Source organism: Paroedura picta, chromosome 16, assembly GCF_049243985.1.
Source record: "Paroedura picta isolate Pp20150507F chromosome 16, Ppicta_v3.0, whole genome shotgun sequence".
Lineage (NCBI taxonomy): Eukaryota > Metazoa > Chordata > Lepidosauria > Squamata > Gekkonidae > Paroedura > Paroedura picta.
The window spans coordinates 8,782,291-8,904,186 of record NC_135384.1 but is presented as its reverse complement, the minus strand read 5'-3'; the positions used below and the strand labels follow the sequence as shown (position 1 = coordinate 8,904,186).

The 121,896-nt window shown below is 51.7% G+C and overlaps 8 protein-coding genes across 15 annotated transcripts; 2 read left to right on the top strand and 6 right to left on the bottom strand.

The window, feature by feature from the left end:
• Positions 1–494: 494 nt before the first annotated feature.
• Positions 495–8,426, bottom strand: LOC143826491 (tetraspanin-4-like). Of its 2 annotated transcripts, none has more exons than XM_077315327.1 (8): positions 8,189–8,426; positions 5,391–5,470; positions 4,582–4,773; positions 3,708–3,782; positions 2,944–3,045; positions 2,189–2,320; positions 1,377–1,460; positions 495–877 (listed from the first exon to the last, which is right to left on the bottom strand). In XM_077315327.1, the coding sequence occupies exons 2-8, from the start codon at positions 5,457–5,459 to the stop codon at positions 809–811; spliced, it is 723 nt and encodes a 240-aa protein (XP_077171442.1). In that variant the 5' UTR covers positions 5,460–5,470; positions 8,189–8,426; the 3' UTR covers positions 495–808. The 2 variants fall into 2 exon arrangements, with proteins under 2 accessions (XP_077171442.1, XP_077171441.1); XM_077315326.1 differs by lacking the exon at positions 8,189–8,426 and adding an exon at positions 7,712–7,868.
• A 463-nt stretch (positions 8,427–8,889) lies between these two features.
• POLR2L (RNA polymerase II, I and III subunit L) lies at positions 8,890–11,523 on the top strand. 2 transcript variants are annotated; one of them, XM_077315328.1, is made up of 3 exons: positions 8,890–9,035; positions 10,900–11,019; positions 11,239–11,523. In XM_077315328.1, the coding sequence occupies exons 2-3, from the start codon at positions 10,925–10,927 to the stop codon at positions 11,345–11,347; spliced, it is 204 nt and encodes a 67-aa protein (XP_077171443.1). In that variant the 5' UTR covers positions 8,890–9,035; positions 10,900–10,924; the 3' UTR covers positions 11,348–11,523. The 2 variants fall into 2 exon arrangements, with proteins under 2 accessions (XP_077171443.1, XP_077171444.1); XM_077315329.1 differs by having other exon boundaries at positions 9,024–9,183.
• A 1,331-nt stretch (positions 11,524–12,854) lies between these two features.
• PRMT1 (protein arginine methyltransferase 1) lies at positions 12,855–27,552 on the bottom strand. Of its 3 annotated transcripts, XM_077315323.1 has the most exons (12): positions 27,403–27,447; positions 23,836–23,893; positions 22,432–22,475; positions 20,034–20,135; positions 19,736–19,891; positions 19,492–19,555; positions 18,682–18,824; positions 18,088–18,175; positions 17,556–17,671; positions 16,640–16,790; positions 15,145–15,266; positions 12,855–13,896 (listed from the first exon to the last, which is right to left on the bottom strand). In XM_077315323.1, the coding sequence occupies exons 1-12, from the start codon at positions 27,430–27,432 to the stop codon at positions 13,813–13,815; spliced, it is 1,158 nt and encodes a 385-aa protein (XP_077171438.1). In that variant the 5' UTR covers positions 27,433–27,447; the 3' UTR covers positions 12,855–13,812. The 3 variants fall into 3 exon arrangements, with proteins under 3 accessions (XP_077171438.1, XP_077171439.1, XP_077171440.1); XM_077315324.1 differs by lacking the exon at positions 22,432–22,475 and having other exon boundaries at positions 23,840–23,893; positions 27,403–27,506; XM_077315325.1 differs by lacking the exons at positions 22,432–22,475; positions 23,836–23,893 and having other exon boundaries at positions 27,403–27,552.
• An 831-nt stretch (positions 27,553–28,383) lies between these two features.
• On the top strand, positions 28,384–53,470 carry GYS1 (glycogen synthase 1). 4 transcript variants are annotated; one of them, XM_077315321.1, is made up of 17 exons: positions 28,384–28,650; positions 31,596–31,776; positions 36,051–36,232; positions 40,510–40,701; positions 41,243–41,428; positions 42,160–42,304; positions 43,137–43,254; positions 44,037–44,157; positions 44,309–44,415; positions 44,629–44,688; positions 44,902–44,980; positions 46,044–46,157; positions 47,137–47,263; positions 48,013–48,108; positions 48,268–48,431; positions 50,119–50,199; positions 50,854–53,470. In XM_077315321.1, exons 2-17 carry the CDS (start codon positions 31,659–31,661, stop codon positions 51,160–51,162), a joined length of 2,199 nt encoding a protein of 732 aa, XP_077171436.1. In that variant the 5' UTR covers positions 28,384–28,650; positions 31,596–31,658; the 3' UTR covers positions 51,163–53,470. The 4 variants fall into 4 exon arrangements, with proteins under 4 accessions (XP_077171436.1, XP_077171434.1, XP_077171435.1 ...); XM_077315319.1 differs by lacking the exon at positions 28,384–28,650 and adding an exon at positions 30,480–30,634 and having other exon boundaries at positions 50,854–53,469; XM_077315320.1 differs by lacking the exon at positions 28,384–28,650 and adding an exon at positions 30,887–30,995.
• Positions 53,471–54,122: 652 nt separating this feature from the next.
• LOC143825764 (ferritin light chain, oocyte isoform-like) lies at positions 54,123–58,900 on the bottom strand. Its single transcript, XM_077314066.1, has 4 exons — positions 58,635–58,900; positions 56,349–56,495; positions 55,329–55,454; positions 54,123–54,482 (listed from the first exon to the last, which is right to left on the bottom strand). Exons 1-4 carry the CDS (start codon positions 58,734–58,736, stop codon positions 54,324–54,326), a joined length of 534 nt encoding a protein of 177 aa, XP_077170181.1. The 5' UTR covers positions 58,737–58,900; the 3' UTR covers positions 54,123–54,323.
• Positions 58,901–67,245: 8,345 nt separating this feature from the next.
• LOC143825813 (ferritin heavy chain A-like) lies at positions 67,246–70,912 on the bottom strand. The gene is made up of 4 exons (XM_077314144.1): positions 70,654–70,912; positions 69,181–69,327; positions 68,436–68,561; positions 67,246–67,575 (listed from the first exon to the last, which is right to left on the bottom strand). The coding sequence occupies exons 1-4, from the start codon at positions 70,753–70,755 to the stop codon at positions 67,417–67,419; spliced, it is 534 nt and encodes a 177-aa protein (XP_077170259.1). The 5' UTR covers positions 70,756–70,912; the 3' UTR covers positions 67,246–67,416.
• Positions 70,913–80,586: 9,674 nt separating this feature from the next.
• Positions 80,587–90,470, bottom strand: BAX (BCL2 associated X, apoptosis regulator). Its single transcript, XM_077313878.1, has 6 exons — positions 90,322–90,470; positions 86,518–86,566; positions 85,822–85,986; positions 84,665–84,800; positions 84,433–84,537; positions 80,587–83,358 (listed from the first exon to the last, which is right to left on the bottom strand). The coding sequence occupies exons 1-6, from the start codon at positions 90,371–90,373 to the stop codon at positions 83,257–83,259; spliced, it is 609 nt and encodes a 202-aa protein (XP_077169993.1). The 5' UTR covers positions 90,374–90,470; the 3' UTR covers positions 80,587–83,256.
• A 2,763-nt stretch (positions 90,471–93,233) lies between these two features.
• On the bottom strand, positions 93,234–117,759 carry LOC143826227 (sodium-dependent neutral amino acid transporter B(0)AT2-like). The gene is given in 14 exon segments (XM_077314913.1): positions 93,234–97,572; positions 98,330–98,492; positions 98,964–99,123; positions 99,652–99,853; positions 101,225–101,405; positions 101,582–101,823; positions 102,206–102,316; positions 103,437–103,568; positions 103,570–103,613; positions 104,431–104,557; positions 105,485–105,642; positions 106,263–107,007; positions 116,746–116,900; positions 117,639–117,759. Coding segments are annotated over 12 exon segments (1,962 nt in total). The 5' UTR covers positions 106,459–107,007; positions 116,746–116,900; positions 117,639–117,759; the 3' UTR covers positions 93,234–97,326.
• Between the last annotated feature and the right edge of the window lie 4,137 nt (positions 117,760–121,896).

The window sequence follows — 121,896 nt, the reverse complement described above, 5'->3', positions numbered from 1 at the left end:
CATGAATCTATCAGATCCCCTTTGCAGCTCTGCATCCTGGGGGGTGGCGCATCCCAACAAGCTGGGGTTAAGGTCGGATTCCTGCATTGGAGACGGAACGACTTGAGCCTGACTCGCCACAGACCCCCCCCCCCCCCCAAGCTGGGATTCAGCTTTGGTGAAGAAGAAAAAGAGCTGGGTTTTTCATACCCGTGAGCAGCACAAGGTTACCCCGCTGGCAGCGTGTGGAGGAGCAGGGAATCAAGCCCGGCTCACCGGATTAGAAGCCGCCGCTCTTAACCACTGCCCCACGTGGCTTGCGAGAAAAAATCGTTTCCCCTATGCCCACCTCTCCCCCTTAATTTCAGAAAACTGGAGCGCAGGTGAAAAAGGAGAGGATGGAAGTAGAATTCCCGCATTTCTGTCGGGGCTCAAGGTGAAGAGCTGTGTCCCTAAAATTCCCATTGGGAGCCCCCTCCAAGGAAACGAGAGGCTATTGCACAAGACAAGCGATCTGAACGGTATCGTAGTTTTATTGACACTTAGTACAGTTCTGTTATATACAAAAGCAACAGGAGGGAGAAGCGGGAGGCTATAGGATACAAATGGGAAGGACGGCGAGGCCAAGACCAAAGGAAATGGAGCCGTGGGGGAAGAGGGGGGGGGGGCTGGGCAGCAAAAGGGAAATATGGGGTTCCCCTCCCCACCCCAGGTTAAAATATATTTGGATACATGATGAGGAAGCCCTGAGGCTGGGCTTAAAAAGTGGGAAGGGGGCTCCACAGGGTCCTTTCGGGGCTCCGGGAACGGACAGCGTCCTCACACCGACTCAGTCGTAGTATTTCTCTGCCCGCCGGACCTGGCAGTACATCAGCATGGAGAACACGATGCCCAGGACCTGGAGAGAAGAAGGCGGGCAGGATTAGCCAAGGGGTCTCCACAGGCCCTTCCCTTCTCACCAGGCTGATGCATAATAACCCCTGGCCCAGTAGGAAACCGACTGGCCCTTCAGAGATGATGGGCGCAGGAAAGGTGGAGGAGCCGCTCAGGTGTGCCCTGAAATGAGGGTGGGCTTGGAGGAAGACCGGGAAACGCTCCAGAAGAGACAGGATATTGAAAGCCCCCCAGGGTCTGTTGAAGGAAAGGAACTGAACTGGCTTGCTTGAGCCCTTGAGAGTTTAGCACTTCCTGGAAGAAGCATGGAGAAATATTGGGGGGGAGGGGGGAGGACCTTAAAAATCACCAGCATGTTCCATCCTTCTGAATGTCGGGCCCGCAGCCCCATCGAGATCTGGATTCTGTCTCGGTGGCTTCCCCCAGGGAAGCAGCCTTCCCTGCTCCCATATTCGGGCGGGCAGTGGGCGTGGGGTGGCAGGGATTTGCTTTGGGCCTCTCACCTGAACCACGATGATGCAGGCGGCGAAGATGCCCATCGCGGAGATGTTCTGACCCAGCCAGAGTTTCACCTTCCTGTAGCAGGGCTGCAGAGAGCGGAAAGGCACACAGGCGTCAGGAGAGACTTGTGGGCTCAGACCCGGAGGGCCATCTCATTTGGCATCCAGTTTAGAGGCAGGAGTGGCCAAACTGTGGCTCTCCAACTGTCCATGGACTACAATTCCCACGAGCCCCTGCTGGGCCCACCCCTAGTCTACAGCAAGCCCAAAAGCAGGGAGGTGGTTTCCTATTGCCTGCCTCCATGTCATGACCCCCAGTGTTCCGAGGAGGAACTACTACCCAAATGCCTTGAGGACGTCCCCTTCAGTGTCCGAGTGCTTAGCTTCCGGGATCTGGCTTGCCTGGATTACTAACTGCCCAACTAACCACCCCCTTTGACGGAGAGGCTGACAAAATACTACAGTCCCCAACCTCCAAGCAGGCTCTGCCAAGGGAGTTTGTGCTCCCCGACCCTGCTGCTCTGTCCCCGAGTCTGGGCCTGACCAGTATGACTGGAGACCTTGGAGGTGGAGCCTGGGGTCAGGGGAGGGGCTTGGAGAGGGGTCGGGACTTCAAGGGGGTATAATCCTATGGAGTCCACCTTCCAAGACGGCCTCTTTCTCCTGGGGAAACTGATCGCCGGGGGTCAGTTGTAATCCCAGGAGCTCTCCAGGCGTCATCCGCAGGCTGGCTAGCTGACCAGCCATCAGGGTCTCCCCAGGGACGCCGCTCAATGTGTTCTCGCAGCAGCAGATTTTCCGGCCCGCTATCTCACCTCCGGCCACCAGTGCTGCGGCTGGGCTCTCTCCCCTTCGCAGTGGCTGGGCAGCAGGCAGCACGATTCCGGCACCTGCGTTCTGTTGTGGACGAACCAGTCTGTGTAGTTCTCTACCCCGCAGCAACGGAACTAGGGGGCAAGGGGAGAAGAGGGCAATAGCACGGAGATCCAGGGGGCGACGTGTCTGTCTTGCCTCTTATAGTCCTGAAATATTTTGCACTCGTGTTTGTTAGCTGATTTTATCTGGCCAACGGGCTGTGCTGAATAAACCGGGCTGATATGCAGGGGAGGGGCTGCTAGGCTTAACAGGGCAGCGAAAGAGAGTCCGGTGGGCAGCCGTGTCGGCCTGAAGCAGCAGGACAAAGTTGGGAGTCCAGGGGCACCTTGAAGACCGACAAAATTTGATTCACCGGGAAGCTTATACCTGACCTCGTTGCTTGCAGAATGCCCCGGAGGTCTGAGGAAACAGCGCCTTAAGCCAATACTGTCAGACACAAATAAAGACCTAACGAAAATGATTGCTAAATTTGCTTGGGTAGCTATAAAAATAAGGCAGAGCTGGGCCAACCCTACACCTTAATACTTTTACACTGGATCCATGTCCATTTGTTCGTATTTTCCTCCAAGCCCAGTTGTTCGTATTCATACCATGAACAAAACTGAGTTGGTCTTAAGGGCAGGAAGAGACCTGGCCCCAGTTTTGGCTGCGGCACCCCAGGTCTGCCGCAGGGGTCCCTGTTCGAAACACTCACCTCCGTCTGCACGAGGTCCCAGGCGTTGGTTAGGCCCAGGTTGCCGTCCGTCTTATACAGCTTCAGCCCTTCCTTCAGGTTGGCCTGAGCGTAACTGTCAAACTGGAGCAAAGACACGGAAGAAACCCCAGAGCAGTTGGCCAAGGGCCCATTGAACCCAGCATCCTGGCTCCACAGAGGCCCCCGGAAGGCCTATAAGCAGCACGCCAAGGCTGACACCTCCCAACAGAGTCTTGTTGCATCTGGAAGCCCGAAGATTCTGCCCTGGGGGTGCTGTTCTGCTAGAGGCGGGGAATACCTATGGTGCAAAGAGGCTTCCTCTCGGGCCCCTAGCCATGATGGCACAAAAAGGGGCCTAGCCCCATGCAGGAGGGGTTTAAGGATTTGCAGGGCCTGTAGCACCAGTGTAAGGATTTGCAGGGCCCTAGCAGAGCACAACTGCAGCAGGAGCAGCCAGACTGCAGGCAGAGGGCCCTCCACTGTGGAAAGGGGTGTCACCCCAAGTGTCCTTAAGGAAACCACCGGGGGAGGCTCCCAGTGATCCCGGTGGGGATGGGGGTCCTTCCCCATCAACTCCCAACCAGCTTCCCTTTCTATGTTAAAATGTCTCGCCCTCTGGCTCATCCCCCATTTCCACAAGCTTCGGCCCTCTTTTTTGAAGGACACGGTGCTGAAGGGAGATGAGCATGAAATCCTTTAATGCGCAGGCCCTGCAGGACATTCTGGCCTCGTTCAGGAGCCCCCAAGAAGAAGGGAGGGCTTACCTTGTCCCGGCAGGTGACGAACACCAACAACCCAACCAATTCCAGGAGGAAGAGGGTGGACAGCACCAGGAAGAACTGGGAAGAGAGAGATGGTTCAGAATCTCAGGCAGTCAGACAGAGGGGCATTTTATTTTATTTGCATTTAAGTACCTCCCTCCCTTTTGAGGCCTACAGATGGGGTGGCACAGACAGAGGTTGTGTTTCTGAACCATGCTGGTAGACTGCTGTGGACTGGTCTTTTGATTGTAATAAATGCTGATGATGTTCTCTGAATCCGCCTCCCGTTCTACACCCGCCCGTCTGCTCCATGCTTGATTGCCCCTGCAGAAGCACACACATCTGTTCCACATAATATATTTCTGGTAAGGCCTTGGAGGAGGAGCGTGTCTCATGGCTTAAGTGCCACTCAGCGCTTAACACCCACTCAGGGCAGCTGTCCCGCCCCTGAGTGCCTCCTTCCCCTCCAACCAGCTTGCCTGTCTATCCAGCAGCCAGCCAATCACCTTCCGCCCCCCACTCCTCCTTCTACTTCTCTCCGAGGCTCGGAGGCTGCAGATCGTATTCCTGAATGCAACGGGCTTGGCCCCTAGTACGGCATTATAATTTACTAGTCGTATGGTGTGTGTGGTGCAGCCAGGAGATCTAAGGATTGTCTGGCCGCCAGGCAAGGGACATTCCAGTGGAGAGACCTCCTTCCCTCCAAAGACCCTTCCCCTGCCAGGGACGGGGACACTGGGGGAGAAGACAGCTCTGAAACCTCCCTGTGTCTGAATCCAGCTCAGCTAAGAGCCTTGCCTTGCCAAGGAACATTTTGTATTGAGCTATGTGTGATCTGTGTGAGTTTTTGTGAGAGGTGCATCAAAGCTCTTCCTACCGTCAGAAGCAGGCAGCGGTGTTCCGTGACGGCCCCCAAGCATCCGAGGAAACCCACCACCATGATGATGGCCCCGGTGGCCATGAAGAGCCCAGCTGCCGACAGCGACGGGAAGGAGAAGGACAAGGTGGCGAAACGGCCCTGAGTGACAGCCAGCCAGACTCCCACGCCGAGCACCCCGCAGCCGCCTAGCTAAGGGGAGAACAGAAGACAAGGCAAATTCTTCAGCATCCCTTTCTGGACGTTCCTTTCCATCCTACCGTCCTCAGAGCCCTGGAGATCTTCTTGCTCCGCTGTTACTGACTTCTCATTTCCCTCCCTGATTCTGCACTGTTTGACAACATTCCGTCCCTCGCACTTCTCCCCTCACCAGCACAGTTGCAATGCCTGTGAACGTTCCGGGGCACAACAGCCGTTCAGCCAATAGAGAGGAGGGAATGATGTCATAAGAAAGAGCCTGTTCTCAGTCTTCTTATCCCAATGCCCGTAATTTAATGAATGAAAATGCTCCTTATCTCCTTTTAGCTATCAGGCTCAGAATGTGGATCTTCTGGGAACAGGGCTAGATCTACCAGCTTTAGTGCTGAATCTTACTCCATACTCCTTCCTCCTTCCCCCATGCCACAAGGCCCGCTGTCTATGCAGGTCCCATGATCCTCACAGTAGCCTTTTTGGGTGACTGTGTGGTGGACCTTCCTCCTTTTTTCACTAGCTAGCAGAACAAAGGGTTGGATCCAACTCATAGGAATTCTGATTTTTCTTCTTCTAGGCTTCATGCCCTTCTATGGAGCTGAATCACCAACACTTACCCAAAATATCAGATTGAAGACAAACATCTTCACTTTAACACACAGAAAACAGCCACGGCTGACCCCCATCTTGGCTGGAACTAGAAATAAAGGGGAGAATTACACAGTGATTCTGGACTTTTTCGCACATGGCATACCACTAACCTTGGTCTGCTACTTTAGGGGGGGAGGCAGCCAGCCCTGACTAGTTCCACCAGGTTGGTGGTCATTGGCCCAACCTGAGACAGGGCCTTTTCGGTCCTGGCCCATTTGGTGGAATGGGCTCCCAGAGGAGATGCAGGCCGTGTCCGAACTCATTGAGCCCCGCAGGGCCTGCAAAACGGAGCTCTTCCGTCAGGCATTCAGTTGAGGCCTCTTCTAAGGCCTAATTTAAACACAAAGCTGGCTGAGAGGGGAAGAGCCAGATTAGGACACTCAGAGCTCCTAAACTTAGGTGCTTCCACACATGCTAAATAGCACCTTTCCAACTCGCTTTTAATACAACTGGATCTTCTTGTGAACCTCTTCCCCTGGGCTGCCTTTTACCACTGGGGAGGGGGAGTACAACAGGAAAGCCCATCATAAATGCAGATGGAGGTCTTGGCAGAGGTGGGCAAACTGTAGTACTCCAGATGGCCATGGACTACAATCCCCAAAAGCCCCTGCCAGCAGTGGGCTCATGGGAATTGTAGTCCATGGACATATGGAGAGCCACAGTTTGATCCCCTGTGGCTGAGCATTTTTTTTTGGGGGGGGGGGGCGGAGAACATAGACATATTTCAGTTTCAATAAAAAAGGAGGACTTCCAAGCCTCTAAGTATGGTCACGATTCAGTTACAAAAAACCCCAAGGATTTGGAGACCTCATAATCACAGAATCATAGAGTTGGAAGGGGCCATACAGGCCATCTAGTCCAACCCCCTGCTCAACTCAGGATCGGCCCTAAGCATCCTAAAGCAATAATCATGATGACATCATTGTGACTGTTCAAATTGTCACCTTTTAAAAAATTAAGAGTAATGGGAACGGTTATACAATTTTTTCCAATAATTTGCAACAATTATAAACAAAAACAGATTCTTTTTTCGAGAGCCAACCGGTCGAATTTTTCTAGTCTGGATACTTCCATTCGACTAGCCCTCTTTTGCTCGTAGTAATTTGGCAACATGCTGCTTATAGCATATGGCACCGAAGATCAGGGCAGTGCTGCGAGTTCAAGAGACGGAAGGGTAGATTCCAAGGAATCTCCTGGCCAGATTCAGCTATCTCAGAAACTATCACTTAAATCCTGCCCTTCCCCCAAAGTAATCAGAGGGACAGGCATAGTTCTCCGCCTCCCGCTTTAGCCTTCCACCAGCCCTGCGAGGTAGGCTTTGCTGAGGGAGACTCACCCACCCCCAAGCGAACATGGTATCGCTGGACCCAAACCTTCTCATTCAGAGCTGTCCACACCTCACTGGCTTCCTAGATGGGCAAGATCGGTCACTCCTGGCATTTTCGTTTGGGAGAGGGGAAGGGCAGACTGCGACCCATTGCCACACTGGGGTCTTTCACCACAGCCCTGATAAAGCTGTTCTGACAAACAGTCCTATCAGGGCTCTGTCAGCCCCACCTCCCTCACAGGGTGTCTGTTGTGGGGAGAGGAAAGGGAAGGTGACTGCAAGCCGCTTTGAGCCTCCTTCGGGTAGAGAAAAGCAGCATATAAAAACCAATTCTTCTCCTTCCAAAAGGAAAGAGGACGTGAGGCTGGGTAGGGTGGTGGGGCATTACCGGTCTGTATAGGGCCGAGAGGTCTTAATCTCGGGGGTCCCCTGATTCCCACCCTATTTGCAGAGGGGACAGCACAGCTGCCGCCTCTCCCATACCTATGGAAAGCCCCTTCAGTGGAGACCACAGGAAAGGAAACAGCCAAGCCCCCCTTTCCGGCCAGAAACCCCCCCCCCCATTCTTGACATCCAGCCACCCATTCCAGATGTGGGGCCCAAGAGGGCTCCCTCCCCTAGCAGCTAACTCCCCTCGGGAGAAATAAAATACGATCCAGATTCGATCTCCCCACCCCCACTTCTGGATCGGGAGAAACCCGCATTCTCTTTAAACAAAAGACTTCCATTTCTGGGAAGGAGGTGAAGCCCAAACTCTATTTCTTTGGTCTGGCTTTTCCCCAAAGGAGGGCAGAAGCCCGGGAAGGCTCCGGGCCCGCAGGGGAGAGAGCCAGGGTGCCCCGGAAATCCCCACCGGACCTTAAACCCCCCTCCCCACCTCCAGATGCTTCCAGCTGCTGCTGCTTTCTGTCAGCACCTAGCCCCCTCCCCAGCCCCAACCCCCTGGCCGGTGCCGCTCACCTGGGGAGGGGGCAGGCAGGGATGGGGAGGGCGTGTGGGGCTGCCTGGGACCCCTTCCCTCCACCGCCTCCCGCTCACGCTGGGCTCCTTCTGGGCTGGGATGGGATGCGGAGGGGAGGGAACTGCATTCCAGGGACGGGACAGGGGGAAGGAAATGGGTGGGGAGAAAACGGGCAGGATGGGGGGGGGGCGTGCTGGAGGATCTGGGGAGGAGGAGGAGCAGCCCAAGGGGCTCAGGGCAGGGGAGCGGGGTGGCAGGGTACCTAGGGATGCCAGCCTCCCGGCGGGGGGGGGGGGATCTCGGGATCCCCTTGGAATTTCAGCTCTTCTCCAGTTTAGGAAGATCAGTTCCTTGGGAGAAAAAAGGATGCCTGGGGGGGGAGCTCTGTGGCATTGTGCCCTACGGAGGTCCCAGTCCTCTCCAGGCTCCATCCCCAAATCTACAGGAGTTTCCCAACTTGCAACTGGCAACCTTACCCCTTCTTCCCTCGCTGGTCCCCAGGAGAGAGCTGGAAAACCTACAGAGGCCGTGGGGAGGGGGCTTCCAGGCTGGGTTGGGCTCTGGACCGCCCCCTCCTTCCCCTGCCCTTTCTGCAAAGCGCCCCCCTCCGGCTCAGCATCACCGGGCGAACATCAGCCTAGGGCAATGACGTCATGGAGCGAGGGGAAAAGAGGCGCCCGAAGCAGCAGCAGCGCTGTGCGTAACTGGGAAGCCCTCCGCCTTGGCTCGCCCTGACGAATTTCTCGGGAAGCAGGAAATCCCTCCCTCCTCGTGCGATCTGGCCCAGTTTAGGAGTGCAGAGGAGGGGCAGACCCGTCCTTATAATGCTGACAACAACCCTGTTAGGTAGGCCAGGAATAGGGTTGCCAGCTCCGGGTTGGGAAAGACCTGGAGACTCTGGGCGGTGAGTCCACCTCCAAAGGAGCCCCCCTTCTCCAGGGGCACTGATCCCTTAAGTCCGGAGAGGAGCCGTACACCGGGAGATCCCCAGTTCCCACCGGGAGCCTGGCATCCCTAGCCAGGATTAACCTTATTAACCTCCTCCTTTGCAAACTGGCGCGGCTGTGCATGATAAAAATGGGCCACAGAAGAAAGAGGGGGAGAAGAAGAAAAAAAAAATGGAGGGGGCGGGCTTGGAAGAAAGCCCCGAGACGGCCAGCCAAAAGCGGAAGATCAGTGTTATTTTTAGGGCATGGGCGGGATTTGGGAGGGATCCGTTGCGCGCGGGCTCCCTCTAGGGATCGGACCGTGATCCGGCGGAAGCTAGTCGCGGCGGGCCCGGCTGCTGCGCGCGTGTCGCAGGGAGCACGAGAGAAGCGCAAGGTTTGCAGGGCGACGTCGGATCGGGTCCAGGGGGGGAGATTGCAGACCCGGGCGGAGGGGAGACGTGGATTCGGGGCGGAAGAGACCGAGTGGAAGGAGGATCCTGGGAAGCGGGAACAGGCGGGGCTCCGGGAAGGCCGAGAGAAGGGTGTGTGTGTGCGCGCAAAAGTCGGAGCCATTGGGGGAAATCTGGGGAGGTACAGGTCTTGCTTTTGCATCCTCTACCCTACGGAAGACTTGCAGAAATCCAGCAGTGTCAGAATCCCTTGGAAGCGGCTGGGTGGAGCCTCGGGAGGAAGCTGCATCGGTTGGGTTTCAGCCTGGCCCGCGCCTTTGCAGACCCGTTTGCTTCCGACCTGCCTCGGTGATGGGGATAATGGTTGTGAATTCAGGCCAGTTGCTCTGACGGGTAGTTGGCACCCCTATGGGTAACAGGATACGCGTTCCCTCCAATTCTGGCTCATGGGAATTGTAGTGCATGGCTATCTGGAGAACTACAGTTTGGCCACCTTTGGCCCTACATAGGCATGGGGCTGGAGGCAATAGCCCCAAGGAAAGTGGGTTGGGCACCTTCCCTGAGTCACTGGGGACGGGAGGGAGACAAAGTAGAAAAGCTTAAGTTATACCCCTTGGCACATGTTCAACAGCTTACCTGACTTTCCCCAGTTTCCAGGTGGTTTGCGGCCCATTTGGGCTGGCATCGGCTCAGAAATTCTAAGAACCCCGAGGCTGGTCCTGGGATTTGGAATTCTGACCCGGAAACAAAATGGCCGCTTCAAAATGGCTGCCGCAGGAGGTCACAAAAAGATTGCCATTGCTTCAGTAACACAGGGGAGATCCTTCTCCTGTGGCAAAAGCCCTCCCTGGCCGTACACAATTTGTGAAAACAGGAGATGCCAGAAAAGGGGACAATGGGGGCCTTGGTGCCCACGGGTTGGGGACCCCTGCGTTAGTATTATCCCCCTAAAGTGGTCTGAGATGGTTTGTGAGGCCGAATTTGAACCAGGAACTCCTTACCTTGTAAGCCTAACCGTTGTCCTTCACCCCTGCTCAGGACGGCCTGGGGAATGACAACTCTTAGCTGCGTGACCCGGAGAGAGTCACCAAAGATAATTTTTCACCCTCGCCCCAAATATTAGATCAAAAGTTCATCCAAAGAAGCTGATAGGCAGAAGATTCGGGACAGACAAAAGGAAATGCTTCTTTACACAGCAAGTGGTTAAAATGTGGACTTCCCTGCCAGAGGATGTAATGATGGCCACAGGCATAGACAGCTTTAAAAGTCTGATGGCTGGAGGACAGGTCTTTTCCTGGCCTCAAGCCATTGTGACTGAAGGGAACCTCTACATTGAGAGTAAACCTCTGGATCCCAGGGCCGGGAGGCAACATCAAGGGAAGGCCTCAGCCTCTATGCCCTGTTGTTGGCCTGGCAGAGGAACTAGTTGGCCACAGTGTGAGACAGGATGCTGGACTAGATGCACCACTGGTCTGATCTAACAGGGCTCTTCTTTTGAGGGGAAGGCCTCTGTGCCCTGTGGTTGTCCCTCCAGAGGAACTGGTTGACCACAGTGTGAGACCGGATGCTAGACTGGATGGACCACTGGTCTGATCCATCAGGGCTCTTCTTGTGGTCTTACATGACTTTCCTTAGGCCTATTGTCCCACTCCAATGTAGCTGGGGTGTGCATGTATCAGGCAACATGAAGATGCTGGAAGCCTCACACACAAGTGTCTGCATTGTGCTGGTGTCATTTTTGAACCATGCTTTGGAAGGGAGGCTTTAAAGACTAGAAGGGTGCAAGGAGGAATCTAGGGAGGACCCTCGCAGTAGCCGGAATGACGTGTCTCTCCCTTCCTCCCTCAGATATTTCTCTCTCCGCTGCCTCACCATGATTATCCCTGTCCGCTGCTTCACCTGTGGAAAAGTTGTGGGGAACAAATGGGAGGCTTACCTGGGTCTCCTGCAAGCAGAATACACAGAAGGGTGAGTGCTGTGGAGGGCAGCCTGTTTATAAAGTTCTTCTAAGAACCCGAGTTTTGCTGGCTCTTTCTAAGCCAGAGTTCCCCTCACTCAATCTGCCAGGGAGCACAGAAAGAGGAGAGTTTGGGGCTGAAAAGTCAGCCTCCTGATGCGTGCTTGGAGGGGAGGGAGGGATGCGCACTGCCCACAGTAAAACCCTTGTGTTACGTTCACTCTTAACAGAGATGCGCTGGATGCGCTAGGGCTCAAGCGCTACTGCTGTCGACGGATGCTTCTGTCGCACGTCGATTTGATTGAGAAGCTGCTGAACTACGGGCCCTTGGAGAAGTAGCGTCCGGGCCTCAAGGAGTCCCCCGAAGTGTGATGCTGCCCTCTGGTATTTTTCGTCTGCTTGTCTGAATCAAATCAGTTCATGGCAAATCTGTGTGCCCGCCTCTAGGGGGGGGCGGTTGTGCAAGGAGAGATCTCTATTCCACTGAGCGATGTGCAATAAAGTATCTGCATGGATTTGGGCTTTGCTCATCCCTTTTCCCCTTCACAGCTGATATAGGGCAACTTTGTAGGGTTTTCAGAGCAAGAGGTATTCAGAGGGGGTTTGCCATGGCCTGCCTCTGCGTCATGACCCTGGTAGTCCTTGATGGTCTTCCAAACAGTGACTAGGGCCAAGCCTGCTTAGCTTTGGAGATCTGATGAGATCAGGTTAGCCTGATCGGGAAGAGAGCTTCACCAGGCCGGGGCCGGGGCTGAAAAGACCAGCTCTTTTTTTTTTTTTTAAGTGCGCAATTCCACTCCCAAACTATATACTTGGATCTGAGTAGGTCTTGCTTTGTTCGTCTGCTGGGGTGAGCGCAAGAACTCTGGCGAGAGGCACAGCCCCATTCAAAGCACCCAAATATCACACTGACCCAGTGTGAAACGTGACCCTCAGTACGTTTGGCCCTAAAGCAGCACCGGGCCCTTCCCCACAGCCACTGAGGGCGCTGTTACCCCCTCATCACAATTAAGGGATCAGCACCACAGTGAACAGCATCCCCCATCCAGACTGCTTGAAATAACACCTTGAGCCTGCCTACCCCATCTAGGGACAGCGTGGTGTAGTAAGAGCAGTGGCCTCTAATCTGGAGAATAAGGTTTGATTCCCCACTCCTCCTCCTGCAGCCAGCTGTCAGACTTTGGGCTAGTCACCATTCTCTCAGAGCTTTCTCAGCTCCACCTGCCTCACAAGTTGCTTCGAGACACCTTAGGACAGAGACTAGTAGAAAACCCCAGTTTGGTGTAATGGTTAATGGAGGCTTCCAATATGGTGAGCTGGGTGACCTTGGGCTTGTCACAGTCCTGATAGTGCTGTTCTCACAGAGCAGTCCCGTCAGAGCCCTCAGCCCCCACCTCTTTCACTGGGTGCCTCCGGTAGGGAGAGGGAGGGAAAGTGATTGTAAAGTAAGCCACTTTGAGACGCCTTCGGGCAATGAAAAGCAGGGTATAAAAACCAACTGTTCTTTTTCTTCCAATAGCTAAGGGTGGCGTGAATGTTTCCCCGGAAGGGTGGCAGAGTTTGTGCCGGCCCAGTGTGGGACCGACATGGAAGTATGACATACCTGCCTCATTAACCCCCTCGTTGGGACAAGGGCCGCTCCAGTTTACAGGTTCAGTTCTGGAGCCCCCCGGCATACTGGAATGTGAACAGGGAAGTTGCACAGTCCAAGCACGTCGGGGTCTGCTGTGCTCGGTTAAGCGGCAGTCTGCACCAAAGGACTCCAGAGGCTGCCCCCCCCCAGGCCACGTAATTCCACGGCTGCACGATCAGCCGGTCTCGCGAAGCAGACACAAAGCAGGCAGGATGGTTTCAACCTCTTTTATTCTTTTTTTTTTCCTCATGAATGTAACCATATAAAAACCATAAGTTATGAAACAGTCACACGATGTCAGCTTTCCAAGGGACTTTTTCGTTTGTTTGGTTTTTTAAAAAAAAAACAAAAAAGTATCCACAAATCCAAACAGGGACCTTTTTTTTTTTTTTTTTAAAGAGGGGAGGGGAAAGTACAAAAACCGTCAGTGGAAAAAAAAAAAAAAAGACACCCACAAAATAGATGCTTTTTTTCCCCACACATGTATGCACGCATGTGGCCGCCGCACATCCCTTGATAAAAAAAAATCCTGTTTGGACCCCTGTCTCCTCCCGTACCTCCGATCGGACGCTAGACAGGCAGGTGCGCTCTCTTCCCCCCCCCCCGCCCCTCTCCCCAAACCCCGAGCGCCCCCTTGCTCTGGAGGAGACAGCGAGGAGCAGAGTTTACTCTGGACACGGTGCAGCAGGCATAAAAGATTCTGGGCATCACAGTTTGGCAGGGGAGACCCACAATGATTGAAAACAAGTGAGATAAAACTTCATGATGAACGCAGTGCTGCTCGAACCTCGGGACCAACAGGTGGACAAAAAAAACGCAGGGGCATCTTGAGTCGTGTTAACTGACAAAGTTCTTTTTTTTTTTGGGAGGGGGGGAGAGGGAAGTATTGAAAAAAATGAGGGGCAATCTGGTTAGGGAGGGGAGTCTTGGCTATCTTCCCCCTCCCCAGCATCTAATACTGGCCCCTCCTCCTCCTCGCCGGCCCAGAGGTGCAGCTTTACCAGCAGCAAAAAAAAAAAGAGAGAGAGAAAGAGAACTACACAACGAAATGGGTTAGTGGAAACGCCAACGGAATAGGGTTGACGGGGAGGGTGGCGCTCTGGGTGCGAGGGAGGACGATGGGAGGAGAGGCGAGGGGAGGGGGAGGAAACGGCAGAGGGGGGCAGCCGGGCTAGCGCATCCGATAATCCGTGGAACACGACAGCTCACACAGCTGGCCCTTGAAGTCCAGGTCGATGGTGAAGTCCAGGTCTCGCTGCAGAGGGGAAAAGAAGGGAGCTTATCAGGGGCTTATCTTCCGTTTCCCCAAAAACGGCCCACCCGTCGGCCAACAAACCAGGAAGCAAAGAACCGACTGGCGAGGGGATAATGTACAAACTGAACTTTATAATAGCAGTAAGAACTGCCGAAAGGGGTCCAAGGTTTTCAAGGAGACCGCCTTGCTCAGTGGCTCGAACAGAAGAATCCTGAAAGGGCTTCTTCCACACTCGTTTTATCTTTGAATTAAAACACAGCCCAAAGGTTCATCCAACTTAGAAATATTTGAACTATTAACAGGGGATCCGAATCACAGGCAGCCTTTCCTACACGATCCCCGGTTAGGATTTCAAATGTTTCTAAGTTGGATGAACCTTTGGGCCGCCCAGGTCAGGGCGCTGTTTAGCTGACCGACACAGCGGGCACCTGCTTGGTGAGGCGTTCCTTCCCTCGAGCACAAGGGAACGCTACGACCTAGTTCGGGCTTATGGCTCCCTGAAAAAGGCTCCTTTGCTTCGTTAATCTAAAAAACAAACACACTTATGGAGCTCTTAATCTAATTCAGTGACTAACATTCCTACAATGCAGGGGTGGCCAAACTGTGGCTCTCCAGATGTCCATGGACTACAATTCCCATGAGCCCCTGCCGGCAGTTTGGCCACTGGAAGGAGATTTCCTTCAGTGAACAGATGAGATCCCAACTGTGCATGCCCATGAAAACTTATGCACTAAAACTCTGTTGGCTTTAAAAGATGCCACTGGCTTCCAGACTTTGTTCTTTCAGTGTCGTTGAAAACTGCTAAATGCATACAGGATCTAAGCCAGTTCTGGGCCTCCTGTTTAGTACAGCAGACAGATGGATCACAGGGAAGGGGAGGACTGAGGCCGATAAACGGTCCCATCCCCAACCAGGCCCCAGGATGAAATGAGCTGTAAAAAAGGACCGGAAATACTCAGTCTTGTTCATCACCTTCACATGTGGGCCAACCCCGATGGTTTGAGGAAATTCAGCAGCCGACAAAGCAGACAGATCTAACAGCATGCAGGTACATAGATGGGGAAAAAAACCCCGTCTGCCTGAGACCTTAGAATTTTGCTAAGCTGGGCCAAGGGCCCAATGCCATCTGAGCTCCACTTGCTCAGGAGCGCAAAGCGGTATGCCGAGGACCAGGGCCGGCTTGCACCCTCAACAGGGTGGAAGCTCCCAGAGGCAGTCCCGAGGCTACGAACCCAACCCCTTACTCACGTTGTTCTTGGCGTTCGGTTTCATGCCGATGGTGCCAAATATCTCCTCTCCCGTCTTCACCGTTAGGTAGTCCTCCATGTAAAAAACTGTCTGCTTCCAATGGGTGTAGGGGGATTCGGGGCCTGTGAGGAAAAGAGCAAGGTTGTTGGGGGGAGCATGTCACGGAAAGACACGCCGGGCACCCCTTGAGCCCACTCTGCTCTGAGGTGCCCCTTCCCAAAAGAGCGGCAGGATCCTTCTTTCTTTCAAGCACGCAAACGTTTCCTCTGGCCAGGCAGGCAATTCTATTACAATCCAGTTCAGGCCTTTCTGCTATTCCTGAGCGGGCTGTGAGGATAAGGGGGTTGGTAAAATGTGGAATCAGGGTAGTTGTTCGGTATCCTGAACTGTCTGGTCAGTTTGTGATGAAAACTGCTGCTCCTGTCGGCTTGTTTTATTATTGTAGCCGACCCAGTGAGTTCTGATTCACAAAAGCACAGGCCCCGCTTTCTCAGTCAGGGTCTCGCGAAACCCGGGGGTTTCTTGACAGCCCTGGAAGGGTTTAAATATTTGTTGTTGTTGTTGTTGTTGTTGTTAGGTGCAAAGTCGTGTCTGACCCATCGCGACCCCATGGACAATGATCCTCCAGGCCTTCCTGTCCTCTGCCATTCCCCGGAGTCCATTTAAGTCGTATATATAGATATAAAAATTTGTTAAACATTTATCAGTGATATGACCCTATGCTGACCCCCACCCACTCCCAAAACGGGAGGGAAGGAAAGGGACACATCTATGCTTCCCAGCCATATTCTGCACGATCGTTTCTCAAAGCCTGATGGAATTTTTCAGGGGTTTCTTGATGGTAAAAGTTGAGACAGGCTGGCTTAGACACTCTGGGGAGTTTGGTTTGCCTTCGGGTACTTCAGGACCCGATTTAGTTGTACTACAACAGGGTAATACAGCGACCCACCGAAACTGTCTTCCTGCCGAAAAACCAGAGAACTTCCAGTATGAGAGGAAACCCAGCCTAATAACTATTGATCACGCCAGATGAGGCAATCCTGCAATGAAGCTGTACCTTGCCATTAATGGCACGCTGGCTAATAACGCTGCATTCCCTAGCAAGTTTTTAAGGCAACTGGTTTTAGAATGACAGAAGCACAGAGCTGGAAGGGGTCTCAGGGGTCGTCTAGTCTAACCCCCTACAGAAGGCAGGAAATACACAACTGCCTGCCCGCCCACAGTGACCCACAGTCTTATGCCATGCTGTTTCTGCCGCCTGCCACGATGCTGCCAGCTGAATTAGAATCATAGAATCATAGAGTTGGAAGGGGCATCTAGTCCAACCCCCTGCTCAACGCAGGATCAGCCCTAAGCATCCTAAAGCATCTAAGAAAAGTGTGTATCCAGCCTTTGCTTGAAGACTGCCAGTGAGGGGGAATTCTACTCCCAAAACCCAGACCCCGAACCCCAACCACCCTGCCCATTTCCCCAGACCAAGGGTCTAGTCCCTTACTGGTGGAGAATCCAGTGCGCTTGTGGCAACGGGTGAACTCTATGTTGAAGTAGGCTACCAAGGCGTGGATGTAGTCGTTCCGTTTCACCTGGAGGCAGAAGGGCGACGTGAAGGTGAGGTCCTCCACCTTCACCGTGTAGATGTCCACCTCCTGCAAGCCAGAAAATGAAAAAGGAGAAAGAAGGGGGTGAGCCACACGGAAGAGCCTCCATTAATCCCAGGTCTGCAAAATTATATCGTCATTTTCCTCTCCCCCACCATTCTATAGCTCCAAGAGATATCTGAAGCTGCTCTTTGGTCTGAATCATTTGCCAGTGAACTCAAACCCTCTCAGGAGATCACAAAGTACAGTCTGGGTAAGGCTATATATATATAGAGAGAGAGAGAACAATGCAAGCAATAATCCAAATCATCCACTTGGCCAAGAAAAAATTGGGGCGGGGGGGGGGCACCGGGTTTCTATCTACTGACCTATATAAGACATTCCAGAAATCAACATCTTCCTTCCTTCTCAACTTTTCAACCATTGACAATTCCCTGAAACAGTCTTTAAGTTTCGAGAAACCCTAGATGCTGCAGAATATGGTTGGGAAGCAGATATGTGGACACGCCCACCCCAGGGCCCCTCCCCTTCCCACCCCCTCCAGGCCCGTCATTGGCCAATTTGGGAAGGAGCACATCATCATATATGGTCGTATCACCCGATAAACGTTTTAACAAATTTGAAATATATACAAAAGATCCATCCACCCTGACACATTCCGGAAACACTTCCTGTCCGAGAGAGCGCTGAAGCCTTCTGGCCACATCAGCCCCCTCAAGTGCGCATGCGCTACAGGGAGAGGCACACAGCACTGGAATGAGGCAGCAACAGAGAACAGTGGTGAAAAGAGAAGACACCCCCCGTCAGTCGCACCTTGATGAGGCAAGCGTTGGTCACCAGCTGCTTCGGATCGACGACGTCCACCAAAGGCTCTTTGATCGCCACGTCTTTGATGCAGGACATGTCGAAGCCGTACACGTTCTCCCACCCTGCAGTAAGAGGCACAGATCGGGTGTGCATGCTAGGGTTGGAGGCCAACTTCTTTGTTCACAACATTCATAGGGCTGCCTTCCTACCCTATTAGGGCCACCGGCTATCCCCGCCACTCACTGCAAAACGGACGTTCAAGCTTTGCCGCTCCAACAGAACTGGGCTACGGTAGAAGTTTTCTAGCTTTCTGCCTTCCATAGCAATCTGTTGACCAAAGAACTGGAGTGCATGACTCTCAAGGATCGCTCTGATTCTCTGCTTAAAGCCACCCAGTCCCCGCTGCCATTTATTTCCCCGAGATTGCGAAGCAGGATTTAGTTCTCTTTGTTAGAGGAGACCCTCGCAGTGGGAACTGCTGCCGACCGAGCCAGGCCCTTCCACGACGCAGAGACTGCAGAACCCCCCTGCCACTTACAGTGGATCTTGTAGTCTTTGTACTGCCTGTCTTCGATCGCTGTTATGTACAGAGTAGCGCGGTCTGGGAAAATGAGCCCGTCAGGAGTCTGGGAGACAAAGAGACAGACAGAAGCGTCACATCCGGCAGGATCCCTTTGAAGGCGCCTCAACAAGCTTCAGCCGGTGTCACCGAAACCTCCCAACCGTAACCGAGAGGGGAGGCCGCAGTGTTTAACTCCAAGGGATAAAACAGTGGGGTGGGAATGCCTCCATTCAAACATCGTTGGGATTTTAAACAATGGTGAAAGGGGGGGGGATCCAAATTCATAAGAGAGCTTTTCAAAGAACAATGGGGCCACACCTTTGGACTGCAGCAGTTGTTCAAAAGGTGCAACGACGGGGAAAAGGAAGGTGCACTCCTAAGTTCTTCTCACCAAGAGGGCGACTTATTCTACTGCCATGTGACTTCTCCACACTCAAGGCAGGCCGGCGAGTTCTGCCCCCCCTGGGCCATTAGCAGGCTATGGAACTACGCTGACCTTCTCCTTGTCAAGAGCATCGCTTGGGAGCCAGAAGTCGATAGCGGGAAAAGGACACCGGGCGGGGAACTCACCAGCCACTTGTCCCGGGCATATATAACTGTGTTGAGCATGGACTCGTAGAAGAGGCAGTAGCCCATCCACTCGCTGATGATTATGTCCACCTTCTCTACGGGCAGCTCCACCTCCTCCACCTTGCCCTTGATGATGGACACCACTGGGGAGAAAGGGTCAAGAAAGAAAAGCATTCAAACACAGAACGGGGATGCAAGGACAGCTCACCAAGGGGACAACCTGGGAGGGTTCTCCAGCCTGATCGGAGCAATCACTAGCAGCGCAAGGCGACAGGCACGCAAGTCTTTCTTTGCGTAGCACAGATTAAAAGCCACAAGACTCAAATGACGTTTTACCCGTGCCTCTGCTCTAAGAGGAGAGAATCTAAAGCAGTGGTTCTCAACCTGGGGGTCAGGACCCCTTTGGGGGTCGAACAACCCTTTCACAGGGGTCGCAGCGGGGCAAGCAGCTTGGCCGGGGGGAGAGGGCGCCATCCACACAACAGCCTTGTGGGGTAGATCAAGATAGAGCATTCATCTTTCTGGAGAAGCGGAAAAGAGTGAGATCGGCATGGTGGGACAAGAGGCAGAACTGAACTGAGAAACCCTGGGAAAAAAACAATCATGAACAATGGATCTTCACGCCATTGGATAGTTTTGGTTTAATTTCTGAGAAAGAACCCTTGCATCATTTTATGGCTGGGGGTCACCACAACATGAGGAACTGGATTAAAGGATCGCGGCATTAGGAAGGTTGAGAACCACTGATCTAAAGGGCGAATGATGTGGAAGGGGGGACACAACCGGCACTGGGAGGTAAACTTGACTCACCATGGTCAAGTTTGTTGGCTTTGACTATTTTGACGGCATAGTCGGATATACTGGAGCACTCGATCTGTTGAGAGAGAGGAGAAAGGGCTCATTTAGTTGGGTTTTTCGCCCCACCGTCCCTACAAGGAAACTCACTCACACAACATTTCCCAAGTGTTTTCCCAGAGCCCAGGTCAGCCTACGGCCCATCACGAACACAGACCAATAAACGCACACGGACACAAAGGAGGCTTCCGCCACTCACCCCAATGACCCTTTTGGCACCCGCCTTGGCCGCAAACATGCAGAGGATCCCGGTCCCGCTGCCGACATCCAGGACCACTTTGTCTTTGAAGAGGTGCCGGTTGTGAAACATGGAATTTCTGTAGGTCAGCGTGCGCACCTCATCCTTCAGCATTTCCTGTCGGGGGAAGCCAGGGGCAGGATTGCCGGCGAGTGAGTGAAGCTCATGGCATCCTGCTTCCCGCCACCCTTCCCTTCCACAGGCCACGTCGGCCAGGAGACCCCCTTTTGTCGGCCCCTGCCCCAGCCAGCCCCCTCACCTCGTGAATGCCGAAGTGAGCGTAAGAGTCAAAGTAGTAGTCCTTGGAGGTCATCTCTTCCGCGGTTGGCTTGCCGCTGCTTTCCGGCTGGGTGCACGAGACCTGGGAAGAGAAGGAAGCGGGTATGGCCAAAGGAGGTCCCAGAGGGCTTCCGAGTATATCTTTGCAAAGCTTGTGAACAAAAAGACCTTTTTTCTCCTTGATCATTATTGATCTTTTACATAATTCTATCTCTCTATCTACCTACCTACCTACCCCTTCCTCATCATCTTCAAGCCCAAGTGAGCCCATGAAATCCACTGGTTCTTATTTGAATGAATGAATGAATGAATGAATGAATGAATGAATGAATGAATGAATGAAGCTCTACCCTACATTTAAAAATGTATTTATTAATTATTTTATTTATATCATCCCGGTTGGGACCGAAGGCAGCTAATATCACGCACCTATCCTTCACTTGGACTTGGGCCTCCCTGATTCCAGCCCATTAGTCTAACCAGTACACGAGACCGGCCCTCAAGCCCCTTGGGTCTCTTCCAGGCGTACACTTAGGAAACTTGTAAAGCGCTTTACATACCGATGTTAGGACTCATGTTACCGCAACCACTAGAAGCTGACACGACAATAAAACACGATCCACACAAGCCACCCTTTCCTCCTACCCTCTCTCAGATCCACTTCTTTGTTCCCTTCCTACCTCTGTCCCAACGGTAAGCCACTGGCACTGATAAAACAACAGTTCTTCTCTAGCCGGAGTACAAGCACCCGCTCTGGTGTGTTCCGGCTTCCCAGTGCTGCCCTGTGGATTTTAGCCCGAGGGCAAATACTGATCTTGAAATGTGCCAGATGGACTTCCACCCAAAGGCTGCTTCAAAGATGGAAGAGCGAACCCCCATGCTTGTGGATGTGACGCCTGTCTTCTCTCACTGGTGTGTCTTGCCCACGGAGGGCAACAGCACTGTCAACCGCAACGGCTCTGGCCCTTTAATCCAGAAGGGACAGGGACTGAACCCAGGGACTCTTGACTGGCCCAGAACAGTAGGCCCTGCCCTGAAGGCTTACTTGACCGAGACAAGCTTGAAGATCACTAAAAGGTCGACTCTCCTTTTGCCAGCCTTTCCTTGAAACATTACCAAAACCTCATCCTGTAACAGCTGCAACCTGCTGTTGGACACTGACTTTATAAGCAACGACCGTTTGAAAGGCTCAAAGCCAAGCTATTGCAGGCCCCTGCGAGTGCTTGAAACAGCCAAGCCATGAGTCTACAACTCCCATGAGCCCCTACTAATTGGCTGTTCTGACAGGGGCTCATGGGAATTGTAGTCCATGAACATCTGGAGAGCCACAGTTTGGCCACCCTTGGACTAGAGCCTATTTCGCCAGATCTGGAAGGGAGCGGGAACAGAGAGGCTTCTGCCGTGATCATGAACTCCAAGGTCAACCCAGCCCACCCGAGTATTGCAGTCACAAGGACACCAAGAGACACTTTGGCTGATAACTGTCAGGACTCCCTTCTTCCAGAAATCCACTTCCACACCTTCTGTAAGTGCTGAAATCGGGATTTCCGCTCTTGTTTTGAAAGCCAGCCCCCGTGCAAACCCTCGAGTCTAAATGTCCGACAGGAGGGGATTGTCTTCGAGGTTTCAAGTCTTTTCAAATTCAGACTGGGTTCTACCAGCTGGGATCCTTCTCGGAACGGGGATTCACAGAAATGTTCAAACCGCTCCCCATACATGGTGGCCCTTACAGTGACCTTCAAAGACAACAGTGCACGGGGATGCTCGAAAGGGAAAGGTTTTCTCTTTCTACTCTGTACCCGGGAGAGCCTCCTGGACCCACTGCTCTCAGTCCCACAAGTAGCCTGGAGGCCCACTGAGTCTTAAGAGCCCCAAACTTGTTCTGCACATGCAGCAGAATGCAAAGGTCCTCAAGGACTACGCATGGCTTCAGGTTGAGGGTGAGGGACCACATTTACTGAATACCCCCCTCCCCACCATTAATCACTTCCTGTTAATGAGCACCTGGCTCAGCTCGTGAGGGGTTACACTTCCTCCCCAGTGCACCAATCCTCCCCACTCCCAGTTTGCAAGACGTTTTACACAGGGGGGCATTAAGCATTGGATGCACCCCGCAGAACAAAGCAAGAAGAATTGACCCTACGGGTCCATCCCGCTCCACAAGCAGACAAGACCAAATCTTGGACAGGGCAGCGGGTTTTTCGAACATGCCGAATTGGGGTTCAAACCCTTTGCCGTCAGGGGCCGGAAAGGAAGTGACCCCGCAGTTAATACACATCTCAGCCGAGTGAATCCGGCTAGTCGCATAGGCTCTGCACTCCTATTACTCTCACCCCACCACCAGGGAAAGGGGGCAGGCTTTGCGGGAGTAGGCCTACCTCCTGCGCCGCTCTACCCCCTGCCTGTCCCCAGGCGAGGGGAGCTGAAGGATAGTTAAGGAAAGAGTCAGCCGATTACCCAGCAGTGCCACCAGCTCCTCAGCCCCCAGCCCAAGGCCGGCTGCCCACCCACCCCACGTCCTTCCCTAATCCAGCCACCTCACTCAACCACCCCGCCAGCCAGCCACTTCTTTCTTTCTCGTGAGCACACAATCAGCTCCCTTGCAGCTGCAATCATTTAATACAAAGGAGGTGTGGGGAAACACTTAAGAAAAACAGGCAACCTCTTGGGAGTCACGGGAAAACTGCACTTTAATTTTGTGCTCTTGAATCTGATTGGAGGGTTGCATACTACAACGGGGGGAGATGGCTCGAGGACCACTGAGGCATCAAGTGTACAGCACATTAGAAAGGGAATCTGTGGGCAGAACTAAGTTCCTGGCCTGGCTGGAGCCACTAGGGTTGCCAACAGACCTGTAGGGGGAAAAAAATGTCCTGTCCTCTTAATAGTCCGTTTGCTTACCTCCATGCCTCGAGAGCTTCCAGCAGCTCATTTACATACAGTAAGTCTCTTAACAAGGCAGGACATTTTCATCCAGGTCTGATGGTAACCACTGTAGCCACCCAATCGCTCTGAATAGTTCCAGGATGTCCAAACTGGTTCCCCATCTTCATCTCTCATTCACCCACCTACCAAGAGTTTCCGAAGACGCCCGCCCAAATTTTATCTCACTAAGCACTAGGCAGAGATATGACCTCTCCCGCCGCTGCCCCCCTCAAAGAGAACCTCCAGGTTTGCACTAAAGCCCTACAGAGTCCCAAGTATCACAGGGAAGCCAATTCTGGGAAGGGCACAAGCACAGAGATCACATTGAAGCCAGACTGAAGGAGCGGAAACAAGCCATCGCGATCTGATTCTGCACTGAGGCTGGGCGGATCAGATATCTCAGTTCTACATTTAAGCACAGCTTAGCCCATCCCTGACATCTTGCATTATTTGGCCAACCAGATGCGAGTGGGTATCAGGCAAGGATTTAGGGAGACTATTTCATGTTAGGATGCTGAAGTGGCCCAGAAAATACTCAAAAAAGCCAATTGGAACAGCCAAGAATTTAGTTTAATGGGGGGGGGGGAGTTTGGAACGAACAGTATGGCTGTAATCGCTACCATGGTAGGCGATAGGAGAACCCTAATGACCCCAGAGAACAGTGAGGGTTCTAATCCAGCTAAGAGAGCAGAGGAGCAATTACAGGAGCATTTTAAGCAAGGGACGGATGCAAAGAACAGGAGGGGCTTATGGAGCCAAGCTGGTGACAAAACAAGAACAAATTTGGCCAGGGCCAGAGTGCTTCGCCCACGCCCTGGGCTGGGCACTAGTCTAGCCCGCATGAACTCAAAGGATATTTACATCTTCTAGCGGAGTCTGCAGGCTCATCCCATTAGCCAGCGTGGTTACAAAATTCTAGGAGAGAGAGAGTAACAAGGGAAATAAGGTCAATTCAAAGCTCAACGGGTACTGAGCCGGAGACTGGGTGCTGTAAGGGTGGGTGGGTGGGTGGGGGGAGTCAGCAGGTGCTCAAGGACACAGGGACAAGACTGCAAAACCAGGCATGGGGTGTCAAAGGCAGCTCCTATTGTGCTTGCCACAGATCACGCAAAAGACCAGACTTGGTACTCAAGGGGGTCATTTCTTGGGATTCCCATGGCAACACGGGGAGATGAAAGAGAGTGGTGGTCTTTGGTGGTAGCTCCCTCGTGTGTAAATAACCCCCTCCAATAATCCACGGCCTTGCTATTTTGGCCGCATCGCCAACTTGACAAGTTTAGCACATGTACGCATGAAGCAAGGTCGCCTCCGGTCCCCAAAAAAGGCTTCTTATGGGATTATCACAATCCCACGCCGGGAATAGAAAAGTCAGCTGAATACCACCAAGGCTGCTATGCCAGGCTGCAGACAGCCCAGCCAAGCTGCTCACCCCTGGAGTGACAGCGCAAGCATGCGCGCGCTCTCTCTCTCTCGCTGCCGCTTGCATCCCTCCCCTCCTGGTGAAGAATTAAAAGTAGGGTCAACAGATGGGCTAACAAATCATTTTCATTGACGACTAAGCAAGACCTCAGGGCTGTGCTAAAAACTAGTATTTAGAGTTTAGAGTTATAAAAATAGGTAGATTTTTAATTTGGGGGAGGGGGAAGAATAACCCCCAAGTGACAGGAGGAGTTGGCTATTCTCTTTCCATGTTCTGCTCACCCTGTTCACAGCCTTTCACACCGCTTTCAAGAGTCATTTGAAATGTGTGCATTTACTTTCGCCTTTTTGAACCTTTTTCGGATTTCCTAACTCAAGGAGCCAGAACAGCATCCCACACTGCTGCGGAACCCAGTGGCTTCAACAGCACAATGGCAGGATCCCCTTATCCGCTCTGGCAGATCACCATCCACTTCCCAAAGGGGGCAAAAGCCAGCTCCTCCCCAGCTACACTGCCCCAAACAAGGAAGGGAAAGTGGCAACTCTCTTTGAATGTGGCTATGAGGTGGGTTTTGAGGCCAGACCTTTCCAAGTGAAGGGCCATTTGCTCCCCAGACCCCAGGGATACCGATAACCAGTTCCAGAGGATCAGCCTGGTTAGTGTGCAGCAGCAAATATTAACCAGAGTGTATACAAGTTTATGTTGGGATAGAATCTCACTAAGTCTTTAAATTGCTGCATGAATCCTATTAGGTTTGGGTTTTTTTAATGAAGACTAGTGAACCACCAGCAACTGTATAGCCACCCACCCCATTCCTGTAAACTATCTCAGCGAGGAAATTCGCATTAGTCAGAGGGCACCCTGTCCCAACACTGGATGCTTCAGCCACGAGGTGAAAGGAGACGGGGATAGAGAAAGACCAATTTCCTGTCCTTGAACACTCCCATGATTCTTTGCAATCCCATACAGCTTCCTCTACATGCCCTATTCCAATTCAGCTCTCTCATACAAAGGAAGTCGCCTACTCTCATCTACCGAGGCTTTCTTCCAAAGGTGACCCCAACTTACAAACTGAACCTTCCAGAGGAAGTCACCCTGTTCTTCTTCCCCTTCTTTGTCCTTCCAAAAAATAAAAAAACCCAGAGTACCTCCTTAACCACATCACAACACAACCCACTTGAAAGCCAATTACCATCCGGGCCCATGGAAAAATTTACCCCTCCTACATACACACACAAACCCACACACACACAACTGCCCCTTACAGAAGCCGTATCAGACCAATGCCTTCCATCCTAGAATTCAAATCTCACTCAACCTGCTTGCTTTAGGATCCCATGGGCAGTCACTGTCCTCACCGATAAACTCTCCCCAAGGACTAACCCCCCCCCCACCATCACTCCAAGCTTTGTAAAGGTAAGATATAGTATCAGGAAGGACTCCCTGGAGTTTGAATTTAAGGTTGAGCACGCAAGAACTATGCAAGATCAGAAAAATAATCCAGAAGTGGTGAGACAAACCCCCCTCCCATAGAGGCTGAGAATTTGTGCTTGATAATCTGGAGGGGGGAGCCTTGGGGTGCTACGGGAGAGCAGGGTATGAGCAAGTGGCAGGAGGTTCTGTGGAACAAGCTTCTTTGGGTGAGGTGTACAGTTAACGGCTCTGTTACAGGATACGCCAAGGAGCACGACATTTGGTGATTAAAAAAAGTAAATTCTCCCTAGGCGTGAGGGCTGGCTAATGGAAGCATTCCTGGAGGCAACCGTCATGGCCTTGGGGGGGGGGGAACTACCCAAGAGGCAAGGGCAGACTTTCTCGACCAGCGTTTCGTGAATGGGTGGGCCCAGGAAGCTTTTCCTAAACGGCTGGACCTTAATCCATTTTTAAAATCTGTTAAGCAATTTGTCATGTCGACCTGCAGCCCCCCCCCCCCAATGATGGGCCTAGAGAGGACGGAAAAGGGGAAGGGGTCCCGGGTGGGCTTGTCCACAGTTCTTCAGGCTTCTGGGGTCCCTCGGATGGTCAAAAAAAATCGAGTTAGTGTGGGCTAGGGACTCCGTGGTTACGTCCCATGCAGACAACACCCCGGAGTCAGCCCCAGGGAAAAGGGATCTGGGGGGCGGGAAAAGCTTCCTAGCAGAGAAGACGAGGCGGCTTCAGGCCTTCCTAACCCCCCTTGCAAGCCGGGTCGGGCCTCGAGCTAGTGGTGCAAAGGGGGCGCCCTAAAGAGAAGCCCCTCCCGGGAGGAAGGCTCCATAGAGAGCCAGGATGGCCGGCGGGAGGGGGGCGGAGCTTCGGGGGAAAGAGGGGGCGGGGCCCGGTGGGGCCAGGCGTGCCATGCGGCTGCCATGAGGAGAAAGGGAATTCAATGGGGGGGCGGGGGGGGTACAAGGGTTAAAGAGCTGCCCCCCCCCACAGCAACCCCAAAAAGCTGCAGGGACATAACCCCATAGCGCTCCTCCTCGGCCAAGGCAAGGCGTGAAGAAACCCTTCAATTTCAGGCGCTTTCTCCTCCCACGAAGGGCAATTCCGACCCATGGGGGGGGTCACTAGTAACAGGAGTGGGGGAAGGTGCAGCAGCTCATTATGGGATGGAGAAAAGAAAGACGGTCCAGGGCAGGCCCACCGGATGTCCGTGGACTACAATTCCCATGAGCCCCTGCCAGCATGCTGCTGGCAGGGGCTCATGGGAATTGTAGTCCACGGACGTCCGGAGAGCAGCGTTGGGGAACGAATTGGGGGGGGGGGGTTCTATGGGGCCGGAGAGGAACTTGGTAGGGAAAGCTCGTTGTGGGGGGAGGAAGGGGAGAGGGAATTGGGGCGGTCGTCTGGCGAGGCCGCTCGCAGTCGGGGGGCCAAGGGGGGGTCCCGAGGTCTATAGCGCCCCCCAGGCTCTCAAAGGCCGGGCGAGGGACTCTATGCGGGGGTCTACGGGCCCCCGGGCCGGGCCTCGAGCTTTGCCCTGCGACGGAGGCGGCGGCCGCCCCCTCCCACCACCCCTCACCTCCATGATGCAGTTTGCAGCCTCCGCCATCTTGCGAATGAGACACAGAAAGAGAGAGCCGCTCGGCCGACCACCCCCAGGCTCGTTCGGCGGAGGGCGGGGACCTGGGAGCCCATTGGGCGGCGGCGGCGTCGCTCAAAGGGGGAAGGGGTGGGATGGGTTGAGGATAGCACGCCTCCGTGTTGTCATTGGCGGGTCGGCCCGTCGGTCATCAGCCACGGTCCTTAGCCATTGGCCCAGCATCAATAGGCAGTCTGGATTGGGGGGGGGTGGCTCCCCTCGCGGCACGCGCCGGCAGCTTTTCAGCGGTTGGGAAATCCAATGGGAAGGACAGGGACGTCAATCACCGCTCGGGCCCCGCCCTCCCGGCCATTGATTTTTAGAACGCCGTTGGTGCAAAGGGCAGTCGAAGTAGAGGAGGCGGGGCTTGCGTCTGAAGTGGATGCCCGTTGGTTTCGGAGAACGTCGGTCAAAATAAAGGCCACTGACGTCGGCTTTTCTCCCTTCCTTTTCCAGGCCCACGTCTCCGAACTGGGCAGCGATTGGTTGCCTGATATGGCAATCAACGAGGAGCGTTCCCATTCAAACCCGTTAGTCAGCCTCCTTTCCTCCGAGGGAAATGTGACAAAGGACTGGCCGCGTATTCTGAAGGAGAAGCTTCGTGGGCGCAGTCTGGAAGCCGAACCCCCCAAATCCCATAGAAGAACTTCGAAAGATAATTTCGCTAATGCGACTAAAGCCAACTGGAGCGGGATGTCATTTAAGCGCGAAGACCCGCCTACAGAAAGATTTTGTAATCCCCATTGGAGACGTCGACGGTCACTAATAAATTAGAACCCGGCTAACGTGTCCTTCGCTCTCTTATTGGCCGATTGCTGTGTCATTTACAAAATGGGCGGGCTGTAAAACGGTTCGCGACATTTATTGGCAAAAATGCGCCTCACGGACGGCGGCGCCTTTCGTAGGAATTGAAGGATTATCCTGAGTTAGCCCGCAGTCAAGGTCAAATCCTATTGGGAGGGGCCCGACGTCACTCAGGGGTTGCTAGGAGACCTTTAGCCTTGCAGAACCTTCTACTGATTGATTTTATTGGCTATAAAAAAACTGCTTACACCTTATTGGATACTTTTCTTGTCACTCATCCAGCAGGCGCCATCTCTACCCAAGGCTGAGACCTCTTCTATTAATGGCACGACCTAGGAAGGAGGTGCCAATCGCCGTCTGCCATTGTTTCCAGAAACCTTATTGGTAGGATTTGGTTTGCAGTTATATTGTACTGTCCTGTTTAATCTAACGAAGTTCCACTGTCAACTTTAATTAAAGGTGAGGAAATCCTTTATATATGAAAATGGGCACGGAGTTGGATTGCAAAAACTCACAAGGGGGGTATCAAAATCAATGCGATATGCCACTACTGCAAGAAAAAAAGGAGTCCATTATTAGCAAACTACTTGATAATAGTAAAATGCTCAAAACCATGGCAGGCTCTCCCCTGTTCCAAACCAGAGTGCATACCTAGAAAGGTGACTTCAATGATAAACGTGTCATGGGGCAGGAATAGGTACTGTTTTGCCCCACTTTAATGCTGTCGCCACCAATTCAGGTGAAATCCAGCCCCCTGTCACATGGGTTGCCCAAAGTCACCTCACAGGGGCATCACTCTCTAGACTAGCGGTCCCCAACCTGTGGGCCGTGGCCTTCAACTAATTGGAGGTGGGCCCCAAAGGACGCCTTCTCCCCCCCCCCCCCCCCCGGCCCTTAGCCCTTTACAACACACTTCGGGTGTCATTGTCTCCCATCACTCCCAGATGGGACTATCTCGTTGCAGAGAAACAAGCTCAGGGTTCCCATTGATTTGTCATTGTAATGAGTTAAAATTTCCATGAAAATAAAATGTTCCTTATGTTCATTGTTGTGGCGTGTCTGTATCTTATTTTGAAGGGATGTTCAAACATTACCATAGCGATCAGAGAGCGTTAGGGCAGTGGTTGAGAGTAGAGGAGTAAACTACCCCCCCCCCTACCGGGCCTCAGTAAAAAGCGTTGAGTGGTCCCCGGTGATAAAAAGGTTGGGGACCACTGCTCTAGACCACTAAGCTTTTTGGTGTGAAATCTGTCACAAGTCTTTCAAGTTTAAAAGGAAGGAGTTGAGGTTAAAAGGTGTGAATCCTGTCATAAATCTTCCAAATGTGAATTTTGAATGCAGTTGATGAGAACAGAATGAGCAGTTAACAGGGCTGAAGAGTCTTTCTTTCTTTCTTTCTTTCTTTCTTTCTTTCTTTCTTTCTTTCTTTCTTTCTTTCTTTCTTTCTTTCTTTCTTTCTTTCTTTCTTTCTTTCTTTCTTTCCCCTTGGGGAATTCCTGAAATAATATTAAGATTAATAATAATGATGATGATATGTCGCAAGGGAAGGCAATATATAAATATAAGATATCTATATTTTATACATATAAATATATCAAATAAGGGAGAGTGGTATTTTTATTTATTTATTCGTTTTATTTATTCATATTTATATACCGCCCTCCCCGAACGCTCAGGGCGGTTTACATATAACTGAAACTATACATGAAACCATACATATACTAACATTCATAAGGTGACCAGATTTTAACATTGGTAAAGCGGGACACCATTGATGGGGAGGGGGGGTTTCTTGATTAAAAATTTGGTCCATATGGAGCAACAAAAATTTTCATAGAACGCAAAAATAGTATTGTAATATATATCTTTTTAATTTCAACGTGAGTACAATTTGCCAGGTGCCCCCAGATGTCCCTCCAAAAGTGGGACAATCTGGTCACCTTAATAAATATATATATTATAAATAAATAAAATAAATATATATACAAAATTAATCATAATAACAATGATATAAGGAATTAAACCCACACTAATAATAGCCATACTATGAATCGAGCCGCGCTGTCCCCTTTAAGACCTTGCTGCCGCCTCTTTCCTCCTTCCCCCTTGCCGAGCCTGACGGGAGGTTCCTCTTAGCCAATCAGAGGCGCGAAGGAAGGTGGGGGGGGGAGGAAGAAGGAAAAGAGAATCCCCGCAGGTCCCAGGGAGGATCCTTCCAAAGGGGAGGGGGCGCGAGAAGGGGGGGCGAGCGAGCGAGCGTGAGGCCGGGCCGTGGCCCCGCCTCCGGTGGGCGTGGCTTGTGTGCAGCAGGGTCCAGGTTTATAGAGGAGGCGGTGGGAGCCACGAGTTTGTCCCGAGGTGCAGGGAGGTAAGTGCGGCGGAGCCCGGATTCCTTCCCGGCCCCGATTCTTAAAGGGGCCGTGGCCTTTAAAGAAAAAAATCCCCTTCTTTTCCTTTTCTGCTCTTCCTTCTCTTCTTCCTATGTCTCCCCACTGCGAGCCTTCTGGTAAGATTCTTCCTCCGCGTCCTTCCCCAAATCGGAGTGACTCCGTCTCCCCCCCCCTTCTCATCCAGCTCCTTAAAGGGACCCTCTCTTTGCATGCCTTTACCCTGCGCACCTTCTCCTCCAGGATCCTGAACTCCTCAAAGTTGGGTGTGCAAAAGTTGGCTCTGCTCCAGGACTCACCTAGATTGCTTCCCCTGGGGACCATTAACCCATTTGTGCCCAGGTGACTCCCTGATCCTTGTCTCTCTCTCTTCTCCAGCCTTATTCAAAACCCCGCAAGCCGGCTTTCCTCTTCTTTAATGGGGAGTGTGTGAGGGAGCTTAAGGACAGGTTCCCTCTGGGGTGTTTTTTCTTCCCCTTCACCCTCTGTCTCTCCTTGGCGCACATCTTACTCTTTTCTCCCACCCCAGCTGTTGCTGTAACTCAAGCCTCCCTCCCAGGGGTGGGCTGGAAGGAGGAGTGAAGATACTAGTGGGGAGGGTGGTAGGGGGGAAGGAGCCGGGACTCCTGGGTTTACGGGAAGGAAAACAGGTTGCGAGCGTGTTCCCCCAGCACATTCTTGGACGGGGTTGGTGGGGGAGGGCAGCCGGGATGGTTTATAATGGGGCAGAGGGAACGGGCCCGAAGCCAGGGTTGGGTAAGGCCGGAAAGCCGAGATGCCCAAGCGCTCTGACGCTGGAGCGGGAAAAGGTGCCCGGCATCTTCGGAGAAGAATGTGGTTTTCCTTGGCACAAGGAAGGACAAGGGATGTACCATTCCCAGCCTGAATGAGGCTTCTGCAAACATCAAGTCATGATGCCTTTCCCTCTGCCTCTTCTCCCAGCCTGGCAGACGGCCCTGATCCTCCGGCTTTCTGGTCCACGCCTCCCTCTGCCCGCTCTGGACGATGCCTCTGGCCCGCAGCCTTTCGGTCACCTCCCTGACGGGGTTAGAGGACTGGGAGGATGAACTCGACCTGGAGAACGCCATCCTCTTTGAGGTAGCCTGGGAAGTGGCCAATAAAGGTAAGCGGGGATTTGGTGGCTGTTTTGGCCACGTGGGGATGGTTGGCAGGCCAGGCTGGTGGCTGGGAACTAGAAGACCAGGGGTTCAGAAGGCCAGGGGGAGCGGAGCCCGGGAACAGACACTGCTCTGCTAGCCAAGCCACATCAAGTGGTGAGGGGCAACAGAACTGGGTCTGAAGCTTTTGCCATATGGGAACGGCACCTGCTGGGAAAGAGACTCATCTGCTCTTTGTGAGGATATATTACTGAGTAGGAGTGGCCACGGAGTCACTTCTAGGATCCCACTCTGGGACGTGGGACTGGAGCTGCAGTGGCAGTAACCTTCGTGGATAACTCAGGGTGAGCAATGACATGTTTTAAAACGATCAGTCACAGAATAACATTGAAATATTAACAATAAAACAATCATGGCCTATTCCGCACACAATAGATAATACACTTTCAATGCACTTTAGAAGCAGGTTTTCCTGTTCTGCACAGCAAAATCCAGCTGCCAAAGCACATTGACAGTACATTATCCTATGTGTGCTGAATGGGCCTATACATTACAACAGCACGCTACTACTTTGAACCCCCTGGGCAGGGGCTCATGGGAATTGTAGTCCATGGACATCTGGGAAGACATACTTTGGCCACCCCTGCCGTAGAGGTTTCAAGATAAGAGATGTTCAGAGGTTGGCCGCTATTATTCTTTTTTTTAAGTCTCATTCTTTCCAAGTTATGCTGGGGCCCTTCCCCACGAGGGTTCTGTGTTCCTCTCAATCGTAGCATCTCCTCCGTGGCGTTCGTGCCATCTGGGGTGGATGTCTGCAGTTTGAGTGCCCTGCGAAGCTGAGTCTTTCTGGGGCAGTGAACCGGAGCTGGTTGCTAGAACTCAGCCTGTGTGCGCTGGTCAGGCTGCGACCCCTTTGGAGGTTAAAGTTCTTTTGGCTCCTTCCCCAGATTTCAGGCACGTGTTTTGCACGTTGCAGCTGTGTTCCCCCGTGCAAGAAGGTCATGCGCCGCTCCTACTGCCCCACTGCCGGAGCCCTCTGGTTACCTAGTGAATCCTTCAAAATATTTACTGATCCTTGAATGGCTACATACCTGGATAAATTGTTTTCGTAGAGAGCTGCCACTTTTAAACAATATGACTGATAGTTTGGGGGGGGGGGACTTCAGCATCTACAAAGCTGGCTCCCTGTGGAGGAGGAATGGGGGAAACCTGGTTTTCCAGATTATCGGAAGCCACTCTTAACCTCTATACCAGCCTTTGTCAACCCTTTTCAAACCCCTGAGACAGCCTTCAGGCTTCGAGAAACCCCAGAAATGGCACAATTGTGCAGAATATGGGCGGGCAGCATAGCTGTGTACATGCATAGCTGTGTACATAGTGTGTACTATGTACATAGCTGTGTACATAGCTGTGTACAAGTTTCTCAATTCAGTTCTGCCTGTTGTCCCACCATGCCGATCTCGCTCTTTTCCGCTGCTCCAGACAGAGGAACGCTCTATCTCAATCTACCTCGCAAGGCTGTTGTGTGGATGGCACCCCCAGCCAAGCTGCTTACCCTGCTGCAACCTCTGTGATAGAGTTGTTCGACCCCCAAAGGGGTCCTGACCCCCAGGTTGAGAACCACTAGCATAAACAACAGCAGCATCTTCCATCTTGGTTCCTTCTGCACAATAGCAGACTCTCTTTCTCATGTGAAAAGGAGAACTGTGTATTCTGTATGGAGCTGCTACAGACAGCGGTCTAGAAGCTTTAGTTGAGCACAGCGTGGCGGCTCGTCTCCTGATGCATCCGGGTCGCCAGAAACACATTACAAAAGTGCTCCAGCATCCGTCCGGGCTCCACCTTGTCTTCTGGACCAGAGTCAAGGTGCTGATCCGACCCATTAGGCAGTTTGAGCTCTGTGGTCTGCCTTAGACTGCCGTCTCCCTTCTGTCCTGTTGTGACCAGCGAAATCAGCCAAGAATTATCATTCATGTGCCGAGAGGAACCAACTCAGACACATAGTAGCTGGCGTCTAAGGTGGCCCCAGGCAATGGTGGGCAATGTCCAGTTTTTATAATGTGGCATTTTATTTAGCTAGCTTTGTAAGGCTTTTGACTTTAATTGGGGCCCGCCACGGACTGCAAATGGGGGTGGCATTAAAAATAGCTTTTGGACAACCAGGCCGCTGTGTTTCTATCTAGAACAGGGGTGGCCAAACTGTGGCTCACCGGATGTCCATGGACTACAATTCCCATGAGCCCCTGCCGGCAGGGTCTCATGGGAATTGTAGTCCATGGACATCCGGCGAGCCACAGTTTGGCCACCCCTGATTTTCAGTTGGAGCTTGAAATCCGTCCTTTAGAATCATCATCGATGATAAAGCCTATGAGAAATCACAAAAGGGGAGGCTGGGAAATAATTATTTCCTCCTCTCCCCGCCTTCCTGAATTCCTTCGGCTGCTGGGGGGGGGGGCTTAAACTCCCCCTTTGTCTGTGGGCAATCTTGTTTTGCTGTTTCATGTTTGGCACAAGCCACCCCTTCCCTCTTCCATTCTTGGATACAGTCGTAACTAAATAAGCATTTCTGGAATCTGGTGCCCTCAACCTCTCTCCGGGACACTGGACTCCTAGGGCCTCTCTTGCCAAGAGGCTGCTGTAGTGAATCTGCCCTTGACAGGTGGACAACGATTATATCAATAAGAAATGCTTCCTCCATTAACCCCGGGTAGGGATGGCGTTTCGCTAGACTGATAAACATGGCGCACGAGTATGTGGGTTTTGGCCGCTTGCCCCCAACAGAAAGCAAGGCTTGTCCCCTGGGCTCCGTGGATTCTTCCGGGCCACGTGAGACAATGTGGTCCTTTCTGGGAGCCTCTAATCCTACCCTCCCTGCTAGAAGTTGTGCCAGAAGCCGGGGGGGGGCACACACGAACAGCGCTGTTGCCACCAATGTCTCGTGCTGTTGATGTGGTGCGGCTGCATTTATCCTGCTGCAAATGACACGGCCCCCTTTATAGAAAAGCATCTTGTTCCTGACTCATTCAGTGCATGATCTAGGTTCCTTTGAGCGTGACTCTTCGCAGGTTCTGTCAGATTCTGGTAGTGGAGAGACTTTGCTTGCGTGGTGGTGATGTTCCCGATACCCCTCCTTATGTTATCTTGGTCTGCCCTGTCTTTTCCGGGCAGCGTGGCTTAATTCAGGATTATTTAGTTACAAGTTTGAACTGCAGGAAAGAATGCAAAATGAGCAAACCTGTGCTTAGGGAAAAGGATCACGTTTTTACTGTCCAAAGTTGCCAACGTACTCTGTTCAGTGTTAGGATCTTATACTCTCTCGTTAAAAATCGTAAATTGTGCACTGGTGTTATTGTGTATCCGCACGATCTAGGGGAGCTGTCCTCATTCTTCTAGGCCTTGACAGCAGGGCTACTTTACACCTGGGTATGAAACTATAATCCAGCCTATATCTAGCCTATATCCAAACTATATCTAACTATAAACTTAGCAAGAGGCGGTGCTTTCAAGAGACCAGTTTTTATAATGAAATAAACTGGAGGAGCCCCAGATGTCGAGGCCTCTGGATTCTTGGCTCCTGTCCCTGCTTGTGTGCATGGATGGGGCCGTGGCTCAGGGGCTGATAGAGCTGCCAGGTCTCCCTCGGCCACTCGTTGGGGATGGGAAGGCAAGGTTGCCAGATCCAGGCTGGGAAACCCCTGGAGATTTGGGGGTGGGGCCTGGGGAGGACAGGAACCTCAGTAGGGTACAGTCCCATAGACCCCCCCACCCTCTAGAACATCCATTTTCTCCAGGGGAACTGATCCCTGTAGTCGAGGGATGCGCTGTCATTCCAGGGGATCCCAGGCCCCAGCTGGAGGTTTTCCTCCCTAGTGGCAGAGCATCCGCTTAGCAAACAGAAGGCCCCAGGTTCAGTCTCCCGCCTCTCCAGGGAAAAATGATCAAGCTCTCAGCTGGAGAGCCAATACTGGCCATAGAAGAAGAAGAAGAAGAGTTGGTTTTTATATGCCGCTTTTCCCTACCCGAAGGAGGCTCAAAGCAGCTTACAGTCACCTTCCCTTTCCTCTCCCCACAACAGACACCCTGTGGGGTAGGTGAGGCTTTTTTATAGAATAGACAAGGTCAACCTTGATAGTTCATTTTTATAGAATAGACAAGGTCAACCTTGATAGGCCACTGCTCTGACTTTGTATGAGGGAGCTTCACGTTTCCATGGGAGGTGGAGCGCCATTCCTTCGCCACAGGCGTCTAAACCTACCCTCCTCTCTGCCCTCTCTCATAGTTGGCGGGATCTACACAGTCATCCAGACCAAAGCCAAAATCACCTTGGACGAATGGGGCGAGAATTACTTCCTGATCGGGCCTTACCTGGAACAGAACGTCCGCACTCAGGTGGAGCTGATCGAGCCGCCCAACCCTGCCGTCCGCCGCACCATTGACTCCATGAACGCCAAAGGGTGCAAAGTAAGTACCCGTGCCTCTTCCCTTGCATCCCCCAAAATCTGTTCAAGATCCCCAGCCACAAAGAGATTCAATTGGCCTTTTCGGCCCCAGCTCAGTGGAAGGTTTTTCCGTGTGAATTCAGAGCCCGTGGGACCTTGAGCAGTTCCGCAGGTCTTGTGCAATAGAGCTGCTCCACCCGGCCGGTGGTTGAGTCCAAAACAACATCAGAATTATGCCAGCCCCCCTTCCATAGCCCCAATTTCTATGTTAACTTGGCTTCTCCCACCTCCTCTCTCCTCCTTTTCCAGCAAACGTAAGATCTGGGCCGCTGACGTTGAAACTGTGCTTTAGATTTTAGTCGCATTTAAATTAGGACCTTCCCATATTTTACCCGTGTATTATTTTTATATGGATGCGTTCTATTGTTACGTCATCCACCCCTAGTCTCAGGAGATGGGGCAAAAAATAAGTACAGTTATAAGTAAATAAGCATTCGCTGACAGGGGCTCCTGGGAATTGTAGTCCATGGACATCTGGAGGGCCGCAGTTTGACTACCCCTGCTCTGATTGTATGGGGCCTCCCGTGGCTGGTGGGGCTCAGCCCTGCTAGCAGGGTCACACTTCGGCCAGCACCAGCTGGCAGTGGGAAATTCCTTGCATTTAACTTGCAAGGCCGTAGATTCAGGAGAGGAGAAAGAGAGTGGGGCTCCTTGTGCCTGTGAAGTCCATAATTGACTTACGGGATTTACCGCTACAAGCTGAGCGGATGGGCAGTGTCTTACATGGCTTTTAAAAGGGGATTAAACACTTTTCTGGAGCCCGGGCCTATTGATGGTAATTGATCATGGTAGCTAGGTGGAACCCCCGTGGTCAGAGGCAGTATACCCCCAAGGCCTGGCCATTGTGGATTAACGGTCAGGAAAGGTTGTGGCCTTGCGGCCCTACTTATCAGCTTCCCAGAGGCATGTCCTTGAAAACAGGCTGATGATGTTATCCAGCAGGGCTCGGAGAGGGAGGGAGAGAGAGAGAGAATATACAAAGAAGGCCAGGTAGCACTGCAGCCTCCCCTGCTTGGCGGGAAGGTGATACCTGCATTCCAAGGATTCCTCAAACTGCAACCTGGAAGTAGCAGACAAGGAGCATTATACCCTCCCCTCCCTAGGCTCCACCCCCAAATCTCCAGGATTTTCCAACCCAGAGTTGGCCACCCTACCCTGACGTCATGATTTCCAGAAAAAAAAAACCTGCTGCTTTCAGGGAGGAAGGGGTGGGAGGCTTCTCCCCCAAGGACAGCAAAGAAGAAATGCAGTGCAAGGGTCATCGATATACGTGTGTTATTTCCCTCAGCAGAGATCTTGGTCCTAAGTGCCGGAGGGCAGGGCAGAGTGAGCCTTTTATTACCCACCAAACCTGTGTGAACGATGGGGTGAGTGAGTATATGGGGTAGGGAAATGGCAAAGACCAGGCCCCCAAGCAAAAGTTTGGAATACTTGCCACAGAAAGAGTTGTGCTCCACATGTGACATCTTAGGTGTAGGGGTTAAGAATGGTGGCCTCTAAGCTGGAGAACTGGGCTGGATTCCCCGCTCCTCCACATGCAGCCAACTGGGTGACCTTGAGCACAGTTCTCTCAGAGCTCTCTCAGCCTGACCTTCCTCACAGGGTGTCTGTTGTGGGGAGAGGAAGGGATGGCGATTGTCAGCCCCTTTGGGACACATGAAGCCAGCTGGGTGACCTTGGGCCAGTCACAATTCTCTCTGAGCTCTCTCAGCCCCTCCTACCTCACAGGGTATCTGTTGTGGGAAGAGGAAGAGAAGGCGATTATAGGCTACTTTGAGACTCCTTCGGGTAGTAAAAGACAGGGTAAAAAAAAACCCCAGCTCTTCTTATATTTCGTAGAGCTGAGAGCCCAATAGGCTCCCTGACCCCCTCCCCACGTTGCCGCCACCCATCCCAAACATAACACAGAAGCAGATATTGGGGTCTTTGTATGCAACTATTGGGATCTCTGTTTACTGCACAGCCTCCCCAATTTCTCACAAATACATGGTCCTTTCATTCTCACGACACCCTGCTGGCATCTGAGGGGCAGTGCCTGACCCTGGATTCGCCTTGCGCCCTCCATAAGGGGATTTCATATCTATATGGCATAGCCATGGCACCTTGCCCAGCTCCTGGGTGATACGAGGCCTCGGGATAGCATGAGGGAACTGGACAGGCCAAACAAAAGGAAATATTTCCTCACACCTCCAGGAATTCAGACTGGAGCAAGCCCAATACCCTTGGCGTGCCCTGGAGGGCTAGATTTCGAAATAGTGACTTTAAACGGTTTTTCTGCCGCTTACTCATATTGTCATGCGATATTTCAAAATGGTGCCGTTTCAGAAGGCTGGCCCTGAAGGCAAACGCCCTCGGCTTAGTTCCCAAAGGAGGCAGACAGGGTCCCTGACCCCTGTGGGGTAGTCTTCCCTGTTCTGCACATAGGCACACCACCTGCGCTCTTACAAACTCTGTGCATGTGTGGCGTGGCCCAGTTATCAGGAATGTTGAAAAGAAGCATTCAGAGAACCAAAGAGCGGGAAGGGGTCAGACAGGCCATCTAGTCCACCCCCCTGCTCAGTGCAGGATCAGCCTAAAGCATCCAGGATAAGGATCTGGCCAGCTGCTGCTTATAGAATCATAGAACCATAGAGCGGGAAGGGGCCAGACAGGCCATCTAGTCCACTCCTCAATTTTGCCTTTTAAATATAAACAGTACCAGGAGAGGGGGGGGGCGTTATGCACAATGCCTCACTTCCTTGCTAGTTCTTTCTTTTTTATCAAAACTGTCAGCCAGGGCAAGCAGGCAGAGATTTTCAGATCGGGTAGTTATTTCAGGCCACCAGGCGAAGGAGGACACGAGGCAGGCGACCTTTCACAAAATGGAGAGGAGGGTAACCTGAACCGGCCACTAAAATTAGACCCAGGCCCGCCCCCATGTCAGGAAACTTGTCAAAAGAGCAAATGATCTGCACTGAGGCACTCTGAGTTAACGGAGGGGGGGTGAGATTCCTAGGAGTAGGAGGAGGGGGGAACCCCAAGCCTCCCGGATGCAAAGGGTCAGGTCTGGCAGCCGGAATTCCTTTTGGTTCCTTGAGCGAGGGACGGGTCTGGCAGTTTGCAGCGTCCCATAAGAACCCGGGCCTCTTCCGAGCTGGCAGGCCGTGAAGCCTGCTGAGGAAGATCTGTTTGTTGCAAGCCGGCATGAACTGGCCATGTGCAAATGCTTGGCGTCCAGAAAGAGACGGGGGTCCAAATGTGCAGCTATCGCTCCTGTGTAAAAAAGCTAGGCTGCGTTCCGACATCATGGCAGACCTCAGGCATCCGACACAAAGCGCAGCTCCTTGCTCTTCCCACCCTCCTGATGTGCTAGAAGATTAAAGAGAGAGAGAGTCCTAATACAACTAATAAAAGCTTTGTTGGCCTTAAAGGTGACACGGGACTCTAAATTAGTCCTAGAATGATTTACTCTGCTCTTCATCTGGAGGCCATCAGGGAGGAAGTGGCTTCAAAGGAGCAGGAAGTCTCCATGTGAGCCAATCAGCACACAGAAGGAGATAATCTGAAAAAGACCCGGGAGTTCTGAATCGAAATATGCTGATTGCAAATCTCCTCCGATGCTCCCTTGAGGATATTCTTCACGTATCGTTCAAGCATGCATGCTGCAGAGCTTGCATCTTCCAACGTAGATTTCTGGAACTGATTCGGGGAGGGGGCAAAGTGGTAGCTGCAGTACTCGGTGCAGACCCCTTCGGTTTCCGCCTTGCTATGGCTTTAGGGTTGCCAACCTCCAGGCGGTATCTGGATATCTCGAGGCGACAGATCAGTTCAGCTGGAGAAAGTGGCTGCTTGGGAAGGCGGGTTCTAAGGTATTATCCCCCACTGAAGTCCTTCCTCTCCCCAAACCTTGTTCTCTCCAGGCTCCGCCCCCACAATCTCCAGGGATTTCCCAACAGGAAGCTGGCAGCTCTATCTGGGCTTCTTGGCCCCTGTGCATCCTGCTGTCCCCACTCCGCTTGAGATCTCATTCTGTCCACCATCCCATTTCTCATACACGTACAAGTAACTTTTATTTATGCTGAATAGGTTATTAGTGCAGAAAGGAGTCGGAATAGCGATTATTTTAGCGAGCCATCCCTATTTCGATAGATGGATCTCGCTGCGGGATTCTGAGCTGTGTCTAGCACAGATAAAGGAGGGCAGACGTGTTTTACTCTAGGAGTCCGTTCCTAACTCTTGTTCCGCCTGTCGCCTTCCTAGGTGTACTTTGGCCGTTGGCTGATCGAGGGGGGGCCATACGTGATTCTCATAGATATCGGGGCAACGGCCTGGAGCCTCGATCGTTGGAAGACGGAGCTGTGGGAGAGCTGCTCCATCGGGATCCCCTGGTATGACCGAGAAGCCAACGACGCGGTGCTTTTCGGCTTCCTCACCGCATGGTTTCTAGGAGAGGTAAGGAGACCTGTGCCTGCCATATGACGTCCGCCTTGTTCCCTATACAGAGATGCTCACAGTTTGTTCAGATGCCATGCACAATCTAGTTAGAGTCCGGTGGCACCTTTAAGATGGACAGTTTTCAAGGTATATGCTTTTGCGTGCATGCATCCTTCCGGATCTTATCCCTTGAATGCAACTCTGCTGGCCTTCAAGGTGCCACCGGATTCCAGTTTTCTTCTGCCGCTTCAGAGCCACACAGCGGCCCATCTAAATCTGCCTTCGTGGACCATCCAGTTTGTGAAGCCAACAATCCTGAAGTCTTCCCAATCGCCTGCTTTCTCCCCCTACGCTGAACTATACGAAGACTTCTTGGTTTAGAAAAATGAAGCGATCTTTCCCAGCAACCAGAATTAAGCTACGGTTTAGAAAGCCGCTTACTGTTAAAGAAAGGCATATTTGTTCAGGTGCTCCGCGTCAAACTTGGCAGGGGATTGCGTCTTTTTTCCCCCCCATGTCTCCGTCGGATTCTTGATTTGTGCCTTTTTCGGACGTACAGTTTGCCGCCCAGTGCGAAGAGAAGCCCTACATCATCGGCCACTTCCACGAGTGGCTGGCTGGGATCGGCCTCGTCCTTTGCCGGACCCGGAAGCTTCCAGTGGCTACCATCTTCACCACTCATGCCACCTTGCTAGGCCGCTACCTGTGCGCGGGCAGCGTGGACTTCTACAACAACCTACAGACGGTGAGTCTCAAGGAGGCCAAATGTGTATCTCAGCCTATGGGGACTGGATGCTACGCTGGGGGAGAATTGTTGGAGGATGGCTCTATCAGCATGGGGTGTTTCTCCAGGGTGCTGTGGATGGGCCCAGTGAAACCCGCTTTCCTCTTTTAAATTGTAACTGCAAGGCTTTGAGCTTCGATCAGTCGGTCGGTCGACTGCTCGATTGATTTGAGTGTTGTGTTTTCAGCCCCCCTTCCCCAAAGACTCGGGGCAGGTTGCGACGTATAAAATCACAGCATTTGAAATTTTACAAAAATGTAACTATGAAATCGTAAACGTGAAAATGTCTTGGAATCATAGAGTTGGAAGGGACCTCCTGGGTCATCTAGTCCAACCCCCTGAACTATGCAGGACACTCACAACCCCCTCGCTCATCCACTGCAACCGGCCACCCCCTTGAGCCTTCACAGAATCAGCCTCTCCGTCAGATAGCTATCCAGCCTCTGCTTAAAAATCTCCAAAGATGGAGAACCTACCACCTTCCCGAGGAAGCCTGTTCTTCAAAATACAATTTTCCGGAAAAGTACAAAAACGACTTTGCTGGACGCCATATCCTATCCAGTAAAAGAGAAGAGAGAGCGTATAATAGAATAACTGGGTGGATTTGGGGTTTATCGTCTCTTCTTCACACTTCATAATTCTGGACCTTGTGGGTGTTGTGAGGATTCATTCCCTCCCCCCTCCCGTTTTAGTTCAATTTGGACAAGGAGGCTGGGGACCGGCAGATTTACCACCGCTACTGTATGGAGCGATCGGCCGTCCACTGTGCCCACGCCTTCACCACCGTCTCTCAGATCACCGCCGTGGAAGCCGAACACTTGCTAAAACGGAAGCCAGGTGAGTTCTGCTGTATTTGAGAGAAAACTGCGACCTGAAGGAAGCCCACCAGGTTTAAGGGTCCAGATTCTGCCTGAGTGGCTGTGGGCTGCCTCCATCCCCTGGACCCTCAGGAGAAAGCGGTGTGGAATCTCGCTTCTGGGAAAGAACATGGAGGGTGCTGTCCCACATGCGAGAGAATCTGGTTTCAATCCACTTCAGCGGCTGTTTGCGAGTGGATTTCTTCTGTTTTACACAGTAAAATCCAGCTGCAAATGGGATTGAAACAGTGTTATTTGTTGTGTGTATGAAAGCAATAAGAATCTTGAGTGTTCATGGCAGGGGTAGTCAAACTGCGGCCCTCCAGATGTCCATGGGCTACCATTCCCAGGAGCCCCTGCCAGCGTTTGCTGGGAGGGGCTCCTGGGAATGGTAGTCCATGGACATCTGGAGGGCCGCAGTTTGACTACCCCTGGTTCATGGACTCTTAGCCAGCCCCCCTATAGTGTAGGTCACCGGGCTCCCTGTGATTGGAAGGCATTTCCTCCTAGGGTTCCTGTGTTCTCTTTAGCCCCAAGCTTTAATTTTTTAAAACTTAATTGTGAGGTATGAGAATAGTCAGTATAGTGCTGCAAAACCCCTCAAAACAGGCATGATGGGGAGGGACTATTGCCTGAATCGTCTCTTGATTTGCTTATGAATCTGTCTGTCACGGATCTTCACGCTGCTGGGGGTGGGGAATATGTGGCAGGAGTCCTCTTGTTGTGTGAAAGCTGGGCAGATTCAAGACATTTAAATAAATGAATGAAAAGCTCACTGCTTCTGCATTCTCCCTTTCCCCTCAAATGCCCAGATATCGTGACTCCCAATGGCTTGAACGTCAAGAAGTTCTCAGCCATGCACGAATTCCAGAACCTCCATGCGCAGAGCAAGGCTCGCATCCAGGAGTTTGTTCGGGGACATTTCTACGGGTGAGTCCCTGTGAGATGCTGGGGGTGGGGGCTAGAGTGGTAAGGCAGCCGTCTGAAAGCTCTGCCCATGAGGCTGGGAGTTCAATCCCAGCAGCCGGCTCAAGGTTGACTCAGCCTTCCCTCCTTCCGAGGTCGGTAAAATGAGCACCCAGCTTGCTGGGGGGTAAACGGTAATGACTGGGGAAGGCAAACCACCCCGTATTGAGTCTGCCATGAAAACGCTAAAGGGCGTCACCCCAAGGGTCAGACATGACCTGGTGCTTGCACAGGGGATACCTTTACCTTTACATTTTTACAAAAATAATTAACTCCCCCCTATTTGGGAAGCCCTTCCAGGGCCGTCAAGAAAGCCCAGGGTTTCACAAAACCCTGATTGAGAAGCCTGTTCTACGGGGAGTGTGCTATCCTTCTTGATCTCAGGGGTCTCTGTGCTGGCCCATCCCATAATTCTCCGTTCCGCAGGCAGTCAGGTGTTGCTCAGTGAACAATTATAGCTAATCCTTTATTTCCAAAAGGAAGACATCTAGATGAAGTCGTTGTAACAATAATTCATTTCCCGTTAGCCCTGAATAATAACAATGTGTCTCCGGTGATGCATTATTCATAACGGCCAACAATCCGATAACTGCGGTGTTAATATTTAATTGTAGCATAATGGATTTACTAGATAACCTGATTATTACGGTGGGGGGTGGGGGTGGGGAGAAGACTCAACCTTTCAGCTATGTCCGGAGATGGTCCGTTCCCTGGCTCAACTTCTCCTGACCGTCCTGTTCTCCCAGGCACCTGGACTTCAACCTGGACAAAACCATCTTCTTCTTCATCGCCGGGCGCTACGAATATTCCAACAAAGGGGCCGACATCTTCTTGGAAGCGCTGGCCCGGCTGAACTACCTGCTCAGGGTAAACGGAGGGAAGGGGCCAGAGGGAGGGCCCTGCCGTTGCCTGCTTGGCAGAGGAGGGACAACCATCCCGGATAGAGGCAGGAGGGCCAGCAGGTGGAGATGACTTGCCTGGGAGGGTTTACCTGTTTTCCTGTCCCCCTTCCGTACAGGTGAACGGCAGCCAGACCACCGTGGTGGCCTTTTTCATCATGCCTGCCCGGACCAATAACTTCAACGTGGAGACTCTGAAAGGCCAGGCGGTCCGCAAGCAGCTCTGGTGAGTCCATCTCGGAGAGGAGGGGCGCGCCAATCTGGCCTCCCTTGAATCGGTCCCAGGGGGAAGAATTCCCCAAGGGGGCTGGGATTACTTTGGGGCACACTGGCTCTCTGGACCAGTGGGTTCACTGACTTACTAGCCCCAGTTCCTAAGGCCCCAGGAATCCAAGCTCCCGTTCTCATGCAGCCCCGTCTCCCTCTGTTTCTCGTCTAGGGATACAGCCAACGCGGTGAAGGAGAAGTTTGGCAAGAAACTCTACGAATCACTCCTTGTGTAAGTCGCCCCTATGGAGAAGCCGGCTGCGCACCTAGGGCGTGGGCTGGACTGCCCTGACTGTGGCGGAGAGGGTCCCTCCCTGCCCCACTCGCCCATTTTGGGTACCTTTCTTGATTCTTACGTAGACTTAACCGGAGGGAGGTGAGAGAGAGAGCCTCACTGGGCCCACCTCATAAGCGTCGTTAAGCTCCCCCTCCTTTTTTACCTCAGGGGGAATCTTCCGGACATGAACAAAATGCTGGACAAGGAAGATTTCACCATGATGAAGAGAGCCATTTTTGCCACACAGGTATCTGGCGTGTGTGTGTGTGTGTGGGGGGGGGGGATAAGTCCTCATGCAGTTATTGGGGTAGGGGGAATATGAACTCTGCTCTCACTTGGCCACTTTTCCTCTGAAGGAAAAGTGGCCAAGTGAAAGCAGAGGATTCTGGGAGATGAATCCGGGAGTAGAATGACACGAAAGGGGAGGGTGCGGTAAAGAAGCAGAGTGGGAACCTAGCGTGAGAATCCATTTGGGCAAAAAAAAAAACCCAACTAATATCAGGTGTTTGGTATTATGAGGAGAATAATTCAAGATTCATGATTTCAATGAGAGGACAAGTGAGTAGATCCAGGAAGTCAGGATGGCTCCTTGTTTCTATAGGCCAGTTCTCACCAAGGTGGTACATTTGTATCTGGACTGTACCACTTCAGACTGCAGGTTTGGGCTCATCAACAAATGCTTCTCAATGCAAGTGTGTAGATATTTCCTTTACATTAAAATCCTAGCCTGTTTGGGAGAAGGCTTGGCTAAAATTGTTCTCCCTAGCTTGCTGGTTTGTTTATGTACAGGGGAAAAAATGGCACAGAGGAGTCTTCTGCCTGCAGTCTGAAGTGGTACAACCTTGGCTAACAACTGGATCCAAAAGGGGAATAAACCTCTATGCCAGGGGTGGCCAAACTGTGGCTCTCCAGAGGTCCGTGTGCTGGCATAGCCTCATGGGAATTGTAGTCCATGGACCTCTGGAGAGCCACAGTTTGATACCCCCCTTCTCTATGCAATATGATAGTGGTTACACAGTCAGAAAAGAGCAGAGTGTATTTGAGCTTTCATGCAGAATTGGGAGGCATTTAAGAAACAACTTCTTGAGCGCCTTTGCATATTCCGCACATTCCCCCAAATCCACATTGTGCGACCAGCCCAGGAAATGCAAATAAGTCCCAAATCTGATTGCGAACAAAGATGTGGTAGAGGGGAGGGGAAAGGGGGAACTGGCCAGTGTCCCACGCTGTTCAGGACCAAACCCTCTATCTTCCATTTCTCTTGCCTGGGTAACAACCGTGAATGTCTTTTGCTTTTCCTTCCCCGCCAGCGCCAGTCTTTCCCCCCGATCTGCACCCACAACATGCTGGACGACTCCACCGACCCCATCCTCAACACCATCCGACGGATCGGCCTCTTCAACAGCAGCGCCGACCGCGTGAAGGTGGGTGACTGACGGGTGCCGACGTTCGCTTCTACGAGATGGCAGCGGGATACGTAGGGGTAGCCTCGTGCAAAGGCGTCAGAACAAAGCCTGGCTCGTCTGGGAAGGCCAGTTGAACCCGAGGTCAGGAGGGAACCGGGGTGGTGCTAAGGAATGCCAGTGGATCCAATCCGGGGGTAGGCAAAGTGTGGCCCCTCCAGATGTCCATGGACTACAATTCCCATGAGCCCCTGCCAGCAGGGGCTCATGGGAATTGTAGTCCATGGACATCTGGAGGGGCCACACTTTGCCTACCCCTGATCCGATCTCTGAAGCTTGTTGAGCTGGATAGAACAGAGCTGAACAGGATAGTGCTGCGATCAAGAGTCCTAAATGGACCCTAGGAGGCCCCAGTTAAAATCCCAACTTCTCCTCTGGAAGCTTGCTGGCGTAACCTTGGGCCTGTCACAGTCTCTCTCAGGTGAACCTACCTCGCAGGGTAGTTGTGAAGAGAAAATGGGAGGACAGGAGAACAAGGTTCTAAGCTGCCTTAACATGGGGGGGGGGGGGGAAGCAGGATAAATTTAATGCCAATGGAGGGGAAGCTATTTTCCCTGACAAGCTTGTTTTCTACATGCGGGGAGTTGTATTTTTTTCCTTCTTGCATGGAGGAACGTTCTGTCATTCCACCTTATCCCCAGCTTAGTGTTCTGTCCAAAGGGCCTTCAAGGTCCTTTCTTGGGTTTGCAGACGGTTCCTGAGTAGCTTTAAAGCTGTTAACCTCAGCTCTGCTTCCCAACCGTATTCTGCAGGATCACGCCACTTCTGGGGTTTTCTCAAAGCCTGAAGAAGGTTTCAGGGGTTTTTCAACAGTAAAAAAAAAAAAGTCAAGAAAGGCTAATCTGGAGTGGCTAGCAGAAGGGGAGGACGCATGTTCCTAAATGCAAGCAATGTTCCCTCCTGGCAGGGATAGAGCTTGTGTTCTCTCCCTCTTTGCCAGGTCATCTTCCATCCGGAGTTCTTGTCTTCCACCAGCCCCCTTCTTCCTGTCGACTACGAGGAGTTTGTTCGAGGCTGCCACTTGGGGGTGTTTCCTTCTTATTATGAGCCGTGGGGCTACACGCCAGGTAGGTTTGCTATCGAGCAGTGAGGTGGGCAGTCCTTGCAACTGCGCCCCAAGCACATTCTGCTACTTTGGTCAAATTTTGTAGCGGTTAAAGAGTCGCGGCCTCTAATCTGGAGAACCGGGTTTGATTCCCCACTCCTCCTCCACGTGCAGCTGGCTGGGTGGCCTTGGGCCAGTGACAGTTCTCTTAGAGCTTTTCTCGCTGAGCAGTTCTCTCAAGGCTCTCTCAGCCCCACCGACCTCACAGGGTGTCTGTGGTGGGGAGAGGAAGGGAAAGGTGTTTGTGAGTCACTTTGAGACTCCTTCGGGTAGTATTCGGAGGGGAGACCTCCAAGGACTTGGATGGTAGTTCCCTATTTTGATAAATAAACAGGGACTTCCCAACCACCTTAAGGTTCTCCTCCTAGAAAACACCGACACAGAAATCACAAAAACTATGACCAAATTTTTGCTAGGTGCCATTAAAGTGCGTCAGGACTGTTGTTAGGGTCAATGTGTTGGACGTTCCATCAATTCCTTTGCGGGCTTCATGTATTTCCTTTTACTTAAGTTTGCTTTTATGTTTCTTTATTATTCCACTTCCAACTGTCTTGCTGTTTTTACACGCCAGTATTTGGATTTGGGTGGTAGTTCCTCCAAGGAACACAATCCGGAGGCCGGCAATGGCAAGCCACCTCCGAACGTCCCTCGCCCGGCTCCCAGACAATCCTCAGACCTGCCTCTTCACGCCTTCTGTGTGTCTCTTTTCAGCCGAATGCACCGTCATGGGCATTCCCAGCATCTCCACCAACCTCTCCGGCTTTGGCTGCTTCATGGAGGAGCACATCGCAGACCCGTCGGCTTACGGTTGGTGTCGGGAGGCGTGGGAGGCAGTGCTCCTGCAGGGAGGAGGGTGCCGTGGCATCTCCTGCAGATCTGACCTCTAAATGTGGAAACGCCTATGGCCTTCCGCATGCAGAGCGTGGACTCTGTCACTGAGCTCCAGGCCTTCCTGGGTCCTCCTAGGTATCTACATCGTGGACCGGCGTTTCCGGGCCTTGGATGAGTCGTGCACGCAGCTGACCTCGTTCCTCTACAGCTTCTGTCAGCAGACCCGGCGGCAACGGATCATCCAGCGCAACCGTACCGAGCGGCTCTCTGACCTCCTGGACTGGAAGTATCTGGGCAGGGTAAGGTTCTTCCCCTCCCCATCTTGTTTGTTCCTTTTGCTCCTTTCTGCCCTTCTGAGAGCCAGCGTGGTGCAGGGGCTAAGAGCAGAGGACTCTGATCTGGAGAGCCACTCCTCCAATTGAAGAAGAAGGGCTGGGTTTTATACCTTGCTTTTCACTACCGAAAAGAGTCTCAAAGTGGTTTACAATTGCCTACCTTTCCTATCCCCACCACAGATACCCTGTGAGGTAGGTGGGGCTGAGAGAGCTCTGAGAGAACTGGGTTTGGGCCAAGATCATCCATCTGGCTGCATGTGGGGGAAGAGAGGGGAAAGTCAAACCCGGTTCTCCAGATTAGTGTCTGCAGCTCTTAACCAACCCACCACACTGGCTGTCAGTGTGAAGCCACCTGGGTGACTGTGGGCCTGTCACAGTTGTCTCGGCTGTTCTTGCAGAGCAGTTCTCTTACAGCTCTCTCAGCCCCACCTACCTCACAGGGTGTCTGTGGTGGGTAAAGGGGTTTGTACGTTGCTTTGGGACTCCTTTGGGTATTGAAAAGCAGGATATTAAAAAAAAAACCCAGCTCTTTATCACTCTTTCCAAATACTTTGGGGGCCTCTTTTTGCAGTTCACTTATTTGCCACCAGAGGGAGCCCCATCCAAAAGGGAGCCCCAGCACCTTTCGAACATGCCCCATTTTTAACCTCTTCTGCCCTTCATGGAAAGAGACAGAAAATGGGGGAAAGGCAGGAGGGTTACCTTGTGCATGACTTTAGAACCACCAGGGGCCAGCCCTATCCAGGCATTTGCTGGGAGAACCCCCGGGCATGTGCAAAGTGCTTTTCACCTTGCCGCAGAATCATGCATAACTTCACTGAGCTACGTAGGGCCCTGGGGAGGACAGGCAGGCATGAATCCCAGGACCTTTTTGTTCAGGTCTTGCATGAATAGGATGGTGGCATTTTCTTTATAAATGTTATTCAGATGTGCTTTGACCCGATGACTGTTTGAAATGACATCATTTTGGGCATCTCGGGGTTTGTTTACTGCTGTTTCTTGAAACGTTTTGACTTGTATTTTCTTTGTGAGCTGTCTCGATCAGGCTGCAGGAGAGGAGCCATGCCCATCGATTGGTTTATTTGTTACAGTCTTAGATCAGCATAAAATACAAAAAAAGGGGAAAGAGAAAAAAATATATGTGAACAATCTAAAAAGGACAACATTGTCCATAAGGTGGGCATCCAAGTAGTCATGCCAGCAAACGAAATTAAAACCATAACTCGGCTGGTGAGTTCCTTTTACACCCAAACACTCCGATTCCCGCAGGCGAGTAAGCAAAATTTTCAAAGGAAAATACTCTGACTTCAAGCAGCAGTTCAGCGATCGGAGATTCAGGTGTAGCGCAGCGCTTTAAGTGTCTGAACCGAAGCAATGGAAGAGATATGATGCAGTTTCTCTCTTCCTCATAAAGTTCGCAGTAAAATAAAACAGGCCTCCACTAGATTAGCAGTACAGGGGCATTTATGCATTCCTAAAGGCCAACGTTGGGTATAAATGTATAGGACGGTGCTGGAGGGCCATGTGTGGGAGACGGTTCTAAGAAACGCTATTCCATCTCCAACAGGAAGGCGAATGGTGCGTGGCTATCATAGGCGAACACTGACGTCTTTTTCTCTCCTTCCCTCTCCATTTTTTCCCCCACTTGTAGTATTACATGTATGCCCGGCACCTGGCGCTCGCAAAGGCATTCCCTGACAACTTCACCTATGAGCCACACGAATCGACAGCTGTAAGTGTGCTACCGTTGGAGGGGAGGAGGGAGGCGGGGCGGAAACCTTCTGAAAGGCGGCCTCCCGGCCTTGAGTCGATGTGCAGCGCTCGGCGACAAGAGCTTAGTGCCAAAGTTCACGGGCGTCATCTCTGCCGTCTCCGGTCGGAATAATCTTGGGCAACAGAGACAGGGTAGAGTCAAACGGGAACTGTTGCCCATCAAGCCAGGGAATACCGAGCAATACAGACCAGGCTGGATGTATTTTGGCCCAGCATTTCTTGACTTTTTTACCGTCGAGAAACCCCTGAAACCTCAGAAGTGGCGCCATCGTTGCAGAATATGATTGGAAGAAGCAAAAGACCAATGGCAGCGCATGAAAGCAGTTGTGTCTGACCTCTAAGAGGCCTCTAATCTGGAGAACCGGGTTTGATTCCCCACTCCTCCTCCGCATGCAGCCAGCTGGGTGCCTTGGGGCTAGTCGAGGTTCTCCCAGAGCTGGTCTCGCAGATCAGATCTCTCTAAGCCCCACTGGCTTCACAGAGTGTCTCTTGCGTGGAAGTGAAGAGTAGGCGATTTTAAGCTGCTTTGAGACTCCTTCGGGGAGCGAAAAGAAGGCTACGAAAAACCTAGCTCTCCTTCACATTTTTCTCCTCCCTCCCCCTTGCTCTGCAGGCCCAGGGCTTCCGCTACCCGCGCCCCGCCTCGGTGCCCCCGTCGCCGTCCATCTCCCGCCACTCCAGCCCCCACCACAGCGAGACGGAAGACGACGACGAGCGTTACGACGAGGACGAGGAGGCGGAGAAGGACAAGCAGAACATCAAGTCGACGGCGCTCATGGGCGCCGTCCCCGAGTGGCGGAAGCGGCCCAAGAAAGGCTCCAGCGAGGCCAGCATCTCCTCCAACGCCAGCACGCCCACCCTGCCCAGCAGCCCCAGCGACCTCAGCAGCCCCACCAACTCCCTCATCGAGGAGAAGAACTAGCCCTTCCCCAGCCGTGCCAACGCCGCCAAGGCCGCCCCAGTCCGCCCCGCCACCGCGCCCGCTGCCCCACCCTCGATAGCTCAGCTGCTCTCTGGTGCTGGGTCCTGAGTCGGTTCCAGAACGTAGGTTCTAGCGCTTTCCGGAGCCAAGGCGGGGAGCAGCCATGCCGGATTCCCATGTCGGTCTCGAAAGCCGCCTCTTCCGGTTCAGCTCCGGGGAAAGACACGCCCACGTCTCCCGCACAGGAAGGGGAGCTGCCCGTCGGCTCGCTTTCCTTTGTGGGGATCGATCCGAAATGCACGCTGGCACCTTCCGGCTTCCTGGGCGTGGAAGGGGCCCTCTAGAACCCGCGATGGAGAAACACGGAGGGGAAAGAGATCGAAGGAGCCTTTCCAGGGCCTTCGAGGAAGCATGTGCTCACGACGGGGGGAAGAGGACCGGAATGTTCCGTAAGGTCCCAATTATCATGAATTCGTGGAGGTTCCGGCTTTTTAGGAATCCTTAGGAACAGGGGTGGTGCTCTGCTGTCACGAGGGATCGTAAGCCGCTTTCAAATTGTCCGTTTAGGAGCCGACGGCTTGCGATCTTTGCCGCTTCTGGAGCAGAGGTTCTGGAACGTGGCGTCAGGGGATGCCTGGTTGTCCCTCTGAAAGCCCTCGATCTGCCCCATTCTAGAAGGGCGGGCGTGAGGAAGAGAAGGACAAGGCTTGCCCTGTACAAATTCGTCTCGGGCAGGCTGGGGGGGAGTCTTGCGTCTTGACCGCGCGGGGCGTTTTTAAAAGCTTTTGAGAAGTGTCAGTCCCACAGCGCAAGTGGCAGGGATTTTTACAGGTGTGATTGTCTCAGGGACGCAGCTGACGGGGCCATCCTCGAAAAGAGGAGGGCATCCCATTTGTGTGTTTGACTGGGAGCAGAGGAGGTGTGTTCTTGACCTTGAGGCGTAGCTTGGAGCCTTCTGGAAGGGGTCTTGGAGGCTTGGAATGTAAGGAAGGACCTCTGAGGGATTTGGGGTTTAAATAAAGCCGCCTCTGCGGAGGGAGGAACTGAGTCTGTGTAGACTTGGGGAGGGGAGGGGGGAGAACCAACCAAAGTGGCTTCCAAATGTGCAAAGGATGGGTTTGACCGGCGCCGTGCCAACACCAGGCCCTTCAGACCCTGCAACTGTACTCCTTGCAGGGAGGGGAAGAGGCCAGTGGCTTCGATCTGGCACAACCCAACCGCTTGAGCGTTGGGTTCAAGTTGCGGCAAGAAACGGGGATCAATTCCAGAATGTCCTGGGCTCCCTAGAAGGCCTCCTTTGACTCGTCCTGCAGGGCAGGGGTTCCCGGAGAGCCATCGTTTCCCAGAAAGCCGGACTACCGCTCTGCAACTTTGGCCCTTAAAGATATGCAGAGGGGCAGGGGCAGCGTTCTACCTCTGGAAGTTTACAGCGAGCCCTTGCAAGGCAAATGACTGTTTTTAACAACCACGTTTCCTAAATAAATGGGAGAAGAGCCTGTTCTGCTGAGACCGGGCCGTAACGTTCAAGAGGACTCCGTTGGCCCTTACGGCGGCGTTGGGTTGAACAGGCAGGATTCTTGGTGCAGCGAAGGGGCATGGAGAAGGCCAGAAGGTTTGGTTTATGCCTCGCGTCCAGCACAAGAGAGAGACATCTGCTTCCGACATGGGGCCTTCGTACCCTCCACCCTCCCATCAGCTGTCAAATTTGGTACCAGGAGAATCGAGGATATCTCCCACCCACCCATCCACCCACCCCCAGTGGCCTATCTGCTGATTACATTGCTTGCTCTCCGGGCTGGCCGAACATCTGTGCTTGGATTACGAACCACGTGTCTCATCCTGCTCCCCTCCCTCCGTGTCTTGTGAGGGGATCGCCTCGCTGGGAGGTTCTGTGATTGGCGCCACCTTCTTTTCCGTTGCTGCCGTCGTCTCCTCCCCCCAGACTTGTTTTTAAAAGCTTGTGGTTTTTGCCGTCTTCCACTTCTCCCCCCCCCCCCCCGGAAACACCGCGTGGAAAGAAAAATCAACCGAACAAAATAAAAAGCTGCTTGTGAGACAAATCTCCCATTATTTAAGAATAAATTTTGCTTTGGAAAAAATTTAGTGCCAGTGGTTCTGAACTTCCTGCCCAGGAAAGGGGGGTGGGGGAGTTGCTGCCCTGCTTTTCAGAAGCATCCAGGTAGCTCTTTACAAAATTTAAAGTGCAAATGCAAAAATGCGCACAGCGGCCGGCCTAAGGGGTTTCTGCAAAGGGGGCGCGACGTGCTGGGAAGTAGCCTCATAGCTGGACTTTGAATGGCTGCTCTTAGGGGGGGGGTGCATATGTGTGTAGTAGTGGAAATGGTTGGGGTGTTAGGTTTTTAGATGGGCTTTATTGTATTAGGGGTTTTGAGGAGGTTTTTATCGATTGTGACCCGCCACGAGCCTCATGGGAGTGGCAGGATATAAATCCAATTAATAATAAATAAATGTTCTGGGTTTAAATACCCATGTGTTGTAGGACTGATTTCGGGCCAGCCCCTTTCTCCTTAGCCCTAATTCAGCCTACTACTCCCACTAAAAGCAGTTTAACTATTTCTTCAACTCCTCTGATGGAGAAAGGGACAAGGGGGGTGGGTTCCTCTTTGACCCTCCCAGAACTAGGGGATACGTGGGGCCAGATTGACAGGAGAAGCTGGCTAGATCAAGGGACTCTTGAGGATCCACACTTCAGCCCAAGAAAATTCTACTGCTACAAGCATCAAGTCAAATTTGCCAGACTGGCTATGACTTTGGTCTTGTCCAAGCCTCACAGGCTGTCCTGGACTCTTTTACCAGGCTGCATTACGTAGAAACGAAATTGAAGGCCTTGAGTTCAGCGAGGCTTGCTCTGCCTTCTGCAAACAGTGAAGAGGTTGAATCAAAAATGCTGTGCAAAATGTTATCTTGGTTACACATATATACGCGCGCACACGTTGGTGTAGTGCTTAATGCCAAGTTTTATTTAATGCCAGTTACAGACTTCTCCCCCAGATGTGCCGGGTACAGAGGCACGTGCCTCATTCACTGAACAGCCAGCGTATTTTAATTTTATTTTTTTCAACGTGGACACATGACAAATTAGACTAATACGGCTGGACGGGTCGGCGGGAGGACTCTGGAGGGAGCCGGCTCTCTGCAGCTCAGTCGCTGGACTCGCCCAAGGTGAGGCGGTCGAAGAGGTATTCGCCCAGGCCGTCCTCTCCGGCACGCACCCGCTTCAGGTTGGTCACATGGTCCCCCAGCTTTTTGATCAGCTTCACCTCCTCGTCAAGGTAGTGAGTCTCCAGGAAGTCACACATCTGGGATGGAGGAAAAAGAAAATGGTGGAAGGGGATCGCAGGAATGTGCGTTATGAGGGGGTGGCTTTCATACTTCACTTGCTATAACCCTTAATGTGAAAAGCTCAAGACCACAATGCAATTGTGCCTTCGGGGAGGGCGGTAATGTGAATTAATTAATTGACATCCCTTTGTCACTCAAAAGCGCCTTCTCAGGACTGCACAGCGCAAATCTAGAAATCTAGAAACAAAAACAAAACCCTGGGTGTATTTGGGGATCACTGGTAGACCCGAAAACAGCCGAGAGGCAGAAGCAAATTGCTTCCGCGCCTCAGCTGTTTTGTCCAGCATCTACTGCAGTCTCTTTAAAGTTTTAAAGAGACTGCAAAAGATAGACATACAGGGACTACCCAAAAGAACCTCAGTGGAGCTAATGCTCAAATGTTTTTAGTTGCTTTACCCCATTTTTCTCCATAACGTTTCTTAATTTGGGTCTATTGAAGAAGAAAAAAATGGGGATTTTTTGGGGAGCTTCATATTAGCATTGGGATCTGGAATTTTTCAGGAATCCCACAAGTCAGTCTGCTTATATTGCTTAGGGGTGTGCAAATTCCACCACCACCACCCCTCCACACACACATCTGTATTTTTCAGACCCAAAATGATTCCAGGCCTAAAAAAATATTGAAGGGCGTGTGGGGAAATTTGCCTATTGCTAAATAATCTAAGCACACTGACTTGGTTTAACCGTTTCAGCACTGAGCCTGGTTCGCCTTGGAAGCACAAACAGTGAGGGGCGGGGGCGTTTTTGCCTTTGGGAGTGGTAGGAGGGGCCTCGGGACACAGCCCGCCGGCTTCACTGCTTACGTGGGGATCCACATGGCGAGAAGCGATCTGGTGCAGATCCAGCAGGGCCTTGTTCACATTCTTTTCCAGCTGAAGGGCGAAGGCCATGGCCGAGGATCCATTCCTCCATTCGTCCTGCTCCGGCTTCTGGAGTTGAGCAACAGCAGAGAGCACAAGTGAGACCCTGTGTCCGGGAGGGGGAGGGGGCTCTAGTTCAGGCCTGCCCTGGCCACGCTGGGGCTTCTCCTAAAATCTACTGGGTTCCAGCAACTCATTTGGCACACATCTAGCCAACGGTCAGCTCCACATTCTTCCCAATTTCATCCACTCCCCCTCTGTTCTTCAAAAGGGAGAACCGAGCAGATTTTTTGCCATGAGTCACAGATGAGGACAATAAGCGGCATTGCTCCAAACAGCTCAACAGACAGCGTACACCTCAGTGGCCCTCCTTTCCCCTAACTACGGCACCAGAGTCTTCAAGTCCTGCTAGAGATCCTGGATGCAGCTCTGCAAGAAAGCCACCCTGGGCACTGGGTCATGTTAGGGACTTGCATGAACCTAATTTGTGAGGGGAGGAAAGGATTAACCTGCATCGGCCACCTTTCCCTTCGCTGTAGTCCAATGGCCGCTACTTTAATCATCTGGGAGGAGACCCACCGTTAATCCAGTCCCTGCGGCAAGAATTGCCTCCATGAACCGCTGATACAAAACTGTGTTGAAGTAGAGAGCTAACACGTCCTGCAAAGTCCCGACAGAGCAAAGAAGAACCACATCTAGAATCTCTAGAGATTGCTTCTCGTCATCAACTGGGCAGCAGGCAAGATACTGTCCACCAAACCAGAGCATCTCTTGCTAGGTGTGGAAGACCCACTGTCCCATGGCCTTTCCTTCCTTCCGATAAGCCCTTTAGTGATATTCTAGGTTCATCAAAATGATTTGTGTTCCCAGCTTTTAATCTTCTGTCCGCCCTCAAAAAGCCCTGATCTTGTCCCTCTTCTGCAGCCAGCCCCCACGCCCACCCAAGGGGGACCCCAGGCTCACTCTGACATCCTGCAGAACGACTCTCCCGCCACGACGGTTTTGGAAGGTCAGAAGCTTCTCAGCTTGTTCGTGTTTCTCCTCAGATGCGTGATGGAAAAAGGAGGCAAACTTGGACAGAGCCACATCGTCCCGGGTGAAGTAAAATCCCTGGCAGGACAAAAAAAAAAGAGAGAGAGGGAAGGAGGGAAATGTTTGTGGTTAATTTGGAGAGTTTCTTTAAACAATCCACTTTGCCAAGGAGCACAGAGTTCCTTGATCTCCGTTTTAATAGGTTTTAGCAGACAAAAGTTACCTCATTAGCAGTTAAATTGAACACATAACCATGCATTTAAGAATCACAGGTACTCATTTCTGAAACTAAGCCTGCAGTTTTAAGCTAATCTATCCTGGCAGTAAAGTGATGCACTATTAAAATTGGTGATTATACCAGCGCATCTTGCCTGCAGATAAAGAATACAGCATCCCTTTACTGCATCCAGGTGTGCTACTAGAAACTGATTACCTGTGCTAGTACAGAGGGGTGAAAAGTAAGCCAGGTTTCTTCTTAGAATTACTGTAGGGAAAGGCGAAGGTCCCAAACTAAAAAGCCACAAATTCCACACTCAGGACACTTCCTTACCAACCTCTGGTGAGTTCATAACCTTCATGCTTGGGCCTATGAAATCCATAGCAGTATTTCCCAAACCAACCATAACACTCTCCGGAAACATCACATCTGCCCTGACAATCAAGACTCATGCCAGTAGTAAAGTCTCAGAATCTCACCTGGGCAAGACAAGCCAGGCAGGGGCCTTTCCAGTCACTTGGGCCCCACCCCTGCAAGAGATACTAAGGCCTGGCTCCTCTCCCCCCTTTTGAACTAGCTTCCTAATCTTAAAACCATGTGACTCCCTGAGAAGGAATAAGCCAAGCCTTGCACAGACTCTGGGGCGGAAGGAATAAGTTTTAATCATTAACTGCCTATCTTAGCATTGTGTTGCCCAAGCAGAAATCAGCAATACGCGAACTTTGCCACGGGTAAACAAAGGTACAAGGCATACTGGGGGGGGGGGTGTGGGGGGGGGGAGATACCATAACAAAGAGGCAAAGAGTAGCAGAGTTAGGTTTGTTGTTTACTATTTACAAAGCACAGGAGACCAAAGGGCAGGTATCAGGCGCCATGGCCAATGGGCACTGGAAATCCCAGAAAGGCTCAGGTGAACAGTTTCCACGGGACTTCGAAAACAGCCGTTCCACCAGGCCTACGATTAAGGCTTATCACGCCATTGAGTTGAACTGGCTTCTCTATCAAAGCCCCAACTGTACATCATTTGGGGCTGGGTAAAATTTCTCCCGCCTTTGCTGCCACTGAAATCTGGAATATGCAATTAGCGAGGGAACTGTTTCAAGGGTTAAAGAGTTTTAGTTATTTCTTGCATGCTATGTATTTGATTATTATTATGCATGGTTTTAATATGACCTACCCTACTGTGAGTCCAAAGAGAAAAGGCAGGGAATTTTTAAAAGCCACCCCAAATTGCTATGGCCTCCACGCCTCTCTATAACACCCCTCCTGGTATTTACACCTCCTTGGGGCAGTTTAAAGTCTCAGGGGTTAAACCACGAAAACATTTAAGGAACAGTTAGAATTATATCAAACCTGCATCTGCTAAAAAAAAACCAATTTCTGTATCCCTCCATCCCGCAGGGGTGGGTGGTTTTGAAAACTGAGCCCTTTGGAAAGGGAGTCCCAAATGTTTATGTCTTAAAAAGCTACACCATGCATTGGACACAATATTTATTTTTTCTGCACCACTGCAGGACAGAAACGAGGCTAAGAGAGAACCCCATTTAACCCCTCCCCATAAACCAATCCTTGGCCACTTCCAGCTGCTCTCACAAGAAGGTGAGAAGATCAGCTCAGAAGAGCCACCAGGCAGGGGCTCATGGGAATTGTAGTCCATGGACCTCTGGAGAGCCACCATTTGGCCAACCCCGAGGCGATTTTCCCAGTGCAAACCTACAACACCAAGCAGGGTGCGGTTGTGCAAGCCCACATAATCATCCCTCCCCCCCCTACACACACTACACAAACACACGCCAGATCATCACAAGCTCCACCACAAAAGGCTTACTGTCCTATAGCTCTGCACCTATTTCCATTCGCAACGCAATCCGGTTTCACCCGCCCCGCCTTAAAGAAATCACCACCGAGAAGCCCCAGAGCTCCCCCTGAAAAGCGAGGCTCGAGAAAGAAAACGAGACCCCTGCAGGGTAGGCTCCAGGGGCGCTGGAAGGCAGCCTCACCAGGGACAGGTAGGTGTAGCTGGCGTGCAGGAGCTGGTTGACCAGGCTGTTCACTCCGGCTTCGCTCTCGGCGTGGTAGTTCTGGCGCACCTGGGAGCTCATGGCGCAGGTAGGCAGGTATGCAGGCAGGTGAGTAGCTAGGCAGGTGCGGTGGACAAGAGGGGCTGGCTTGGGGCGGCCGCGACCCTGCTCCGTTCAAGCACTGTTGAAGCAAGAGCTGGCGGGAGACGGCCAAAGGCGGGGCGATCTGGGTCCGGCAGTGGCCGGCAGGGGCTTTTATAGGGAGGCAGGAGGCTCTTCCCGGCGCCTCCTGCCGCGCTGGGCGCAAGCGCAAGCGCAGGAGAGGCGCCCCACCTCCCCGGCTTGCAGAAAGGTGGGGGCGCCACCTGGCTCGGTGCTAAAGGCGCGGTGGGTCCTGCAGGGGTGGCTGCCTTGCAGGGAGGTTTGGGAATCCCCCCCCCCCAGGAAAGAAGAAGAGCTGGGTTTTACACCCCGCTTTTCCCTGCCCAAAGAAGCGGCTGAGACTCGCCTTCCCTTCCCCTCCCCGCAACAGGCACCCTGTGAGGCAGGAAGGGCTGAGAGAGCCCTGATGTGACTGCTGTGGGAGATCAGCACTATCAGGTCTGTGAGGAGCCCAAGGTCATCCAGCTGGCTGTAGGTGGAGGAGCGGGGAATCAAACCCGGGTCGCTAGATTAGAGGCCACCGCTCGTAAATACTACGCCACACTGATCTGGGGGCCCTGTCACAAACTCCCAACTTGGCCTACCTCACAGGGGTGTTGTGGGGGGGGGACACGGAAGCTGGGAGCGCGGCGTTCAAGAAGCTGCTTTGGGATTAAGCTGGGGAGGAAAGTGGGGTATAAATAAACACAAGTGGGAATAGAAATGCGTTTTTGTTGTGAGCGTTAGGAGCAATATACCTCTTCCCAACAAACTGTTATTCAAGGAAGGTATAAATTGAAGAGTTTGTTTTTATACCCAGCTTTTCGCTACCCGAAGGAGTCTCAAAGTGGCTGACAATTGCCTACCCTTTCTCTCCCCATAACAGGCACCCTTTGAGGTAGGTGGTGTTGAGGGAGCTCTGAGAGAACTGGGACTGGCCCAAGGTCACCCACCTGGCTGCATGTGAAGGAGAAGCCAGGAGTCAAATTGGGTTCTCCAGATTAGAGGCTGCCGCTCTTAAGCACCACACCAAGCTGGCTCACAGTACATTAACCAGATCTGCATGGCCATGAAAGCTGATATATACCTTGAATAAGATTTTTTGGGTCTTAAAGGTGCCACTTGACTCAGGCTTTGTTTAAAACCGTTTTTCTCCCCTGGATGAGACTCGTGCCGTTTGGGAGATGTGCAGCAGGCAGGCATTCAACAGGTACAGATTTCAACTCGCTATATCCCAGTGGGAGATCTGTACCTATTAAATACCTACTTATTCTTAAAGGCCCAGAGTTCAGGAGGGAGAGTCAGCAGCATGGGGAACATAACTAGTTATTTGGGGATGATAGGCTTTACAACAGGCGGGGGGGGGGGGTTATTTATTTTTTATATCGGCCGCTTAAAAGAAAATTAATGGGTGCAATTGGGCAGCTAATATTCATGGCACAGAAACAATTTGCATCACCTGATCAGTAAAATGCTGTCAGTCCTCAATTTAAAAAAACAGGGGCTTTTTTCCCCCCAGGTAATCAATCGGCCACCAAAATTATGGAGAAAACGCGCAGGCAGGATCCCTGGGTTATGCAGGAGAGTCGTAATTAGAACTGCATAAGGTAACAAGTTAATTTCCCCTCTTTCTGTGACTCAGCAAAAGCATGCCCTCTTTCCACGGCTTGCTCCAAAAGAAATCTCAGGATGATTCAGCAAAAAGGGGGGGGGGGCCTGCTTCGCCTATCCCTTCGGCCTCTCCTCCCCTCCCTTTGTTGTTGCTCTACACAGCCGGAGGCCTTGGGGCTGTTCCATCAACTGTTTCCCCCTCCCCAATCCAGCTAGTTAGCAGAATTATTTTCAGTGACGCAGTCAAAAGGTAAAATCCAGAGGCGGCTTGAAGCCCTTTTGGAGCTGTTGCCGCTAGGCAGAGTAAGCTAGAACTGTGGGGTTGAGTTTTTAATTGTAAAAAGGCCAATTTTGTGTAATCTAAAGCACCACAGATGGAGGAATATTGGTCTAAAGTGGCAGGACAAAGTTTGAGTCCAGGGGCTCCTTCAAGACCAACCAACTTTTACTCCAGTTGTAAGCTTTCATCTGCAGGCACACTTTGTCCGGCAATGACATGGAAACCACCGGACCCCACATGTAAGGAGAAACCCGGTCATGGATTAGCATACAGCGCACATCTTTGTTAGGCTGTGTACTAATCCATGACCCTAACATTACATTCCTAGGAGTAAGCCCCATGCAATGAGGCTGGGAGTTCAATCCCAGCAGCCGGCTCAAGGTTGACTCAGCCTTCCATCCTTCCGAGGTCAGTAAAATGCGTACCCAGCTTGCTGGGGGGTAAATGGTAATGACTGGGGAAGGCACTGGCAAACCACCCCGTATTGAGTCTGCCATGAAAACGCTGGAGGGCGTCACCCCAAGGGTCAGACATGACCCAATACTTGCACAGGGGATACCTTTACCTTTAGTAGAAAGTATTTGCTCTCTCAGTCATTGGGATCAGAAAAAAGTGTTGGAATCCAGTATTTATGAAATTATTTATTAAATAAATGGATAAAACGCCCTTCTCATGCCAGACCAAAGAAGGGAGACTGGAGGCTACGGAAGATGCACTTGAAAGCTCCCATCTTGAATAAATCTGTGTTGGACATAAAGGTGCTGTTGAACTCAATTTTTGTTGTGAGGCTTCAGACCAACACAGCTACCTACTTGGAGGCTACAGACTAACTGGGCACACGCATTAGAGCCAAGTTCAATCAGGCCAGGAAGCAGGAGAGTTGGTTTCCTGGGTTTGCTTCTCTATTTGTTTGACTCGAGTGTGAATCATACAGGTTTTCCTGCATGGTCAGCAAGGGTGGGGGGGGAGATGCGTGATGGGGGAAGTGGACAGACTAACCCATAGACCATCTGTGGCTTTCCAGATGTCCTTGGACTACAATTCCCATGCTGGCAAGGGGCTCATGGGTATTGTAGTCCATGGACATTGGGAGAGCCACAGTTTGGCCACCCCTGCCATAGACCTTAATCTATGGGAAGAGAGAAAGCTAGAAAACAAGATCCCGAGTTCTGCTGAGAGGAAGAATCGCAGATTTATCTTAGGCCTGTATTCTCTTTCATCACAACCCTCTCGGAGGATGAAAAGGTGCCCGGAAACAAATTCTAGCCAAAGCAGGGTATAAAAACCAGCTTCTTCTACAGAGAAAGATATCCTGTCGCAGATAACAACAACCTGGTAGGATTGTCAAGGCAGGAGACTAAAAGAGGCAACTCTGGTCCCTTCTGTGGTGTCCTACCCAAGTGCTAACCAGGACTAACCTTGCTTAGATCAGGCTAACTTGTTCTGTTCAGATCACCACAGAAGCAGAACACCGGAAATAAACATAAGCCTACATTGACAGCGCCCCTGAATAGTTTGTCTTTAGTTCCTTAAGGGTAGCCAGCCACCCAGAGACCAAAAAACTACCCTTCTCCTTTAATAGTGGCTTAATAAGATGCTATTTACCAGATGATAGTATTTTATTTACTCCCATGCCAGGAAAAGCTGCCAGCCCATTTCCACGCTAGGTTTCTCCCCACCCATCAGGGCTGTCCAGCTGCCTAGCCAAAACTGTCCTGTCCATTTAACAAAGGTTCGTAGGGTGTAATTTCCCAGGTGTGCCAGTTCACCGTGCTTCCCCTGCCCATTTCTGAGCATGCAGCCTCTCTTAAAGGGACAAGGGGCCAGCTGGCACCCCTAATCCTGTTCAAACACAAGAATGGGGAGTCCTGTGAGACGGGTCCCGTTCTGAGATTATTTTCCAGACTGCCCCTGCAAATTCCTCCTTAATTAACTCACTCTGAAGCCGGCCTGCGGCTCCCCCACAGTAATTTTCTGCTTTAGCTGTGCCCGCAGAGAGGTAGAAATGTCTCATTCTCACACCTAAAATGTATGTTTCACGTGGGGCCAAGGATGAGGTGTTAGTTTTTTGAAATGTACAGCTACGGTCAGGTGGGAGAAGGAAGATGTTATGGATCTTGTCCGATCTCGGAAGCCAAGCAGGGTTGGTGCTTGGAAGAGAGACCACCAAAGACGACTCTGCAGAGGAAGGCAGCGACAACCTCTTCATGTTTTTCATGCACCTCAAAAGCTCCTTGCTGGGGTCGCCTTAAGTTGGCTGCACACCAACACATAGCGAACAGCTGTTTCTTTAATACCGCAGTTTTCACTACTTGAAGGAGTCCCAAATCAACTTACAAAACATCTTTCCCTTCCTCTTCCCATGACAGACCCCCTGTGAGATTGGGGGAGCTCTAAGAGATCTGTGGAGCAAGAACAGCTCTGAGAGAACTGGGACTGGCCCAGGGGCAGCTAGCTGGCTGCAGGTAGAGGAGTGAGAATTCAAACCTGGTTCTCCAGTATAGAGTCCTCTGGTTTTAACCACCATACGGAGCAAAATGAGTTGCCAAATTTAAGGTCTATTCCTTGACAAATTCACCCCTACACATTTTGGCCAAGACACTCACAAGGTGACCTTGGACCACTTACTCTCTGCCAGCCTAACCTACCTCAGAGTTGTGTGGATAAGATGGGGGAAAGGAAAACGTGAGCTCCCGATAAGTAGGCCGCTGAACGCTAGTGGCCTTTGACCCCCAGATCAGGCTCTTCATCCTCTGACTAAAGGATATCCATTTTCTCCACCCTATTTGAGCTCGGTTTAGCTCTGTCATTCTAGATTTCCTCACCCGCTTACTGTTGTTAGGCCAACTTTACAGCAATGTGAAGGGCCATGTTCCTGATTCTGAATGAAATAAATCTTTAGCCAATTATGATTTTTTTTTTAAATGACCAAGAGTAGCTGCTCAGTCCTATTTTCTTATGGGGGGCAAGATCGTTGGGAAAGGATTTCTGGGGCAAAGTGGGCTGTGCAAATACTGTGTCATGAGGTGAACACTTCCCTGTTTTGTGGAATATGGGAAGTGAGACTTGTCCTATACAAACATGGATGGATGTTATCTCCACACGAACTCATGATTCATAGGCGCAGCTCTGTTGAACCAGCTCAAAGGATACTTAGAGCTATTTGTTTACATAGTTGAGTAAATCACTTGTAATAGCACAAAGCAGGAGGGAAAGTTCAGGGGATATCGGCTGAGATCTCTTTTTATTGGAGAGATTTCTCTGAGAAAAGGCAATTAAAAAGGGTCTTTGAGTTTGTACTCTTTTGCAGATCATGAGGGAAGGAAAACAAAGAAAGGGCCTTGTGCTTGTCAAAAGTGAGGCTTACAAATGTACAAAAGTCCACAGCTGAAATACTGTCCAAAGATGCAGGGATGCATTTGTCACTTTTTCCTCCTTCATTTTATCCTTCCTTACACCCCTGTGGGTTAGGTTGAGCTGAGAGAGAAAGAGAGATAGGCCCAAGGTCACTCAATGACCTTTAGGGCAGAGGAAGCCAGGACTTGAGTTCAGATCTCGCCAGCCAGGACAGCACAATCCCTGATTTGTTTAAAGGCAAATGTAAAAATGAAGTGAATTAATAGACAAATGTGACCACGACACCCTCCCCAGGCTCCCTCCCCCAATCTGCAGGAATTTCCCAATCTGGAATTGCCACTGTAGATGTTTACCACTGTTTCTCAACCACCACCTTAAGTACCTTTGCAACTGGACAAAGATCAGAGGTGGCTGCTGTTCTAAAATTGATCTTGCAAACAACTTAGTCATGTCACATTCCTAGCTTGGCCCAGTTAAGAATGCTTTTTAGGTATTACTTGGCAAACAAGAAGCCGGTGAAGTTGGAAACAGCTAGTTCAATCACATCCTTTTAACTCTTATCGAGCACTTATACCACGCTTTCTCAGCCAGTTCGAGAAACTCTTGGGTTTCTTGATGACCCTGGAAGGGTTTCCCAAATGAGTGGGAGGGAATAGCTGAATCAAACTGTTGGTGAAAGTTCAAGGAAAAGCCAGCTTGCATAGGTCTTGTTTTAAAGTCCCAGTACTTTCCCCCCACACCCACCCACCCACCCACCGTGGTAGGAGCAACAGGGCTCTTATCTCTCTCACACACTCAATGGTGGACCCAGCCTGGTGCAATGGTTAAGAGCAGGGGATTCTAAACTGGAAAACTGGGTTTGATTCCCCACTCCTCCATGTGCAACCAGCTGGGTGACCTTGGGCTAGTCACAGTTCTTAGGGCTGATCTTACCGAGCAGTTCTGTCAGAGCTCTCTCAGCCTCACCCACCTCACAGTAGGGAGAAGGGAAAGGTGTTTGTCAGCCGCTTTGAGACTTCCTTTGGGTAGTGAAAAGCAGGTCTAAAAAAAAAAAAACCAGCTCTTTTCTAATTTTTTGCGGGCAGAATCATAGAATAATAGAGTTGGAAGGGACCTCATGGGTCATCTAGTCCAGCCCGCTGCACTATGCAGGGTGGTGGTGGGGGACTGGTATCCTTTCTCTAGCAGAAGCAAGGCCGGTCACCCCCTGCCTACGTTTTCACTTTGTGGTGATAATGGAGAAAAACGTATGTTGGGGGGGAGGTCATCTGCTCCGCTATAGCCAGTCGCAGCTTTTTTAAACCAGACACACTGCTTTCAAAACAGCAGCACAGGGGTAGTCAAACTGCGGCCCTCCAGATGTCCATGGACTACAATTCCCAGGAGCCCCTGCCAGCGAGTGCAGCGAATGCAGCGAATGCTGGCAGGGGCTCCTGGGAATTGTAGTCCATGGACATCTGGAGGGCCGCAGTTTGACTACCCCTGCAGCAGCAGCTCAAGCTTTTGGCCCAGATGTTGCACATACATAAGCATCAGCAAGAGATAATATTACCAGGCTCCTCTAGCAGGGACATTGACTTCTCCTTTTTGCCGTCACGCTGACGTACGGCAATCTGCCGGTCGTTCTGAGCAGGAGGTGATGTGCAGAGGTGGTTGTTGGGCTGTTGCTTCCCTCCACATCGCTACCCTGGAATTCCTTGGAGGTCTCCCATCCAGCCACTAACCTGGCCCAACCCTGCTTAGCTTCTGAGGTCTACAAAGCCAAGCTCACTTGGGCTGTCCACACCAGAACTTGATCCCCATTGGATGGTTAGAACAGGGAGAAAAGAGACCTTTGCCATGGAAAATTACGGAAACAGCAAATGAGGAACCGAGTCAATATTTTGTTAAAAAACCCCAAATCGCAGACGTATTGACTCAGTAAGAACCCCCCACCCACCCAAAAAAGGCAGCAATGATGCAATAGTTTCATTTGGATCAACTGAAAGGTTAGAATTGTAGCATCCAAGTTTTCAACTTGCCCAGTTCTTGTTCAGTTAGATGTCGAATGTAAAAAGAAAAGGGGGGGGGGTAGAGGTGGAAAAAGAGGATGTTGTTTCAGGGGCACAGTAGAAAACCCCACCCATTGCAGACTAAAAGGTGATTTCACAAAGGAAGCCCCACTTGGCACACCAAAAAAAAATTCTCAGGTTGCAGCAGAGCGTCTAGCTGGCTCGTTTTTTTTTAAATGCACCCTGCAGTGATTCAGACCTTTCATATTTTTCTTCACCCTGGGGAACTCTTAATCCTTTAAGTCCTTCAAGGCTTTTGTCAGTACTGTGAAGAATGACCACGGCTGCCCCTTGGGAACCGAGGGGGAAGTAAGCAACTCCCTTCCTCTCCCTCCCATCTTTGAGGAACAAGCTATTTTTGCCTGCCATTAGCAACTAACCATGCAGCAGTGCTCTGTTCCAGTTCAGCTGCAATCAGAGAGAGAAAAAAACCCTATCTGTTGTCTACTAACAATATTTTTTTCACTTGTACAGAATAAAGTAAAAAGTCTCTTCGTTCTGTGTTGCTTTATTGTACTGTAGAATCCAACCTGAACGGTTTCTAGATTTATCCCGTTTTCAAAGGGTAATTTTCCTCGGTGGTTGCCCTCTCACTTGTAAATCTAATGGTCATTCAAATAGGTAATTCAACACACCTCTGCAGGGGTAGTCCAACTGTGGCCCTCCAGATGTCCGTGGACTACAGTTCCCATGAGCCCCTGCCAGCACTCATGGGAACTGCAGTCCATGGACATCTGGAGGGCCACAGTTGGGACTACCCCTGGTTTAAAGCATACACAGGCTCTGGAGTGTAGGGATGCTAGTAATCCAACTGCTTAGCTTGGAGCCCCACCCCCAAAACCCCCCACTAATTCTCCTGCCAGTCCTCCTTGTGAGCAAGATCATGAGAACTTGGCTGTCAGCAATATTATTATTTATCACATGGTGGGTACAGTGAGGCCAGGAAATCTGGGGATTATCCGGCAGCCAGCCAAGGGAAGTTCTGTGGCTGTTTTGCCATTTCCTGCCTCTGCAGCATAACCTTGGAGGTCTCCCATCCAACTCCTCGATGGGAAGCACTTGTACCTCCTGACGCACCTTTCTCCAGCACCTGTCGTTCAGAGGCGGCCCTCGTGCCCGCCCCCACCGGACAAAGAAAGCACGAGGCAAGTTGAAACTGGTGAACCCTTGTTTATTGGAAGCGTGCCGGTCGAGAGTCGGCAGGTGCAGCCCCCTTGACTGGGGCACGGCAATTGGGATGGTGGTGGGTATGAACTGGGAGGGGGGGGGGTTCACAGAGGCAGTGCGCGCCCAGGGATACGGGGGAAGGGGCACGCCGCACTCAGCTGCTGCTCTCCCCTAGGCTGTGCTTGTCGAAGAGATACTCTCCAAGCCCCCCCTGGGACGCTCCCAGCCGCCGGAGGTTGGTGATGTAGTCGCCCAGGACCTTGATAGCTTTGACTTGTTCGTCGAGGTAGTGGGTCTCCAGGAAGTCACAGAGCTGGTGAGGGAGGAAGCAAAGAAGTTGAGACAGTGGCAGCCGGCAACTCGATAAAAGCCAAACTCTGCCTCTCCAGATGTCCCCCTGAAGATCATAGAATCATAGAGCTGGAAGGGGCCATACAGGCCATCTAGTCCAACCCCCTGCTCAATGCAGGATTAGCCCTAAGCACCCTAAAGATGCTGGCTCTGCCTAAAGTTCAGATGCAGCCATCAAGCGGGCAGCCGTTTTCTCGAGACCGTCTTGTCCTCCAAGCATTCTTTCCTTTCCTTTGGCCCCTCCCGCCATGACAAGAGTGACTCTCCCCTAGTCCCGAACGCAGAGTGTGTTGTGTTTTCCTTGCTTGGAAAGGGGCCTCTGCCCAACAATTCCGCTCCACGGTGAATATTGAAGGAGTCTTGTTATAACGCAAGCATCTAAAGTCTTCGCTGCTGGAGACCAGATGTAGCAATGGCTGGACCATCAAGCTGGCTCAGGGGTGGCCGAGCTGCGGCTCTCCAGATGTCCGTGGGCTCCAGTTCCCATGAGCCCCCGCCAGGAAGGCCAACGGGCAAGGGCTCATGGTGATTGTAGTCCATGGACCTCTGGAGCAGGGGTAGTCAACTTGTGGTCCTCCAGATGTTCGTGGACTACAGTTCCCTTGAGCCCCTGCCAGCATTTGCTGGCAGGGGCTCGTGGGAATTGTAGTCCAGGAACATCTGGAGGACCACAGGTTTGACTACCCCTGCTCCGGAGAGCTACAGTTTGGCCACCCCTGTGCCTAGCTGCATCTGGCTTTCTACATCCCTGTTGCCCTCTGTGACTGAGAGGGAAAGAGGGAAGAAGAGAGGATCCAGAAAGGATCCCAAGGGGCTACTCACATGGGGGTCTCCTTTTTCGCCTGCCAGGTGGTGCAGTTCCAGAAGGGCCTGGTTCACGCTCTTCTCCAGCTGAAGGGCGGCCTCCATCGCTTCAAGCGTCGAGCCCCAGGCATCGCGGTCTGGCTTCTGCAAAGGGGAAACGTTGAGGAGGGGTTTCATTCCAAGTTGGGAAGTTATTTCTGGGAGGGAGATACACCCAAGGCCAAAGAGCCCTGGCAGAGATAGAAACCCAAACACAGGATCTGCCACCAGCCGCCACATAATTACAGGTGTCTTCTTGGCCGATCCCAGGTCAGGGGAGAGTGAACGACTCTACAGGCGGAGAAAGGGCCCACCGAGTCTTAATAATTCGGCCTCCGGGGTCTTCAGCCAACGCGGATGTCCCAAAATCCTGCCCCAACCGCCCAGCTTCCCAGTTAGAAGAAGAGTTGGTTCTTATATGCCGCTTTTCTCTACCCGAAGGAGGCTCAAAGCGGCTTACAATCGCCTTCCCTTCCTCTCCCCACAACAGACACCCTGTGGGGTTGGTGAGGCTGAGAGAGCCCTGATATTCCTGCTCGATCAGAACAGTTTTATCAGTGCTGGGGCGAGCCCAAGGTCACCCAGCTGGTTGCATGTGGGGGAGTGCAGAATCGAACCCGGCTTGCCAGATTAGAAGTCCGCACTCCTAACCTCTACACCAAACTGGCTCTCATGACCCCCTCAGGAGATGTGGGCATCCTGCCCGCCTGCCCCTGAGGCCTACCTTGATGTCTTGCAGGAGCACGCGGCCCCCACGCTGGCTCTGGAACCGAAGCAGCTTGTCTGCGTGTTCCCGCTCTTCACGAGACTGCGACCGGAAGAACTCGGCGACGTGTCGCAGGGCGACGTCATCGCGGTCGAAGTAGGAGGACTGTAGAGGCGAACAGAATAAGATAGAGACACGGATGCCCAGGTAAGAGAGAGAATGGAGAATTTGGAAGGGGGAAGTGGGCATGATTTCCCCCACACACACAGCACAAGAGCCCGCATGCGCCAAACAGGGCTGATGCAAAAGAGAAACTAAGTGCTAGTTTCTGAATCGGCTTGTTTACATTCTTCCTCAGTCTCTGTTCCCCTCCGAAAAAAGGAAACTGTGGGTTCTGACAAACGAAGGCAATGCTCAAGGAGTCCAGAGTGGCCGCCACAAGATGGCGTCCAGGCTGCCATGGGCCCTCCCACGGAGCAACTGGCTTTGCCCTTTTAGTTAGCAGGCCAGTAAAAGTAGCTTAGCTAGTGGCCCCTGGTTCCATTAACTTCCCATTGCGTGCCAATGTGAAAGGATATGCATTCCCGGCCTCAGTTGTGCTCGTTTTTTAACAAAAAAAATCACGTGCCAGTTTTCTGGTCTTCAAAACCAGGAGTTTTTAAAGTCAACCTCTCCTTTTGCAGAAAAAGGGCCAGATGGAAGAAGCAGATTATTCCCCCCCCCCAATGCAACAGCAGTTTAGTAATTTCCTGTTATCCTGTATCCAGAGAGCAGAGAAGGGCTGGAAGCCATAAAATTTGTGTCCACTTAAGAATTGGGGGGGGGGGGGGAAGAGAAGACACAATGTGTACATTTTTCATAACAGGGAGCCAACAAATACTACCGTTAGAGGAGCAGAGAGAATACTACAGGTACACCAATTAAACAGGGAGGGCAAATACCGGGAGTAAAGCTTGAACTAACCAATGTGCATATGCGGAAATGGAGATTACAGGGGGGGGGGGGGGAGAAAAAGCTACTGGGCTGTGGGCCAAGAAGGAGAAAGAAAGTGCCCCTTGGAAGTTACTCCCCACACCCAGTTCTTATCTTGGTTTCCCAGACCTGTTGCTCCACCTCCCTCCCAACCCCTAGAAAACGGCAGCGCTGAGCGACCTACAAGACAATGAGGCGAGAGAAAAGGCAGAAAAGCAAAGAGGGGGAGAGCGGATGATAGGCAGGTCGAAAGCTTTTATCGATCCCTTCGAGACCGAGCAGGAGAAGGACGGAGCTCTTTGGTATTGAAAAAAGAACGCGCAGACCCGCAACGGGGAAAAGAGACGGCTTTCTTTGCAAAAGGACCGAGAGGGGAGAGGGATCCCGGGAGGAGGGATCTGAGCTGCCGGCCTGGGATCCTCCCGATCGCCTCTGGAGGGGCAACGAGGGGAGGGGGGATCAGCGAGCAGCTGGAAAGGGATCCCAAAGAGAGCCCAAAGAGAGCGGCGGCCGGCTCACCATGGAGAGATAGACGTAGCTGGCGTAGAGTTCCATGTTGACCATGCGGTTGATGGCCGCCTCGCAGTCCCGGTGGTAGTTCTGGCGGACCTGCGACTCCATGGCTCCGGCTCAAAAGGCGGCGGCTGGTGCTGGTGGTGCCAAAAACAGGACCTGTCGACTAGCGCAGAGGAGTCTTTGCAAAAGGGGGCGGCGGGAGCGGGTTCCGTCCAAACACTGTTGAAGCAAGAACCGAGCTCTGGCAGGACAAAGGCGGCCGAGCGCCTTTTATAGCGCCGCCGGGCCGTGCGCAGAGGCCGAGCGCCACGCCAGCCCCGAAAGGTGGAGCCAGCGCGCAGGGAGGAGCGGCCGCGCCAGCCAGGTGCAGGGGCGCCCCAGGTGGGCTCCCCCGAAGGTGCCCGTCGATGGCCCGGCCGCGGGGATCCCGCGCGGTGGGAGAGCGAGTTGGGCTCCGGGAGCCGCGCTTGCCAACAGGGCGGGAGAAAAAGCGACCCGTCTCCCGGAGCGGAAAGTCGATTGTTTGCAGCGCCCGGGATTAAAGAACGCGCGCTCTCTTGTTTGCTGGACCCCGTGCCGGGTGGAAACCGAAAGCCGCTGCCCCGCGGTACTTTTCAAGTGAAATGTCACATCAGACCCATTCAGATCTCGGGAGACGGCTTCCGGGCGCCACAGAACTCTTCGGCCGCGCTAGGTGTTCAGTTCTGCGAATGTGGTCCGCGCTGTAGCGTTGCCCTCGGGGCGGAGGCCGGGAAGAGGTTTCTGCGGGTCATGGACAAGGGCGGTCAGCAGTGGGGCAGTATTTGCAGGGATGTTCTGGTGCAGCTGCTACAAAGGAGGGGAGGGGTACCGCCAGGTTGACCATCCACGCACACAGAATCAGAACGGATTTTGGAAATCAGGCCCCTCTGGAGAAAATGGTCTCTTGGGACTCTATGGCATCACGGCCCTGCCAAACTTCCTCATCTCCCCGGGCACTGCCCCAAAATCTCTAGTCAACTGCCAAGAGGCAAAATCAGGAGAAGGCTGATCATCCCTATGAGGGGAAGGGACTCTGTGTTTTGCAGCTGGCCCTCCAGAGAAACTGGCTGACCACAGTGTGAGACAGGATGCTGGACTGGATGGGCCACTGGTATGAACCACCAAGGGCTCTTCTTAGGTCCGTAGTTCACCCATCCTCAAACAACAACAGAAAATGCAGCTTCAACAATGAGCTGTTTTGTTGTTGTTGCGTTGTTGTTGTTTTGTTTTTTTTTTCAGCTTCAGGCCAGCAGACTGTTACGCAGAAAGGCGACTAATTTTTCAAGTTGTGGGTTTCTCCGTTGCTTCACGGGGGGGAAGCAGCCTCTGCCGAAATTCTCCCTTCTCTGCACTTTTTAATTGGTGGGGGAGCCTTCTCCAGAGGGCAGAGGTAGATAGGCCCACAACCCAATGCTTAGGAGCATTTGGGCCTGTTGTATGCGCTCAGACATGCACAGAGTCTGAATATAGGCTGCATCGCATAATTGTCTCGGGCAAGGATCCATATTATGACTTCGTAACAGCCCATTATTTTTATTCCTTCGGGGCACATTAAACTCTTGCAGCGGCCTGTCATGTTTCCTAACAGCCGTCGGGATTTGCACTTGGCAAGTGTCTAAAGGAGCCAACCCAATTAAGCCCCTTAAGCGCCACTGGAGCAAAATAAGGGGCTGGTGGTTTAGCAAAGCTTTAACTAGCAAATGCAGAAAACATATCTCGGGGATGCTTATACGGTAAATAAAACAGAGCAGGTCCTTAAAAGGAAATTGGATCGATTGGATCAGACTAGTGGCCCGTCTAAGCAACACACAGGGCATCAGTCCCAAGGCCTTCCCCTGGTGATGCCTCCAGGTGCTGGTATCCAGAATTCGGCTACCTTTGTAGGTGGAGTATTTCACTTACTGTGGCTAGAAGCTAATGATGGGCCTGGCCTCCATGAATCCATCTTTTATTAATATGAATAGCAGTAGGTTTGATTGGTTGACTGACCTGGGTTCAGATACCGACTCAGAGAATCCTGGAACCTCTTTCTCTTTTGTCCCTTTTTCGAGACACGAGCCTTGGTTTTCGAACCCCAAATCCCGCCTCTCTCCACTTGTAGATTTCCTTTCTTGCAAAACCTTAATGTTGACTTCTGAGCTCCCGCCACAGGACTATTGCATCAGCATGAATCAGCACAATTTAGCCCTGGGAAGCTTTGAGCAGATGGAGGAGGAGGAGGAGGAGGAGGGGAAAAGTAAACCTCGGAGTCTCAGTTCCTGGAGGCTGCCTTTTCTGCCCATGGAGGACTCTGTCCCTTAACCCTTCCAAGGAACCCAGAACAAAGAATGCAGCCAGCAGTTCATACTCAGGGGCCAAACTGTGCCTCTTCAGATGTCCATGGAATACAGTTCCCATGAGCCAGTAATGCTCTAGTCTGAACTCTGAGCTCTAGAACACATTGGCTCTCTCATTTTAATCACCTGCATCATGCCGTAAAAAGTTTAACCTGCCCAGTTCCACGCGTGAAACCTCTACTAAAAGGGAGAGGATATTTTTCTCCAGGCCTGTTGGCAACCCTGTCCACACCTTATTGTGCTTCAGAGGGCTGGGGAGGTGCTGTGGGTAGCTACAAGCATTTTCTGGACTAAAACCGGAATGGGGGAACCCGTGGCTATAATGCTAAACAACCAACAAGTTTTACATTATTTTTATTGTTCAGCTCAACTTTTGAGTTCCTACCTGTTAAGGTTGGGTTTTGTTCCTTTTTTGGTTTAGCAATATAATGCTAAACAAACTTACCAAGAAATAAAGGACCAAACCAGAGAAGGCGTAGGAGGTTAGTGACTTGTGGGAACAATCCCTTCCTCGCTCGACAACAGACACCCTGTGAGGGAGGTGGGGCTGAAAGAGCTCTAAAAGAACTGCTCTGTGAGAACAGCTCTAAGTGAACTGTGACTGGCCCAAGCTGGCTGCATGCAGAGTTGTGGGGAATCAAACCCGTCTCTCCAGATTAGAAACCGCCACTCTTAACCGCTGTGACTGCACCACATTGGCTCTCATAGGTCAGAGGGTATCTTCGAAGTAAATATGTTACGGATCAACCTGCTGTTCACAAGAGAACACCACCTACCATACATTCCTTCCACTTCACAATACCAAAGCCCAAACATCGTTTGCTTTGGCCTGGCAGAAAACTGTCACATGGGCTCTCAATCTCAGGAGTCAAGGGAACGATTTGATTCCCAAAACTGCATATGCATCTACCATATCATGGTAAAGGGTACCTGTCAAGAGCCAGGTTGACCTCTAAGCCAGCGGCCTCTAATCTGGAGAACCGGATTTGATTTCCACACTGTTCCATACTCCTTCCACACACAGCTAGGTGACCTTGAGCCAGACACACACAGTTCTGTCAGAGCTCTCTCAGCCTCAACCTGCCTCTCTCAGTCTCGCCAGGGTGTGTGCTGTGGGAAGAGGAAGGGAAGGCCATTGCAAGGTGCTTTGAGCCTATCTTGGTTAGTGAAAAAGCAGGGTACAAAACCCCAACTCTTCCTCTCCTGTTTCTGCCCCAATCAGTCTTGGGTCCCACATGCAACATCTCACAGTCCTCTCAAAGAACTAAAGAGTTGAGTTTCAAAAAACACCAGATTGTGTCATGGTGGTCACAAGGTTTGACTCGACAGATTTCTTCACCATGAGTCAGCAGGACCTAGGGCCATAAAAGATGGGGAAGGTCAAGAAGGGAGGAAGGGGAAGCTTTGAGAAATGAGCCCACGAGTGGCACAGTCTGGATACATCATGTTTCCTTCCCACAAGAACACTGGCTCCATCTGGATTTGCAGGAGTCGGCTGGTTTACAACACCACAAGATTCCCACTTTTGGGAGTCTGGAGGTGTCTGTAAACGGCCATCAGGTAGCAGCCAATCCTGTCAGGTTTTCAAGAGTCCCACAGAGCTGGGTTTGCCATTACCTGCGTCTGTAGCAATCCTGGACTTCATGGGGTGGAGGGTGTCTCCCATCCAAACCTACTTAGCTTCTGAGATTACCTGTAAAACTCAGTGAGGTAGAGACGTTAGCCATTTTTTGGAGGGGGGAGATGTCTCGAGACCCCTTTATGTTTTTGTGGACAAGTAGCCACTCTGTCAGATGCATGAAGTGGAACCCCAATCATCCGAGAGAAGAGGAAGAAGAGCTGTTTTTCGTACCCCGCTTTTTACTACCTGAAGGAGCTTCAGGGTGGCTCGCAGTCGCCTCCTGTTCCTCTCCCCACAACCGACACCTTGTGAGGGAGATGAGGCTGAGTGAGAGAACTGTGACTAGCCCAAGGTCACCCAGTTGGCTGCATGTGTCTCCAAGTGGCCTTCAATAGCCTTCCTTTCCCCACAAAAGACACCCTGTGAGGTAGGTGAGGCTGAGAGAACTCTGAACCATACTGGCTTTTTGACTCTATCATTTGTAATTCCCTCGTGTACACACAGGTATAGCTATCTTCAGGTCAGGACTCACTTCAAAGACCCAGCTTGGTGTAGTGGTTAAGAGCGGCGGGCTCCAATCTGGAGAGCCGGGTTCGATTCCCCACTCCTCCACGTGCAGCCAGCTCGGTGACCTTGGCCTAGTCACAGTTCTCCCAGAGCCGTTCTCACAGTTCTTCCACAGCTCTCTCAGCCCCACCTACCTCACAGGGTGTCTGTGGTGGGGAGAGGAAAGGGAAGGTGAATGTAAGCCGCTCTGAGACTCCGTAGGGTAGGGAAAAGCAGGGTGTAAAAACCCCAGGAAACTTATGCTATAATATATCCCTTGGAGATACTGACTGCACTGTACCAATCTTGGTCAGAATAGTGTTGTCTTTGGGCCCGGGGCAGCAGTGAGGAACTAAAACAGGATAATGTGCCCCGTGGGGCTGCCCCCCACCCCACCCCACCCCACCCCACCCCACCCCACTCCAACCATTACAGCCTGCTTTTGTAATCTGATCCCTCAGGAAGGCCTGGCACAGAGTTTCTGGGGCGTGGAAATTATTAATTGCCAATTAAAATCCACTAGCAGCACGGGCGGCTTGCTGAGCTGTGGCTTTTCTCTCCTGCGGCCAGGACTATTGCCTTAATTAGGCCCATTAGCAGATGACATCTTTGGGGTTGCAACCCGTAATCTCGTCACCCGTTTTGGCCCCTGGAACGGGTGTTTTGCTCACGGCAGCAGAAAACTGGCTCGCTTCAACTGACCCGGCTTTCTGGAGGCCGGCCGAGGTTTTCAATCAGCAGGCAGCCAGTCGGCTTAGAGGGCCGAAGGCTTTCTGCTCGGCCTACGTGCGGTCTCTGGCGTATGCATGCTAGAGCGAGGGGGGGGGGACAAGCCTTGTGTGCGCTCACGCCAGTCAGCAGAGGAAGGAAGAGAAAACAACACACAAGCGAAGGGCGATAATTGTTCTGAATAAAGTAGCATGTAGTATAAGCTCTCCAGAGTGAAAGATCCCTTCTTCACCGCTTCGATTCTCAAAAGCTCTTTCCCTGAAGCTCTTGCTGGTCTCTGAGGTGGTCCCGGGTTCAAATCTTGCTCTTGCACTGAAGAGTAACGTAGCTACCCTTTGAAACCCAGAACTGGCGCTCTCAGAGACGCTTGTGTGGGTCCACCAACATTTAAGCGGATGCCTCTCATTGCCCTGTTCACACTGGCTTGATCCGCAGCAATTTCCAGATGTTTCTCCCTCAGCTCCATGCCATGAAAATCTCCAGCTGCCCATTTTTTAATACTGAAGGGAAAGGACTCTCCCCCCCAGCCACCCTAGCTGTCACATGGGCCACATTGTTCTGGGTGACAAGTAGTTCTACAAAGGAGATGCATTGATGACGATAGACCAAGTCCCGCTGAAGCAAACCTTCCCACAGCCATCAGTCACAGAAGCATAGAGTTGAAAGGGACCTCCAGGGTCATCTAGTCCAACCCCCCTGCACAATGCAGTCCTTCCCCTTTAAGGGCCGAAATTACTTATTTTACTTCATTCTTATCCAGCCGTTCTCCTCACCAAGGGCTCAAACAGCTTCCACCTTTCCTCTCTCTTTTATCCTCCTAACAACCCTGTGAGGGAGGGTAGGCTGAGAGAAGCCACCATGCCAGAGTGGGGATTTGAACCTGGGTCTCCCAGATCATTTCACAACCAAACAATATAAGAGCCATGAATAAGAACCAGGAAGTTCTGTTTGTGGGACATGCCGTCTCCTGATTTGCAGATTATGTTCTCCAGGTCACGGAACTGAACGGAAGCCATTGTCTGGGAACATGTGGATTAGAAACAATGAAAGGGATGCTGAAGGTGTCTCTACTCATTAACCACAACTAGCCGAGCCCCCAATTACGATTAGAGCACAAGAATGGCTTCTCAGACACGGTTGAGAATAGCAACAATTTTGTGCACATTAAGCCCTGTCACGGAGGTGGCTGTGCTGTGTGTTATAAAATACACATTCGCGGTCACAGAGACAGAAAAACAAACCAGGGATAACGAGAAACGGGGCAAAGCCGTACAAATTCCATCCACAAAGGGGGTGCTGGGTTTTTAGAGAGAGTATTTTATTGAAACAGTACGTCCCAGGAAAATATATTTGTACCCCATCCTTGCCCTAGAGACTGCCCCAGAAATCACTGGGATGAGCTTTTGTAGGCTATAATAAATTTTCTATTCGATAAAACAGAAATAGCGAAGTTTCAAAAGGCTTGGGTATGAAAAATTGGGCAAGACTGCTCCCTGCTGGAAAGCAGCTAAAACACTCTCGTAGTCCTTGTATCCTGGCCTGAGGAATGAAGGACCTCTTCTGCAAAATCAAAAATATCATGAAAGGTCACAAATATGAACCATAGTGTTAAGGATCCAATGCAGCTTGGTATTTTAAACATTGATTTCAACACCCTAAGTTCTTGTGATGTCAGACTTCTTAATCTCATATTATTACCAGTTTTCTTCCTTTTTTGAAGTGCTTCCGTTTCCGATTACAAGTGTGGCTGGATTTTGGTCTGAATGACTGTAAAATAAATTTATTGATTTACTTTAGTCATAGTGAATATTAAGGGCGTCCAAATACTAGCCCGGGTCTGCTGAGCTTCACTTCCAAGGCTGATGCTAAGACCACATTTGTTGAGCCCCCAATTACGATTAAATTAATTCAAAAATTAATTCAAAAGAAATTCCATCTAAACGTCCGGAAGAAATTCCTGACAGAATGGTTTCTTAGTGGAACAGGCTTCCTTGGGAGGTGGTGGGTTCTCCATCTTTGGAGATTTTTAAACAGAGGCTGGATAGCCATCTGACGGAGAGGCTGATTCTGTGAAGGTTCAAGGGGGTGGCAGGTTAGAATGGATGAGCGATTGGGATGTGAGTGTCCTGCATAGTGCAGCGGGTTGGACTAGATGACCCAGGAGGTCCCTTCCAACTCTATGATTCTATGATTCAGGTGCATGTGTACATCTTCCCACACCGGACTTCTTTGCTTCTCGAGAGTGGAGAGGTCCCCCGACAGGAACTACAGAATCCAGACTGCAGTTAGAAGGCAGTCCACGGTGCAGAAAACCAAGACAAAAAGTTCCAAGTCTATTCCCCCGGCCCTGTTACCAGTAGAGAGCTAAATATATTTTAACCCACTGGATGGAAATGGGAGACAGGACCGCCTGTTCGAGGGGAAGTGTCCCGGGGCTGACGCTAGCCCAGTTGAGGCACAGGGGGGAGAAGTGAATAAATATTCCCTGCCTCTTGGGCTTTGCATCACTGAGAAATACCTTTGCAAGACTACTGGGGGAGCAGCAAAGGAAATAAAATATTGTAAAGGGGAGGAAGTAGGCAAAACATCCTGCCCACTTACTGCTCATTATTTTGTTTGCAAATCACAGCTTGTGTGCTCGTATTTCTTTTAAAAACTGGACTAGCAAACTGCTACCCCCTCTCCCCCCCCAAAAAAAAACTCCTACATAGCCGTAGACCAGTAAAAGGTAAAGGTAAAGGTATCCCCTGTGCAAGCACCGAGTCATGTCTGACCCTTGGGGTGACGCCCTCTAGCGTTTTCATGGCAGACTCAGTACGGGGTGGTTTGCCAGTGCCTTCCCCAGTCATTACCGTTTACCCCTCAGCAAGCTGGGTACTCATTTTACCCACCTTGGAAGGATGGAAGGCTGAGTCAACCTTGAGCCGGCTGCTGGGATCGAACTCCCAGCCTCATGGGCAAAGCTTTCAGACGGCTGCCTTACCACTCTGCGCCACAAGAGGCTCTTAGCCGTAGACCAGACCCACTGTTAAAACCAGGTTGAGGGTTCTTTCTCTCTACAAACCACGCCGAGACTTCCAACTGATTTTTTCTCCTTTATTTTTTTTATTGCCACACCAGAAGAAGAAAAAACAAACAAAAAAATGAATGAACTTCACAGTTAACAGATCAGGAAAGATGTATCAAACATTTCTTTTTTTTAAAAACAAATTATAAAAAAAAAGGGAAGGTCGATTTGGTTTTCTTTTAAAAAAGCATAGAAAAAATTCCGTGGGGCAGGGGGAATCGATTGCATAGAAAGACTGTGAGCAACGTGGACAGGAAGGGCGGTGGCCAAGGGCAGCCCCAGGTACCCCCCATGGACAGCACGAGAGGGGCTTTGTCCTGACCAGGTGTGATTGCCATTGCAATAAGGCTCAGGGTCAGCGATTAGGTGCCAGGATTAGGGGATCCTCCAGAAAGAGGATCCGCAGGGCGAAATATTATAAAACTGCATGTGCCCTCGAAAGATATGCCTACTGAAAACCTTTGGGGGATGTTTCCTGCCACCTCTCTAAAAGATTAATTTCTCCCCAGTGGTTTGCTGAAGGTTTTGGGAGGAACACTGGAGCGGCCGTCATTAAGATGCTCCTTCTAACCTGCTGGTCCTGAAGCTGCAGAGAATTCTTGCTACGAATTTTACTGTTACGAATTGCAGGTTGACAACAGTTATGCAGGGAATCCCCTGCACTGAGGAAGAGATATGGGTCAGGAGGAAAAGGTGCTATTCAGCACGGATACCTCGCATAGCCCCAGATAGGTTCTTTGCACACCCGAGGAGACCTGTGAGGCATGGCGGCTTGCACGTTCCGTTCTGTGCAGCCTGCCGGTCCCTTTGGCCCCCGCAGAGGCAATCTGTACCCTTTTTGGCACTTGCCCAAATGAACGGGATGAACCGTAAACTGATCTGGGATGACAGAGCACCGGGAAATGGTTGAGGGTTCCTGGAAAAAGGTCCCTTACGGAAAAATGGGAGAGAAGCTCAGTGTGAAATGGCTAAGCAGAAAGATAAAGAATAGAATCATGGATATACCATCCAACGGGGTCAGGGGAGATTCCCATACAGATCACGGCACAAGAGCAATCCAAGACGCACAATAAGCGTCGTCAACACCTGGCGAACTTCCCAAGCCCATCAGGGAGAGGTGCCAGCGATCCGAGGATTCTCCCCACCCCGAATTTGGGAGTACACATCACTCCATCGACACATCTGAAACAAATCTCAACGCACGGAAAAACCCAGAACGTTACCACCCTTTCCCTCACTAATTAGTAAATTCTTAAACTTCAACTCTTCTGTAACTCCCAAATTATGACACGATGAAAACCAAAGCACGAAAAAAAAAGCCCTTCCGAACTGTGGCATCGGCAGCCCCAAACTCTCCACTCAAATGCCCTCCTGTGGGCATGCGTTTCTCCGTTTCCCACCCCCTCCGGTCAAAATTTGGAAGCTTCCCATCCCTCCAAACCTCTCCCCTCTAACGGCATCCCACTCCACCCTCCCCGACCCGGCCCCTGAGGTAACACAAACACCTTCCCCAAGATAATTATTCAAGTACAATTGATTCTCCCCAACCTGCTCCACTCACTGGATATCCCCCCCCCCCGGACCTTTGCTCCCCCCCACCCTCTAACCCCCCAAAACAGTATTTGCTTGCCTTTGATTAACCAAAGTAGCACAAGTGTCTGCGTGGGAGGCTTTCAGATACAGATTCCCCGGCCCCTGTGGAAGGCCAAACTGTGGTTCTCCAGCTGTCCAAGGACTACAATGACCATGAGCCCCTGCCAGTGTGGCTGACTGTCAGTGGCTCATGGTCACTGTAGTCCATGGACATCTGGAGAGCCACCGTTTGGCCACCTCTCTGGCAGGAAAGGGTGTGTGCGTTGCGAGGCCGTAAGAACAGGGAAAGGAAGACAGTGGTCCAGATCGGGGCAGCATCAACAGTTCCATCCTAAATAACTTCTTTCCCTGGCCATCACTTATTCCCCACCCGTGCAGCAAAAAACACCTGAAACCCACCCACCCTGATAATTTCCAAGAACCATCCACTATTGATTTAAACGAAAGCGGGAAACTTATTCCGCCTAGACTCCCCCAACATTGTGGGGAAGATGCACATTGTCAGTTCTGGCTTCACTAGAGGATGGGGCGGGCGAAATTATCCCAGCCTAAAATGTGTCCTGTGTCCCTCCAACTGTCCCTACCCTATCCTCTTGATGTCTGATTCACACATGCAGGAAAATGAGGGACCAGTGAAACGACAGGACGGGCTGTGAAACGACAGGACGGTCCTTTCTTTGAAAGAAACACCGCTGCTGACAGAAAGCCAGCCCGGCAAACAGGGGAGAGCCGGTCGTCCTGCTGTGCCAGTTCACAGGGCTTTTCTTGTCCTTTTTTAAAGGAACAAGGCTGGACTCCACCACCTGCCACCTGAAGTGGTACAGTCTGTTCGGACAGCTGCCTCAGCCTTCTGCCCCTGTGGTCTCCTGGCTGAGTGAACCAGACTCCTGTTTCTTCACTTTGTCTCTCCTCCATCCAAAGGGGAGGGATATATGGGCAACCACAAGGAAGACAAAGGGGCTCTGTAGGCCTACAAGGCCCACTCACCAACAAGGTTACAGGAAACTGGTTCTGCCAGGGAGCTAAATTAGCTACCTCCATGCATTCAAAGCCCCCTCAAGAAATGTTTTAAATCTCTACCTGTCTGCAGAAGACAAAAATCACAACCCCACTGCCAGAGGGCCCTCTAACATATCACACGCTCTGTTCTCCTGTCCCTCTCCGGCCTGCTCCGAACCACCAAAAACATATCGGTCGTTTACTTTTTTCTCTCCCCTAACGGGCTTCCCGAGCAAATAAAAGATAAATGCGGCAAGATGGGAACTGACTCCTTCAGTCGAGAGGCAGAGGTACGAGCCCCGCTGCCTTGCGGTAAAAAATCGTTTTGAAGCACCAGTTTGCGGTGAAAGTTCATTCCACGCCAGTCCAAATCTGTCCCAAATTAGTATCTGTATGGCAAGACAGCGGAGGGTGACAAACTTCAAGCCCAGATGTCGGGGTCTGCAGCCAGCCAGATGTGCAGCAGTAGAAAATTGTTATTGCACGGAACTTGCGGTGGGGTGGGGACGAGAAGAAAGAAAAAGAAGAGAAACCACAGACGAGAATGCAGAACGCTCAAACTTTCCCCAGCACAGCTGCAATTAGATGGGCTGTATTGGGGCATGGTACATGAAATACAGATCGAAAAAAGCGTTTGGTGCTGTTATTTGACAGGCCTAAGGCAAGGCCTAGAGGGCAGGTTAATCCTGAGGAGGAAGGGAAGAGGCTGGCAGTGAAATGCAGAACCTTTGCAGGACAGGTGGAAGCCTCCTGCCCCCTTTCCCTGCTCCTTTTCCACCAAGATTCTCAGGCTGCCGGAAGACTCTTTTCCACCCGGGGCGGAACTAGGCAGGTGAATCCGTCCTGCAGCTCTCCCGTTTTGTCTTCCAGCAGATTCATCGACATACATGACACATCTCTCTGGCCGCTGCACCCACCACCATGAAGCCTCTCTTTCGAACACCAAAAGGATCTGCTAGGGTGAGCTGTCGCTTCAAAATCTGCCCCCCCCCAGTCCCCGTTTTACATCAGCTGCTACAAGGTGCCTGCCTGAATTCATCTCTCTCTAGATAATTCCTCGGTTTTGTGATTTAGCACCCGTGGCCCAAATGATCACCGCCTCGGACCGCATTTCAAGTTCTGCAGGGGCAGAATTCGGCACTTGGGATGAGGAATTTAGAATCTGCCAAGGGAGATCCAGGCTCTGAGGTTTGCCCTCCCCCAAAAAGAGATCCACAAGATTGGCTTGCACCGTCCCACAGAATCCATCTCGTTTGAAGACGCCAAGACGACAAAATATCCTGTTGTCCTATACCAGGAAGCCACATCCAGATTCAGGGGGGGGGGGGGGCCCAGCTCGCCAGCCGGCAGGTCCCCAGCATCCTTCATTTCACCTCCCTCCCCACCCACCCCCGGCATCCTTCAAAAGCTGCAATTCGCAATCTCCACAGCCGCTGATCTCCAACCTCCAGGAGGCACAGACAGGCAAAAGCAATCCGGTCAAGAACACGTCCCTTGAAAAAGGGGTGCGCTTTTTAAAAAAAGGCACCAAGACAGAGGACATAAAAAAAGCTCCTTTGCCCATAATGGGGAGGAGAGGGGGGGAAATCACAGCCTGTTTTTTCCTCTCGATCAGGGAATCGAGGGTGCCCGCCCTCTTCGTTCCCGCAATGCAAAAGAGTGCCCCTCCCTCCCCGCTGGGGGGCTACCGAAGATTAAGACATCTTCCAGAAAGTCAGTGAAGCCGTCAGGACCCCGGCGGTGAAGACGGCGATTGTCTGCCACGTAGGGGTGCCGAAGTAAGACAGGAGGCCTTCCTGGAAGGCAAAAGGGAGAGAGAAACGGTAAAGCGTGAACATCATCCGACTGAAGCAGACCTGTTTGTTAAAGTCTCCCCCCAGAGAATCATCCTGAATTGTGCCGCAGCTGAGTTTGGAGACCCAGGTTCGAATCCCAACCTGCCCTGGAAGCTTGCTGGGTAACCTTAGGCCAGCCGCTCTCTCAACCTAGCCTAACTCACAGACTTGCTGCTGCGAAGGTAAAACCGGGGCAGGGGGAATTGTGTACGTTGCTTTAGGCCCCCACTGGGGGGAGAAGCAGAGTCTGTCATCTAAATCAGGCTTTCTCGGCCGGGGTTCCGCGAAACCTGGGGGTTTCTTGATGGCCCTGGATTTCCTGAATGGGTGGGGGTGAATGATTTTTTACAGGTGTTTTGTTTTCCTGTTGAGAAACCCCAGAAACATTCTTCAGGCTTCGAGAAACCCCAGAAGTGATGCGATCGTGCAGAAGATAGTTGGGAAGCAGAGCTGTGTACACTGGGGGCCCGTCCTCTTCCCAGAGCTGTATGGAGAGGGGGCAGGTCAACATGACCATACATGGTCATGTCACCCAATAAATGTTTTAACAATTAAATATATGTACAATTAGCTCCCACACATTCATGGACCTCTTCCAGGGCCATCAAAAAACCCTGGTTGAGAAACCATGGTCTCAGATGATGGGCACGGGCTGTGCAGAGTGTCCCAGCTCCAGCCTGACCATGGCTCAGTGGAAGAGCAAGGTCCCAGGTTCAATGCCCAGTTAACGGGACCAGCACTGGCAGAGGCTCATGGGAGTTGTAGTCCATGGACCTCTGGAGAGCCACAGTCTGGCCACCCCCGGACTAGGATATGAGACACTCCAGGTTCAAATCCCCACTCTGCCCCAGAAGATTCCTGGGTGACGTTAGGCTGAGAGTCTCAGCCTAACCCTACCCCACAGGGTTGTCGTCAGGATAAAACGGAGGAGAGAATGACAGAAACCACATTGAATCCCCATCGGGGAGCATGGTGGGGTGTGAGTCAAGCAAATCAGTAAACGCTAGAGCCCGGGGAAATTCCAGGCATACTCACCCATCCGCCCTGGGATTGGATCCAGGCCATGATATGCTCTTGGATATATTCCATTGTCCAGCTAATAATGGTCCTTATGAGGTCCGGTACTTTAGTGCAAATGGCCTGTCCGTGGGAGGGGGCAAAAGGGAACACGGAAAGAAGAGCCGGTTACTAGCAGCAATCGGGACTCGAGGGCAGGGGGCTGGCGGGGCAGGGGGAATGGCGGAGCGACAGGCAACGGCATACCGACCTTCAGGACCAACTTGCACGCAAAGTAGAACAAAGCCACCACGCGGCCCCAGTTGAAGGTCCCGTCGGCGAACATGTCGGCCGCCACCCGGAAGAAGACTTCCTTTGGAGGGTACGCCTGCACTTGCTCTATCATCCTGCAGGGGGCGGTATCAGAACAGCCCAGATTAGACCTCTGCCCACCCACAGAGGATCCGGAGGAAACATCACAGTTTTTGAAGGAGGAAACCTCAACTACGGGGCGCAGGCCGAGAGAGGGCGATTAACAGGAAGACGCTGGCCAAGCTTCCGTTCCTTGGAAAACAAAGGTCATCTGATGTAGATTCAGATGTGTAGCCACGCTGGTTTGAAGAGGCTGAACAAAGCCCTGCATCTTATTATCTCTTGAACAAAACTTCGTTGGGTCTTAAAGGAGCCGCGGCAATCGCATCTCACGCTGGCATTAACGCATGAATCCACCCTACAGTATGTCATAAGCAGAGAGGCGCAGCCGGCGTGCCAAAGGCGGCTTTAGCAAGTGAGCCAAGTTGCATGGAACAGAGGAATGAGTAAATTAAACCATCCCTGGACCAGCTGATTTAGCTAGAGTGCTATCTAGAAGCAACTCTAAAAGACAGATTACAGCAGAAACTCAGACTTTGTTCTCTCTAGCTGTAGGACTGACTGAAAGAGGACCACCTGTCCACTCCAGGCCCCCTCCCCTCCACTTTCTTGGCCAGCGTGTGTTTCTCGTTGACAGCCAATCTACAGGTCCGACCGAAGATGGTCGGGGTGGGAATTTTAACTTTAGGATGTTTTAATTCAGGCTGTAAGCCCCCCTGAGCTTGCTTGCAAAGGGCGGTCTATAAATTTTCTACTAATACTCATTTTTATGGCTCTTCATTGTTCTACTGGCTTTTGGTCTTCTCGATCTCTCCGGACAGAGTAAAGATGATAATCCGGCCCAGGAAGCACAACATGAGACAGGTGGGACGCTCTCCCCTTCGGCCAGCATCTGTTCAGACTCCAGTGTGGCCAAAATGGGACAGGACTCGGAGGGTGAGAAGGGAAGTGGGGGGGGGGGAGCACAGGACTGGTCGCCACTTCAATTCTCACAGCTGAGGCCCGTCAGGGGCTGGAAGCAGAGTCAGACCCGTGCAGTGCTTGTGCAGAACCCACCTCTGCAGCTCCATGTTGCCGTCGAGCTCGTCCCCGATCCGCCGTAGGCATTCGCTCAGCCTCTTTGTGCTGGGGTCACAGATCTGCGGCTCTGAACCGCCAAGTTCGGCGATCACTTTGTCATACCCGGAATCGCCACAGCGCTGGGCTCGGTCCCGGATAAAGCTGTTACGGGAACAAGAAAGGGGGAGCCCAACACCATCATGCACCATCCCCACAGAGGTAGTCGTCGTCGGTTTTTATACCCTGCTTTTGGTTCTTATATGCCGCTTTTCACTACCCGAAGGAATCTCAAAGGCGGCCTATAGTCGCCTTCCCTTTCCTCCCAGCTAGCTGCACGTGGAGAAGCGGGGAATGAACCCCGATTGTCCAGATTAGAGGCCACTGCTCTTAGCCAGTACGCCAAGCTGGCTCTTGAAACTCAACGCTATGCCACTGGCTCATAGCTTACACACATCCCTCAGCTCCCCTGAACTGCAAATAGAGCCCCTTCAGGGCACTTAAGGGCTGTGGCTCAGTGGTAGAACATCTGCACGGCCTGCAGGAGGCCAACAGCATCTCCAGTTCAAGCCGTAAGTGACGTGAAAGTCCGCTGCCTGAGACCTTGGCGAGCAGCTGCCAGCCTGAGCAGACAACGCTGAACTGCAGGGACCCAGGGTCTGATTCGGTGCCTGGCCGCTTCCTGTGTCCACTCACCCCTTGAGAAGAACCGTTCCCGTCTTGAGGATCTGGTCCGAAGTGGTGCCTGGAAGGGAGAGCATCGTACGTGAAAACAAGGCACACAAAAACTCACCGGCCCGCCAGGAAACAAAGCAAGGGGCGAAGGAAACCTGACAACAGAGGCTGCCCCTCCCGACCCAGCCAGCCCCCGGTTTCGCTTTCAGCTTCCTCCAAGTCATCTCCCCTTTCTCATCAATACAATCCTGTTATGACTAACCCTCGGACTCTATAGGCACCTCTGAGAACAGCTGACTCAGGCAGCGAAACCAGATAAGGAACTCCCGCTGAGAGGCGGCTTGTGCGTTATTGTTCGCCAGGTAGACCCGCACGGATCCTTCCTCATAATGATCTCCCATCCCTCCTGAGAACTTAAGGCAGGTTTATCCTGCCCCTCCATTCTTCAGCCTCATAACAAACCCTCTGAGGCAAGTCAGAGAGAGAGGAGCTGGTTTTTATACTCTGGCTTTTCACTGCCCGAAGGAGTCTCAAAGCGGCTCACAAACGCCTTCCCTTCCTCTCCCCACAACAGTCACCCTGTGAGGGAGGTAGGGTTGAGAGAGCTCTGACAGGAGTGCTGGGTGAGAACAGCTCTATCAGGGCTGTAACTAGTCCAAGGTCACCCAGCTGGCTGCATGTGGAGGAGCGGGGAATCAAACCCAGCTCGCCAGATTAAAGCCTCCCCTCTTAACCACTGCATCATGCTAAGCGAGAGACAGCACGCAGCTACAGCTTGGTGTCGTGGTTAGGTGTGTGGACTTCTAATCTGGCATGCTGGGTTTGACTCCCCGCTCCCCCACATGCAGCCAGCTGGGTGACCTTGGGCTCGCCACGGCAATGATAAAACTGCTCTAACTGAGCAGTGATATCAGCGCTCTCTCAGTCTCACATACCCCACAGGGTGTCTGTTGTGGGGAGAGGGAAGGGAAGGCGAATGTAAGCCACTTTGAGACTCCTTTGGGTAGAGAAAAGTGGCATATAAGAACCAACTCTTCTTCTTATCTATGTCTGGCTGAAGCTCCTCCCATTAAGCTGCACGGCTGGAGCACAGACTGGAACCCAGATCACCCCAGTCACAATGCAGCCTGGCATTCCTGCACTGCCTTCCTACTCGCCACTGGATGACACGCGGCTTTTTGGGCTGCCTTGGGATCGCTTGGAGAGGAGACCTTCGGGGGTGTACAGGACTGCGGCTTTGGACCGGCTTCACAATCAAAGGGTAATGTCTAGACCAGCCCTGAGTCACCCTCCGAGGAAGGAGTCTGAGCCATGTCTCGGGAGGAGCGTGACATCCGCACAATGAAATGGGCTACGGAGATAAAATCAGAGCCTCAAAATTTCCGGTGTTCGCACCTCCCGACCCAGTTACGCAAGATCCCTTTTTATCACCACCACCCCGCCCACACACACACTATTTTATTTTAATAGTTTTAAAAAGTATGCCTCCCTCCCCACTTCCTACACAACAACAACTCTGTGAGGTTGACTAGGCTGAGAATCCCTGACAGCCCCAAGGTCACCACCAAGCTTTCATGGCAGAACGGGGATTCGAATCCAGCTCTCCTTGTCCGACTCTCGAGCCACTTCGCCGAATTTGAAAGAGCTAGATGTCAGTGAGTCAGTCTTCTTGCCCAAAGGTCGGTCCACTGACCTGCCCATGAAACCTCCAGCCCTGCAGAACGAACGGCACCAAACGAGGGACAAAATACCCCCCGCTGGGGTAGAGCAGCCTTTGTCAACCAGGATTTAGGGGAAATCCTGGGGTTTCTTGATAGCCCTGGGAGGGTCTCTCACATGTGCAGGGAATCAAAGCCGGCTCAGCAGATTAGAAGTGCCGTTTTTAACCACGACACCACGCAGATTGTCATTGAGTCCCCGGAAGGAGTAAAAGCCAATGTGAGCCCCACCCAAAGTTTAACCTCTTAGCGTACAGCCCGAGTTTGGGCGACTGCCTCAGCCCCCATCCATGCCACCTCTCCCTTCCCCACCCCGATCTAAATTTAGAGCGCAGAATCCACAGGGCCCCCTCACGTTACACGTTCCGTCATTTCGACTAATACACAAGTCCTGATTTTGCTGTATCGTTTCTCTGGGACGGTAGGACGGCCGATGCTTTCTTTTTTAAAACCCCGGCTGCTGCTTGCTATCCGCCACGATCCTTTTAGGCAACAAATGCCTCTCCCCCGCAATGGGAAAAGCTTCTCCGGTTAAGAACCGCAGCGGGTCGGGACAGCTGCCGACGGCACAAGAACACAAATGAAAAAGAGAGGGAGATCCAGAAGACAGACCAGAGATAACGGGGGGGGGGGGGAATTGCCAGGCTAAACTGTGTGATACAGACGAATGAAAGCTCGTAGAACTTGTCCGTTCATCGTCTTGCCCAGGATATTATTATTGTGAATTGCACGTTTTCTCAAAAACAAAAGTTGCGCAATTCTTTATAAATACACACAGCGTCTGCAGCGACAATCCTCCCACAAAGGCCAAAAACGCAAAACATTCCCTATCTTACAAACAGTGGCGGCAAGAGGGACTCAAAAAAGAAACCGAAGGGAAGTTTGTTTCAAGCCGCAGGGATAAACGACAGGGTGCCGGCTATTGTAAACACCCGTCCCGCCCTCCGCCTAGAATCAGCTTTATCAAGACACAACAGCAGTATGCAAACAGTTTCTATCTTTAAACCCGAAACTCTGGCACTCACTACTTAGGTGTTTTGCCAATCCAAGCTTTTAATACGTGTGTTTGGCACGGCAGGTTCGGGACAGTTGCCAAGCCGTATCGTTCATTTAGAAGGACAGAACAGATCGGGAATAAAAATATCCCGGCACTTTTAAGGAGTTTTGTACGCAAATAAGCACTTTTAAAAATGATTATGACAGCCCACCGTCGGCAAGATCCTACCTTGCAGGGCAGTTTTAAGAAGGGGACAAGCCACAGGCAAAACCGCTATAGGGCATTTAGGAAGCCATGCCAAGGAACGCAACGAACTTGCAGGAGAAACCAGGTTTGGGTCTGATGGAGGGTGGGGGTGGGACCGAAATGGCACCGATCCAACCGGCACAAACCTCTGACAGAGTCCCCGGGCCGTTCTCCCTTTCCCCCTTGCTTTCCAGCATTAACACTGCAATCACAACAAAAGCTGCGTTAAGGTTTTTCACCCCCCACATCATGAAGGGCTGTTAGTCTCTTGTGCAGCCAGCCAGCCGCACACTGCCTGAAGAATTGCCCAGTCACCCCTGCCCACCAGCGGGGGACGGGTTGCCAAATCCAGCCCGGGAACCTCCTGGAGATTGGGGGGTGGAGTCCAGTGGGGTGCAATGCCGCCGAGCCCACCTTCCAAAGCCCCCCTGTGCTCCAGGGGAGCCGAGCTCTGCATCCTGCGGAGGAGCCGCCATTGCGCGGGCTGGCATCCCTAAGAGCATGGGGGGAGGTAGGGTTGCCAGGTCCAGGTCGGGAACCTCCTGGAGATTCGGGGGTGGAGCCCTGGGAAGCCCAGGCACCTCAGCGAGGTCCAAGGCCGTGGAGTTCGCCCTCCCGAGCAGCCATGTCCTGATCTCTGGAGAGGAGCCGCCATTCCGGGGGGGGGGGGATTTCCAGCTCCCGCCGGGAGGCTGGCACCCCCACTGAGGAGCGGCTCGCCGGAGACAAAGCCACGCTGCACGGGGAGGGGGACCCGCAGCGGGAAGCGGGCGGCGGAAGGACCGCGGGAGAGGCTCGCCCGGCGCCCGCTTTCCCGCCCGGGTGGCAACCGCGCCCTCCCCGCCCCCCTCCCCCCCGGCTTACCCGCGTTCTGGGGCGGGGGCTCCGGCTCGCGCTCTCGCCCCGCCGCCGCCATGTCTCGCGCGCCCCTCCGAAGGCCGGCAGGAGGGAGAGACTCCGCCCTCGGCGGGCCCGGCCACGCCCCCTCGCGCTCGAGAGTCACGTGACCAGGCAGCCGGCCGGGGAGGAAAAGGAAAGAGGACGCTTTTTTTTTTTTTTTTAAGAACCCTGGCAGGGAAGGGAGGGGCGGGGCTAGCTGAGCCACGTGACAACGCCCGGGCTCGCGCGTTCTCCTCTTTTTCCTCCTGCCCGGTAGGGTTGCCAGGTCCTCCCGGCCACCGGCGGGGGAAGAAGGTGTGGGGAGGCCAGGGACCTCAGCGGAGTATAAGGCTATGGAGTCCTCCCTCCAAAGCCCGCATTTCCTCCAGGGGAGCTGATGTCTAGCCTGAAGATGAGCTGTACTCCCGGGGGAGGCTGGCGGCCCTGCCCGGATCCGGTGGCTTTCAGACTCTGTTGCAGGGGCTAGCTGTGTGTGATTATTTTTCCAATTCCGGTTTTCATTATGTCGCGTGGCAGGGGCTGCTGGACTTTGTTGGAAGCTTATGGCTATTTTATGCTTTTATTTTTGAATTCTTGTGTATGTATTTAGTGTGTTTAATCTCTCCTCTCTTCTGTTGTATTCTGGTAGAGTTGCTATAAAATCCAGTGCCTTCGAATACCATAGAATCCATTTTCTCCAGAGGAAACTGACCTCTGAAGTCTGCAGATGAGCTGTAATTCCAGAGGATCCCCTGGTCCTACCTGGATGCTGGCCTCGCTAAATCCTCACTACAGCCATGTGAGGTAGCCTGTAGTATTAGGGTGCAGGGCTAGGCTCTAGGAAAGTCCAGAGTTGGATCCCCTCTTTGCATAGCCGCTCAGCGGGGGACTTCAGGCCAGCCGCACTCAACCTATCCTGCCTCACAGAATCATTCTTAGGATAAAATAAAGAAGAGAATGATGTTGGGTTTCCATTGCAGTGAAAGGTGGAGTATAAATGAAGTACATAAAAAGGTGGGCCTGAGAGACTGTGACCGCATGAGGTCACACAGTGAGCCTTCATGGCACAGTGGGAATTTGAACCCATAGTGTTAAACGCCCAGTTTTTATGAGGGCAAAGTTTGAGCCCAGGGGCACCTTTAAAACCAATGACGTTTAACTCTGGGTATAACCTTTTGAGTGCATGCACACTCCATCAGATACTTATACCCAGAATTAAATGTTGGTTGTCAAAGTGCCCCTGGACTCAAACTATGCTCTGCTGCTTCAGAGCAACATGGAAGCACACTTGAATCGTGCAGTTTTTTATGAGTACGCCTGAAATAGGAGGGTATTGAGTGTAATTTCCACCCTGCCCCTGATTTCTTAAAAATCCTAATAACAATGTTCTGAGGTAAATAGAGAGAAGATGACTGGTCCATGATCACAGAATAAGTTTTCATGACAAGGGAGATTTTAACCCAAGATTTCCCTGAATTTAGTGCACCTCGATGCAACTCTGGCTCTCAGTGAATGAGAAAACAGGAAGTGGTGGACCACTGTTTAATTTTTCTTGCATTCTGGCTTCACAAGGTGCCTGTGGCTCAGTCATCAAAGTATAAAAATACAATAGACAGAATCGCTCAGTATCTCAATCCAACATATGCATCCCTGAAACCTGGAGTAAAAGTTTATAAGCTCGGAAAAACAGCTTACTGGCTATCCCGGGGAGTAAACAAAGCCTACAGGAAGCTGACAAACCGTAAAACCAAACGTTGTGTAATACTGTTCATTATAGCTGATCAAATTATCCACAAAAACGGGTATCAAGCAACTGCAAATGTTTGAGCTCTCAAGGATTTTTTGAGGGGAGGGGTCTGGATGAATGTTCGCTACTAAGGTTTATTTTTAAAAGAGGGGGAGGGAAAACAAGTTTGCAGGCATGATGGCAAAGCATATCACCCTTCACCTAGGAGAAAATGGTGGGCTACAATTACCATGAGCCCTTGCCATGCTGGCAGGGCCTCATGGTATGTGTAGTCTATGGACATCTGGAGACCCAGTTTGGTCACCCCCTGACATACAGCATCTGCCCCAAAGTTGATGCAGATTTAAAAATCCGCTTGGCTGTTTGCATTTTCAATTACTGACACTGGGCATAGGGGGCGCTCTTCCTACGTTGGAGCCCTTCCTTACATGGCTATGGGAAGGTTTTCTAAACCGGAAGTTCCCACGACGGAAGTGACAATTTAGCCCCGCCCACTCTAGGCGGGAAAGCGTCATTTGAACAGAATAGAGGGCATGGAGACCACTCTATGGAGTTCTCACCGCCACTTCCGGCCAGAAATGACATGATTGGGCGGCATTCCCGTTCGGCCCCGCCCACGGAAAAAATCTCACAGCCGCTTCCCACTTTTCCTATTAAAGAAATCCAGCCTTTTCCCGTTTCTATGCCTCCGTTCCCCATAATGGCCCCGATCACGTGACAGTGGGCAACCACACACCTCTTCCCCCTTGTCAAAAGTTAAGAAAAATGATTGGCTCCTGATTGTCACGTGTGAAACGCAACGCCGAAGTGCCTGACGGGAACCAATAGACTGAGGGGACTTGTAGTTTTGACACAGTTCTTTCAAGCCAAAGTAAAATTCTGTTCTTTGAGATGCAGGCTCCCATGTGTTCAATGACATTGACTCCCATGTGTTCAATGGTATTGACTCCCACACAATGGCCTACAGACTTCACTGTGAAACAAGCCTTCACAAAATGTAGCCTGCATAACCCTGGGCCCCCAATGTGTGGGACCTCTGTGTTGTGGGTAAATGTATATGTTTCAGTTGTTATGCCCAACCTGACTTGCAGTGCAAGAGAGATGTGCAGCAGGATGTTTTCCCCACCCTCGAAAAAACACAAGAGGAATAAACATTTCAAGCAGTTTAATTAATAAGAAAGGAAAAAAGAATTTCTCTGGTTTGACCACATGGCTGCTACTCTGATGTTATAGGGCTCACACAGGAACCAGGACAAGCAGCTTCTAACCTCCCTAAAAAAATCTAGAGAGGGTTTAGTCCTTTCATCTTTCGTTGACATGAAAGAATTAACAGAGAAAATCACAGAAACAAATTAGACTCTTTTTAATTACACGGTTCATTCTCCCCATGCTTAGGGACAACACATTACCAACCCCTCAAAAAAACACATTCTCCTCTGTTGACTGTTATGTGAACATATTTTGCTTTGTAGCTACAAAACCGAAGGTGACTGAAAGATTTAATTGGCACACTTTTATTTCATCATGATAAAAAACCCTAAAAAATAAAACTAAGTTTCCTCCTTGTTTTTCTGTTCCGGCTTTAGATTTCTAAATAACAGTGTAATTCACAGACATTCAACAGGTACTGTTTTATGGGGTAGAGAGAGTTGACAAAGAGAACTCCCAAAATACTAGAACTTGCATCCAAAGAAGAGGACAGGCAGTAGATTCAAGATGCACAAAGGAAATACTTTACAAAGAAAGTGATTAAAATATGGAATTTGTTGGCAGATGATGCAGCAATGCAACAGGAATAGATAGCTTTAAAAGGGAATTAGATTCATGAAGGATAAGTAGACATGGTGACTGAGGGGAACCTCCACATTCAGAGGCAGTAAACCTCTGGATCCCAGAGCCAGGAGGCAACATCCGGGGGACGCCTTGGCCTCCATGCCCTGTTGTCCCTCCAGAGGAACTAGCTGCCCACAGTGGGATGATGGATGGACCACTGGTATGATCCACCAGGGCTCTTCTTATGTTCTTATCTACAGGAAGGTACATTCTGATTTTTTTTGGGGGGGGGGGTGTTAAAGAAAAAACACCCCTGCCTCTTCAACAATGTTAACTCTAGTGACGTAGCACGGAATGTACCAAAGACCTTTTGTAGTTATTTCACAACAACCCTGAGAGGCAGGTCATTAATTCAATTGTGCACACGGGAGACTTGAAGCTGGTCCCCCCAGCGAGGCAAGAACTGCACCCATAGGGCTCCCAAGGCCACTATCCAATGAACCACAGGTGATTAAATTATTTGTTATGATGGCCCATCTACCCTGCAGTATAAAATAGATCTGCAGTGATTAAATTAGTATTTAATCTCCACACTCTCCTGCAAAAAAAAATAAAGCTTTTGCATTTAAAAACAAAGTATTTAAACCGCACTTAAAAACACAATGTTAAGGCACAGGCAGAGAAAAACCAGGTCAAACCCAATAAATACCCTTCTGTGAAGACTGATGCCCCAATCCCACTTTAGGTACCACAGGTTACATGTGGCTAACCGTGACACAGTGTGAATGGCACTATGCACCGGAACACATTTTGGGCATCCACACTGAGATTCATTTCCCATTTATGCCTGTGGTTTCCACTCCACAAAAGAATAAGCTGCAGCTCAGAAAACACATATGACACCCCACCCTCCCAGTGGAGTGGGCTCGCTAGTCCATGGCCAATTGGGGATTAGAGCCTGGGCCGACAGGGTCTGCATCACATACTCTTAACCACAACACCCTACTGGGTCCCCTAAACTTGCTCTCCATGTACAGGGAAGGTTGGGTGGGACTTGGTGTAGTGAACGCATGAACAGAAAAAGCACAGCTGCTGATAATCCAGTCATCTGAGAGGGCTCGGAGAGAACTGTTCTGCAAGAATAATCCTAAAAGAACTGTGATTGGCCCAAGCTCACTCAGCTGGCTGCATGTGGAGGAGGAGTGGAGAATCAAACCCGGCTCTCCTGAGAGAGTCTAATTTGGGGATGGACCCAAGGCTATTATTATTAGCATGTCTACTAATAGTTTCAGGAGACCTCTTCTCCTCCTCTTGACCTCACTGATGAAACATCTAAAGCAGAAGTAGTCAACCTGTGGTCCTCCAGATGTTCATGGACTACAATTCCCATGGGCCCCTGCCAGCGTGGTTTGTAGTCCATGGACATCTGGAGGACCACAGGTTGACTACCCCTGACTAAAGGACATCCTGGATTATTCAGCCTAACCAAGGCTCAACAATATTTTTATGCCACCTTTTGATGAACAAGGGATGAGAATAAAACCACCATATTATAACTTTTGCACTCCAGGGCTAGGAAATAACTGGAGACTTTGGGGCTGGAGATCTCCAGCCGTCACCTGGCGGGTGGCAACCCAAACTGTGACAGCTTTCTACAAGTCCCTGGTGTGGCCGCATATGGGATACAGTAACATTTCTGCTTGCTGCGTCTCAAGGAGGATACTACAGAGTAAGAAAGAAAGGGCAAGAAAGGACAACTAGAAGCTCAGGGCGTTGGCGCCCCAGTTCTACAAAGCCAGGCAAAAGCACATGTGTGTGTATGTGTATGTGTGTATGTGTGTGGGCTTATAGAAGGAAAAAAGCCACCTGAAGGCGGGTGGCCACACAATCTACAAAATTATGCACAGTATAGAGAAAGGGGAGAGAAGAACTTTCCTCCCGTAACACTAGAAGTCCAGACCAATGTATGAAACAGATGGCTCGTTGCTCTGACAGGCAAGAAGAGGAGCTGGGTTGCAAAATGAGTAATTGTCTTGTAGAACTCACTGCCTCACGGAGATGGGCAGGGATTTTTGGGAGGGGGGAGTGGACGGGTTTCAAGAGAACGGCCTATGGCCACTTGCCATCACAGCCAAATTGTACCTCCTGCTGTGGAGCATTCAACAACCAGTGGATGTCCCAGGGGGGGGCCGGCAAGGCCATAAAGACGGTCTCTGGACTAAATTGAAGAATTAGAGCTGTTATTTCGTACCCTGCTTTTCACTGCCTGAAGGAGTCTCAAAGCGGCCTACCCTTCCTCTTCCCACCCTGCTGTGAGACAGGTGGGGCGGGAGAGAGCTCTGACAGAACTGAGACGGGCCCAAGGTCACCCAGCTGGCTGCATGTGGAGGAGAGGTGGGGACTCATGCCCGGTTCTCCAGATTAGAGGCTGCCACCCTGAAACACAACACCAAACTGACGCGATCCAACTTACACCCTTCCATAAAGAATGGCCAGAAGCCATCCAAGAAGCCCAAGGCAGAGCCCAGACAACACGGCTGTACAGCCGTGGCTCGCTGTTTGAGCCCCTCAGCTCACTTTCAGAGACCTTTGCTGGGCCCTGGAGGTCACTGGCTTTCCCTTGCCATATTCCTAAACTCAGTCTTACTTCCAGGGGGCTCCGGCCATAATACTGTTAACCGTGTGCTAGTCTTCTGGCCTATTCTGCTCCTCCTCCCAATGGCCTGTGGATTTGCTTGATGTTTGGATAACCCTCCTTGCAGAGTGCCAACGGGGGATCCGGTGTCACCGGCATGGCAATAAACCGAAAGCCCCCTGCAGCCAAGGAACTGACTCTTTAATACAGGCCCGGGCCGAGGGAACAGAGGGAGCCGTGGAGGTAGCGAACGCAGGTAGGGATTGTAACAGGTACGTGATCCAGAAGAGACAACCTCCACACCAGGCCTTGGAGCGTCCTTTACCTGCTCGGATCCTGGGGAATCTCACCCTGCTCTTCGGAGCACAGCCCTTTAGCCTCCCGAAGTCAATTGGCAAAAATCTCTTTTAAGTCTCACACCCCAGTAGTCATGGAGGCCTCAGAACATCTTCTGAGAAGCAAACGCAGACTTCTGTGGTTGTCCCATGCACGGCCTTGCTGTGGTTTGCAAACCTCAGTCTGCCTCAGGCCACCTGGACATCGCTCTTGACTACTCTGAGGTCTCTGGAGTCCTCTATCCTGGCCTTTAGGGTCTTCACGTCCTAAGCCGTGATGGGCTTAGCTGTGGAAACCATGTTGGTTCCCTGTTTTAGTGGCTCGCTCGTCTTCGGCATCCACCCACTAGACAACGAGCCCCCGAAGGGTCTAGACAAACACCAGCCCTGGTATCGTGGAGCCTGAGGCTGGTGGGGCAAGATACGGCAGCGGATCTGTCCAAAGCAAAGAGGATTTAGACGCTCGGGTGGGTCACGTCCTGCACAGGGTGCATCCCCTGCTAGAAGTCCCGCCTGTCTTCCGTCCGAACGGGCAGGTAGCCATTGCTTTGGTAATCGGGATCCGCTGGGCTCTCTTTCTCCTCCTCCCCTTCGTCCTTAGAGGGCACAGGTGGCACTGCCAGCGCCAGCCGCTCTAGCAGCAGCTGCCGGACAAACATGATCGGGATGGGAAGGGCAGCCACGACAATGAGGCTTATGAGAAGGCCCAGGGCCCACGGCGGGTATTCCAGCTGCTGTGTATCGGCCTGTAAAGAGACACGGCAATCGGTATCAACAGAGCCCGTCGGGCAGTCTTGGGATAGAGATCAGTGGTCCAACGCTGGTAGCTAACAGAGTACTGTTCCTTTAAATGCACCACAGTCTGCGGGACTGAGAAAGCAGCTCATTTGCGAACCGCAGCTGTCCTGGAGCTGGCAGCCAGGCAAGGGATGTCCGGAGGTGGGTTTGCCATTTCTTGCCTCGATGTCATGACCCCCTTGTGTTCCTTGGATCAATGGTCCCCCAAATCTTTGGCGGTCTCCCACTCAAATACCAGCCGGGGTCAGCCCTGCTTAGCTTGCAGATTGGACGGGATTGGGTTTTCCTGAGCTACCCAAGTAAGGGCTTGTCCCTGAACTATCCTGCGTGCTCAGCAACTTTAGTCTGAACCTTCTTAAGCTTGCAAGAAGGTGTGAAAAGATGGCCAAAGATCCAGGACACCACGCTGGCTTAGAGCAACCTTGTTTCATGGGGCACATAATACGCTTGGAACCTCAGTGGGTGACCGGCCTCTTCGTCCTCACCCCCTAATAGTGACACGGGGGGAGTCGTGGCAAACCACCTCTGGACGTCTCTGGCCTTGAAAACCCCACCAGGGGTCAGCGTGCGTCAGCTGTGACTTGACGGTGTTTCCCACCCCCACCAGGATATGAATCAGAATAAGGGAACTTCTCTTCCTCCCACTGTCATTGGTTGGAACCACGAAGGGACAGGACCGGAGGGGTGGGTGGGGAGGGGGCTCACCTCTTCCTCGTTCCAGGCGTTGTAGGTTGGGCGACTTAAACACATGCGCACCAGGCTGGCGAGCAGCAGGCAGAGCATCGAGGCCAGGCTGATGAAGCGCCACATGTAGCTGTAGATGCCCCAGGGACGCCAGCCCAGCATGGCTTCTATGTCGTCTAAGAACCTGGGGTCCAAAGGAAGGAACGACAACGCATGAGACAGACTGACACGGGCCGGCCTACCTTTCCTGCTTCACCTCCCCGGGGAAAGAAAGAGTTTTTCTTGGGCTCCACCCAGGGTCCTTTCTCCCTTCCTGGCTGCTTCTGTTCCCCTTCATCAGGTGCCACCAGAGGGGACCGGAGAGTCCTCCTCGGCCCTTGGGCTTCCCCCCCAGGCCTCGTACAACAAGCTGATCTTGTTGGGCCCCGCGTTGCCATGGTGACCACCCCAATGTTCCAGCGGGTTTTGTCCCACTCTGTAGGGTGGGACGGACACTAAGACACCCCCGGGGGCCACGAAGCCCCAGACCAATGGCAATTGGGCGGTGGCAAGGGCTTGCGGTGGTCCTGGGTCAGTGGCTGACGGGAGAGGAAGCTGCGGCAATCAAAAGAGAGGGGTCAAACGGACACGGCTGGGAGGCAGGTTCGGAACGTACCTGTCGGCCCCGTAGACCCAGGCCACCGCGAAGGCTTCAAACCCCACGACGATCAGGAGGGGCAGGGTGGCCGAGTAGTCGTCAAACATGGACACAAAGTAGCTGCCGGAGCGCTGGACAAAAAGCAGGCCGAACAGAAACCCAACGACGCAGCACAATACTGTGAAGATGGAAAACAAGTGCTGGGAATCGCAGCCTGTCCTGGACTTCCCGCCTGCTGGGGATATCGCATCCTGTCCTGGACTTCCAACCTGCTGGGGAATCGCATCCTGTCCTGGACTTCCCGCCTGCTGGGGAATCGCATCCTGTCCTGGACTTCCCACCTGCTGGGGAATCGCATCCTGTCCTGGACTTCCCGCCTGCTGGAGAATCGCATCCTGTCCTGGACTTCCCGCCTGCTGGGGAATCGCATCCTGTCCTGGACTTCCCGCCTGCTGGGGAATCACATCCTGTCCTGGACTTCCCACCTACTGGGGAATCGCATCCTATCCTGGACTTCCCGCCTGCTGGGGAATCGCATCCTGTCCTGGACTTCCATCCTGACCCCCAAACCCATCTCTGTGCAAGGGCTCCTGGGGGTTATAGAGTGGTGAAGGGAGAGCCCTCTGCACCTGCTCAGAGGCCCTCTGAGGTATCGCTCGGGGGATGAGGTGGCCTCCCCAGGATCCTGCTCCCGGCAGCCACGTACCTGTGAAGAGGGTCCTTCTCCGGTGGAGGCGCTGGAAGTTGTCCAGCAAAGGGGTGATGATCCCTTGCATGTTTCCGAGCATGGTGCTGAGCCCCAGGTTGAGGAGCATGAAGAAGAACAGCACGGACCAGAACGGGGCCGTGGGGAAGAGGGTCATGGCCTCGGTGAAAGCGATGAACGCCAGGCCTGTGCCTTCCACGCCCTGTGGAGGGAGGGAGATGGAGAAACGGGGAATTATTCTCTCCTCTTGGCCTGCACTGAACATCAGGAGAGAATGGGAGCCACAGAGAGTGCAGATTCTAACGTGCATCTCCTGGATCCTAGTCAGACACGTCTGTGTAGAGGTTCCTTGGGGCTCCCCGGGAGCTCCCCAGCCCTCTCCCAAAATCCTGCCTTAATGAGCTCAGCCACAAGCTATTCCCAGCATTGCTGAGGACGTGGGGAACTGGCTTCTTCTGTTGACCTGGGGGGCTGGTAGTCTCACATGATTACTGTGCCTGGGAAAGGGGGCGGAGCCTGGACTTTTTTTAAAATCAAGAGGAGGCATAAAGTATAAAAGGGACGAAAAGTCTCCCCTTCCGGTTGAAACAGAATCTTGGTCCTAATAGCTTCTGTCCTTTGACGTTCGACGGATCACGCGCAGAGGGCAGCCAGGCAAATAACAACAGCCTAGGTGTGTCCCTGATGCCAACATGACCCATCAGCCATGACTCATCATGGAGGAGCACCGTCGCTGTTCCCAGATTATTTATTTATATTTCTCACGTGGCAGAGACGCACCCAGGAAGCATGTAATAATACAAAAATAGTCAGCCAAGTAGGTACAACGGCCATGCAGACAGATTGGGCAACTAATCTAACTAATCTAATATCTAAACTAGACATCCAAATGTTTCAATCCACTCCATGGCAGCTGGGGAGAGTACAAAGAGCTCTGTCACAACTCCCTGGAAAGCACGACGCTCCCACTCCTATTCCTAGACAGGCGGCAACACCAGGAAGTTTGCCGAGTCCCTGATAGGCCACCGTACCGGTCTATCTGGACTGGTGGATTGTGAGCTGGGCTGATCCTGTGTTGAGCAGGGGGTTGGACTAGATGGCCTGTCTGGCCCCTTCCAACTCTATGATTCTGTGATTCTGATCCTGCGTTGAGCAGGGGGTTGGACTAGATGGCCTGTATGGCCCCTTCCAACTCTATGATTCTGTGATTCTGATCCTGCGTTGAACAGGGGGTTGGACTAGATGGCCTGTGTGGCCCCTTCCAACTCTATGATTCTATGATTCTGATCCTGCGTTGAGCAGGGGGTTGGACTAGATGGCCTGTGTGGCCCCTTCCAACTCTATGATTCTGTGATTCTGATCCTGCATTGAGCAGGGGGTTGGACTAGATGGCCTGTGTGGCCCCTTCCAACTCTATGATTCTGTGATTCTGATCCTGCATTGAGCAGGGGGTTGGACTAGATGGCCTGTATGGCCCCTTCCAACTCTATGATTCTAGGAGAGTGTTGCAGGCTAGGCACCAGCCAATGGCCTGCCTCTCACGCCCCTCCGCGGCACCCCCTCGCGTGCTCACCTTGTTCATCTCGTCCTCGACACGGCAATTCACCACCCCCAGGTCCTGCAACCGCGTCTCCGTTTCATTGGTGAGTCCCTGATACCAGAGGCTGTACTGATTGGCTGAGACATTCCTGGCAGGGAGTGACTCAAGGAAGAGGGAGCCGTTGAACTGCAGGTGATACAGCTTGTCCAGGTTGCTGGAAAAAAACCAAGAAGAAAATGTTGGAATCGGGAGAAGTGGCGGTTCGGAGGTTTTACGTTCCTGCAGAAAAAGAAGCGGGGATGAATACGCAGACCCATTAGCGTAAAGGCATCCTCAGCACCCACCGGGACTGACACGACGGGGGTGGGCCTCAGCAGGGGACCCGCTTACCTTTCCACGCAGGCCTGCGCGATGGTGTTGGCCCGGAAGCCCAGGACAGCGAAGACGACCAGCGTGGCCAGCACCGAGGTGAGGAAGTTGACCAGGGCGACCAGCAGCCCGTCGAAGTGGCAGTTGTTGTCCCGGGGGTTGTAGCTGGAGTAGGCAATGATGGTGCCGAAGCCCAGGCCCAGGGCGAAGAAGACCTGGGTGGCCGCCTGGCGCCAGACCTGCATGTCGCCCCAGATGGACAGCTGGGCGGGAAGGGAGGGGAAAAAGGAGGAGAGCAGAGGGTGAGATGCAGGGAATGGCCCCTGGAGGCTGAGCTTGCTATATACTCATTCGGTCAATTTCTAGGCTGATGCTCCTGGCCTGACAGCTTGCAGCGGCTTACGGCATAAAAAATCCAATACAATAATAATAATATTCATAAAAGACCTCCCCAAACATCCCCATGCCCGTCCTCCCCGGCTTTCGTGACGCCTCGTTCCATCTAGTCCATATTTGTGTCAAAATGAGCGTGGACATGACTGTTCCAAACCAGGAAAGGAGGGGGAAATCTGAATGCGGGGAGGGAAGAAGGACTTCACCAGCCAACAAGAGTTTTGGCCCGGGGCCAGGCTCTCTCTCTCTCACCTTGGGTGTGAACATGATGCTGATCCCATCCATGGCCCCGTCGAGCAGCAGTGCCCGCACGAGGAAGCAGAAGAGAACCACGTAGGGGAACAGCGAACTGAAATACAGCACCTGAAATAACAGGCAAGCAGGAGGGAATGATGTTAGCATTTGGGAGCATCTTCAGCGCAAAAGGGTCACTTTAGGCTTATAACTACCTCGGTTTCTTTCTCAAATCCCACACGCGGTACAGGTGACTGTTTGGATTTGGAACGGGTCACAGGCTTGATGCTTGAACAGAATTTTGATTCCAGGGGTGAGAAAGAAGAGAATCCCTCATCCACAGCTGTTCTGCCCTCTCCTCAGTAGCGTCTCAAACCCATAAGGCTGCTCCAGAACCTACTCAGTAACGAACTGGGGCCACAAGCTAAGAAATCATTAAGTTGTTAAAGGTCTAGCACATGCTGGCAGGGGCTTATGGGAATTGTAGTTCATGAACATCTGGAGAGCCGCAGTTTGGCTACCCCTGGCTCTATCTGATGACATCACAAAGAGCTCAGTTTTATAGGTGGGACAGAGATTTACGATTTAGTTGTCCTCCTAAGTTTCTTTCTGGGGATATTCTAGACATGTGGTAGATGAAGCATTATGCTGACTTTTGCTGGAATCTGCAACAGCTAGAGGGGGCATGATTCAAAAGCATATGAAGAATGTCCTGCAGGGGGCACTGAAGATGTGTATTTAGCATATTTATAACCGGAAATGATGTTTTTCAAATGATCCTATCCAGTGTCCTGATTGGCTGAATAGGAGACTCCCTCCTCCTTCGAGCACTCTTCCTCCCTGCTTGCCTCCAGAACAGGACAGAGTAAACAGAACAGACAGACAGTCAGGACTAATTCCCTCGCCTCTCTTTCTACACAAAGTTGTCTCTCTTCGTAATAAAACTATTTTATTCTTTTAGGCAGCCTGGCGCTGCCTGCGCCCCTTCTTATGGACCGGACCTCTGCCCACGATTTTAACAACGCACATCGTTCTGGCGAATGAACACCCCCGCTCCTTGGGATTAATTCAACGCTGCCAAGGAATGCGCTCATTGATTTCGGTCGCTATATTGATTTCCAAGCTCAGGAATTAAGTCGCCTGGTAAAAGAATTCTGTAACCAGCTGACAGTCGTAAGCCTCGCTGTTCAACCAGGGCATCCCTCCGCATAAGAGGGAAGAAATCAAACGTGGTCGTGGAGGTCCAGACCTTGCCGGATGACTTGATGCCTTTGATCATGGCGAGACACACCAGGGCCCACGCCGCAAAGAGGCAGCCGGTAAGAGCTAGATTGAAGCCTCCACTCTCCTCGATGGAGCCGGTCACATTTAAAGCGTTGCGGGTACCAGAAGTAGGTGGTGGGGGAGCTGCGGGTGCACTCCGTTTCTAAGGGGAGAACAAAAGTGTCGCAGGAATCATTATTAAGGGAACAGGGTGACACGGTGAACGCCTATGAAATTCAGGGTAGTTCTGATTGCCTTGTTAATTGCACAGATTATACCATTGCACTGTTTATCTACTTTTGTCATTCACTTTGGTTGCATCGCTGGGGTATTTATTATACGGCTGCCCTGACCTGGATGATGAAGGCAAGCCAGATCTCAGAAGCTAAGCAGGGCTGACCCCAGCTAGTATCTGGATGGGAGACTTCCAAGGGTTTGGCTGGAGCTCCTTCAAGGAACACTAAAGGTCATGACATCGAGGGAGGTAATGGCAAAACCAGCTCTGAACGTCCCTTGCCTGGCTGCCAGACAATGCTTGGGGGCTACGCTACCCATGCCATCTGCTAAATAAAGAAATAGTACACTGCTCTAATTATCAAGAGACTTTTAACTGTATCATCTGCCTTGAACCTAACTGAGATAGGCCGGCTCCCGAACAGTAGTAAGGAAATGAATAAGGGAACAGAGACGGCAGAACAAGGGACTTAGGGACTATCCCTGGGAAATGAATTTCCCATCCATCCATCCATCCATCCATCCATCCATTTCTATAATGGAGGGCTGCCATTCATTCATTCATTCATTCATTCAGTCAGTCAGTCAGTCAGTCAGTCAGTCAGTCAGTCAGTCAGTCAGTCACCCATCCCATCCCATCCCATCCCATCCCATCCCATCCCATCCCATCCCATCCCATCCCATCCCATCCCATCCATCCCTCCATCCCATCCATCCATCCCATCCATCCATCCATCCTTACTAACCTTCTTGTGTTTGGTTGGATACTTCCGGACAACCATCCCACGGCAGGGGAAGCTGGAAGGAACTGCCCATGTAGTAGAGGCTCCAGGCAATGATGACGTTGTAGTACAGGGCAACAAAGGAACACACCTACGGGAAGGGAGGAAGCAAAATCAGTCCCTCCAGAACCATGCTGGGCATGGGGGAACCAGCCTGGGGAAAGGGGCTGGGATTCAGCTAAGATCCTAATCAGAGCTCCGAGTTGGATTTTGGGGGTGGGGGTGGGGGGTGGAGCAGTGACTGCAAGACACAGAGGCTATTTGGATAGAAAATTGATCTAGCATTTTCCCCCTCCCCCCTGCCCAGCCTCGGAAAACAAAGCGGCTTTAAAAAAAACATGTCTAAAACCTACATTTAAGGGAACTCGTGTAAATATATACTGTTCTCATGTAAATGTATACTGGTTGTTTTTAAAACCTGTTGTTGCCCGCCCTGACCCATGCAGGGCAGAGCAGGTTATAAAATAATAATAATTATTATTATTATTATTATGAGACCAAGTTCTTCTCCCCCCCCCCCCAATTCACATGAAGCCGTCTTCCGCTGAGTCAGGCCATGAGCTAACCACTCGGGCATGCCTACTCTGACTGGCAGCTGCTCTTTAAAGCCGCAGGTCAAGGTCTCTCATGTTCCCTTCTCCCTTTAACTGGAAATGCCAAGGATTGGATTCAGGCCCCTCTGCGTGCCAAGCCAATAAACTGTGCCCTCCTTGTTACTTACAGCTATTATATATGGCAGCGGTGGCCAAACTGCGGCTCTCCAGCTGTCCATGGACTACAATTCCCATGAGCCCCTGCCTGGCAGGGGCTCATGGGAATTGTAGTCCATGGACAGCTGGAGAGCCGCAGTTTGGCCACCCCAGATATATGGCCAACACATCAAGATGAAAAGGGGAGAGGCAGCAAGGAAAAGACATTCCTTTATGCCAGAGAAACGAAAATATTCCACCCCGCCCCCAATGGGCTGGCGATGGGCTGCCGGTGACCAGTTGCACAAATTCCACTCCCGGAGACTCACGATGCAGCTGGCAAAGCCAATGCCCGCGAGGCGGGGGCTGATGTGCTTCCAGACCCCGATGCTGCCTTGGCGGATGATCTGCCCGGCTGCCAGCTCCAGGAAGAAAAGCGGAATGCCGATGACGAAGAGGAGCAGCAGATATAACAGCAGGAAGGCCCCTGGGCAGGAACAAACAGAGAAGTTCAGGTGCAAGAAGAAGAGTTTGTTCTTATATGCCGCTTTTCCCTACCCGAAGGAGGCTCAAAGCGGCTTACAGCTGCCTTCCCATTCCTCTCCCCACAACAGACACCCTGTGAGGTGGGTGAGGCTGAGAGAGCCCTGATATCACTGCTCAGTCAGAACAGCTTTATCAGGACCAAGGTCACCGAGCTGGCTGCATGTAGGGGAACATGGTATCAAACCAAGCTCACCAGATTAGAAGCCGCCGCTCTTAATCACGACACCCAGCAATTCCCCTAGCAATGGAGCCCAGTTCCCCCTTACACCACCAGTCCCTTTGAATCAGCAGTCATTTAAGGGTCAGGTTTTACCACCTCCCCAACCTGCGGAATTGATGGCCACCCTCTTGTTTTTCTGTATTTGCCGCTCCCAAGTAATTCATACGAAGGGACTGGATCGTATCGTATGCAACGGCCTACCCTACATGATATTACAAGGCAGCTTCCTGGTCGCCTACGGTGAACGACGATTCCCTTCCAGGCGACCACAATTCCGTTAGAAGTCCAGGCCTCCTGCTAGCTAAGCCCCCAAAACATCACCATTGCCCCCTTCTACTCACCTCCCCCATTTTGATGGCAGAGGTAGGGGAACCGCCAAACGTTGCCCAGCCCCACAGAGAAACCAACTTGGGCTAGGATGTACTGGGCCTTGGAGCCCCAGGCGGGGCGGGCTCGCGGCTCATCCAGAAGCAGTTCCCCACTGTCTTCGACTTCGTGGATGGCTCCAGATTCCGCGTCGATTTTGGATTTTTCCATCGAGGAAGAGGGGGCAACGCACAGACACAAAAGACCCCCAGCAAGGTCCTTTCACCCTTCCGCGTTCAGCGACTGATACGCTTGCCAGCGTCCGCGAATCAGTCCTGCGTGCAAAGGTCTCGCACAACCACCCACGCTAACACATATTCTTGTGAACTGTCAGAAAGGCCATTGCGCGAGCAAGCGCACAAACTTTTTTGTGACCCCCAGAGGCGCCGTTTACTCCCCAGGTGGCACGTCAGTATGCGCTGGCTCTCCCGTGCCGTGATTCGGGCACCCCGTGACGCCGCTTGACGCAAGAAGAGGCAGTCGCTCGCCGCTGTGCGCTGAAGAGCCACTCGTGCAAACTGGGGGTCTCGCTTCCAACCGCTTCAAGCGCTCCCATTCAATCGCATGCGGCCGGACATTTTGAGATGGACCCTTGTGCGGAAAACAGTCGCCCGTGCATGAAATGCAGGCGTCCCGTGTGCTGAATGAACTATGCACACAGCGAAGCACTCAACACCCAGCCACACTCGGGGATCGCTCTCCACAGCAGGGGATTCGACTCTGGAAAGACAAGAAGGAGACAGGCCGTGTGAGCGGCAGGTGAAGCTATGCGTGTGAGATATATGCAGCTGGCTAGTATTGGATCGGAGCACTGGTAAGGCACTGCGATTCAGAGGCAGGGCATCTGCTTTGCATGCAGAAGGTCCCCGGTTGGGTTCCCTGCAAAGCGGGAGGAAAGGACTGGGCAGCTGGAATTGGGAAAGACCCAGGAGAAATGCTGCCGGTCAGAGTAGACAATCCAACTCAGCATAAAAAGAAGAGCTGGGAAACTGCTCTGTTTCTGTAGCTGTGAGGATTTGTCACAAGGCCACCGTCCAGCTTTAGACCGATTCAGACCAAAGTGGTCCATACTTGCCTGCTCCTCCCACGCAGGTTTCGTCCTGCTTTTGCCTCCTTTCTCTTTAAACCGCCTCCTTTCTATTCCGGCTCCGCATGCCTCAGCCTCCCAGCCTTGTAACAAACCCTCGCAGTGGGAGAACAGTCTGGCCCCTGCCAAGGCCGTCTCAGTATCACCAATTTTCTCGAGTTCCTCGCAGCCTGGCTATTCACGCCAGCTGTTTCCTATGCCGCGTTCCGTCCAATTACCACTTCCGAAGCTGCCCACCCGGAGAATCATTAACCTCCTTTCTTTGGGACCCGTCCAGATTATCTCCACCCCAAATAAAGGACCGGAGGGCAATGCCAGTCTGGCTTTGTGCTGGTGGTGAGTTCATTCTCTGTTTTTCCTCGCTGCTGCAGCCATGCCAGGTTCTCGTTACTGCCTCGGTCAAGGACTCAGCGTCAACCTGACTGTCCGGGAATGGGGAGAGACAAGGTCAGAGATAAAGGGGAAGGACGGCTGCCAGAGCAGGGGAGGGGGGGGCAGTTCCCGAAAGGGGCAGCGCTGGCACAACCCAGTCTGTGCCTGCCTATGGGCAGCACCAGCTCTCTCTCTCTCTCTCTCTTTCCCTCCCCCCACCCCCACAAAGGTCTCTTAATCAGATCTTAACATTATGCAAGGCTTACTAAACCAGGATTTTGATGGTTTTGGAAGGGTTTCCCGAAAAGGGGGAGGGGGTTAATTTGTAATACAATTTTTAAAAGTTAAACAATGATTGAGTAATATGACCATATATGGTCATGTCCCCCTGCCTCCCCCCAATGGCCAGTCGTGGGCCTGGAGGGGGTGGGACGGATAGGGGCCCGGGGTGAGTAGGCACCCAGCGATGCTCCCCCAACCCTATTCTGCATGATGGCGCCACTTCTGGGGTTTCTCAAAGCCTGAAGGATGTTTCAGGCAGGGCCGGTTGATTCATGTAGCACGTGTCATGAGCCCTGCTCTTCCGCACAGTGCCTTCCCCTCATGGATCAGGGCCGTAGCCTCTCTCCTCCCCCCTTTCCCCTCCTTAAGGATCCTCAGAGTGACACCCCTTTCCACTGTGGGGGGCCCTCTGCCCCCAGCCTGGCTGCTCCTGCCGCAACTGTACTCTGCTAGGCCCCCCATATGAGCCTCTTGTGGCGCAGAGTGGTAAGGCAGCAGACATGCAGTCCTGAAAGCTCTGCCCATGAGGCTGGGAGTTTGATCCCAGCAGCCGGCTCAGGGTTGACTCAGCCTTCCATCCTTCCAAGGTCGGTAAAATGAGTACCCAGCTTGCTGGGGGGTAAACGGTAATGACTGGGGAAGGCACTGGCAAACCACCCCGTATTGAGTCTGCCAAGAAAAAGCTAGAGGGCATCACCCCGAGGGTCAGACATGACTCGGTGCTTGCACAGGGGATACCTTTACCTTTACCTTAGGCCCCCCGTTAATCCTTAAACAGGCTCTGGTGCTAGAGGCCCATGAATACTTAAACCACTCCTGGTTTCAGGGGCTTCTCAATGGTAAAAAAATTGAGGAAAGGCTGCATCGTAGCTTGACATCTTCAGACGATGCCCCCCATGGTTCTCTCCCTCTTCTCTTTAGATTGAAGAGGACCCAAGACTGTATTTAGGGCTGTGGCTGCTAAAGCTCTCCCACCTGTCATTATTTGGTCCCCCTAATAAAACTTTTGGCTGCCCTCAATCCCTGACTCGATGCCTAACCCATTCCCACATGCACAGACCTGCCCACTGCGGCTTCTCGTGGGCGGCCCAAATTCACCCGAGACAGGAGCAGAGCTCCATCCACAGCGGGACTCCCGAAATACTAAGAAAGCACAAAAGAAATCCGAGTTAAGAACCAACAAAGGTCCTCTAGGTCAATTCGGTGGCCTGTCCTCTATTCTCAGACAGAGCACTAATCTTTAAATTTTGGAAAGGTCAGATGTGGTACAGAGGCGTATGGGAGACTTTAGTCATGTGACATTTGCAGAGGGACAATATTCTCTTGGCACCAGGTCTGACAAACATAAAGTCATATTTCTAAGTGACCGTAGCCCCTTTGACGGGGGAAAGGAAAGCGGCATGGTTTAGCCCAAACTTGGAAGTGAAGCAGAATCTGTACTTGGAGACCACCAAGCAAGGTTCTCTAGAGCAGGGCTGGCCACACTGTGGCTGTTCAGATGTCCATGGACTACAATTCCCACGAGGCCCTGCCAGCATGTGCTCAATCCAGAACCCAAGCCATGCTTCTTGTTTTCAAGACATTTAATAGGACAAACCACAGTTTAGACCCAGGGTCGGGAGAACTGGGGCTCTCCAGATGTCCATGCTAGCAGGGACTCAAGGTAATTGTAGTCCATGGATATCTAGAGCGTCACAGTTTGGTGGCTTATGGTTGGCATTCCTCTGTCAAGCCACTGTTTCAGATACCATTTTTTAACTAACTGCCACGAAGACCAGTTTGTGAGGTCAGACAATCGCTCCTTAACAATGACTTAAGGCAATTCAAGAATTATCATACTGAATTGGCTTTGGAAGACTCAAATCTCCATCTGTATTCTGTTTCCGTACTGCCATTAGTCAGATTTTGGCTTTCCTCCCTGGTCCATTAAGGATTTCTGAAGAACTGACATCCCAGGAGCTGGCTGGTCATTGAAACCCACCCCCTGAGGGGGGGGGGGAATGCAATAATATTTTCAAAAATCATCTGTATTTGACATCAGTTGAGATTGATTTATGAATCCCTTCTGTGGATTCTACGACTCTCTTCTGACCAAGACTTTTCCCATCCCAAGCTGAAAAATGTCTGCTCCAGAGAAATCTCTTATTTTGCCCCTGAATGGATCCAAATTAAGAAGTTGTCTTTTTATACTCTGCTTTTCACTACCTGAAGGAGTCCAAAAATGGGTGCCAAACATCTTTTCCTTCCTCTCCCCACTACTGACACCCTGTGAAGTAGCTGGGGTCGAGCGAGCTCTAAGAGAACTTCTCTGAGATAACAGCTCTTGGAGAACTATGGTTAGCCCAACTTCGCCCATCCAGCTGGCTGGATGTGTGGGGGGAGGGAGAAGGGAATCGAACACAGTTTTCCACCACTCTTTAACTACTGTCCCATACTGGCTCTCCAGCAGGAGTCTTAGGATCCGACTCTTTGTGAACAAAATAAACAACTCACTGGCAAGTAAGATGCGTGTACGATCGAGTTAGAAAGCCATCGCCTGGGGTTCAACAACTGAAACGGTGGCTAGTCTAACTTTTAAAAGACACCCCGGAGAGACCCACTACAGAATGAGTCAATATTAGGTTCATTTAAATACTAAGGGGTTTTAAGGGTTATGTATTTTGCTTTATTGTAAACCGCCACAAGACTATGGTAAGCAGCGGTATATAAATTCAAAAAAAATAAATAAATGAATTTTATTTAGTTTGTGCAAAATAAAAAAAAACCATAAGACGCGGGGCAACTGAGTTATCGAATGAACATCGCTTCCCCTTTCCTGCATTCTGTGCTGGATTCCTGTAAATTTTGCTCGGGCACACGCACAAAACACTTACACAGCAATAGTCAAGAGCTTCAACTGGCTTGCGCAACTAGGGTTGCCCGTTCTGGGCTGGGAGATTCCTGGAGACGTTGAGGGCAGGACTTGGGGCAGGGAGAGGACTCAGCGGAGCAACATGCTCTGGAGATCACCCTTCAAGGCAGCCGTTTTTCTCCAGGGAGAACGGACCTCTGTCTCCTGGAAATGAGCTGGAAAACCAGGGGATCCCCATGCAACATCAGCAAGGGCAAACCGAGGTTGCCCTGCTGCCTGTTAGCTTTCCCCCCAATCCACAAGCTGCTAAACTAGTTGGGAGCGCCAGGATCCATGCAGCACCGACTAGCATTCCAATGTGCTATTAAAGCCCTGGAGGGAGGAGTGCTGCGAACAGCCCCAAAGAGTACCGTGGAGCCTCCGTGGTCTCCGGGCTGAGGGATTTGCCCACCCCTAAGCGGCGGATCTCTTGAAGGCCCGAGCAAGACTCTGTGCATGGAAGAAGAAATACGCCGCACAGGCCCATGTTTGAACAACTGGGCTTGGCTGCGGGCATTGTGATGGGATTGTTTGCCGTGCCAAACTGCGATGATGCAACATTCAGCAGAACTGGGATTAGATCCTGTTCTGATTTGAAACAGCTCGGGGGGCGGGGGGGGGGGCGGAGGTCTGATCATGCCTTGAGCAGAGGCACCACGGGTGGGATGGGGTTGTGAGCATTGGCAAGGTGCGTGGTTGGCAGTACAGGAAGTCCTGAGTTGGGCCCTCGGAATCCCCACTGGAAAGGGCCACAAGCAGCAGAGGGGCGAGACCTTTCTCTGAGCGGGATGCCAACCTCCAGGAGGGACCTCTGGAATCAGAGCTCAGCTCCGGATTCCAGAGATCAGTTTCTCTTGGAGAAAGTGGCAGCTTTGAAAAATGGGCTCCCTAACATTATATTCTGCCTCTAATCCCACCCACTCCTTGATCCACCCCCAAAGTTTCCAGGTATTTCCTACTCAGAACTGGCAACCCTAATTTACAACCCTAATTTACCTCTCCTGCCTCATGTTTCACAGCCAGATTTTCTCCCCAGACCTTTAGCATTACATTACAATTTGACTTCCAGCCCAGCCCAGGAGCTGCAGCCAGGTCGAAGTGGCCTTGAAAGAGGAAGCAACAGAAATGCAGTAAAGCCGCCAAAGGCCAGTGGCTTGCTGACTGAGGAACCATCCGATCGTAGGGATCCCTCCCCTTCCAGCCTTTCAAAACTCAGTTGCTGAGTTCAGCATTTGAACTAACTGCTTTCACTTTCCTCAGTGGCGATTAAGATTAACACGGAGACTCATGGAGTTGGAAGGGACCTCCAGGGTCATCTAGTCCAACCCCCTGCGGAATGCAGGAAATTCACAACTCCCTGTCGACTCACAGTGACCCCAATTCCATGCCCAGGGGATGCCTCCACCCCACAAAAAGAACCAGAATCCCTGGCCAGTCTGCCTGGAAGACATTCGCCTCCCGATTCTCAGCTGGCATGCAAGAAAGGGCCACAAGAACCAAGCACCAACACAATCCCTTCTGCATAAACACTCACAATCTGCCTAAATTCACTTCTCAGCTGGCAATAAAGTTCCAGGGAAATGGAGTGGGATTATAGTCCTTGCACACAGACTTGGCTTGATCATTCAAATTGCCCAAGAATGGAGCTCTGCTAAACATTCTTGCTAGACAATTCAGCTTTTTTTTTTTGCATGGTAGTCATCCATTTATCTTATTTTGCAAAGGGCGTAGCTACATGCTAGGCTTTTCCCCAGGGCCTGTGCGATCCACGCCGTTCTGAGCTGACAATTCAGTTTCCAGGTGGACGGGGCCCAATTTGGATCAGAACCACCGTGCACGTGGAAAACTGTCTTGAGCTTCTCCCAAAATGTTTGGGGAGGAGAGGGAGACAGCTGTTGGCCTTGTTTCTCCCAACCCCTGATGTCTGAGAGCCCTTGCCAAAAAATACTGAGGACTGAACCTGGGTTCTTTTACGAGCAAAACAGGGATCTGCCCCTGGGCTGCATCTCCTCCCACGCACTGTGGCTTGGGCCAGCACGAATCCTGGCTTGCCACTGCTGATCCGACAGCAAATTACAGCCTGTGCAAAAAGGAAGGGAATCATTCATTGCTCATGGGCACAGGGACATGGGTGTGAAAGCATGCAAGGTCGTTCCTCCAGGTGACAGCTACGGACAGTCTCCTCTAATGCGTGACTTTTTTCTGAGCAGAAGGAAAAAGAACACAATCCACACCCCTGCAATGTGCACACGTGGCCACAGGACAGCGCATCCTTCAGGCGTATCAGAGGGCACATATTGCAGGTGTGCGTGCAAGGTGCTGTCAATCTGCAGCCGTCCCATGGCCACTCCACCAAGGGGCTTTCAAGGCCAATGAGAAGCAGAGGTGGTTTGCCTTGGCCTTCCCCTGCGGAGCATTCCTCAGCGGTCTCCCATCCAAGTACTGATCGTTTATAGCTTCTAAGATTTATACCATGCCATGTTCTCTCCCCCAGGCTTTCTCAACCAGGGCTTTGTGAAACCACTGGGTTTCTTGATGGCCCTGGAGTGGTTTCCTGAACAGGAGGGAGTTAATTAACGTTTTTAATATATTTTAATTTGTTAAGCATTTATTGGGTGATGTGCTCATATCTGGTCATGTCACCCTGCCTCCCCCCTCCCCAAATGGTCAATGATGGGCCTGGAGGGGGTGGGGAGGGGAGGGGCCCCGGGTGGGCGTGTCCACAGCTCTGCTCCCCAACCATATTTTGCACAATTGTAGCACTTCTGGGGTTTCTCGAAGCCTGAAGAATGTTTCAGGGGGTTCTGAAAATTTGAGTAAGGCTGGTATATACATTCCCTCCCAAGGTATATAGAATCATAGAATCATAGAACCATAGAGTTGGAAGGAGCCATACAGGCCATAGAATCATAGAGTTGGAAGGGGCCATACAGGCCATCTAGTCCAACCCCCTGCTCTACACAGGATCAGCCCTAAGCATCCTAAAGCAAAGTCCCCCCCCCCCCAGTTTTTTTTACTGTGTTTTTTTATTGGAATGGTTTTAACAAATTTATGTTGCAAACCACCCCAAGCCCGCTTGCAGGGAGGGGCAGTCTAGGGATCCATCTCCTGCTAAACAGAAATGATAAATGATGTACTCATCAATTTTTTGAGCACACAACATGGCCATTGTCAAAGCAGCCCCGCACAGGCGTGAACCCAACCAAACCAGAAGGGTTAACTAAGCCACCTTTGCAAACACTGAACTTGCAAGGACTCGGTGAACAGGAGAGCCAAAATGCAGCCGGCAGATCTTCCACCGTGAGTACGGGCCTCCGAGCAGAGGCATGATTTAAAATGCGCACAGGTTTTAGGACGTGGAAACCAGCGGTGCTTTTAGGGCTGTGCCACGGTTTATGGGATAGATCTGCATTAAAGGTAAAGGTAAAGGTATCCCCTGTGCAAGCACCGAGTCATGTCTGACCCTTGGGGTGACGCCCTCTAGCGTTTTCATGGCAGACTCAATACGGGGTGGTTTGCCAGTGCCTTCCCCAGTCATTACCGTTTACCCCCCAGCAAGCTGGGTACTCATTTTACCGACCTCGGAAGGATGGAAGGCTGAGTCAACCTTGAGCCGGCTGCTGGGATTGAACTCCCAACCTCATGGGCAGACAGCTCCAGACAGCATATCGCTGCCTTACCACTCTGCGCCACAAGAGGCTCATAGATCTGCATTAGGCATGCTAAAAATGGAACGGCTGGTGTTCCAAAGCGCAGGGACTAAATGGCTGCAGGGTACAACGGATTCCCTGGATTCCCAGCACCACACCTGTGTGGAAAAATACTGTATGGGAAACACAGCGTGTCCTCCCAGCTGTTATCGCCACGCTCCAACTCAAGGGCCCTTGGGGCAAACTTTCTTCTGCACCGTGGAAAGATTCTACCTATCTTCCACGCCCATCCCCTGCTACTCCCAAAAAACTGAAGCTGCGCCACCCGAAACCACACACCACAACGGGCCTAGTGTTTAAAAGGCTAGTGCATTGTGGGAACATCGCACTGGCTCTCGCCCACAGTCTCTCTCCCCTTCCACGTACACAAATAACACAGGCATCGTTCAGACAGAACAGTCTGTTGCTGCATGAAATTAGTAGGCAAGGTCCTCAGGGTCCTATGCTTTTCTCCTTGTATACAGCCAGAGACGGCCCAGTTTAAACAAGGGCCTGGCAAGGCACAATCTTCCCAGGGCAACTGTGTGCAAACTCGGCTTCTTCTTTATCCCATGCTGCCACGTGGGCCAGCAGCTCCATGCGTTTCATTGGCATGACCCGCAGGTATCGTGCTAACTAAAAGCGCATAGCTGCTATGCACAGTTTAAAGGAGAAGGGCAAATTCGAACAGGGATCTCTTTCCCTCCCATTTCGATCAGACCCGACGCCTGTTTGCCTGGGTAGCAAACCACAGTTTGCCTTTTCCTTTAACAGCCAGAATTCCGAACCGTATTTGGGAAATCTGATTTGCAAGGAAAAGTCAAAACCACGGCAAGAGTCAGTTCAGACACAAGCTACATCCACAAACCTCTGGACAATGTGTCATTGTTACTTCACCCCAGTTATTTACAACTGGATTTTCCTGTGTGGACAAGTCACCCTCATGGCATACGATCCCTATCGCACAATCTTGGTGCAATGCCTCACAACAAGGCAGGTGCAGCTATAATGCCAAAGTAGAAATTTAAAGTGCCTGTTCAGATTGTGGAGCACAAGGGGATACAGATGAGAAGGTCAGGAGAAAAGGGGGGAAATTTGGGAGGGACAGTTGTTCCCCCCACCGTACACACTTTTTTCAGCTTTTCCACTGGCAAAATTGGAAATTTCATAGAATCATAGAGTCTTGGGGGAATGCTGGGGGGGGGGGGGAAATCCGATGAAATATTTTAGTTTTCAGAATGAGTGAATTGTTTTTGAAGACAAGGTAGGCTACTAGAGATATAAATAGCTGTTAAATCCAAGATGCATCCCTGCACCTAGAATAGGGTCGCCAGCTGCATGTTGGGAAATATTTGGAGATTTGGAGCCTGGAGGGTACCAATTGGGGAAGAGACATCAGTGGGGCATAATGCCACAATACCACAGAATCTACTCTCCAAATCAGTCATTTTCATTCTTTTTTTGTTTCAAATAGCTATAAACTGACTCTTCAAGGCCACTCACAAAAAATGGAACAAGTCCTAAAAACAAACCATGAAAAAAAACAGCCAATAAGAACCTCCAATGTAAAACAGAAATAAAACCTAGAAGCAAAAAACATGCATGGACAAATTGCAGGTGAAGTGTCACATTTTTAGCACGCCCCCCACTCAACTCCATGCAAACATCAGCCTAGAGCTACGTCAGGGAGAAAGGAGGCGGGCTAAGCAGCTTTCACCTAGAGGAGCTAACTTTCTGCTTGCGGGGGTTCTTTTCCCCACAGAAGGAAAGCGTCTTAAAAACGTATTGTTCCACGTTCCCTTACAAGGTAACTGGATCTCACATCTTGGAAGCTAAGCAGGGTTGCCTCTAGCTGGTACTTGGATGGAAGACCTCCAAGGAATATGAGGGGGGTCATGACGCAGAGGCAGGCAAGGGCAAACCCCCTCCAAACCTCTCTTGCCTGGCTGCCAAGCAATCCAAGGATCTCCTGGCTCCACTACACACATGCCATACAATAATAAAAATAAATAAAAGTCCTTGGATAGGAGACCACCAGGGAACTTCACAGCTGCCAAGCAGAGGAAGCTTCAAAACCTACAGGGTCCCCACAACTGCATGTTGACGGTGTTTTCCACCCCCCACCCCCCATTATTCACCTGCTGTCCAGAATGCGACAATTCACTCTACGCTCTGTTTTCTAGCGTGGTGCCAGCGTGGAGTAGTGGCTAACAGCAGCGGACTCAGATCTGGAGAACAGGGTTCGATTCCTCGCTCCTCCACATGCAGCCAGTCCTCTTAGAGCTCTCTCTGCCTGTTATGGGGGGGGGGGGGAGGAAGGGAAAGGTGTTTACATGCCGCTCCGGGACTCCCTTCGGGTGGTGACAAGCGGAGCATAAAACCCCAGTTCTTCTTCTATCCTTTCCTTGGGCTGCCTATTTGAGATCAAGTCCTTCCTCCCATAGCTACAGGCATTTGAACCCAGAACCGACCAACCCCAAGCCGGAAAACCCCCCCCTCTCCTTCCATGCCATGCAAGGACATCAACTTGTCAACAGGCAGGTGCCGCCCGGGCTCAACCCTTCCTGGAAGGCGTTGTCCGGATCACCGCCCCCCCTCCCTGCACCCCGGGGACCAATTCAAGATTTTGGGCATTGGCCCCGATGTCTGCCCCCAATCTGCAGTGGTCGATCCAAGCCCGCACCTCCCGGACCCGGCTCCCCCTGGGATCCCTGGTCGCCTTGTCCCTTGGCAGGATTCCTGCTGGATTCTCCTTATGGCAAGCAGGATCCGACCTCTTTCCTATTTTTAAAAGGGGGGCGAGAGGAGCATGACAGGCAAGCGCCTAATGCGTCCCGGCATGGGTGGGGGGGCTACTCCAGGGAAGGGAGGGAGGGGCGACAAGCACAACCACCCAGGGGGAATCGGGACCGCGCACCCACTCACCCACCTACCCAGCACCCTCATGCTGCTTCTCTCCCCACCAGAAAGGTCTCCCCGCCGGGCTCTCCCACCCGCAGCCCCCCAATTGCCGCCCCCCGAGGCGCCCTACCTGCTGGCGCCCACCACGCGCCCGCTCTGCTGCTCCTGAGCCACGTTGCATCAGCCACAGGCAGGGAGAGGCGGGCCGGAGGGCGGGTTCGAGCCCGGCCCGCGTCCCCACCCACCCAGCCACCCACCCAGCGTCCGGGTTTCCGGGCCGCCCAAAGAGCCGCCACGGCCAAACAGCGTGCTTCTGTTTCCAAACCCGTCTTCTCACTTCCCCTCCGAAACTGCGGGAAGGAATTGGGCCAGGCAGGGGTGGGGTGGGGGAGACTCAGCCTGTTATGGGGCTTTGGGGCTTGGCTCCACGGTTCAGTGGCTGCCCCCAACCCTTTTTTGGGGGGTCGATTAGGGAGCATTGGGGGAGATGCTGCAGATGGCCCGATTTTGGAAGCCAAGCCCGGTTTTTGGATGGGGGCTGACCACCAAAGAATGCCAGGGTTGCTACATCATCTCTGAACATCTCTGGCCTTGAAGACCCTATGGGGGTGGCCATCGGTCGGCTAGACCTGGAAGGAGCAACTAGTTATGTGGCTGCCTTTTTTGGGAAATTGCTGCCTGTAGAATCCAGCATTTGGAGGACAGGGCTGCCAACCAGAGTCCATTCCTCTCCTTCATTGTTACCTGGTTTCCCACCCTTTCGTGTTAGAAGAAGAAGAGTTGGTTTTCATACCCCGCTTTTCATGATTCAGAGCGGCTGACCATCGCCTTCCCTTCCTCTCCCCACAATAGGCACCCTTTGAGGTCGGGGAGGCGGAGAGAGCTCTGAGAGAACTGACCGGCGCAAGCTGGCTGTATGTGGAGCGGGGAATCAAACCTGGTTCGCCAGATTAGAAGCGGCCGCTCTTGACCTCCACACCAAGGTGTTATCCTCACACCAGCCTGGTGAGGAAGTAGGTGGGAAAAGTGCCTTATACCTAGTTGGGTTACTGGGTCTCTCCGGTGGTGGCTCTCCACGGCCTCAAGTTAAGGCCTTTCTTATCACTACTGCCTCTTTTTAAATTGGAGAGCTCTGGGTTCAAAACCAGGGACTTCTACGCAGGACCAATTATCTTCAGTGCTTCCCCCTCAGTACTCACAGATGACCATTCAGTAGCTCTGGGTTGTCCAGTGAATGGTCATGCGTGGCAGGTGGAGAGTCAAATCTGGAACTCCCCATGCCTAGTCCAACACTGAACCTGCTACTCTGTGTAGGTCTGCTGTAGAGCAGCTAGATTTTAGAAAAATTAATATGTATAGTGAGATGCCCCCTGGGCATGATGCATTATTCTGAACTTGTGAATTAACTCAAATCCAGCGATCTAACGTTATAATCTCCTCTTGAAGCTTCCCTACTTGAGGACAGCTATTCGTAGGTCAGCGGTGGAATATCCTGGAAGATTAAAACGTTCTCCAACTGCTGTTGTGAGTGTTTATGTTGGATTAATCTCCATTTATTCTTTGTCACAGGGACAGGCATGTTTATCTGATGGAGACCGTGGAAGGGCATCACTTGCATTTGATGGCATGCGTCCTCCACATTGGAGGAGACAGGGTTGGCATCTTTGTTTGTCGCAGGGCGTAGCGACAGTGTCAGGAAGGTCGTTGTGGGTCACAATTTGTTTAAGGTTACGAGGTTCCCCGTGGGCAAGAAAATATTTGCGTCCTGGCGCCTGCACAATGCCCCTCCAAACTCCTGAATGGGATACGAGGATTCAGAAATCTCCATCTGACATAGAAAACTTTGACTCTCAAAAGCACATCCCCACCAAAATTTTGTTAGCCTCTAACACCCTTCTAACTCTGATTCTTCTTGTAGCACTACCCTCTTTGTACACAAGCAACACTTTGTACACAAGCAACACCTTTGTTGCTTTTTTCGGCCTTTCTTTAATGCCATTGTTGCTCTGCCTAAACCAGGGATAGTCAAACTGCGGCCCTCCAGATGTCCATGGACTACAATTCCCAGGAGCCCCTGCCAGCAAATGCTGGCAGGGGCTCCTGGGAATTGTAGTCCATGGACATCTGGAGGGCCGCAGTCTGACTACCCCTGGCCTAAACAATGTGAGGTTACTCTTTGGTACAGATCCACAAGCAACTGGGTGGCAAAGCCAAGTTTCTGAGTTTTTCGAGGGTTCCCAACTCCATGTTTGGGGGATGGAGCTTGAGCTCTCCTGGAGAATATGGATGTTTTGGAGGGTGGGCTTTATGGCATTGTATCCTACTGAGGTTCCAGTCCTCCCCAGTCTCCATCCCCAAATCTCTAGGGAGTTCCCAACCTGGATTTGGCAAAGAAAAAAACCCATCTTCAGCCGGTAGTCAGGGGGGACTTGTAACCCTAGAGTCCACCTCTGAAAGTAGCCGTTTTCTCCAGGTGAATTGATCTGTGTTGACAGGAGATCAGTTGTAATCCCAGGAGATCTCCAGCTATCACCTGGAGGTTGGCATCTCTAAGTTCTCTAAGCTGTTAGCTGTTCAGTGCAAAAGCAGAAAAAAAAACTGAGGGGGGAAATCTTTAAATTCTTGTTTGAGGCACCTTTCAAGGGCATTTAATGTCAGCTAAGGGTTTTCACCAACGTCAACAGCACTGAAAGGAAGATGACAATTTTGAAGAGGCTCTGATGCGGTAAAAATGTACGAATATTATGTTATATGTCTCATTATTTTGTATTTCTTTTAATCCTTATTGCTATATGGTAGAAATTATTTACTTGGCCTTTGTAGAATAGTTCTGAAGAAGACTTGAATGTCGAAATTGGTCATTACCAGGAATCACTTGACTGTTATATTTTTGGACTTCTGTGTTACAGGATTTGTTGCTTCATTCGACTATTACCAATTTTTGTACTTCTCTAAATTAAGAGTGTTCCTTTTGGCAAAGAGCCTAGCCTTTTGGTTAAGATTCACATTAGAGACGATGTTAAACAATCTGTTGATTTTCTACTAGCCCAAAATGGTCTCCCCCCCCCATTTTTTCATTTACACTGTTTGGCCTTCTTGCTTGTTTACTGAGGTAAGTGGGGCAAAACAACCAACACCGTTAATGTTATGGTATATCTAAAGATATTCTAGTTTGTTTTTAAGCCCACTGGTGGCAAGGGGTAGGAATGGCTACCATGGGGACAGAGAAAATGGCTGCCCATCTGAATTTTCCCAGCCATGAGGCAGTAACCTGGGCTTTTTACTAGCTTTGTCAGGTCCCTGCAAGGGACCTGCAAGGGATGGGGTGTTGGGTTGCCAGATTCAGGTTGAGCCTGGATGGAGGGTGGCCAAAAGGTGGCTCTCTAGATGTCCATGGACTACAATTCCCATGAGCCCCTGCCATGCAAATTGTAGTCCATGGACATCTGGAGAGCCACAAATTGGCCACGCCTTCTCTAAAGCAGGGGTAGTCAACCTGTGGTCCTCCAGATGTCCATGGACTACAATTCCCAAGAGCCCCTGCCAGCGTTTGCTGGAATTGTAGTCCATGGACATCTGGAGGACCACAGGTTGACTACCCCTGCTCTAAAGCATCCATTTCCTCCATGGGAACTGATCGATGTAGTCTGGAGACGAGCTATAATTCTGGGGGATTCCCAGGTCCCACCTGAAATATTGTTTATACTGTCTATATTGTATATACTCTTACACTGTTATATGGTTACAACCATTAGTTATTATTGTAAAGTTATTCACATGTTTATAGACTGTTTTATGTATTGTTGTTTGTTCTTATGTAAACCACCCTGAAGAGCCTCTTGTGGCGCAGAGTGGTAAGGCAGCCACCTGAAAGCTTTGCCCATGAGGTTGGGAGTTCAATCCCAGCAGCCGGCTCAAGGTTGACTCAGCCTTCCATCCTTCCGAGGTCGGTAAAATGAGTACCCAGCTTGCTGGGGGGTAAACGGTAATGACTGGGGAAGGCACTGGCAAACCACCCCGTATTGAGTCTGCCATGAAAACGCTAGAGGGCGTCACCCCAAGGGTCAGACATGACTCGGTGCTTGCACAGGGGATACCTTCACCTTTACCTTTACCTTTAAACCACCCTGAGCCTCCAGGGAGGGCGGTATATAAACAAACAAACAAACAAATAAATAGCTGGCATCTCTACTTTTTTCTACAAATTTCCCCCAAAATTCAGAGTGAACCTGGTTTGAGAAAGACTGGAGACAAGCCAGGGAAACCCCCTTAGGTGCATGAATACACCACAATGAGCCTCATGAGAGGGTGGTGTAGAAATATAAGAAATAAATAAATGTTGTGGGGAAACATGGACCCACATGTACTTAGAGGTGCCATGTCTTCTT

Excerpts from the sequence above, each read along its gene's own strand:
- LOC143826491 (XM_077315327.1), bottom strand. The coding sequence starts at position 5,459 with ATGGGGGTCAGCCGTGGCTGTTTTCTGTGTGTTAAAGTGAAGATGTTT. Across the intron at positions 2,321-2,943 it reads GGGACCTCGTGCAGACGGAG|TTCCGTTGCTGCGGGGTAGA; the intron begins GTGAGTGTTTCG and ends CTTGCCCCCTAG. Across the intron at positions 1,461-2,188 it reads CGCAGCACTGGTGGCCGGAG|CCCTGCTACAGGAAGGTGAA; the intron begins GTGAGATAGCGG and ends CGCTCTCTGCAG.
- POLR2L (XM_077315328.1), top strand. The coding sequence starts at position 10,925 with ATGATTATCCCTGTCCGCTGCTTCACCTGTGGAAAAGTTGTGGGGAAC. Across the intron at positions 11,020-11,238 it reads CAAGCAGAATACACAGAAGG|AGATGCGCTGGATGCGCTAG; the intron begins GTGAGTGCTGTG and ends CACTCTTAACAG.
- PRMT1 (XM_077315323.1), bottom strand. The coding sequence starts at position 27,432 with ATGGCGGAGGCTGCAAACTGCATCATGGAG. Across the intron at positions 17,672-18,087 it reads CAAAGACTACAAGATCCACT|GGTGGGAGAACGTGTACGGC; the intron begins GTAAGTGGCAGG and ends CTCTTACTGCAG. Across the intron at positions 15,267-16,639 it reads GCGCACTGGATTCTCCACCA|GCCCCGAATCCCCCTACACC; the intron begins GTAAGGGACTAG and ends TTTTCCTCACAG.
- GYS1 (XM_077315321.1), top strand. The coding sequence starts at position 31,659 with ATGCCTCTGGCCCGCAGCCTTTCGGTCACCTCCCTGACGGGGTTAGAG. Across the intron at positions 41,429-42,159 it reads TCTACAACAACCTACAGACG|TTCAATTTGGACAAGGAGGC; the intron begins GTGAGTCTCAAG and ends CTCCCGTTTTAG. Across the intron at positions 47,264-48,012 it reads GCCGTGGGGCTACACGCCAG|CCGAATGCACCGTCATGGGC; the intron begins GTAGGTTTGCTA and ends GTCTCTTTTCAG.
- LOC143825764 (XM_077314066.1), bottom strand. The coding sequence starts at position 58,736 with ATGAGCTCCCAGGTGCGCCAGAACTACCACGCCGAGAGCGAAGCCGGA. Across the intron at positions 56,496-58,634 it reads GCTACACCTACCTGTCCCTG|GGATTTTACTTCACCCGGGA; the intron begins GTGAGGCTGCCT and ends TTGTCCTGCCAG. Across the intron at positions 55,455-56,348 it reads TCGTTCTGCAGGATGTCAGA|AAGCCGGAGCAGGACGAATG; the intron begins GTGAGCCTGGGG and ends GCTCAACTCCAG.
- LOC143825813 (XM_077314144.1), bottom strand. The coding sequence starts at position 70,755 with ATGGAGTCGCAGGTCCGCCAGAACTACCACCGGGACTGCGAGGCGGCC. Across the intron at positions 69,328-70,653 it reads GCTACGTCTATCTCTCCATG|TCCTCCTACTTCGACCGCGA; the intron begins GTGAGCCGGCCG and ends TCGCCTCTACAG. Across the intron at positions 68,562-69,180 it reads TGCTCCTGCAAGACATCAAG|AAGCCAGACCGCGATGCCTG; the intron begins GTAGGCCTCAGG and ends TCCCCTTTGCAG.
- BAX (XM_077313878.1), bottom strand. The coding sequence starts at position 90,373 with ATGGCGGCGGCGGGGCGAGAGCGCGAGCCGGAGCCCCCGCCCCAGAAC. Across the intron at positions 86,567-90,321 it reads GCCCCCGCCCCAGAACGCGG|GCACCACTTCGGACCAGATC; the intron begins GTAAGCCGGGGG and ends TCTCCCTTCCAG. Across the intron at positions 85,987-86,517 it reads GGAACGGTTCTTCTCAAGGG|CTTTATCCGGGACCGAGCCC; the intron begins GTGAGTGGACAC and ends TTCCCGTAACAG.